At 40.6% G+C, this 144,179-nt stretch overlaps 2 protein-coding genes across 8 annotated transcripts; both read left to right on the top strand.

Annotated features, from left to right (window-relative positions):
* Positions 1-39,211: 39,211 nt before the first annotated feature.
* SPIN1 (spindlin 1) lies at positions 39,212-95,449 on the top strand. Of its 7 annotated transcripts, XM_030003326.2 has the most exons (7): positions 39,349-39,461; positions 39,728-39,945; positions 72,290-72,515; positions 82,116-82,164; positions 87,541-87,794; positions 88,747-88,980; positions 91,736-95,449. In XM_030003326.2, exons 3-7 carry the CDS (start codon positions 72,464-72,466, stop codon positions 91,933-91,935), a joined length of 789 nt encoding a protein of 262 aa, XP_029859186.1. In that variant the 5' UTR covers positions 39,349-39,461; positions 39,728-39,945; positions 72,290-72,463; the 3' UTR covers positions 91,936-95,449. The 7 variants fall into 7 exon arrangements, with proteins under 7 accessions (XP_040976559.1, XP_029859186.1, XP_029859189.1 ...); XM_041120625.1 differs by lacking the exons at positions 39,349-39,461; positions 39,728-39,945 and adding an exon at positions 39,212-39,233; XM_030003329.2 differs by lacking the exon at positions 39,728-39,945 and having other exon boundaries at positions 39,360-39,461.
* A 13,770-nt stretch (positions 95,450-109,219) lies between these two features.
* On the top strand, positions 109,220-119,322 carry NXNL2 (nucleoredoxin like 2). The gene is given in 3 exon segments (XM_030005213.2): positions 109,220-109,720; positions 109,722-109,747; positions 118,712-119,322. Coding segments are annotated over 3 exon segments (474 nt in total). The 5' UTR covers positions 109,220-109,441; the 3' UTR covers positions 118,881-119,322.
* Positions 119,323-144,179: the final 24,857 nt, after the last annotated feature.

Below are 144,179 nucleotides of genomic sequence, written 5' to 3'. Positions count from 1 at the left end.
CCCTCCAGGAGGGGCTTGAACTGTTCAGTAAATTGAGATGGACCCTGCCATCTACTTAAAGCTACACAGTTTTGTGCTTTAGTTTTGTTGTACCTCACATTTGAGATCCATCTTCACTAGAACAAAGCACTGCTTGACTCATTGCTCTAATGAGCTCAAACTTCCCTTCCCAATAGTCATGTATTTATTCTGTAGGTTTCTAAGAAAGTGAATAACTGGAAGAACTGCATGTTGTGAAATCTAACTGCCATGGATACATTCTAAAAAATAATTATTCGTACAACTGTGGCTGGCCATTTGATCCCACTCTAAAATGCTCTTTTAAGGAAAAGTTTTATTGTCAGAACCAACCATAATACCTTGATACTGAAGTTTAGTGGAGGAATCCAATTCTTTCCTATGCTATGAGGCACTGTTTAACATATGAACAAAACTTTGCCATTCCTGACTATCTGAACTGCTTTTTTCTTGTTCTGTACTTAGAGGGGAAAAAAAATCCAAGTAGTATTTGATATAGGAATATTTCACCCTACCTCATTTACTGTGCTGCTTCAGCTGCTCTGTGGCATGTCTTCCAGAAAAAATGATCTGATTTCATTCATAAGAGGACTGAATTTTTATTTTCTTTTATTAATAACTTCAGAGAAAAAGATGTTTAACTTTCTGCTAAACTTTACGATTTATTATAAATTCATTCCATTTAACAGCCATTCTTTTTCTAAGCAATTTGATTTTAAGAGTATATGTATATGTGTGTATATACATGTGTCTCTGGTGGATTTCCAGATTTAATGAGTGTATATTAAGACTAGAATAACATTTGAATGAAGGATTGGCAGTTTAGTCTTTATGCTGCATGTTTTTGCAGAACAAATATGGCTTCAAGTGGTAAATGTTGCTTCTCTTCAAACTTAATGATGGTATTGTCTTCAACCATCCCTGCTGGCTGATGTTCTGAGGGGAAGGAATATATTCAGGTTCTTTTCTTCTGTTCCTTTCCCCTCCAAACTAATGTTTGTGCAAAAAATTACAAGGATTTTCATTTTTATATTAGGCCCTCCCTTTTTTTAAACAGCTGTCTGTCTTTCCAGCATGTTAATTGAACCACCATTTAGAAGACATATAAAAGACAGGAATAAAATATAATTTCTTCTGGCATTCGAGGCCTGTGATATATCCATTCCTGATTAAGTCAATGGTAGTACCACACAGCACAGTGAGACAAGGCAACTTTTTGATTCAATTTCAGTGTCTGATTTGAATAATTTGTTCAAGGTGGGAATTATTTCAAGGCTGTCAAATAAAACTTGCTGGAAATACTTCAAGATGATGAATACTTTTGTTGTCAAGGCATAATACCTGTAGATATTCCTGAGAGAATCATGGTGAAGGCTGTCAAATATTTAAACAAACAAATCCCCTTCCACAAATTACAAGGAATAGGGGCAGGGGAGGCTCACAAAAGTTCTCTTCAGTGACAAGCCTGACAGTGGAAATCTGCTTGACAATCGCCTAGAGTGGAAACCAGCCTGATCTTTCTTGTCTGTCCCTTTACCATGTCCTTCATGCCATTTCAGAATGGTCTAAAATACTCTGCCGCAACACTTTGTCAGATAGTTAAAATCACTTGCATCACTTTTCTCTAGTGTTACAACAGTAAAGTTTTTCCCTATTTTTCCAAATGCTTTTCACTGAACTCTAGAAAATTTGGCTGGGAGAAAACTTGATGCTGTACCTACCTTGTTCTTGGCAGATGCGTTTTTCTTTTGCAACCTTCTTCAGTGTTTATGTGATTCCACCACCTTCTTAAAAAACTTATTCCTGTGCTTACCTATATTTAAGTTTTTGCTAGTCTCCAAATGATACCTCATCTGCTGCAGTCTAAATTAATTACATCTTGTTTTTTCTACAGTGGTCACATAGATTCTATTGTTTTACTCCTCACTGCAGCAGCCTTCTGCATATTGGAAGATTGTTAAGTCTCCCTGTCTTCACACCTTTAAACTAAATACACCCAGCTCCTTAAAAATCCTGTTTTCTGGACCTCATATCCCTTAATTTCCAGCAATTTTCTCTCAGCTGGTCAGTTCCCCTGGTTTATGGTATTGGTAGCATGTTTTAGCAAAAAAAAAAAAAAAGCATACTGTTAAAAGAGGATACTGTCACGACCCAGACTGGACGGACCAGGTGTCACGGTCCACTCGGTGGACTCGTGATGGTTCATTTGCTACGATCTCGAAAGTGCAAAATTAAGGTGACCAACACCAAAGGGGATAGCAGTAATCACACAGTATAACTTTATTGTATTGCCGGTGAAGAGGCACGCAATAGTTAGAGATGGGTGAAAGAAAAGAGAAAAGTAAAGTTAAGTTTAGAGAGAGGAGAAAGAGAGGTTATAGCTACCACCGCTGATCTCAAGACGTCCTAACGGTCCCGGGTCCAGCTAATGCTGCGTCGTCGATCGTCGTGGTGCTTGGTGGGGAAGCTTCAAATTTCTGTTGTTTAGAAGTCATCTTTTATGCTTAGTAACACACCTTGCTCCACCTCTGCCTCAGGAGTCTCCACCCTTCTCAGAATACAATTATCATATCTCCGCCCTTCTCGAGCGAGGCTATCACACAGGCGCAGGGTCACTGTCCGAGGCGTGGTAAGTCTTGGAGGCAGGTAGCCTTCGACCAGGAGGTGTGTTTTGGTATTATAATGAAGCAAAGTTTGTCTAAAGTTCATGATTTCTTCATCGATGTTTTGGCAACAGTTGCAATCCATCCTTTTTGACAGTAGCTATGTGGTTATCTCTAACGGCTCTAGCCAGGTACCTTCCAGGAGCCTTGTACCGCACATTCTGTCCTTGGGATTGGCCGCTGCGCTCCAAACAGGCCAATGTCAGGTAACGTACTGTTCATGTTCCTGATGACAATGTTGAGACAATGCTGATTTTCTGACCGACTCTTACACCAGGGAGTTGTGTTTAATTCGAAATTCCCTCGGGCTAAATTAAGGTGAAACCGACACCAAACGATCAGTTAAAGTTTTAATTTATGACAGAAGCAAACTGAACTGCGGAGGTGTGGTAGTAGGTGGCAGGGTTTCTCACAACAGAAATTAGCATAAGATTACTTCTGTAAACTGTGCAACCCAGGGTAACCATATACATCAATTCAGGGAATAAAGAGATCCCTCCCATTGAGTCACGAGGTTCAGAGCAGACCCCCTTGCTTTCCAGACTCCAGCTGAGAGAAGGGTCTAGGGGCAGCTGGATCTACTCTTAGTCTCAGACTTGGTCATCAGTTTGTATCTTGAAACGGATGAGGTGTAGGGATTGTGGAAAAGGAAAAGGAAAGAGAGAAGAAGACAGAGAGAGAAAGGAAGAGAGAAAGATTTCACCGGTCCTGGGTCCAGCATTGGTTCAGTCAGCCGAGGTGTCCAGTCAGCTGAGGGATCCAGTCCCGGTGGGCTTGCACGCCCGGGGCTTCAGTTTGTGTCTTTTTATCATCCTTGCCCCTCCTTCGGGTGGGCACCCGAACTCATCAGGTTAATGGGGTCGTTTGTGGAGTAACTTCTCCTTCCCTGCAGATGTGGCCATTGTTTGATCTTTGTATCAGAACAGGGAGCTCCGCACCCTCCAGCATGACCTCCCCCTCCTGTTGCTAATGTCTAAGCTGATGGGCTTTTCACCTTGGTTCCTTGCTGTGCAGGGTTTATCTTTAAGCAGAACTTGCCCCACCACAATGTTTGAGACATTAACTCTTTCAGTCTCTCACAGATACTTTTTTAGTTAATTGATTAACAAAGGGTACTGTCTGGAAAGAAAAATATAGAACGTATGAACTTAATGCTACAATCCATAAATTTGAATACATTTGAAATATGAATATTTGGAGATGAGGTAACCAGTAAGAGGTTTGTTAATTTAGTACTTTGCTGTCTTCACTACTTTTAAGACTTTTTCAATAGTCCATAACATATTCATCTTTAGAAGTGTTTGCTAAACATACATTTCATTTCATAGGTAGATCTTTAATTAGATTTAGCTCCCCATTGAGATCACTGATAATAGACTATTATAATTTATAATGATCATCTATGGTTTGGGGTTTTCCTTTCAAATTACTCCTTCTCACACAGATTTTTTGTCAGTTTAGGGAGGCTTCTAGAGTCACAGTAGGGCAAAGCTTTTGTTACTTCTCAGCTAGCTACAGAGAGAGATGTCCTGTCTAACCTTCTGCTGCCTTCAAAGAGGACTTACCAAATCATGTTACTGTTTATGTGAGCCTGAAGAGAGAATACCAAAAATTATTCCTGTCCTAGATCATATCAACTTTTTCAAAAAAAAACCAAATCCCACCACAACTAACTTAGCCATGGGACAGACATGCTACTATACAGGAAAATCAGCAGCCCTGTGGCATTTAGAGGTCCTGTCATCTTGACAAGAACATTGGTAGGAAACCTCTGATCTTTGGTCATGCCAAATTTTATAAAAGGCTCCTAGTTACTATGAATCAGCACAAGGTAGTAGCCTTCAACCTGCTAAGGCTTATTTGTGATGCGAGAATGCTGAGTACCATTAAAATGGGCCACAAGATCAGAAAAGGAGGGGAAAAAAAAGGATAGCATGAACATATAACCTCTGCCAAAGATGTTTTCTGGACTATAACAAGTTCTTCTCTGATGTAAGATGAGATAAGAACAATCGAATCTGAAGTCAGTGCTACATAAACTTTTAACATTTTCATTAGATTCTTTTTTAAGAAAGAGATGAAGTGTTTTGTTTTTTAATTTCTTCAGCCTCATATGTGTTCAGAGGATTTTGCAGACAAAGAATAAAAAAGTGACTCAAAGTCTACAGACCTGGATTTCAGTCTGACAGCCATGAGACCACAGAATCCTGGAATCATAGCATATCTCGAGTTGGAAGGGATGCATAAGGATCACTCAGTCCAACTCCCTGCTCTTCACAGGACTACCTAGCACTAAACCGTATGACTAAGAGTGTTGTCCAGACACTCCTTGAAGATGGTCTGACAGGCTTGGTGCCATGATCACTTCCCTGGGGAGCCTGTTCCAGTGTCTCACTGAAGAACCTTTTCCTAATGTCCAGTCTGAACTTCCCCTGACACAGCTTCATTCCATCTCCTTGTGTCCTATTGCTGGTCACCAGAGAGAGGAGATCAGTGCCTCCCTCTCCACTGCTCCCCTTGAGGAAGCTGCAGACTGCCATGAGGTCACGCCTTCTCTTCTTCAAGCTGAACAAACCCAGTGACCTCAGCTGCTCCTTGTAAGTCTTGCCCTCGAGACCTGTCACCATCTCGGTCACCCTCCTCTGGTCACACTCTAATAGTCTGATGTCCTTCTTATACTGAGGTGCCCACAACTGCACACAGGACTCAAGGTGGGACCGCACCAGCGCAGTGTGGAGTGGGGCAACCTCCTCCCTCGACCGGCTAGCTGTGCTGTGCTTGATGCACCCCAGGACACGGCTGGCCCTTTTGGCTGCCAGGACACACTGTTGACTCATATTCAACTTGCCAAACCCCCAGATCTCTTTCTGCAGGGCTGCTCTCAAGCCTCTTGCCCCCCAGTTTGTATGTATAGGCAGGATTACCTCGTCCCAGGTGCAGAATCCAGCAGTTGCTTTTGTTAAATTTCATACAGTTGGTGATTGCCCAGTTCTCTAGTCTATCCAGGTCTCTCTGTAAGGCCTCTCTACCCTCGAGGGAGTCCACAGCTACTTCTAATTTAGTGTCATTGGCAAACTTACCTAATGTACATTTGACTCCTCCATCCAGATCATTTATAAAAACATTAAAGAGCACTGGCCCTGAAATTGAGCCCTGGGGAACCCCACTAGTGACGGGCCACCAGCCTGAGGTAACCCCATTTACTTGATCTAGGTTTACACCCAGAAATATAGCTCCAATAAAACAAGGTTATCTGTGCCCAGTATTGGGAGTCAAAATATACTTCATCTGCATAAACCTGTATCTTTTTCTTACCACCAGAAGCCCAGTGTGCTCAAGCGTTTGGTCTTCATGGACAAAAATGCTCCATTTTGTTCCTTACAACTTTTCCAGGAAAATTATGTAAGTTCTCACCTTCTGCAGGTATGATAGGAAGGCCCCTGAGCCTCTGACTTTCATCCTTATATCACAGAGATTCAACCCTGATACTGCACGAGTCAATGGAATGACTCTCCTCTACTCCAGCAGTATAAAATCAAAAAAGGTGGTGCTTTATTCTGCAGCCACATTACCTCCAACCAGAGGCAGAGGCTCCTGCTTCAGTCTTCTCATTCCCTAGGAAGCTCAGAAAATGCACTTTGCTTTTCTGGCCATTTGGCAAGACCATTCAAACTGGAATTTACATTTATATATCTACATAAGCATTAAGACATAACTAACCTGTCCACCATCCTAAGCTGCACTTAGCTTTGCTCATTATTTCTGTTGAATTTCCTATCTTGTTTCTCAAGAGTTAGAAATGGAATGAAACAGAACTTTGCTTCCAACATGCGTGACTGGAGCAGGAAAAGCAGTAGGTGGCACAGAGAGTGTGCAATATGAATAGCTGAATCTTGCAAATTAATCTTCAGATGTGGTTTTCATTTTCATGGAAAGGTGAATGTATTAGTAATAATGTAGGAGAAGAAGGCTGCCATAGCAATGGAGGAAAGAAATGGACAAGTTTTAGCCCTGAATAACAGAATATTATGTTCACAGAATCAGCTATGATTTCATGGACGTCTTATAGTCTGACGCTATGAAGTGTATCATTATTCTATCATTTTTGCCTGTCAGTTGTTTAAATATATTCACACTACACTGCAAAGTAAATTTCTCAACACCAGATATGCATTATGTAAGTATCCTGCTCACATAAACATATCCTATGCAGAATAAAGAAAAGTCACATGGTAAGTAGTCTATTTTTAGTGAAAAGTTGGTCCTTCAGCTGGAAAAGAGACTGGGAAGTTGAGACTTCTTGGATGTGTACACTTCTGAATGTAACTTACTTGATAAAGCTGGGTTGTTCATCCTGCCTTTGATGTCACGCATCTATCTGTAAAACCAAAAGACTTAATACCTTGCATACCTGTGAGAAAACTGTATTTATGGACTATTTTAAAACACATACTTTCTAAAATTTACAAGATAAAATTATATATACCAAATAACAATAATATATTCCAAATCAAACCTGGTCTAAGTAGATACTCAAAATACAGGACAAAAGAAAACTGAAGAGTACACCTGTACTAGGTGTGGCTGGGATGGAGTTAACTTTCCTCATAGCAGCCCATATAGTGCTGTGCTTTGCATTTGTGGCTGGAACAGTATTGACAACACACCAGTGTTTTGGCTATTGCTGAGCACTGCTTGCACAGCATCAAGGTTTTTTCTCCAACAGCCCTCACTACCACCAAAGGCGAGTAGGCTGGGGGTGGGCAAGAATTTGGGAGGCGACAGAGCCAGGACAGCCAACCCCAACTGACCAAAGATATTCTGTACCATGTGATGTTGTGTTCAGCAATAAAAGCTGGTGAAAAGGAGGAGGAGGGGGTGACATTTGTGGTTGTGGTGCTGGTCTTCCGAAGAAACCACTACACGTGGTGAGGCCTTGCTTCCCAGGCAATGGATAGACATCTGCCTGCCGATGGTTAAGTAGAGAATATGTTCCTCTTATTGCTTTGTTTCCATGAGCAGCTTTGGCTTTTCTAGTTAAACAGCCTTTATCTCAGCCCACAAGCTTTTCCATCTTATTTTCTCCTGCTTTCCTATTGAAGAGTGGGAGTGAGAGAGCAGCTGGGTGGGCATCTGGCAGCCAGCCAAGGTCAATCCACCATAGTGTATTACCACTTGATCCCATTTATCCTTTTTCTGCACTTCTTGGAAGAGAGATTGTATTCGTAACTCTTAACACTAATATTGTATTAAAAAACTAGTGTACCATGCTGAACACAATACCATTGGGAGAACAAACTTAGGATAAAGGAACAAGAGATTTGATACATAGAGTATCACATCACCTTAACTGCTATTTATTTTCTGGGTCATTAAAGTAATTATACATTAGTAGCAGTCCTTGACAGTTTTCAAGGTAGGAGGATGGGAATGTAGTAGAACAGGATTTATTTGAAAGTTTCTGAATCTTTCACTTTGAATTAATTTGAACTGACAAAATATAAACATAAGTTTTGCAGTAAAGGCAAATCCTACCATTTTGATGGATTTTCAGTATGATTATAAAATCTGTTCCCAAGTAATTATGTATGTAGGTTCTTAATTTACTGTTGCTGAAATATGTATGACTTGACCTAAATATAATTGCACAACAGTAATAGTATTTAGATTAGATTAGACCATGCAGTATTGATGTGTTTGGTAAGTTAAATACGCAAGTAAATCAATATTTCAACATTGTGTACTTTTCCTTTACATGATGTTTTTTTAAGTGCAACAGCAGAAAACATCAAAACCAGGTACTTTTGTATTGAGAATTATATAATTTCCTAGAGTCTTGCCAGAAGCAGCTATATTTTAGATATAATTTTTTATATTATTTGCAACATTAAAAAGAGAAGTGATGGTGATAATGAGGTTGTCCATTTTTTCCAAAATAGATATAATTGCACCTAAGTAGAGGTGACTATATCTTGGAGCAAATAGTTGCAAATTATGCATATCAACCTTCACAATTATGTTAAATGTATAAAAGCTAATTAACAATCTATTCATTACAGATAAACAAGACTAATCCAATCCAAGAAAAAGGTCTGTCTAATTTTGTGACCATCTTGCATTCCTCTCCTAGGCATCCTACCTGGAGTGAACTGATCATAATTAGGTCAAGATACTTAATGTTTTTTGCAGTGCTACATGCTCTTACAAATATTTGCTCTGGGTTGCAAGCATTTGTTCTTTCCTTTAAATTCAGCATAGTGTAACAGAAGACATGATGGTGAATGTATATTTATCCAAAATATTGACCAAAAAGATCTTTTTTTCATTCTTCACTTCATGCAGTTTTGGAGTTAAATGAACCAGATGCAGAACTGATGTCAAAAAGAGCAGTCCAACCATTTTTTTTTCTTCTTATACCCCCCTTCCCAGTATGCTGATCCAAATAAAAAAATCCCATTTTGTATTTTGTACAGATATGTTTTCAATGGAAAGGCAGCTCCAACTCACCACACAACTTCATTGTCACTAGAGACAACACAGTGTAATCAGTACGAGTGCATATCAAAAGGGCAAAAGAAGGCAGGACCAGTTGGCAACAGCACAGCTTCAGCTTAATTTGAACCAGTCATGAAGCATCCCCAGAGAATGAAAGATGTGAATAGGATACTTCCCACTCTTTTTTAAATTCCTTTCAAGCTCAGATTAATTTTTGACTGCCTACCAAAGCTTATAGAGTTGTCATGTCTACTGAGCTTACAGATATTGCCTGGACATACTGAGTGCAAGAGTTCCTGTGATTCCACTAGTCATGAACCATGGCTGTTGTGCAAGCACTTTCCAGGCCTTTGGGCTCTTCCTGAAAAAATGGAGTATGAGCTGAATCCAAACACCTCCCCAGTCCTCCTCACTGCATTTTCACAAAGTTACTGAAATTATTACTTTTCTTTATAGGTTTCTTTATCATGTTATCATTAGACAACTGCTGTATCCAAAAATGGAATTCAAGTAGCAGTACTGAGACGTTGTTTTTTCACATAAACCCTACTTGTCAGACCTGCCTGTATTATAGGTAGATTGTTCCTTAGAATTACTCCTATCTTGATGGTTGATTCACAAAATTAACTCTCCAAGATTGAATAGCAGTGCAAGATCCTACAATTATTTTACGTTGAAAAAGAGGCACAAAAAATAACTGTGAACTGACCCAATTATTTCTCATTAACCCATTTATTCCCATAACACAGTTCTCTATTCCAAATTGTGAAGATTACTTTTCTGAAACATACGAATTTGTTGACTACATTAAAACTTGCAATTTTGCAAACTGAAAGTTATTAAATTCCTAAAAGACATGTTGATATAAAAGTTGCATTACTTTGAAAAGGAGGTAAGGGTACAGGATTCCAGTCATAGAAATAGCATATCTTCTTGCTATTGGGGTGAAAATACACTAAACCTTGCCAGACATTCGTGTATCAGTTTGATGTGTCCAACAATGAGGTGATGAGGATATTTTTGCAACGAGTGCTATTCTGACTCAATTAATGATGCTGTCTTGTGCCAACACCTACTTTTGAGAAAATATTTGCAAGATGAAGCTTTGATCTGCTCTTGATGGGAAGGGATTGAATTCTACTGTTAACTGATAAAGTATCCTAAGTTTAGGAGATAGAAGTGTTTGAGGACTTTGTTTTTAAAGCTGTCTCCAAAGATATGATCTCTCATCTGTAATTTAGAATCACAGAATCATTTAGGTTGGAAAAGACCCTTAAGATCATGGAGTCCAACCATCAACATAACACTGCCAAGTTCACCACTAAACCATGTCCCTAAGCGCCACATCTACACGTCTTTTAAATACCTCCAGGGATGGTGACACCACCACTTCCCTGGGCAGCCTGTTCCAATGCCTGACAACCCTTTCAGTAAAGAAATTTTTCCTAATATCCAATCTAAACCTCCCCTGGCACAACTTGAGGCCATTTCCTCTCGTCCTATCACTAGTTACTTGATAGAAGAGACCAGCACCCACCTCACTGCAGCCTGCTTTCAGGTAGTTGTAGAGAGTGATAAGGTCTCCCCTCAGCCTCTTCTTCTCCAGACTAAACAACTCCAGTTCTCTCAGCCGCTCCTCATAAGACTTGTTCTCTACACCCTTCACCAGCTTCGTTGCTCTTCTTTGGATGCGATGCAGGACCTCAATGTCCTTCCTGTAGTGAGGGGCCCAAAACTGAACACAGTATTTGAGGTGCGACCTCACCAGTGCCGAGTACAGGGGAACAGTCACCTCCCTGCTCCTGCTGGCCACACTATTTCTGATGCAGGCCAGGATGCCGTTGGCCTTCTTGGCCACCTGGGCACACTGCTGGCTCATATTCAGCCGGCTGTCAACCAGCAGCCCCAGACTTTTTCCACCAGGCAGCTTTCCAGCCACTCTTCCCCAAGCCTGTAGAGCTGCATGGGGTTGCTGTGACCCAAGTGCAGGACGCGGCACTTGGCCTTGTTGAACCTCATACAATTGGCCTCGGCCCATCGATCCAGCCTGTCCAGATCCCTCCGTAGAGCCTTCCCACCCTCAAGCAGATCAACACTCCCACCCAACTTGCTGTTTTCTGCAAACTAAGTGAGGGTGCACTCAATCCCCTCGTCCAGATCACTGATAAAGATATCAAACAGAACTGGCCCCACTACTGAGCCCTGCGAACACCACTTGTGACCAGCTACCAGCTGGATTTAACTCCATTCACCACAACTTTTTGGGCCTGGCCATCCAGCCAGTTTTTTACCCAGGGAAGAGTACACCCACCCAAGCCATGAGCAGCCAGTTTCTCCAGGAGAATGCTATGGGAAACAGTGTCAGAGGCTTTACTACAGTCCAGGTAAACAACATCCACAGCCTTTCCATTGTCCACTAAGCAGGTCACCTTGTCATTGAAGGAGATCTCATTAGTCATTTACTTTGTTCTTGCCAAGTCAAAGTTCTCTCTTGCTGTGAGTTCTAGGATAGTTAAGCCACCTAAAAAATCACCTCAGCTTATTTCACAGGTATTAGTATATTTGTTATATACATGTATTTATACGTAGGTGAACTACATAGCTATGATACAAAGATTATATACTATCATCAGATGTATCAGTTCATGTTAGATAATACAAGATATCTATTTCTAATGTGCTGAGAAGTTCAGCAAAACTTTAGACTGTATAGCTATAGTTTGTCTTTATTTAGGCTAATTGGAAGTAGGAGGGGCAGAAGATACTGGAGAAGAAAAAAAAAAAAGAGAAGTGGCCTGAGATTTTCTGAAAACAAGAGTCAAAAGGCAACTTCATTGTAAAAAAAATAAAAAAAAAAAGAAAAAAAAAGTTTCTTTACACAGATTATTAACTTGCTATTTAATGTCCACTTACATTATACAGTTTAGATAATTTTATGTTAATAATAAGCAGATAAAAGGTATTGGGATGATGTTTCTCTTTCACTGAACTCTGTTCTTGCAGAGGTTTTCATCTGCAAATGCCCCAAGTTTTCTTTAGAATTTATTCTTGCAATTTAAGTATACCCAGTGGAGTTTCCTCCCCAATAGGCTGACTCACTGTCACAGAATCACAGAATAATTCAGGCTAGAAGAGTCCCCAAGGTAAGTTCACAATCTTAAAGGTACAATTTTAAGTGTTGAGTTTATATATTTATTTCACATTATATATAGTAAGAGGCTTTCTACTGATGTTATATGTGACTTTTATATGTTTTCACAGCAGCTAATGATTCTTTATTTACACACTGTTCCTCAGACGAGAAGTAAAAAAAAATACAGTTTATGTAGGGTAGCCTTCTTAAACTGCTATAAGTCTCACCCTATGTCCAACAAGCAGTAGGAAATTACTAAAACTTTTTGTTAGTTAGCTTAAAATTAGATATTACCAAGAAAAAAATGTTAACTTTTAATTTTGTTTATTTCTGATGCACAAACATGTGATATTCCCAACTGTGACTGTTTAACTGGTAAGTTTTATTGAACAATCAGCATATTTCATACCATCTCACAATTAGATTAATGGCTGTGGATCCACCTGTAAACATCAGATAATATGAATATGAAGTGAACAAACTCAAAATTTTTGTATCATTTCATCTGAAATCACTTCAGGAATGATTCAAACCAGCCAACAATTCAAGATTTCTTAGCACAAATCTTGAATTAATAGTTGCCAAAAACTTTCAGCTGCTCACATTATGGACAAACTCAGTTAATGTAAGTCACAAAGTATTTCTTTTTTATCTTTCTAACAGGAATCTGATACTAGCAGGGGGGGGGGGAAACAACAACCCCCCCCCCCCCAAAAAAAAAAAACAACAACCAACAAACAAAAAAAAACGGGGAGGCTGTGGTGTGAAAGAGGAAGAGAATCTAAATAATCCCAGGTCTATGATGTCTTGTATCACTTTCACAGTCAAGAATGCAAGCATATCCTGGAAGCTGATGACAACACATACAGCATATGAGTCTATTAATTCATTTCTGATCAGGACTGCAATTCAAATGTTAGCTCTGTAGCAATGTACAGTATAACACACAGCTGTGTGAAGATCAGTCCTTCTAAGACCATACCCTCATGAGACTGGCATGCCCATATGCCAGCCACATGTCTGTTGGGGATACCAACAGAGTAGCCAACCAGCTTAACTATGTCCTAAATTTTTTCTGTAGCAACTAATGTAACAAATTGAATGTGAGACAGTAGAGAAGGTGATTTTTATTTTAAACAAAACTGATTTCACTCAGTTATTTTTATCCTTTCATACTCAATTTTCATACTCACAAGCCACAGGATGTGTACATCCATCCAGTTAGTCTGGCCAAAGTTTCTTGTGTGTAACCCAGAAGAAAATGGGATGGTTGCTCTCAAGTCCTTCTCATGTATCCTGGGTTACCATGTGTCCTGGTTTCAGCTGGGATAGAGTTAATTTTCTTCTTACAGTACAGTGTGCCTAGTTGCTGGGTGAGCTTAAAGCAGAACACCATAACTGATAATAAGCAAGTGGTTTTCAGACATGCCTTTGGTACCTACGCACTAGGATATGAAAAAATTAGATGTTCTTACCTCTTCACCCAATCTCATCTGTTGTGAGTCAGTGGGCAACCTTGACAATGTACTTATTTTTTGTCTTGTTTGTCCGTGATTCTTAACACTCCAGCTCTGCTCTTCATCTTCCTTCCATGTTTTCTCAATGGCTTCAGTCTGTCTTTGTTTTCCTGATCTTGAGAAATGTTTCTACCATGTGCTTTGATCTTGATGACCTGCTTCTCTAGGTGCTATTGATACATACCATTTCCCTAACCTTTCTTCAGCCATTTCTTCTTGTGCTTTCACAAAATTATGTTCACACTTTATTCATACAATTGTTAATATTCCTAATGAAAATTCCTATACTCTCAAACAGCCTCTAGAGGATACACCAAACCACACTTTTTATGAGTAAGGGACTCCTTCTCCTGCAGCATATGGACTCATCACATCTAAGGAAGAAATCTAGTCAACTACTTTTAAACCAGGAAGATTCATGTCCACAAAAAATATTTTCTTAGTCTAGGTTATATCTGATATACATATTCATACCATTCCCTCTGATTCTGAGTTTTGTAGAGCTTAAAGAAAGACCAGTCACAGGTTTTCACAGTTCCTTCCAATAAAGGTACATTGCATAAGGTCTGGGTGACTTTAGAGGACCAAAGCTGGTTTTGACAGTCCAAAGAACTACTGGTAGAAGTAGTCTAGTAGGACATTAGAGCTGAGGCTGAATTCCATCTGAAACTTCATCCCAAATATTTTGGACTGTGTCTTTAAAGCAACTAGAACCATCTGTAAGCTGTGTAAGTGCTAATTTAGCAGCAATTCAGACTGCTAGAGTCTAGATTACTAGTCTCTGTTCTGAGGACATCTGTTTTTCTTGTTCCATCAAATAGTTCATAGTGAGTCCTAAAAATTATCTTAAGTATTTTCACTCATGAGCCAGATTACCATAACAGAGCAGACAAAATCTGCTATTATTCATTAATGGAACCACTCTTTCAACCAATCACTAATAAATTGTTCATTACACCATCTAACAGTGAGTATTTCATTTCTAGATTCAATTAATTCAGCAAAGAATAAATAACAACCATTTATGGCAAATCCTCCTTTTGTTTTCATTGTAAAGACAGTAAAAAAGTGAGACCTGCCCTACATTTATCTCACTAGTAGTATCATAGTTCATTGTTAGTCAGAATGAATCTTTACTGATATAAAGACTTAATTCAGAGATGAGACACTGTGCTGTATACCTCAGGGTCCGAAGAGAAAAGTAATTATAGAATGCAATCAGTTCACAAATCACCTGACACACTTGGTTCCGGAAGATTCAAAGGAAAATTATTTTTGCCTCAGATTTTCAAAATGGACTGCTGGTTGTAAATGGCAATGTATGATACTAATTCAGTGATTTATTCAAATATTCCTGGAGCTTATTCACTACAGATGCAAATTAGATTGACACATGCTTCAGTAGAATTTCCTTAACTGAAACACTGAACAGCCACACTGAGTCCAGTCATGTATTTCCTGTGAGTCCTGAGGGATGGCATCAGACAAGACCCTCAGACTTGTTCAAAAAATGCCATGTGGAGCAAATGATAAGCCACTTACCAAGTTTAGGATTCAGTCATAAGAATAAAAAGCTACATGTACAGTAAAAGTGGCTCTTACAGATGGTTTTTATTCATGACTTCCATAACTTGACTAGCTTCTCCACAGTTCGGAGTCTTATCATCTGAATTACAGGTGGAGATAGAGCTTACAGGCAAGCTAACGAGCTTTTGGTTGCTCTCATCTGTATGCCAAAAGAGCTCATGCAAGAGACTGGCAAGATGCAGACTAAGCACAAGGGGCATTTTCTTACTCCTTTGCCATAGCCATATGTCCTGAAGGAGAACATGACTGCTAAAGATCTTAAAGACATGCAGTCACTACAAAAGCAATTTTGTAGTCATACTTAGCTCCCTTTAAATGTTGCCCTCCTAAGAGGCAATTAAAGTAGTTCATTAAGAAATTCAGGTCTTTTGGTGGCGGTAGTTTTATTAATAGATGCTGCTTCATGCATCTTGGAAAACTGAAATCAGACTTGCCTGCTTTGCTTCCTCAGGCTCTAGTAACACCTTATTGCTGTAAAAGAGCGCTGTAAAAGAACATAAAAGCAAAGAGAAATAACAAAAACTTTCTTGTATGAAAGTGCTCTTGTCATAAAGCCTTTGTAGTAGATTAAGTTTTGAGAAATCCATTGCTGCTTTTTGTTGTTGTTTTCTTTTCCTCTCTGTTCGTTCCTTGGGCTGCTTAAGGGCTCTGGGGATCCTCTGCATGTTCTCTGCCTGGGGTGGACTTTTATCCACAGAATCAATTTTTAAGACAGTAGTATCAGGGTCATTTTCTGTTCTGCCATTTCTTGGAAATCACCCAAATACATCTATAAGATTGTTGATTTCCATAGTGTTACAGTTGTGTGAGGTGAACAAAAAACACTGTGGTTTTCAATATTACAGCTGTGACAACTTAGTACTATTTTGTTTCTCACAAGGGGAATATGATTCTCTCAGGTTTTCTTTGTAACAAATGTCTGTGTGAACCAGCAATAAAATTTCAGCTGTTCCTAATCAGACAGGACTTCCTTCATTCTTGACCCAAATTTTCCAGACCCACAAAACTACTATTTTTCTCTGTTGTTGCAAGTAACAAACATTTGAGGTGTTAATTTCAAATCCTTAAAAAAATAATGCCTGTATCATGAGTCATGGAATAACATGTCTCACTGCAAACAAGAAAAAAACCTTTACATTGAAGACGAGATTTACCCCTTAAAGTATGATTGCTTGAACTCTGTATTGGAGACCTAGCTAGTATTAGAGAAAAGCACAAAGAGGCACTAGTTAATGTGGGCAGGGGGAATCAGCGCCTGATCTTGCTTTCAGGAAAAATGTCCAAAGTCAACATGAGTTTCTTGCAGCAAGCATATAGTATTGGTCCACATAAAATTACAGCACCCAATCCTCCACCATTTTCTTTACTGTTCATACCAAGCCTCCACCAATGGTTTCCCACCTTCCTCCTTCTTCTAACACCATCATATCTATTTTGTAAGATTGATTCCAAACTATTTTTATTGCAGTATCACAAACCTGCTTTCTGCAACACTTAAGTATTTAATAGTGTGATATTAGTTTAACAATGTTAGCTACATTACATATTTTAATTCCTGCATACTCTGGTTGTATAAGCAAAAAGGTAAAGGGTGCAAACTTTCAGCCTCTTTGCTTTACAAGAGTTTTCAAATTTGGTGACGGGTACACTGGAAGTCTGTGGCACCCACTTTTTGTTCCTCATCAGTAAATTCCCTGTTTAAACTTGTCATGCACCTCCTAACACACTTTACATTGGATGGTTCTTGGTTTTACATTAATCTTATTGTAATAATATGGCACACAGAACTGCTCTTCTTACTTCACCTTCTGAATCACTTTAAGTAGTAGTCCTGGTTATCAAGACAGCAAATCCATGTGAATACCCATTTATTCATGGAAATGGATCTGCTAATTACTATGCTTCCAAAGGTGCTTCTTTGATTGTGCTCTTCAGTTTGCCTTTTTTATACAGAAAAGTATTTGATTTTTCAAAGTAGACATAAATATGAATAGCTTCTGTTTATTACCACCTGGCCTAATTTCCTCATAACACTACCCAAGTTACAAGAAACAGCAAATAGAGGGTGGAGTGGTTGTAGAATAAAACACTAAAGCCATAGTAATTTTGTTTTGTATCTATCAACAACATTTTGCTTAAGCATACAGGTCACTGGCTGCATTGTTTCCACTCCTTTTTTTTTTACTCATCCCATTTAATCAGCAATACAAATAACTATAGATTCAATCAGGTCCTTGATTATTGTTGATAGAAAGCTCTAAAAAAGTCACACCACCATGTAAAACAACGGCATGTCTTACACCGCAAATATCAAAGTCATGGTACTGTAGACACAAAATTTAGTCAGGAAAGACTTTAAAAAGACTTTAAAAAAGTTTTATCTGGTTTGCTCTATAGTAAAAACTTCTAAATTGTACTGCATCTAAACTAATAGTGTCAATTTTATAATTTGTAAACCAAACTTTTAAACACCCAACAATACCTAATTATAAATCTTATGTCCTTTGCTGGTTTCAGTTTTGGTAAGAGAGAGGAAAAGAGAGAAATCCACAGCTGTCCATCTAAGAACCGTTAAGGATACAGTAAGTTACCACTCCTAATAAATAATACAGATTTGCAAAATTGGTTCTCTGTACAGGGAACATGAGAAGACAGACAAGAGGCGGCTGTAGGCTCTTTTGGCCCTGTCCTCAGGCTGCCAGACATTTCACAGACAAAATCAGTAATTCTTAATGTCAAGGCATGGAAGAATGTAGTGACAACCACATCTCCGAAGGTTATTTTTTCATTAAAGATCTCTGGAGCATAAACTCTAACCACCCCCAGATTTAGAAGACTACTTCCTAGGCAAGCCACTTGAAAAGACAGCAAAGGCATTGTGTATGGCCATCGTAAATCTGTTCCCAGTGTTTAAATACACAGCAGATGCACTTTGTAGGCCATTCTACAGTTCTTGTTCACTTGTCATCCAGACCGCTGGAGATATGAAAAAATAGCTGGCTTCCTCCTGCCCATCTACACAGACTTGCACTACAAAAGAATCCAGGGTATGCAGAAGGATCCCCTCAGGTTTTATTCAGTTGGGATGTAGCCTGGACCCAGTGAAATGCTTTAAGGTTTCCCCATCTGGATGTACTCAGTGCCCTTCAAATCTATTCACTCACATCCTTTAAGTGATATCCTTCTCCAGCATCAGTCACACCTGCTTATTTGATGCTTGAAAGTTTTTTATCCATTAACCCTGTGTGTATGTGTATGTGTGTCTGTATGTTAAAAGCGTTTCTTTTCAGGTTGATACTCAAGAGACATTACAATCCAGTTTTACTACCAGCATACGTACTTCTTTTCTGTATGATAATAGGTGTATCATGTTATACTGAGCATAACAAAGAAGTTTTAAAATCAGACAAGTGATCTCCATTCCATCCTTTAAATGTTTCATCCCTTTCTTCCACCCCATGCTCACTACTGAGCCACATTAATCAAATAATTAAAAATTATACAAATACAGAACTAAGTGTCAATTAACCAGTTGTTTGCTGCTCCTTTTGCTTTAAGAGGTGTGCGGCCAATTCACATTTCTTTCACTGAATCTTAAGCAACATAGTAGCACCATAAAAATGTAAACTTTTCTTCACTGCTGGGAACATATATGTAATGAAAATCTGAAATGATTCAGGCCTGCGTGAGAAGTGTCTGACGTGGTGTATTTACTAACCCCTGTTTATCACAGGATTATGATTTTGAAGTCAAGGACTTAGGGAGAATGTAATTCCTCATATGTAAGTGTTAATAACAGGTTCTGGATGACATTCACAAATAATTGCATACTCTTACTATTTTAGATATTGCATCTTCAACAAACTTGTGCTGCGACTTTGAAATTATATGCTACCAGTAACAAAATCATTAGTTACTTTAACATATGCAGATAAACTGCATTAGCACTGTTATCTTTAAAAATGCCTGTATAATTAATTGCATTGGTTCTTACTTTCCTCTGTACCTCATGCTACATTACCAGTTGAGGTGTTCCCAAGCCCTTAGTTTTATGCAGCTCAGAGCAGAAGAATGAAATCAGTCCCCACACTCATGTTGAAAAGAGGTGGTACATAAGAAAAGACTTATATTTTCTCATCAAGTAATGTGGTTGTCTGTAGTGGGATGCTTACTTCTGCTTGCTCCTGCTGCTTGCTCCTGCCTGCTGGTGTGAATGCTTTCCTAGAAAGATGCAGAAGAAAGGAACAGATGTCTACAGAAGCAAATGCATGTTACATCTTGATTGTATTCATGGGAGAGTCCAGTTTAATCCTCTTAAATATTTCTGGACAAGATATTTGGTACACATTAGCTAATTACAGTGTAGATAAGTGTAGATAACAGCTCCTGTCTTTTTACTCTTTTTTTTAACATTAGCACTGTTCTGACTTTACTAGAAAATTGGAGGGTGACATTCCCCTGACATTTCTTGATTTATAGGGAAATAGTGTTTCTGTCCCATAAGTTTATATGAGCAGTTTTCAAAATTTGTTTAGGAAAGCTCAGAATTGTCTCCATGGAGAAGGATGCTCAGGCCTGAAGCAGGATGAAGAGATTAAAGAACCTGGATTTCCTTAACAGGACCATAGAAAAAATTAGGTTGGAAGGGACCTCTGAAGGTCACGTAGACCAATTACCTGCTCAAAGCAGAGCTAACTTCAGAGTTAGATGGGGTTGCTCAGGGACTTGTTCAGCTATGTTTTGAAAACCTCTGAAGATGGGAATTCCACACTATCTCTGGGCAGCTCATTCCAGGGCCTGGCCCCTTGCACCAGGAGCAAGTTGTTCTTTATATCCAGCCAGAATTTTCACTGCTGTATTTATGACTGCTGCCTCCTGTCCTGTTGCTGAGCACCTCTGAGAAGTGTTTGACTGGTTAAAACTACAGCATGCCCATCCACCTTGAAGAAAATGCTTACTGGGGTGTAGAGCACAAGTTTAGATATCATGTAATTAAAACAATGCATATACAGATGGCAAAAAAAGACCACACTTGTGAAGGAAAAGAGTAAGTGCCCTGTAAATCATGTTGAATTTACCTCACCTGTATCACATCCCAAGGCTGGAGTGACTCAGGTTCGTTGATTTCCTTTGTCAGAATTAAGGTGAAAACGACACCAGGGGAGTTCAAACAACAATCAACATTTATTCAACCAAGCTAACCTTGCCCAAGTACAAGTGAACTTATCAATATGAACCTTGCATCATGTCATTAAGCCACTATTTGGAAAGAGAAGGGAGCTGTAGAAAAAGCAGCAGGAAAAGGAACATGAAACTGTGTCAGTGAACTGTACAACACGTGCTAACCATACGTAAGCCTTACTTATTTGGGGATCAATTCAAAGAAAATAAGGAGATCCCTCCCATTGAGTCGCGAGGTTCAGAGCAGACCCCCTTGCTTTCTAGACTCCTTCTCAGAGGAGCCCAGGAGTGGCTGGATCCACTCCTAGTCCCAGACTTGGTCAACAGTTTATGTTTAAAAGGTTGAGATGTAGGGACTGTGGGAAAAAAGAGAGAGAGAGAGAGAGAGAGAGAGAGAGAGAGGAAGAAAGAGAGAAGAGAAGGATTTCACCAGTCCTGGGTCCAGTGTTGGTCCAGCCAGTCTAAAGATCCAGTTTTGGAGGGTGCGTGCTAAGAACTCGTCCTCCCTTCTTTTATACCGAAAGGGTCTGCCCCTGTAGGCGGGAGTTTGCCACCATTGAGCAAGCGCAGTGTGAGCTCAGGAGTGTTCCAGAAATGAGTCGGTGGTCTTGACATGCGCAGTTCACGTTCTTGGGATTCTCTGGAAATGGGTCAGTGGGCTTGGGAGGTCACCAGGGAGTTGCTTCTCTCTCCCTGCAGGCATGACTGCTATCTGGACTTTCCTTCAGGTGCATTCGCTGTGCTTCTTCTCATGGTCGCTTAAGATAAGGAATTGTGGCTTTGGAGAAGCGCGGTCCCACCCCCTGTGGTGCCTTCTCCAGCCACGTTTTCCTGTTCACACAACTCCAGTGCTTTTACAGAGGCCATCTTCTCCACCAAAGTTCTTTAATGAATGTCTGAGACATTGGCTATAATTTGTCAGAGTGTCACAGCCTGCCAAAAGCGACTCTTCATAATATAGTTGTTCCCACATATTTTGCATTTCCATTATGATCAGATAAATCAAGTTTTCAAGAAGCTGGTTACACTGCGATAGGCATATATTGGTATAAAAAATTTGACAACTCATCAGAGGCCTTATCTAAAGTACATGGATATCATGTGGCTAGATTATGTGATCTACCTCTGCCTCTGGTGAAATGACAGTCTTTAACCACATCCCTTTTGTGCTCAGTAAGCACCCCCTTTTTAACACTGTTTTTGGTTAGACAAGTTTTATTAACTATCATGCTAGAACACGTATTTCTGTGCACTTGCACTTAATGGAGGAGCCTTAAGAGAGCTGTGTTCCAGTCAAGCAAGTAACAGACATCCTCATAAGAGAGGCGCCCAATTTATTTACTTACAGCCTTGCTTCCTCTTCTGTTCTTTCAGTTTCCAACGTTCCCGTTGCTACATAGATCTCTATATAGGAAATAATACTGCAACACTGGCAGCAAAGCTCAAAATGAGACCTTATAGGAAGGAAAGGTGGTTTTATTTTACAGTAAAATTGATTTCACCCACACTGTCATATCCGCATACTCACAAGCACCAAGAAGTGTGTATCCAAGAGGCCTGTCAAGCATGAGATGCCACTAAGTGTGCAGCCAGGTGTCTTTCCAGGATTCAGACTTCCTCAGTGATGGAAAGGACAAGGTACGCAAACTATCGATCCTCAACATTTCTCCTAGGTCCCTTTTTAGGTGACTGGTGAAATGCTCATTTTGGACGTACCTTTTTTTTCCTCTTAGGAGATGATAATGGTTAGTCCCTTTATCTTGTCCCACCTCTCTGAATCACTGGGATTTACCAACCGTGTTTTGACTCCCAATCTGGGTGCCCTGCGAAGATGCACACAGGCTTCATGGGATCTTGATGATCTCCTAATCTAGGTGTCATCAACATATTCCATGCCTGCATCTTCTCTGCTGCTGTAGGTTGCCCTGGTGCTTCCACATCCAGACATTCCCACTAATACCAACCTAAACCTTTCTATTACATTTCTCCACATCTACCTAATCAAAGAGTCATTTGTCAAGACTTTTCAGCAGTGGTGTTAGTTCACACAGTTGCTGGCCCCAAACTTCTCCAGTATCGATATATATATGCATGCATGCATGCATGCTCATCTGTGCGTAACCTGCAGCGGTCCTAACGCTATTCACAAACCGCTGTGCAAATACTGTGTATGAGGTGGTGAGAAGGTGAAAACAACCTGCGAAGGGAGAGGGAGCAATAGCAAAAGCCCTGCTGCTGACAGCTGTGACCTAAATCCCCATTTGGCATTCCCTCCTCCCACTCAGGGTGGGTGTTGATGTTGCTACTTGGCCAGTCCATGTTACTTGTCTCCTCTGATTCATTAGTTGTCTAAACAAGAAAGATTTATTTTCTGTCTACCTGATATAAAAGATACCTTTGGATTCTCTGGAACCACAGGTAGAAAATTTCAAGGATCACCTTCCTCACTCCTTCTACAGTATACAACAACTATGTCTTAAAACCTATAATATTCAGATACTATCCTGTTGCAAAGACTGATGATTTCTGCAAGCAGTTAAGACTTCATTGCATGGTAAGTTTTTTTGTGGGTTAATTCTAAACATCTCCTAACAGCAGGAACTTATAATTTATTTTGCTTTCCTAATGAAAACAAATCCACTCCAGATCAAAAATTAATAGTAACAATTTGCCTCAGTATTTTTCAAACAATTTTCTTTCTGCAGTATCACTGCTGGGAGGCTGGTTAGCTTATTTCAGATTCATTTGATTCATTAAAAAGTCAAGCCAGAACTGTTTGAGGCAACTTTCTTGTATTTTTCAATATTGATTTAATTTCCACGGGCTATTATTTATTCTTCCCAATGATCACCTGATTTCAGATTATATAATTTTTGTGTCACTGTAGAAGAGAGTTAAAATAAAACTTTCACAAAAAAATTTGAAGTGAAATACTAGTTCTGCTTAGACAGAAGTACGTTTTACTCAATGAAACACTTGAATGAAAATCCTCCAGGTTTGTTTAAAACATGATAAATTTTTTTGTAACCACCTGTATTATAGGGTCTGCAGGGTGTAGAAAATAGTATAAAAGAGTAAACTAATCAACTCTGTGTCACGAGATGTGTGCCCAGATTACAAATTCATGTTAGAGCTGAAACTGTACACTGAAGTCTTGTTGATCATTGCTCAGTACAGGCCAAAAATATATGTTCACAGAAGTCTGTGAGAAAATGCATTTTAGAGCCATCCACTTACCTGTGAGATGTTCATGTGAATTTTTATTTTAAAAATATATAGTACATGGAAACATTTAAGATGTTTAAAATGCAAAGATAACCCACAGAGAAGAATGGAAGAAACTGTTGATCTGCAATTATAATGACCACTAAATACTATCACTTGAAGTTTGGGGTGAACATTAAAAATCTGCTTTCTTGAATTGAAACCTAAATGCTAGTTATATTTCTCCTTTGAATTAAGAAAGAAAGAAAAGATTTAACATACAGGTGCTGAGAATCTCCACATCAAGATTTACAACATGATCTTTATATTGCATATTAACTGTATATCAGAAATATATGTTGTCTGGCTGCTATGTGTTGGCTCCAGACTGTGGAAAAGTGCTCAGACTGACTACTCCAATAGTGTTATTAAATATAAACAGACTGAAAAGACTTATTTTTAGACTGTAGATTACAGAATTTCATTACATGAATAGTCAATATGTGTGGTAGTCTAGTTAAGTCTGGCACTTAAGAAGCATGGGAAAACCTTAACAGTCTTCATCTAGACACTTATGACCACAAGAATATTCAGTCACAGTAACAGGTTGTCATGGTTTAACCCCAGACAGCAACTAAGCACCACACAGCTGCTCACTCCCCACCCCATTTCTGTTACTGCATCTACCAACATAACAGGGAGCTGGAAGAGAAACCAAACCAGATGAACTTTTAAGTTCTTTTGAGAAATCAAACAGAAATAGCACACATCAAGCTAAGAACATTTATTTACTCTAAATTTAACTGAATTGTACTAATCAACATAAAAAACTAGAAGAAAAAAATGCTCTGCTCCAAGGGTCCAGCAAACATTAGCAAGGGATATAGTAAAAGTGAGTGCTAGTAGTGAATATCTGCAGTGAAATTTTAGATCATGCATATAGAGAGAAACATGTAAAAATCCACTATTTTAATTAAATTTAGTTAGGGGTTTTTAGTCCCCTTGTGTGAATGTTTGCTCCCAAGTTTGTTTTAGAAGGTATTTTTTTTTAATCTCCCCAGAAGAAAAAGATGAAGTTACAAAGGATAGTTATTTTGTGACAAATACACTACTATTAAACAGGTATCTCCTTCCTTCATTGATCAGTTCAATGCTGATGAGCAGTGTTTGTTCAATTTAACCTACACTGTTTCCACAAAGACATACGATGGATGAAATGGAGTGTATCACATTCCGCTAGGTGCATATATAGAATTCCTATACTTTGAATGGTTCAGCTGTGGAAGGCACCTATTGAAATGGTTGTGAAGATCTGCAGGCAAGTCTTTTATCCATTGTTCTGGTGCAATCTGGTTCCATTTGTTGTACAGTCTTCAGGAAGCCTGGCCCTGATGAGTCCCATTGGGCGGTGGGGAAATGGGGTTTATGTGACATCCAAACCTTTAAATATATTTAATGAATTCTCATAGAATTTTCAAAACAGAGTGGTATGAAATAACTGTATGAGTTATCACTTTACATTGTATTAATTCTATATAGGGGTTTTTTTCTTTTTCTTGCAGTGCTCAGCCTCTCAAACTGTATTTTCCTTGTGTTGCCCTTATTTTGTGAATTCCTTTTAAGGTTGTGTCGCAAGTGCAGCTGTGTATAAAGTAATCGAGGCTTTTATGCAAGCATATGCTTTAGGCGGTTGCTGGTTTTATGAAGGCGGATGTGTTAAAGTGTGAGTTTAAGTGCACCTAGTAATCCACAGGTTGCTATTTCTTTTTATGTTCATCATCCTACCAGAAGCTTACTAGATAAATATCACTACAAAAGCAGCCTAATTTGTGTCCTTAGATCATCACAGCTGAGACCACTAAAATACAGTAAATCATTCCACCAAGTCATGTACATACTCTGCCTTCAGTATCGTCAACACAGAACAGAGTAAAACTTTCTTTTTACACAACCCATGCATAAGAACTAGCAAATGCATCTAAACTGGAAGTGACATGACTGTAATTAAAGCAAAAAATGTAATTAAGATATTATACATAAAAAGTGAATGAACAACAAATGAAAATAATAAATACAAACTAAAAGTTATGTAAATACTATGGATAATCGAAACAGAATGAAGCATTATGCTCATTATGTAAATTTAAAATAGCCTGTAATATTTGCTAATTAATCCAACATTACTGGAAGCAAAACTGTACAAGATTATCTACATCGTATTTTCCATCTTGTATGGAAATAAACTTGGCTTCCTTAAAAAACAGATCAGCATTTCATAATTTTTTTCTCTCCTCTCAGTACTAAATCTTTGAAAGAACAGAGTTTTCCTACCATCTTCTTCAAAAGCTATTAAGTTGGGATGCCATGCCTTTTTTCCCAAGATTTCTCGCAGTGGCATTTTCCTCCTGCTGTGTACTTTTTAGATTATTCTTTGGTTCCCCTGGAAAGCTTTAAAGCGCATTACACAGACAGCACATGAGTCTCAAATGCTTCTGGACCTCCTTTAAAGCAAAAGTTCTCAGGATGGAAATGAATGTCATGTATTTGCAAATTAAGCTGCTCATCCAGCTTCTCATGTTTCAAAGTCCATATAAAGGAAATAATGAAGAAAAGGTATATTTTTGAGTACGTATATTCCTTGTCTGTCATAGAGATTTCCTCTACCTACATGGAAATTATGAAGGGAAAAAATTGCTATACTTTGTCTACCGAAAGGTTGAGGACTACTGCCTTCATGTATGTGAAAGGGAGGAGGGAAGATGCAAGAGTGGGAGGAGAAGGGTTTAAATTTCTGCAATAGTAGTATGATTCATTTGGTATTCTCTCTTCCGGTGACCAAAGCAAGTCTGTGAAGAAGGGTCTCATCTTACATGACAGAAAGTCGTATCAGTTTTAAAGGAATGTCAGGTTAGTATCTGTGACTCTTCTCTCCAAGCACATTTATTAGACTCTTTTTCCCCTTCAGTAGTTTATCATTCCATGACACATAGTAATAGATCATTTACTTACAAAAGGGATGTAACTGCACTGGTAAAAATGAAGCCTTTTCTTGATAGGAAGAAAAATGTAATCATCAACTGAGACTGATCTATGAAAAAAATAATTAATTTTGCCACAAAAACTTCCCCATCAAACCTCTAAAACCTGTTAGTTTTTGGATTTTGCTCAAATTGAAGTACTGATTTAATTTATTTTAAACACAGTTTTTTCATTACTTTTTACATATGTTTCAATTCTAAGCAGATTCAGTGTAAGCCTGCTCCTAGAAGATAAATACCTTGATCAGAAGCCACTCTCTGAGAGCAGAAGGTAGCAATATCTGATAGATTTTAAGTTTTAGTTTGGTAGTAGTTGGAGCATTTCCCTTAAAAGCTGAGCTTTATTCACCACTTGCTGCTGTATGCAAAGATTCACTTTAAAAAAGGCAAATTTTAATGTAGATCACCTAAATTTGAAGCTTATTGCTGTTTTACTTAAATTGTTAAAATACAGATATTTGGTTTCTGTAGGCATGACACTTCATAAATGTTGCAACCATGTCATTCAGTAAACAGACTGGAAGGATGTTTCTCTTAATTTTAAATAATTTCTGTACCCGCTTTATACAACTTGCTTGGAAAAGACAAATTGGCTGGGGACCCAATTAAAGTTACCCCTTAATAAAGTCCCCTTACTTATTCCCTTAAAGCAGAGTTAAAGCAGAACTGGCTGACTGATCCCAACATTTAAAGGTGTTGGTTGAAAATTAGGCTCAGAGGCAAGATGTCACTCCTCCTTCAAATTCAGATCAAGCAGATCTTCCCACTTGGATTCTGAGGGTCCTTGATTCTACCAACAAGGCGAGGTCTCTGATTCTTCAGCAGTTAAGGTTGATTCTTCTTAGGCTGGGAGGATGTCGGAAAAGAAAAGCTTTTTATAACTGGAGGGAACCTCATTCCCACCCAAAGCATCCCAATAGCCTTCAAAGGTCGCGGAAAAGTTTAGCCATTCTGTTCCCAGAAAAACTAGGTAGCACTTAAAGCATTCCAAAATTCTAGTAAGTTTATGTACAGCACTTTTTTATTTTTTTTTAAACATTGGAAAATTAAAAGACAGTTTGCAGGATATTAATTACGTTAAGTTGCATTTTGATTTCAGAATATGATGGCCTCCAGTCAAACTCTTCTTGACTTTTAAGGTACAGGAAGCCAAATGAAGAGTGTTTTATGGCTGTCTTTGTGCATTAAAGTTTTTTTGTCTTACAATGTTGTAACAGAAAAAGTCATATCATATCACAACTACACTTGCCAAGCTCTAATGAAAGGCTTGCCAGCCTAATGGAAGCTAAAAGCTAGGAGCACCGAGGACAGTCCACCAAGTCCATCACCACTGTGTAAAGAACTTGTAACCAGTGCTTTTTTTCAGCAGGGATTTTTGAAGTGTTTCCCCACCCTCTTTTTTGTTTCCTTGTTCCACAGATGACAAGGACACAATTTTAAAGGAATCCTTTTGAAGGAACTACTCTTCCATCCCAAGAAATAATGCTGGCTCTCTTCCATAAAGAAGACAATTTAGCGCAAAATGCGGTCTTTGGTTTTGCTTTTGTCAACATCTGAGGGCCTCTATTACTTACAAACACTTTGCCTAGTCATGTGAAATGCTAGTTAGCTGTCAGGTAGCTGCACACTCTTGGGTTTCTCTGTACCAATAGGAGCACCTACACTTCCTCAGATAACCTGAATGAATATCATTTGGAGGTAGTGTAATGCAGAGCTCCAAGCTTGTGCTCAGGCAATCCACTGACTCACATAGTCAGGCTGAAGCAGGTCAGATCCAAAGCTGCAAGGGTTACACAGTTAGGTTTGCCCTGCCATGCCTACAGGCAAGTCAGGCAGGAGTTGTTAGCAATTCAGAAGAAAGAACAAATGGCCTTGATGGGCAGTCAATCTCAAAGGTTTTTCAATCAACTGAACACTCTCCCATGCCCACTCAGGGGCCATCACAGCTGTGATGGGCATGGGATGGGAATGCATGATCATGCATTTCCCCTTCCAGGCATGAAAATGCAGTCTCCTTTCATGGCCAATTCCCAGTACCCACAGAGAACTAGGAAGAGTGGTTAGCTCTTGAAAGAGCACTTGATGATCCTGCTCTGGGAAGGTTTTCCAAAGTAATGGCTCTCTGGAACCTCCCTTTGTTCCTAGGAGAAGAAGACATCAACAACTACCCTGGCGCAGCCCAGGATTAACAGTAGTTAATATTCCCCTTTTAAGTTGCCCTCCCTCTAACAGCATAAAGGAACTACACTGTAAGTAGTGTGTGTAGGACTGAATGCAGTCCTTGCTCCTGGGTGCAGATATCCCTCCAGAAATTACTCTTTGTTGATTTCACATTTGGTCTGATGACTTCAGGAACAAGACAACACCTGGTTGGACTCAAACAGTATTTCATTCAAGAAACAGCCACATCACATTTTTGTTCTGTGACCCACAAACTGAGAGACAAGCCCTGCAGTAAATCTGGAAGGCTTATAAGTGAGGGTGGTAACTGCAGTTACTGGCAGTGCACATTTTGGTCTGGCTCTCTGGATGCTCAGATGCAACTGAACTTTGAAGAAGAGTGTATCTGGAATTGGTTCTTACAGAAAACAATGTAATTGCAACAGGCTTGTAATTTAGCTTCAGTGTTTCTGTAAAGGCAGTATGGGTAATGCACAAGATAAAACAGACCATGTAGGTTGTGCTAAAAAATATGTTAAGGAGGAAAAGGATGTTGTCAACCTCTACAAGTGCGTGACTAAACAAAGCAAATACCCTTGAAGCATTGGCTGTTTTAAAGCAGCAGATCCCATCTTTGCTGCCTGTGAAACATACATTAGTCATTGCAAATAGGCAAAATGAAAGGCAGTAAAAACGAAGCTTGAGTTGTTTGGACCCTGTCGTATGCCTTATATCACGCATGGGATCTCCCAAGAGAAAAATTTGAGGAGGTAAAGAACTTCGAAAAAGAAATACAGAAACTGAAGGAGGATGAAATTCCCAAATTAACAGAACAAAACACTACCTTAATCGAAAGAGAGGAATACCTTAGATCTTGTTTACAAACTAAACAACTAGAGTTAGATGTTGGAAAAGTGCAAGATTAGAAACAAGAAGGTTTAGAAAATGATCTAGAAAAAGCTAGAAGAGCAGCTCGGTTTCCAGCAGAGCAATGTAAAGTCATCCAAACAATGCATCATTGCAATGCAATCATTGAAGATCTAACAGAAAACATTTCTTTGCATGACCAGTTCATAGCTGTTGTGAGGGCAGAAGACATTCCTGTTATTTTCCTAACCCCTGAAACTTCTTGCCCAGGAATTTATTCTGAAACTTGGGAACTCTGTCCCAAAGACTCACTACCATGAGCTGCTTCCAGCCCTGAGCTGGAGGTACTCCATCCCATTAACCCTACAGTAACCTGCAAGGTTAAAAGGACAGGAAGTAAGAGGAACAACAGTTCAGGAAAAGTAGGGGAAACAGTCCAACAGAAGCCACATGAGGCTAACTCCATTGTAGACCAGTTAGGTTCTTTACATACAAATACTCTAACCGACTTGGGCACTCAAGTGTGGAGCATGTATCCACACTTAAATAGAGAAGATGTAAGCCAGCTGACTCATGGAAGTCTGTCTAATACAAATGCACGTATGTTTAGGGAAGATTTAAGCATTTTAGTCAATCCATACACAAACTTTTAACAGGTAGATAAGAGGTTTTAGCCCCATTTTTCCCAGGGAAGTCTTAATACTCATTTGAGAGTGACTGCACTGTTGCAGGATGCTGGGACCATCAGGAGGCCCAGTCAGTTGCAAGGGAAGATATTGCAAGGGAAGATATCCTGTGAGCCCATTCAAACTGTGATTCGTTTTAAGCATGGCCCTCACTCTGCTTCAGGCAGAATGGGAGAAAACCTCACAACCCCCAAATTTCAGTGTTTCTTCATGGACTAGTCTAACCTTTAGCCAGAGGTGACCACCTTTTAATCAAAGCCACTTGGAATAAAGAAAACCAAGGCCATCCAGAGGTGCAATGCAACTCATTGCCTACTCACAATCCCTGCCCAAAACTTCCTGAATTCATGCTAGATCCATTCAGAAATCAACTCTGGAAGGAACTAAATGATCTTTGAGAAGATACGACATAATCAACCATAATCAAATCTACTGATACTTTTATAGAGGCTCTGTGGATAGAGCTGCAAAGATAGAAGCAGGGACTACAGCAACTTCTCTGTCCCCCCAGTGAATCGATATCAAGGTCTGCAAAGTGAGTTTGGCCAACTCAACCGTGAGTCCTAGACAAGGTCTACAGGTTCTGCTAGGGAGGCCCAGGTTCCTGTGGGCTGGCACCAGAGATCCTTGCACCTTTGCCAGTGGATTCCTGGGGACAACCCTCAGTTGAAATGGTCACTGGGAACTCAGAAAAAGTTGCCCCAATTATTAACAGACACAAGAGCATCCATGAACATTCTCAAGATGTCTATGGTAAACTCAGGCAGAAAAACCGAGTGCAGGTCACTCTAAGTATTTAGGGTGGAGCCCACCAGCATGCCCCAGCTTGGGAAAACATCCCCTTACAACTAGGGTAATTAAAGGGAGTAATGCACAGTGCAGTTAGGAAGAGCCCAGAAGGAGGAATTTTAAGTGTACCATTTCTAAAGGAAAATTGTCCTCCAGTGGATTTGGCAAAGAAAAATTTACAACATTTTGAGGGAAGACCCTCAGTCATTTCTGCTGTGCATAGTTGGGCTGCTCTCAAGGTACCAGACCATGACTGATGGTGCTCAGGCAGGAAATGCATGAAAGCTTGGGCACAGAATGAGACCAAATCTGGTAGGATTGAAGCAGATATAATGATCTTGAAAATGAAGGTGTTCTCACAGAGATGCTGTCTATCCATAATGCTCCCCTGCGGCCTGTGAGCAAACCAGATCAGACTTGGAGGCTTACAGAGGACTAGAGAGCCTTGAATGCTGGTACAACCCCAGAAGCACTTGTGATTGCCAAATACAAGGAAGTTGTGACAGCAGCTGCACCAGGGTCATGGTGATACAGTGTGACAGATGTGGTCAATGGTTGTCTTCTGTACCACTGAATCAAGCTTCCTGGTACAAATCTGCTTCTTCCTTTTTGGGAACTCACTTTACTTTCACTTGGACCCCCAAAGTTAACACTCGTCCCCCACTATTTATCACACGCACGTATCACGTATGCCAGAAAAATTGTAACCAGAGTCCAGAAAGCATGTGATCATAAGTGGATGACATTTTAATCCACTCTCCCACCCAGGAGAGAAAAAAAAGAAGTCATGGAAGAAGTACTGCCTTTCCTAATTGAAACAGGACTTAAACCCAGTAGGTAAAAGGCCCACCTAGTTCAAAACCAAGTCAAATACTTATAGATGTCCTTGGATAAAAATGGCTCAATCCCTGCATGTTCAGATTGGGAACACTGTAAAATTCCAGCCCCAAACAATGCTCACCCATTACGGTACTTTTTAAGCTTAATTAATTTTCCCCAAGACTTTATCAAATCCTTTGCAAAAAACCACAAGCCTCTGTATTGGCTACTCAAGAAAAAATGTAAATGGATGTGAGGAAAGGAACAGTGTGAAGCACTCAAAAAGATTTACAGAGGGCCACTGCATTAGCCCACCCAAGCCCTTTCTCCTCCCTTTCACTTTCAGTTAGCTGGTTACCCTGAAAGCACAGGAGCCACCCTTTTTCTAATTCAAACTGGGAAACCAAGGGTTATTGCATATGCATCCAGACTTCTGGATGTAAGTGAAAAGAAGTTCAGCCCACACAAAAGGGTTTGCCTTGCCCTAGTATGGAGCCTGAAGAACCGGGATTATGTAACTGGAAGGTCCAAAGGGATTATGCAAACTGCACACTTCTCTCAGATAACTTCAGGTAAAGTGAAGGACAGTCAAGTTAGCAACCCCAGAATTGCACAGGGGACTCCAGCTTTAGTAAATCAGGGTGTCAGCTTCAAAGCTGCACCCCAAGAACCTGTAGCCCCATATGAGCTGTTGGTGGAGAGAGAAGTTTGCGCTTTTCCCTTCCCCAATGTAGAGAAAGTCTCTGGCCTGGAAAATGCAGTGAATCACAAGAGGAAGCTCTAATAAAGGGGTTTTCCACCTTCTACACAAATGGGTCCTCCTTTTATGACAAAGCTATTACCAAAACAGGATACAAAGCAGTTATGTGCTAGATGGTAGAGTACTGCCTGGTCCAGCATGTCCTCAATCTGCATAAACTTCAGAGCTGCAGGCAGTGCTGGAGGTTTTGAGATCTGAGTAGCCAAATGTTCTTCTGGCAGTTTATATGGACCCAGACTGGACTACATCTGGCAACAGTCTGGCCTTCTGTTTGGTTAGCAAGAAATCTAGTCTTCAGATGGCAAACCAGCAGCACGCAATGCTAAATGGCAACAAACACCTAATATAACCTAGAATACAAAAGGAGTAATCCGGATCACACACACTCCTGCCCATAGTGAACAGCAAATGGCAGCAGCATACTGTAATAACCAATACGGCTGATAACATGCCAAGCAAACTGTATACAAGTCTGAGCCCAGCACAGAGCACAATCCCAGTTGCAGCTGTCATAACTCAGGCTCAGGGCAGAACTGGAAGAGTCATCTCAGATTTAAATACCTTCCAGGAGGGATATGCAGAGATTAAAGTATTGGCTGAAGCAGGAAAAGATCAATCAGGTCCATTCACCACAGTGTGGGAAAGCAATAGCTACTGGGCTGCAGATGCAGAAGACAGTAAGCACTGGATTGTGTCTCAGAATATGCAACACCTAATCCAATTCATACATTAGCAAGGCCATAGAGCTAAGGCACACACTCTGAGCAGAGTGAAGGACACTGGCTGGTGGCTTAATAGGAAGAAGGATGTAGATCACTGGTGTGAGAACCACCTTTCTTTGTGCACAACCAATGCAGATTATGCTGGTGTAAATGCCCCAATCCCGCAGCAATGTATTAAATGCCCACGAGTATGACTGCAGATTGACTTTGTGGGACATCTGTCAGTGACAGCTCAAAACAACAAATACATCTTGGTAGCATTAGATCTTTTCAGAAAAAACAACACTGCAGCCATGACAGCAAAGTTGTGACTTAAAATCTTTTCATGATGGGGTATGCCCCATTGCATAGATTCTGATCTCGACAGCTGCTCCATCTGAACAGTTAGGCACGAGCTCTGCCAAGCCCTAGGAATAAAGCGGAGGTTCCACACTGCATGGCACCCCACATCTTCACATTTACTGGAACACATAAACCACACAGTTAACAAAGCTTTAAGAAAATGGTGCAAAGCTAATGGCAAGAATTGGGATGAGAAACTCTGCGTTATTTTCATGGCATTGTGCGGATCTAAAGCAACTGATGGTTATGCTCCCTTCCAAGTTATGACACAGTGGCAAATGAGAATGCTTGAGTCCTGCTGGTTTGGGGTAGAGCTACCCAGCCCTTGGGAACACACAGTAGTTACAGACAAGTGGGTAGAAGCATTAGTGGAAGAAATAGCCAAGGCTCACCAAGATGTATGAAGACAACTGGGGAGAGCCCAAGTGGATATGGACAAAATGTTGAAGTGTGATAGCAAACCAGTCACATGGGGTGTAGACCAGCTAGTAACGTACAGGAAATTCCCTGTGAACAAATATTCTCTGATACATCAGTGGGATGGACCAGGCAATATTAAGGAAAAGGTTAGTCCTGCTGTTTATCAGGTTGAAATTTCACAGAGCAAGCATGGCAACCCACAAAGAAAATACTTCCATGCTTCTCAACTGAAGGAATAGAAAGCTGAACCTTCAGCTGCCACAGACAGGTGAATTCCCCGAGTGGACTTGAGTAACACTAATTCCATCCTTTCACGGTGTGGTAACAGGTGTTTGAACATAAACAGTTCCAAATGCTTTCGTTACAACTTTATCCTTTACCAGGGAGTGAGGGTGTGGAGGGGGTTGGCAGTAACATCCTTCTCTAGTTCAATTCTTCACAGGAAACGTGCAGTCATATCTATGCATCTGGTTGTTATATGCAATGAGAGCAATAACAGTCAAGACCATTCAATCTATTGATAAGCAACTGAGACCTGTGCCTCTAACAGTTTGGAGCTGGTAAATGAAGCAGTACCATGTTGGACTGTCATATGCAATGGTTCAATGGTCACAAAAGTGAAACATACCAAAGCTTCCCTGTTTTGCATACACTGAGATGGACCGAAAGCATCCAGCATCCCTCTGAAGATTTGCTATGCTTTTGTTATAGCACACATCCTTTAGCAGGTGATCAAAAGTGAATTATTGTGGCTTGCAGAATTACCCAGGGAAAAACCCAGATGCCAGCATCACCCGTCATGTTTATACTGGGACTTGTGAGGTGGTGCTGTTAGCTACTGCCTAGGCTCCAAGTTCTCCAGGGTCTCAAGTCTTAAAAGAGCCAATGAAATGAACTGTACCTGGGTTTGATCAACCCTACCAGTCTGAAGATCATGCAAATCGTTGCAGTATGAACTCCCCACAATTGGACAATTAAAGGCAGAGATTTGAGTAAGAAAGTTCCTGGACTGGCTCATCCCACTGAGTGGAACTACATCCAGTGAAGCTATGTCAGTTAACCACTTCAAAAACTTTGGGAAAGTGTCATTTAATGTTAGGGAGGATCTGGTAGGGAATTATACATTGGTTTGGGGAAGAAAGAATCAACCAATCCATGTGTTTTATTCTTTCATCATTAATGAAACATCCCTCTGTGACTTAAAATATCCACTATTCATCCCCATGTACTTAAAACTAGATCAACCTACTAAAATCCTCAGAAACTCAAAAACTCCTCTTAAAGAAGTCCAGATGCAATTAGATGGCTTGAACATCTCCATAACCGTATCCCAGTGTGCTTCCTACTTGAAAATAAGCCAACAGGGATGGATGAGATGGACCAACCCAGAGCATTCAGAAGCACCCAAATCCAAGTTTAAAAGAGGTTGGAAGGTCTAGCTAGGTCCTAATGGAGGTTTGTCTCCTATTAATGCTGCAGAATTAAGTCATTGCTAATAAGGTTTCTTATGCTACCAAAAAGTAGGAAAACTGGATGCACCCCATGACAATTCTGTTCACCAACTGGGCACTAGACAGCAAGACATCAGTAAAAATCGTTCAACGTGGGAAAATATTATAGAAAATTATGAATAACTCATGCTTACGAGTATTCAGTATCTTGAATCAGGCTATAGCATATATGCAAGCAGACTATAATCATTGGCATGATTAGACAAGCTAGAATGGGTAACATTCTTACAGTGGTAGTATCATTGATCAAAACTCCACTAACCATGAATGAAATTTCTCTAATCGAATGCAGCAAATTGGTAAGTGCTACTTATCACCCACACATAAATCAACCGATTATTCATTATCCTAATTTCAGATGCTGACATACATATTGAATGTCCATCCTGTGATCCGCTTGGCTTTGCAAGCACAGTAGCATTTAGTAATGTATTCTAGGGAGATGGACCACTGATACAGAGAGAGAAACAGCTTTAAAACTGTGAATGTTGAAGGTTGTCACAAACGTGACTCTTGGATCAAAGGTTAAAGAGTCATAATCCTTGTTTGTCGCCACAGCCCACTGATTCTTCCTCCTGTACATTTGATTTAGTCAGGAATAACTCCTCTATTGTTTACGCTGGTACAGGTCATTTGTGTGTCAGAACTGCTTGTACTTATGTTTTTACTTCTCTGGACAAGCTCAAGAACTGGGCCCATGTGAACCTCAGGAGGTTCAACAAGGTCAAGTGCAAGGTCCTGCACCTGGGTCGGGGCAAACCCCGGGATCAATACAGGCTGAGGGATTAAGGGATTGAGAGCAGCCCTGGGGAGAAGGACTTGGGGGTACCGGTGGATGAAAAACTGGACATGACCCGGCAACGTGTGCTGGCAGCCCAGAAAGCCAACCGTATCATGGGCTGCATCAAAAGATGTATGGCGAACAGGTCGAGGAAGGCGACTCTGTCCCTCTGCTCTGGTGAGACCTCACCAACGGTACTGCGTCCAGCTCTGGAGTTCTCAGCACAGGAAAGACATGGACCTGTTGGAGCAGGTCTGGAGGAGGGCCACAAAAACGGTCAGAGGGATGGAACATCTCTCCTACGAAGAAAGGCTGAGAGAGTTTGTGTTGTTCAGCCTGGAGAAGAGAAGGCTCTGTGGAGACCTCACTGTAACCTTTCAGTACTTAAGGGGGGCTTACAAGAAAGATGGGGACAGACTTTTTAGTATGGCCTGTTACAACAGGACAAGGAGTAATGGTTTTAAACTAAAAGAGGATAGATTCAGACTAGATATAAGGAAAGAATTCTTTATGGTGAGGGTGTGAAACACTAGAACAAGTTGCCCAGAGAGGTGGTAGATGCCCCATCGCTGGAAACATTCAAGGTCAGGTTGGATGGGGCTCTGAGCAACCTAATCTAGTTGAAGATGTTCCTGCTCGTTGCAGGGTGGTTGGACTAGATCCCTAGACTAAAGGTCCCCTCCAACCCAAACTATTCTATGATCCTATGATTCTTTTAATTTCAGGAAAATTCAACCAACGGTTGCTTATCTCAACAGCTGCCTTGTAGTAGTATCTCAGTGATATACATGTGTTGTGGATTTTATAACCCTGATTGGACAGTATAGCATTATTAAGTTGTACCCTCATCTTTACCAATCTTTATCCCCCATTTCATGCTTTCTCACTCTCTCTTTCCCTAATGCTTTCGGAAATATCTCTCTTTAGTTAATCACTCCTGTCCTACGTTTCTTTAAATTGTAAACGGACAATCCCCCTGATTCTGGGGAACCCCCTTGCCAGAGGAATTACTGGGGATACGGTCCCTCTTTGATGAAATTGAGAGTTGTGAAATTAACAAAGCGCTGACTAAAGATATGATTCTTTGTCCTCCTGTTTTGCCAGTAACGATTTTAAGAGAAACATGTATGCCTGTACATTCATGTTCCTGTTATTTTCTGTCAAAGACTCTGAATGTATGAATGACGTCATCCGTGAGTGTGAACTGGGTATTTGGATCTCACCCTGTGTATTTGCTACTGTTGAACTAAGAAATCCCGAATGTGTACCCATCCTTTGAACCAAATCCTCCTTTCCCCAAATCAATTTCATTTCTTGGACTCTGAATGTACACGGGGCTCTTAGCCACATGCAAAAGCCTACACATAACAGTAGTTTACAGCTCCCTTAATCAATGGAAGTTTGTCTTACGATGTTGTAACAGCAACAGTTGTATCATGTCACAATACACCTGCCAAGCTCTACTTCAAAGAAAGTAGCCATTTGATTTGTTAAGGCAGACCAGGCCTCAACTGTTCACCTGTTTTCATTGTTAAACAAATCACTTAATTTATCAGAGGAGAACATAATCTTACTTATTGATGTTTCCCATTTTGTTGTCAGTCTGAATCTATTCATGGCTTTTGAAAGTCTATGCTTGAATGATGTACCAAACTGATGGACTAGGATGTGATGACACTGTATCGTATTTTCATCAGAACGTCTACAGGTGATTTTACTTTTTTCTCTCCTATGATGCAGGGCTTACACACAGTTTCATCGGAAAATTTCTGGTATGGCTTACTGAATTTCCTCCTTGTGTTCAACTCCATCTCGATCGTGCATATTTCATTAATTAGAAAGCTCTCTCCATGACAAAGTTAAGATGCTTGCTGCTTCTCTTCTAGATGTCCTGAGATTTACCACTAGGGCTTCAGAAGATGACACTTATCTGTGGCCTGGCAATTGCTGAACAACTGTCTTGACTACTTGCAGGTTTTCCATCAACTGCCCTCTTGGGTATTGTCTGTCAGCCTACTGGAAGCCAAAAGCTGGGAGGACCCAGGACAGCCCATCGAGACTGTGTAAAGAACTTGTAACCAGTGCTTTTGTTCAGCTGGGATTTTTGAAGTGTTCCCCCCACCCCCTTTTTAGTTTCCCTGTTCCAAAGAAAACAAGAACAACATGTTTTTAAAGGAATCCTTTAAGTTCTGAAGGAACCACTCCTTCTCCATCCCAGTAATGTTGCCTCTCTCGTGACAAAAAGACAACGTAGTGCAAAATGCAGTCTTTTGCTTTTCTTTCAGCGATCACGCTGTACTCAGCACACCCAAGAGCCTCTATTACTTACAAGCACTTTGGCTAGTCAGCTGAAACGCTAGTCAGCCTTCAGGCACCTGCACACTCTCGGGCTCCTCTGTACAAACACGACCACCAACACTTCCCCAGATCACCTGAACACTGAGGGCGGGAAGATGACCAGGGACACCGCAGAAACCCGCTGGAAAATGCTGGGCACGACGAAAACCCGTGAGGCGGCCAGCCAGGGCCCCGGGCCACAGGTAGGCCGCGGCCCCAAGGCCTGCCCAGGGAGGAGCCGCTGCTGGTGAGCGGCACCGCCGCCACGGACCGCTGCGGCCCGCCCGTGAGGCGGCGCCGGGCGCGCTGCGGAGAGCGGGCGGGGCGGAGCGAGGGCCGCCCGCCGCCCCAGGGCCGGGGAGGCCGCGTTCCGAGGCGGCCCGGCAGCACGGCCGCCCGCCGGAGGGCTCCGGGAGGGGCCCGCGGCACCGGTGAGCAGCGAGCAAGGGGCGAAGCAGCGGCAGCAGAGCGGCGGCCAGCTGCCGCGGCGACGCAGGCGCGCTGGGATCGGCGACGGCGGGCGGGGCGGGGCGGGGCGGGCCGGGGGAGCGCTTCCTCCGCTCCTGTCGCAGTTTGGGAGGCGCAGTGCGCCTGCGCGCCACCGGGTGGGGGGGGGGGGGTAGCGGGGGGGGGGAGGAGGGCGGGGCCCGGCCCTGTGTTTTGAACGGCTCGATGCGGGTGGCTCACTATTTGGCAGGAAGGTGAGGAGGCCTCTATCCTGGCGGCGGAGCTCGCGTAGGGAGAGGGGGATCCAAATGTGGCAGAGGCGAGCAGGAGGCAGCGGCGGCGGAGGGGGGCAAACGAGACAAGGGGAGCGGCCGTCCCCGCTGCCGCCGCGGAGGAGCTGAGCGGCCTGGCAGCGCAGGGGGCTGCGGCTGCAGCGCCGGCACCCCCGGGCGCCCGTCCCGCCGGCAGGTGAGCGAACGGGGAAGGCGGGGGAGGGGAGGGGAGGCGAGGGCGGGGGGGGGGGGGGGGGAGCGCAGCCCGTCGCGCCGCCCTTGGCCTGGCCCGGCCCAGTACCGGGCAGAGCCGGAGGGAGTCGCTGTGGGGGGAGCCGGAGCCGGAGCTCGCAGCCCAGCCTCGCCTCGCCTCGCCTCCCCTCCCCTCCCCCGGGGCTGACATTATGTATCCACCCGCGGCGTCCCGGCCCCGTGCCCTCTCCTCCGCCGGGGTCCGCCGCCCGCGTCGGCGGCCCGCCCGGAAGCCGCGGGAGGCGGGCAGCAGCGGGGGCGGCGGGCTCGTGTCGCCGTCTCTGCCCTCCCTTCCCCCGCAGCGCCCCGGCTGCCTAGCAACCCCCACCCTTCCGGGCTCCGTGGGGGCTGCCGCCCTCCCCTGGCACGGACCCCGCTCCGCACGCACCCTCCGTCCCAGGCCGGAGGGGAGGGGTCGGGGCCGCCCGTCCCCCCGCCTTCCCCCTCTGCGGAGCTATTGTATGTGGGCTGGGGCCCGCCGAGGGGCTGCCGGCACAGAAGCCTCCCCTTCGATAGCGCACGCCGGGGGAGGCGGAGGCGCGGGGGGGGTGGGGGAAGCGTGCCCCAGCTGCCCCCCCCCCCCCAGCCCCCCCCCAGCCCCAGGCCTCGGGCAAGCGGGGCGAAGGGGGCGTGAGTGCGGTGGCTGCGGGGCCGGGCCGGGCCGCGGCAGCCGGCGGGGGAGCCGCCGCCCCGGGCTGGCAGCGGCATGGTTGCGGGCAGCGCTGGCGCGGTGTGAGGCGCCCCGAGCGCGCGCCCGTGTGAGGGCGAGTGTGCGTGTGTGTGTGTGTGTGTGTGCGCGAGTGTGTGCGCGCTCGGCTGGGGCTGCGCTGGGATCCTTTGTCTGCTGCTGCCGCTCTTCCCCTCCTCCCGCCCTCCCTTCCCTCTCTCTCCGTGCCTGCCTCTCCTCCCTCCTCGCCTTTCTCTCTCCCTCCCTTCGTTCCCCTCTCTCCCAGACTCCAAGCGCTGCTGCAGCTGCAGGTTTGTAAATACTGGACCAACACACACACAACATGGCTGACGCTCGCCCTGCTCCTCCACCAGGGTCTCCGCCTTCTCCCTCTGTCTCCGCCGCTTAGCCTTTCCTCCGTTTAGGCTTTTGTTTCTTTCCCCCTCCCCCCTCATCTCCCATCCAAAAAAAAAGAGGAAAAACAATTCACCCTCCTTATTGCGCGCATGGCGGGATTTCAAGGGTAAGGATCCTCGCTTTGGAAGCTTTCTCCTTTCGTTTTGCTGTTTACAACAAAATGAAACCTAAAATCAAAGGGGATTTGGGAACCTGGCAAGGCCTGGGGCGAGGGAGGAAGGGAGGGAGGGGGGAACTGGGTGAGCCCCGCTGCGAGAGGCTTGATTGGAATGTGCGTATCTTTTTCTTTTTTTGCGTGGGGGGAGGCTGATGCACCAAAGTGCTGGCAGAGATGAAATACTGTGTTACACTTGCCGAATGATCTAGGGCCGTTTCTTTCATTTCAGGACGTAGTTCGGTATAAGGTATCAACTCAGCACAGTCACATTAAAAAGACCTGAACTAGTTATGTCAGAATCGGCATTGTGTAGGTAAAAACCGTAGCATAGGCTTTTTGGATTTCTTTGCGTTCCCTGTATCTCCTTGTCAGTATCTTAAACAGCTCGCAAATCATGGGATACAGAACTGGAATTAACACTTGCCAGGTCTTTGTGTTGCTAGTTTTCTGTCACAGATTAATTTGCCCTTGTGATGACAATAGCACAAACCGAAGCATTTCCTTTTTACTAAAATGAGCGTTCCTGCTTTTCAGGTTCCTCTTTTTGTAAAAAAGGCATGGCATCGTGAACTTAAGTGAGCTCCCAAACTAAAACAAGACGGCATGCTTCTGACCTCTCCTAACACAAGGCAAATGCTCAGTTCAGTACCCCCCACCTCAGTTATTCAGAGCACCCCCTTCTGGCTTTGATGAATATGGCTTATTTTTTTGCTTGCTTATGACGTAAAACCAAAATAACGTTCGAAGGTAGTTTGTTGAGCATATCTAAAGTGATCTGCCGTGGAAGAGATTGATATGTAGGTTGTAACTTAAGGGTGAATGCTGAAGGTGCTAAGACATGATGGTTTATATTGCTTGCTAGACATGTTACTGTAATTTGTAGTAAATGTTTCATTTTTCAAAGATATTTAAAGACACAGTCTTTATTCAGTCATATACACATGGATAGCCATGGCTTCTGTTCGTATCTGAGCGCTGCCCGAAAGTAACGAATGTCCTAGCTCTGTCGTCTTTGTCTACTTTGCTTTGGAAGCTTCTAGTGGAGACGCGCTGGCATGGCATAATCATACTGCTTTTACCAAGATAGAAATAAGTACTACACTTCAATACTGGAATTATTGTATCTTAATACTTTTTTTTCCTGCTGCTTTTTCCATCCCCGTTAACAAGTGTTGATTAAACAGAGGTGAGGCGGAAACAATTTATAATGATGAGTTTACAACAATGTAAAATTTGAGTGGAGTCATCCAAGTTACAAGATCATTCTGGACTGTGTATCTATGTCATGGCTCCTGAGCCAGCTGTACTACTTCTAGATGGAAGAGTCCTAGCAAAAGTCTGTAACTTGGTGTTATCAGTAGATTCCTGCAGCAGTCAGTTGCTCTTTTTTTTTTTTTTTTTTACATTTAACAAGCTGAAGGCAATATTGGTAAAGCCACTGGAATAGTTCACCACTTGTAGCTAATTATTCATTCATTACAGTAGCCACCAAATTTTGAAATTACTGCTCTCTTAATAAAAGTGTGAAATGTGCTGAGGTATGCAGCTCCTCCCTCAGAATAGGCCTTTGGATACTTAAGCTGAGTCTTAGGCTGAAGAGCAAAATAAACAAAATAAAAATAGGCCATCTGCAACATGTCTGGTTAAATAATGGATCACTTAAAAATAGTCATGTTTGTTAACTCTGGTACATTGTAGTTTTGTTTCTAGAACTGAATTTGTAAAATTCAGCTCTGCTTCATTAGCTTTGTGAAGTTTCTTGTCTATAACATCTTTGCTACAGCTTGCAATTGTGTTCTTTTCTATGACACCTAGAAGATTTTTCTTTCTGTCTTGGTTGTGTTGATTTGGTCAAAAATCAATATTGTGGGTCTTCGTATCCCATGAGGAGCTGATCTAGTTGAAGAACTTGCCAAATATTTGTCTTTGGTACCACGAAGTGAAGACACTCCAGTGTTTTTGTCATTGTGGGTAATGCTAGGCTGTGTTTAACCAGGTTAAAAAACGGTACTAGTAAAATCTTCTTTTCCAAAACTGTTTACTTTTTCACATTGGGAAGTGAGACTGAGGAAAAAGAAGACTGCAAGAAATGCATGCAGTCTCGGTGATCAGCTTGAATACCTTTTCTATATTTTCTTGGTCTAAGTAATACTGTTCCATCGACTTATTACCCTGTATCTTTCCTTGGTATCTGTTGCGAAGCTGCACTCTGACATGTTCAGATCTGTAAACATCAAGCTGATGCAATAGCTGTTGTAAAGTGTTTTTTAATTAATGCATAATTTGCTTAATGTTTGACAAATGAAAGATTTTCAGTAAGAATCTATTTTCTGAAGAAACAGCTGCTTTTTTTTTTTTTTTTTTTTTTAAAGAATGAAGCCTATTGCTGTAAACTTCTTATGCTTTCATTTTGGTTTTCCTTGCCTCCTTTCCTTTCTTTCCGCAGGTATTAGAAAGACCAAACTTGGCTTCTTGGTGGTATGGCGTGAGAATGTGTTTTTGTAGATGGCTAAAACTGATTCAACAAAGCAATTTAAAAATCATCTTTCCAAAGCTGTTCACTGAAGTTGAACCAAGAGAGAGAATCACTACTATGGAAGGTTGTTTCCTGTTGTATGGTTAGATAGCTTGTTTCTCATAGCAGGCGTGAGAGAGGTGGTTGGGGGTTTGTTGTTTCTCTCATTTTCCTTCTTTTTCCTACTCTTCGGAGTTTGGTGGTTTTATGTTCGGAAGGTGGATGCTGATCTTTCTTGACACTGGTTTTCCTAATGAGTACTTTGTGTATATCAGGATGTGTCCCATTTGCTATCCAGATACTACCTAGATGTTGGCATACCACATGACTTAAAAGAATAGGGAACATGACCTTCCTTTTATAAATCTGCAGACTGCATCCATCTACATCTCTATGACATGGACAAGTGTAGTTGAAACAGTGTAGTTAACTGATTTGTATTTATCTATGAAAAGTTGATTCTAGAGACAAAGGGGCCTCCTCACTGATCCATTTCAAATGATGGTGAAATAATTTAATTCAGACTTACTGCTTTCACCATGTGGTGGTTGCATTTAACTTTCCGTTGTAGCGTGAAATGTGAATTTGCTGATGGCATGTGGAATTCAGGAGGTGAATTGATTTGGCTCTCAGGTTGTGGAGAATGGTTCTACAAATCCAGGTTACCTTTTTATGTTTCTTTTCTGTAATGTATGTTGTGAAACTGCTGTAAATCTATGCTATATGAGGTCTTGTTTGACTTGCTTACTTGGAAACTTTATTGACATTCTTCCACAAAATGCTGAAATATATAGAAATTGTTGTCATTACCTGTGGTGACTGTTAGCCTTAACTATTACCTAATCATATTCTAATCTTTGCAGTTATTGCAAGGTGGTTGAGATGTTGAAATATCTTCTGATGATTTTTTTGGAGATGTGCTTGCAGATTAAGAGTTACTGACAGTACTCTGTAAACACAAGTAGGTTTTTATAGTCTTTTTGATAAGACTATAAAGCTTATAAACCCCTAAGAGCTGATTAGCTCTTGGTTTGGTGGTTTGGGGGTTTTTTTGTTTGTTTGCTTGGTTGGTTGGTTTGGGCTTTTTTAATGTTACTGTTGAATGTTCCAATATGGTATTAGAGGTCTGCACCAACAAGTACTGGTGAGAGTAGATAGTTGTTTCAAGAGTAATTCTGTGGATTTCAGTGATTTAGTAAATGCTTAACTTATACAGAATGACTGCTGAACTTTAGACCTTCAATTCCATATGGTAGTTTGAACAAAATGGAATTTTACCATTTTAATTACTCCTTTTGTTGTTGTGTTTTCCATTAGTTTTCCAGTTCTCACATTGTTGAGTTACAGTGGCCTTGCATAGTGACAGCATTTTTATGATGGTGACCAACTCTTGAGTCCACTTGCCGTCTTTGAAGTCATCTCTTCATTTTCACTTCACCACTTCAGGCCTAGCTGTACACAGGTTTTGTTCTCTGACTGCATTGTAGCTGGTAGTCCCCTTCTAACAGTGCCAGCTACCTCAGCTGAAGGGCCCTGGGCTCAATCACTACAGCTGCCTTTCTTGACTGATTGGTGGTGTGTGGTAACCTAACTATTCTTAATGCTGGTTTCCAGAGTTGTTTTAGTGTCAAAGTGTTCTGGAGCCTGACTGGTGAAGTCTAAGACTGCTTTTATCTGCAAGTTTGCAAGTGTGTTAGAATTAAAGTGCTCCAATAAAATGTGTTGCTTTCCTTAAAGTCACTGGTGGATCTTCCATCCTTTTGTTTTCAGAGAGCCTTCCTGATGGTTCACAGGTAGTCTTGAATCCTGAGATCCCAGTCTTGGCAAAGTAACTATGTAACTTTGGGAGCAGCCTATTAAGATGAATGTTCCCTCTGAATGTGTGCCTCGGAGGCTTTTTTTTTCTTCTTCCTGTCCATTGTGTTGCTTTGTTTTCTCTTCTAGATTCCTGTTAAGAGCAAAACGATTAATGAATACAGGGAATGTTAAGATTACTATGCTAACTAGGTTGTAAAGTGTAACACTACCTGGCAACTTAACGTCCACCACTGATGCTGCTTGTTAGATTGATACTACTCTACCGACATGTGGCCAGTCATATATAAAATGAAAAAGGAACAAACTTGAATTTTTTGCCAGTAATGTTCTTTGACTTGTTCTAAAGCATAGTAAGCTGTTCTAGCTGGTCTATGCCATCATGCTGAGGTCTGTAAAATTTCACCTATGTAGACTTTAATTTGACTCCCTTTCAAAAAAAAAACCCTTTTTTTTCCCTGTGAGCTTGTATTAATCCAATTTAAATGTAAAAATGAACTTTGCTAGATCATAATCTCTTACCCTAGGTGGGTAAGAACTGAAAGATTTATTAGGTGTCAGACTTCTGGTCGGGTGTTTATTAAAATCAAATAATTATTTCTGTTGCAAAACTAATTTTCCTAATTTAGTATTTATATTTGCTGTGCAGAGTTCTTCCCTAGCATGCAGAACAAAGGTAGCTTAAGTCCAGCATATAATCTTGTGTTTGCTGTTGAGATGAAATATGGCAATTTCCAGCTTTCTAGATTTAATTGGTGTGACCTGAGTAGCATAGAAGAAGGCATGTTCTAGAATAGTTCCCTGGTGACATTTCTGTTAAGTTTTCTTGGTAACCTTTTCCAAATGCCTTGACAAACATAATGTCTGCTAAAATTTACTACAGTGCTTAGGCTTCTAGTATGCAAAGGCTAAGTACCTATCATATACTGGCCAGTATTGTGTCTGTTCTGTTCTTCTGCATGTCTGTAACTTATCTCTGGTCTTCAACTTGAACTGTAAAAATGTTTGCAGATTAGACTGTCTTTATTCAGTTTTCTAGGAATGATAAATCAAAATAATGCTTGGAGGATATAGGTCGTGTAACTCATAATTATACATGTCTGTATGATTCTGGGCAATTGCTTGCCTGTCCTGTTTCATAACTACATGTGTTTCAAGCAATGATCCGAACACCAAAGTGAAATCAGAATGGGAGCAAATATGTTGGAGATTAATTTAGTACTTCCTTCTCAAAACCTTCCAGTTGCAGTGAGCTTTATTAAATGGACATAATGGCTTTTTTCTTCATTAATCCCTGTCATGGTTTAGGCTGGGATAGAGTTAATTTTCTTTCTAGTAGCTGGCATAGTGTTATGTCTTGGATTTAGTATGAGAATAATGTTGCTATTGCACTGTTTTTAGTTGTTGCTAAGTAGTGTTTATACCAAGTCAGGGATTTTTCAGCTTCTCATGCCCAGCCAGCAAGAAGACTGGAGGGGCACAAGGAGTTGGGAGGGGACACAGCCAGGACAGCTCACCCAAAGTGGCCAAAGGAATGTTCCATATTATGTGTCATCATGCCCAGTATATAAACTGGGGGGAGTTGGCCTGGGGGGCAACTGCTTTGGAACTAACTGGGCATCGGTCAGCGAGTGGTGAGCAATTGCATTGTGCATCACTTGTTTTCTGTGGTCCAGTTATTTTATTATTATTTTCTTCCTTTTCTGATCACTTAAACTGTTATTATCTCAACCCACAAGTTTCACTTTTTTTTTTCCTGATTCTCTCCCCTACGAAGTGAGTGAGCAGCTATGTGGTGCTTAATTGCTGGCTGGGGTTAAACCATGACAATCCCCTTCAGAAGTTCTTTGTCTGAATGGTGAATGATAATATTAGTGGTTGTTTTGCAGTCAGTGGAACTGCAACATTGAGATATGATTGGCCAAAATCCATGCTCTGATGAGAGTATATTAAAAAAATAGCTTAACAGTAAATTCTGCCTTTCATGGGACTTCATAGAAATCTAACTCTTAAAGTACTTTTAGGGTTAAGGAATATGCAGGTGTTTGACATACTGGGAAACCACTGGTGGATACTTCGGATACTTGCATGGCATGGTCACCGATTCCCTCCCTCTCTGCTCCCCCCATCTTTAACAGAAACCATAAGCACCTTGCTACAGCAAATGCTTAACTCCAAAAGATGGAAATCTGCTCTTTGACAGAACTTTGCCTGTGGTTTGCTTTCGGGTCACAGCTGTTAGTAATTGCACATGGGTAAAGCAGCTCTATAAAAGATGACTTTAGGACAGAGCCAGCTGAGGATCTCACTAGTGTGCTGACATCCTCCTGGCCAGGGATGCTTGACTGTATAACACTGGCAGTCGCCTTAACTGCAATCATGAGTGTTACCTGTATCATCATTGCTCTTGTTACTATTAAGTTCATATATGCTTTTTTCAGTGAATATTTGAATAGAGTTAGATCTGTTAGATCTAATATAGCAAGCATTAGCGAGTATTTAGATGCTTAATAAAGCATACATATATTGGTAATTCTGATGTTTGATTGGTTTAATTCTCTTCCTCGTGGAGCCCAGTGGGTACTTTTCTTTTATCTCCTATTTTCAAACATCATTCTGTGCACATTGGTCTGGTATTGTACATATACCCACTTCAAACGGTTGGGTGGAAGTAAGGTGACCGGGCAGGAATCTGAGTATTGTTATCACCGGGATCTGTCCCTGACAGCCTGAACCTTTACCAACACATAACAGCTCAGGGCAGTCTGCTTATGACACATGATGGACATCATGTTGGTATGGGGAAGGAGTATTCACAGTGGCTGTCCTCAGGGTCATCTCTCCCTACTGGTGAAGGGAGGAAAAAGCTTCTCTAGGAGTGAATAAGGGTAGTGTGCTGGTTTTGGCTGGGATTCAGTTAATTTTCTTCATAGTAGCTGGTATGGGGCTAAGTTTTAGATTTGTGCTGGGAACTGTTGGTAACAGGAATGTTCTCGTTACAGCTGAGCAGTGCTTACACAGAGTCAAGACCTTTTCTGCCTCTTGCACCACCCCAGCAGCGAGTAGGCTGGGCGTGCACAAGAAGTTGGGAGGGGACACAGCTGGGACAGCTGACCCCAACTGACCAAAGGGGTATTCCAGACCATATGACACTGTGCTCAGCATATAAAGCTGGGGGAAGAAGAAGGAATGGGTGGTACTTGGAGTGATGGTGTTTTGTCTTCCCAAGTAACCATTACGTGTGATGGAGCCCTCCTTTCCTGGAGATGGCTGAACACCTGCCTGCTGATGGGAAGTGGTGAATGAATTCCTTGTTTTGCTTTGCTTGCATGTGCGGCTTTTGCTTTAACTATTAAACTGTCTCTATCTGAACCCACGAGTTTTCTCACTTTCACCCTTCTGATTCTCTCCCCCATCGCACCAGTGGGGGGAGTGAGTCAGCAGCTGTGTGGTGCTTAGTTGCTGGCTGGGGTTAAACCATGACAGATAGAAATCTCTTCTAGTCCCTAGACTGCAGGAGTACACCTCAGGTGAATTGCATCTCTCTGTCTGCTGCACCTCCATGTTGTCAATAAAAGCATACTTCATTGTTAGGTGTCAGCCATAAGACAGTGAGGGCAAGCAGACTCTCTTCAGGTTCATGTGCTCTCCTAACTGTTCAAGGTGGGGGGAGATTCACTCCTACCCTCAGTTATACCTGTGTGTATACCTGTGGCTTGTATGGAGAGACATGAGACAAATATGTGTTATTTCATATCACTAGGGACATGTGGCTGAATTAATAGTGGATGAAAAGTACATTTTCCAGTAGTAATATCTTGCTGTGACCTTGTTGGGGAACCAGGGCTGAAGGAAGCATTTGCATTACAGATAGTTTTAGGCTAGATGCTTGGAAGGACGGAATTTATAGGGATTCATATGAGGTGAGGTTTTTGCTTTGTTTTTCCCCATATGTATAAAATTAATTGAAGCAGGATAGGGTGGGCGGACACTTTGCTGTGAATAAACATCCTAGTTTTCAGTTATACTTAGGCCTCTAACCACATTTCTAGGAGACTTTATGTTTGGGCAGGGGTGGCACAAGGTTAAATATGAAGCAGGGATCAGCATAAAAGGCAGAGGTGTGGTTGTCTGTTCTTGTGTGTGCTCTGTTTATCTGTAGGACAGATGTCTAGAAAGCCTCACCTGCTTTTATGAGGAAGGATATCCTGCCTGCTGAGATCCTGTTTTCATTGGAAGATATTTTACTTTTTTTCTTTTTGAATTTCTATTTCTCCCCTCCTCTGCTCCTCAGTTGAGTAGACTCAACCTTCTTTCAAGTACTACAGGACAATTTAGTCCTCTCTGCAAATAAATATGTGCGTTTCCAAAAGAAAAAAAGGGATGTGTGTTTTTGGGGGGGGATTGTTGTTGTTATTACCAATACCTAGATTTATGCAAAATCTCAGGAAATACAATTAAATGTTTATGTTAGTGAATCTAGTTCAGGTCAGATATAAAGCTTTCTGGAGAGAAAATTAGATTATGAAGCTAAAAAGAGAAAAGTATACCTCTACCTGTTGCTGCTGCTGAAGGTTCTCAGTCTGAAGTCCTATCTTGATTAACTTACTTTCTCATTTCGTTTCCATTTGTGCTGCATGCATGGTGAAGTAATTTCAAAGCAGGGGTTTTGATCAGAGCTTGTTGTCAAAGTCTTAAGAGGAAAGCATGTCTGCTGTGGGACAAGCACGGTATGGTAGGAAACAAGGATTCCAAGGTGGTCCTTATTCTTGACTTCCTTCTTGCCATCATTTCGTCACCTTTGTGCTACTACAGAACAAGAGGCATTCACTGTTTTAAGGCAGCAGTTTCTGAGCAAATATTGTCATATACTCAAACTCATTCAGGTGTTCTTTTAAAAGTACATTTTTCACAGTCCAGTAAATAACCTTTCCAGAGTAACTTGAAACAGTTCTTCATCCTCTTAAGTACTTCAGGATCTTCTAATTAGTTTCATGAGTATGCAGATGCCATACCAGTTTCAGAACTAGTACTTTGTGCATTTTTCTTCCATGTTTTAAAAAGCACCAGCAGTATGAGGCTTGGTCTATTCTGGTGTTTCCACTGCTTTTAGGGAAAGTCACTGGTTTCACAGCTTTATTTTTCTCTCCCTGTTGTCCTGCTCCCCCCCAACTTTTGCAGGATGTGTGGTTTTTCCACCAAAAATCTGAAAGACCTGTGCGTAAGCAAAGAAAATACCATGTAATGTCACAATGCCAATGATTCTCATTTTTTTAATAGAAAAAAAGTCCTGTGATCAGCAGTTTAATAAATTATCATTGTCCTTGCTGATGAATCCAGTGTTGACTGCAGTATTTAAATTATTAATATTGCAAATCTCTGATATTTTTTCTCTACAGCTATACTACTCTTCTGTAAGTAACAACTTTTCTTCTAAAGTACTAGTCTTTCATTGATCCTCCAAATTTATGAAAAACAGTGTAGTTAGCTGTAGCCAGAGCTTGTAATACAATGCTGAATTTTGTTTTCAGTGTCTTGCTGTTACTGTGTATTACAACTTTGACATCTGTTGTAGCTATTCACCATTTAAAGTTGATCTGTTTAAGCTGAGATTTTTATTAACATTGTAGGCAGTAAGTGTATGCAATTGGTCTGGAAAAACGAAGATCAGATTATTGGTTAGTAGCCATGGCAAGAGACTTGCCATTCTTAACAGCAAATGCTCTCACTTCAGTGATTTGTGTTTGTAGTGTAAACAGTTACTTGAATGCATTTCTATGAGAACAGCTTTAATCTAAGCAAAAAATGGCCCAGGGTGAAGAAAATAGGCAAGACAAATTCAGTTCATGACTGGTTGCTCAGCTTTTTCAAGATGCAGATTAAAGGCAAGAGATCATTTTCCCCAAGTCCTTTTTTCAGGTTTTTTTTCCTGGATCATTGCAAAGATAGGATGAAAATTACAGGTGATTTAAATTGCCTAATCATGTCTATAAGCTTTTTCTTAAAATCAGGTGTGTAGAGAGAAAATTACTTGTCCATTTTCTTGTGACTAGAAGAGGCCTTAGTTTACCCAGTAACTTCACTGTAATTCTTCCCCCTACTCCCAGCTGATTTGAGAGAACTCCATTTTTATCAGAGTAGAGGCAGTCAGTATTTTTGTCCAACAGAGAACCAAGTCAATACCCCTGATTCATTAAACGCTGTTGACTATGATTGTAGTTACTGTGTTGTTGATCATAGGAGAAGTTTAGGCATGTGTCTCAAATCCATGAATAAATGGGCTCATAGTACAGCTTGTCATGGTTTTGGTTGGATGCAGACCTAATGTGGATAACTGAATTTTCTAACCTGGTCCCTCTTAAGTATTTTGTGGCCCTGCTTTTGGTTTTTTTAGGTGCTGAATTACTACTTACTTGTAATATCCTTATTGGTTGCTTAGGCTGAGGTTCATAACAATTAAATTTTGACTATCTAATTAAAGCTGTGATTCATAACTTGTCCTAATAAGAATTTTGAATGCTCATGTATTTTGTCTGCTTTTAAAACTGGTAGGTAGTTGTTATAGCTCAAGCCTTAAGTACTGATGTATAACTATTTGGCTTACTTTCCCCCCACACTGTTTTTGGTGTCTTCTGGCCCTCTCCCTCAAATTGGTGGCCTGCCACTGCTTATCTTGAAGACAAATGGTGATTATGTCATGAGTAAGTTGTAAAACAGCTGTAGAAATTGGATGTAAACGGTAAGAATCAATGATCGTTAAAGCATGAACTGTCACCTCTGAATGGAGGAAACAAAAGATGTTTTTTACTGTGGGCCTTCATGAATAAAGTTATAGAAGCCTGCTGCATTAGAGAGAAAAAAAAATGTTTCAAGTATGTCAGCAAAATATTTGCTTTTGCAAAACTAACTGATGTCACATTTTTAAGCTTGGCTTAGGAAAATATTTTAATTATGCTTATTTTCAATTTAGTGTTGCAGTGGCATCTTCTCAGTGTACTAGGCTCTAAAGTCTCAGAACACATATCCAAGAATAATTTGTTTCTTACAACGCATAGAGTACTGGTGAGCTAAAAAGCTTGAAAGTGGTCTGTCAAATGGCAGATTTTTTTTCCTCTTCCTCTTCAAAATATATGAATGGAAACTTACATTCCCTCAATGTTGGAAGGGGTGTGTAGCAGCGTTACTAGCCTGGATTGTTGAGAACTGGCTCTTGTACACTTAAAAAGTCACTTAGAAAGATCAGCCAGACTCCTAAAGAGACGTGAACACGTGAGTTTGACATGTCATGATTAATTAACCTAACAGACTTAGCTAAGTGCCGTAACTTAGCACTCCGTTACCTTCTAACAGCCCGGTTAGGTATGTTTGCCCTGGCCTTGCTCTTCCAGAATGTTTGGGTGATCCTTTTGACTTCGGAACAATGTTTCTCAGACTAACACAACAGCAATTAAACCTAGTCCTCAAACAAAGGCTGATGACATAAGTATCCCCTATGAGGAGACACTTAAGCAGAGAACAGAAAAATGTCTTTTTGAAATAGACACTTCCCTTTCTAGTTCCCAGAGACCCGTCTATGTAACTGTTACCAAACTAAACTGAGTAAACTCACTTAAAATTATAATAAATTATTTGGGTCAAGTCCATCTGTAAGAGCATGAGTAAGGACAAAATACTTGCATTATAAAATTTAAAAGTTCACTTGCATTTACCATAGAATGGTAGCAAGTATACGACTTGTCCAGTAATAAGGTGCTGCTGTCGTATCCTGGGCAGTGGTTATTTTTGTGCTTATGGTTTTTGGACTCACAGGAAGAGGAGGATGGCTACCAATCCATAAGGAGAAGCTGAACTGCTTCATATTTGCCGTGATGCAAAAGTGTGCAACTTAAGGCAATTACACCGACCTGTGACAACTTGTTACCCTGGTGTCTGTGCATGTTCTTGCCCTGTGGTTAAATGCAAGGTAATTTGCAGTGGACTGAACAACTAGGAGTGAGTTAAAATTTACCTTTGGATAAACGGATGCAGGGAAAGCTCTTCTGGCTTTGAATAAATACTAGATCTCTTCAATATTTTTTTTTTTTTAATAAAAGCATCCTGTAAGATTTCTTTAAGCATGGAGGGTTGTGCGTTTATTAAATGATCAATCAGTAAGTTGGAACATACACAAGGTTTAGTCAGCAAGTAGTTTTGCATTGCCTGTAAGAGCAATTATGTGGATGCTTTAAAAAGTCATTGTGCTTCAGAGTCCTGGATATATTGTGTAAAGTCACAGGAAGAATTGTAGCAATGTGGTGAAAAGAAATGAAATCATATCTTAGTATTACTGAGTAAGTGATAAACTTTACCACTGTTTTTAAAGCTGTTTGGCTAAACTCTCATAGCTGTTTATGATGGTTCTATAGCAGAAGGACAGAAGAATACTGAAATTGAACTATGCCTTCTGTTGGCATAGGCAAATCATTCCATAATATTTGAAAGAGTTTGTGCTTATTGGTGCCGCTTGAGGGAAGAGTAGATTAGACCTCTAAAACAACGCTTTAAAAATGTTCTATGCCTGTGTCTCTATTGTTGTAGTACTAAAGGTGTGCATAATATTGCAGTAATGGACAATTTCTCCCCCCCCCCCCCCCCCCCCCCCCCCCCCAATTAGTTTTGCTGTGCTGAAGAATGACTGAAAGGTTTGTGTATAGATAAATGTTTCACTTTTTCTTCTCAGCTGTTGGAAAGGAAGTAGACTGGAAACTTTTTTTTATTTAAAAACCTGTACATGAATTAACGTGGAACTTAAAATTTTTTGTTGACAAGCACATTCTGTTTTTTTAATGAAGCTGTTGCAAGCTTATTTGGCACTAGGCAATTCTATTATTCCTTCTTTAGCTTGATTTCTATTCAGTAGAACAGCCAGCGTGGGTGTTTTTAATACCAAATTTCAGATTAAATTTTTTTGATTCTTGTGTTCAATTTTTGAAATATATTTCTGGGCTAATATGGGAAACAAGGAATTTTTCAAAGGGCAAGCATGTGGCAAATTGTCACTGAGTCCCTTAGCCAACTATTACTGAATCTGGTTGTGACATTGCTGAGGTGAGCGGCAGATCAAATAAGAAACTATTACATTTAAATCAGTTTAATTTTAGACAAATGCATAATACCTAGCTTTACTTTTGATAAGCCCTAAAAAACAGTCTAAACCTGCAAGGCTTCCTGGAATACATCTTTGAAGAACTTAACTTTCTTTTGTTTTCTGGGTTATTTATTTATGTATTCTTAAAGTGGCGGGCATATGGTTGTCTTTTATCCTGAAACCTGGAGGGAATTTCAGAAAGCTAATTTTATTCAGTGTGAGACTAAACTTCAAGCCTGTAATTGAAAAGAGCTTTTTTTTTTTCTTACTGCATTCTGGATATGGCATGTGTATGTCATTTCCCACTCCCAACCCCTTTTACCTCAGGAATTTCGTTTTCTTTAATTATTCTGTCTCTTTGGTTTTGTCAGTGCTTTTTTTTGCCTGTACGTGTTGGTGACTAGCTCTTTTCCCTTTCAGGCAAAATCCTATGCCTACAGTTAATTGTAACCATCAGCTGATGTATTGATAGCTTGTCTGGTTTAGTGAACATGTAGCGTTATTACTGTCACTTACTTCTAATCAGCCCATATGACTTGAGGTTTAGCATTTAACGATTAGTGCTCTTTGGATGTAAATTCCATAACCACTGATGTACGATAGTGGGTTATAGGCCTTTCCTGGCCTTTTTTCTTTCACTGAAGAACTCCCAGAATAGAACAGCACATAATTAAACATATAATGAAGAAGGCTTTGATCAGAGGTTCCCAAACTGTTACCATTTGCTTCAAACACCCAAACAATGGGAGAAGCCTTGATCTGTGACCTACTGAGCTGGACCAGCCAAGATGATCATCTCTTGCAGGCACACCTGTCTGTTCGTCAAGGGAAGATCAAGAACTTTAAAAACCTCTGGACAAAGGTGAGCTAAATCCTACACAACAGTACTGGTCTGAATGATGTATCCACTAAAGGTACTTCTTGCTCCCTTTTATATGAAAAACAAAGGATGCAAAATAGATAAAGCGTAATAAAAGTACACCTTTCTTCTGATAAAAGCAAAGTTAGTCATCCTCTTTGTCCATCTTTTTTTAATTCCACAAATGGAAGAACAGCTATATTTGCTAGCAGAGGGGGAAGAGGAGTCAGTTTTGTGTATCTGCACTTCCAGTTCTATTGCAAACATCACTCAGGTTATCATGTACATGCAGGTGTGACAGAGGCTGCATGGTATGCAAGTTCCTAAAGTTCAGAGAACTGTATTAATTTGCTGGTTATACCCAACACAAAACTAAGTATAAAAGTATTTTTTGTATTTCTTTCACCTCAGTGACTTCTATTCATGGTACATAAATAAGGCTGCAAGTTGAAAGATTGTTGTGGAGCTGTGCTAGAATATTTTGTGGACAATTAAATATTCACAAATTTTACTGAAGCATAATATTTCTGGTTATTTCCACAGTTTTCTGCCATGCCAAAGAATGATTCTTTCTCCTGTTAGTTCAGAGTTCTTCTCTGAACAGTTTAACAGCAGCATCAGTCACTAATGGGCTAGAATGATGCAAATTGGTCTACAATTATTTTATAGGGATTTCTTACTTTCTGTTGAGCTTACATTAGCTTCAAGTAACTGCCAATCTTTACCACTCTTCAGGAAACAGACTTAAAAAATTGATAGTGAATTGTTCCACATCTTGGGTTGTTCGGTCATTAGAACTAATAAGCCACATTTCATTGCTGGTTGTCTGAGGGTTGAGAGGTGTCCAGTCAATTCCTGTTACTAAAAGCTTGTGAGGGCAAAACAGAGGAGTTCTTGCTGTTGAAGTTCATTGGGTTAATCTTCTTTGTCTGTGTTCATGGTGCAGGTATTGAGGTCTACTTATGGATGCTTGTAATATGTGGTGAGTTTTCAGGTGTTTGTGTATACTAGATTGCCCATCTGGAAATTTGTCATTACCTTATTATTTACTCACATTTTTAAAGAAGTTATGTATTTTTGCTCCATAAGTATCTGTAACAATGGTTATAAGAGCTTTTGTGAATTTTAAGAAAGAAAATGTGTGATTTCTTAGAATAGAATTGTTTTTCTTAAATACAGTTTTATGAGGGAATAGTATCAGAACAGAGGTTGATTTCATCAATCAGCTAGCTGCCTTCAGATGAAAATGTCACTTAACCTACTTATGGAAGCTGTAAATATAAGAAATAAATTGTAGGTGCGCACTGAGAGGTAGTTTTTGTTAGGCAGGTTAGTTTCTTCAGCTCTAGAAGATGCTTGTAGGTATAACTTGTTACATGGTCTCCTAGGGAGTTCTGATAAACTGTGCTTGGTGTGTGCTTGAATTAGTGTTCATTCAAGTTCCATTAGTGATTTGAAAGATAAAATGGAAGCATGCTTACAAAATCTGAGAGGAGAATTTTAGGCAGTATACTTTAAGAGTAAAAATGGAAGATATAGGAGAACAGTAGTTAGAAAACACAAGACTTGGAAAATATGCTTTAGCTATAATCAGTTTAACCTACTATCAACGAAACAGCTTAAAACAGATGATCAATTTGAGGACTTTAAGGCCTACTTCTCTAAGATGCTGTTTTATTATACACAGTCAAGGGAGGGGGAAAGCACTTATTACCTGTCTTTGAAGCCTTCAGCATACAGAATAAATCAGGAGTAGTTGGAAAAGCTATAGATGAATAATGTCTACAACTTTAGGAAAACTGTTGCTTTGGTTTTGTATGAGTTGGTAATGATTTTTTTTAAAAACTAGTAAATGCTGATAAAACTCATACAACTTGAGAGTTCAGTTTAGTGGGGGGGTGGTTTGTTGGGGGGGGCATTTTTTTTAATGGTGTGGGGTTATATGGATCATGTTGTCTACTGTTGAGGGGGAAAAAAATGTTGTTCTTCCATTGTTTTCCAAAAAAGTTAGAATAATGTTTTTCTTAAGCCATCTGAAGAGAATTGTACAGTGTGGTAAATTCATCTTGCTTTGAGGGCCAGGATTATCATACTCTAGTTGACTGGACTACCTACATATTAGTGGAATTAAGTGTTAAGGCTTGTAACAGAAGAAATAAAATACACCAACTTGTCAGTGAAGTTGTAATTTAGTTGCCAATGTCCTGGGGAATTAAGGGAAGACAAAGCAGAAAGGTTTCTTTTCAACCAAATCTTTCTCTTACAGCAGAGGCATTAGCTCAATCCCCAACTCTACCAGTGCAGAAAAGCATTGCTTTGTAATACTTTCCACAGAAACAAGATCACTTTAAGTCACACTCTCTTGCCTTTTCCTGTTTAGCAGAGGAACTTGATTCCAGCTTTACAGGTGGACAGATGTTAAGTGTAATATAAATGGAGAGTTTTAAAATACATGCTGGCATAAGCTGGGTGTTAAAACAGGTGATCTGGAGAACCTTTTGCTGTTGACACTTGAACCTAGAAAAGTTAGCTTTTGTTTTAGAGGACTAGCAAGACCCGGCCTTATGTATGACTATTTTGTAGGGAGGTGCAAATCATATGCATAAGGCTGAATTACAATGATTTTTCATTAAAAAAAAAAAAAGAATCAACAATGTAATGCATTGCTAGTAGAACTAGCTACCATGAGGAGTACTTGTGCTTCTGAGGGCTTTCTAGAAACAGCTATATTTGTAGAGAAGCTCAAGATGGATTTTGCAATACTTAGATCCTATTAAAAACAGCGCGAGGGGGGAAATGCTGAGTTGCTGAAAAATTGGGTCAAGTGTTCAGTGCATCGTTCACAGCTGGAATATTTGGCCTCTAAAAGGATATTGACAATGCCTGAAGCATTTCTAATACCAGCAGGTTTTGTTGTCACAGGTTGCATGCTATGTGGAGTAGAAAAAGTCATGTCTTAATTGTAATAAAAGATACTATTGGAAGTAAGAAGACTATAAATGAGAACTGTTCCTGCTCTGAAAACTTCTTCAGCTGTAGAAAACAGGGAAAAAACTCCTGTTTAGTTAGTAGTCATATACTTACATATGTATTCTGTTTCAACAAAGCAATGAATAGTAAGCAGGTAAGAAAGAACAGTATTACATGATTGCCTGCTGTCCCCTGCGTACGTGGTCCCCTGCGTACATGGAACAGTAATGGATTTCCTGTAGATCTACAGCTGATAGCCTTAATTATTTTGCTGACTTCAACAATAAAATAGGAAAACTTTTTGCTCTTTAGAAATGTTGGTTATCTTACTCATTCTGCATACCTCAAGATTGTCCCTTGCTTAATGTATGCAAAGTGTTTATCTGTCATATGTGATAATCGTATTTTGGGTTCAGCTATAGTAGGTAAAGCTCTTTCTGGGTTTAGAGCTGTTCTACCTTTTAAACCCATAATGCGAAGGGCTCACTTGAATTAACCAGACTAGTTCTTTCTCTTGCTGTACACAGTTGTGTACAGATGGATACATGTGCTTGAAATTCATTCTGACCAGTGCTTGTCTTCATTAGCTGTCTTCATTAGCTGTATTCCTAATTTTTTCCTCCTGAACAGTGAGGAAAATCAACTATTTTCAGTAGCATATTCACTCATAAAGGGAGAAAGGCTGGTGAAATTAGGGCTAGCAAAGTGTTTGGCAGGACTTTGCTGCTTAACAGTATTAACTGATTTTGGTCGATTTGCAGAATGTGATAAAATTACTTATTTTAAACTGGAGGGAAGCTTAAAAACCAGTTCCAAATCCTGTGCTGCGTCTTTTGTTCTTAAAGTTGTGGCTAGTAATATAAGATCAAGTGTATGCGCTGTTGTGTTTTATGTATTGTAAAGGAAAATACTGATCTCATTTAAAGTACAAATGCAATAGTTTGGATAGCTTAACTAATATTTTTAAAACATTTTGTCTTTTAAATATAAAATAAGAAACTGCAGTGTCCTTGCTTATATGTGCCCTGCGTTTTGCTGTTGGCTGGCTAAAACTGTTGAGTACTTAAGTGAAAATTATTTATGACTTGACTTGTCAAATATCAGTTAAAGTTTTCTGACAAACGTGGTTCATTACTGAAGATTCAGTACTTCACTGCAATGAGTGTTTGTGAACTAAGAGCTGCCAATATGTTAGAAAGCATATTCACCTTTAGACTTTCATTATGGTAGTAGCCAATGAACTCAATTTCTGCTATAAGCTTTTTATTAATTTGGATGGCCTAATGAATTTAATTGTAAATGAGAGGTCATTGGGTGAAAGGTGGAAAAGGACCACTGGTTCTAAAACTTTGTGGAGAAACATCTGTCCTCTAATAAAATGATGGAAAGGACAGTGTGTAGGAGCTGGTCAGAATACTTTGGTGTAAGATCAGGGATTAAAAGTGGTTTCCTTTTATTCCATTTTGGACTGGTGGAATGATAGTGTGGTTGGGAATTGTTTCTAAAGAAGGCATTTAAGAATTCTGTGGTACTCGGGGACTGTGGTTTTGTGAGTCTGCCCATGGTTCTGTTTATGCTGGAAGCTACTACGTTCAAATTTGGGAGGGCTTGTTTGCAATTGGTTTTGACTGCCTGAGATCAGCCATTGAGACTTGTATCTCATATTCTGGATGTATGCTTTAAGCTCTTTGGAGTGAACTTCTAATAAAACTTCAATCAAAATTGCTTAGTTGTCTTCATTATGATGTAATTAGGAAAAATAGTTTTATTTTTTCAGCAGAAAGGAACTGTAGCCTTCTTGATCCAATACGTTGACCTTTAGATCAGAGAGGTGAAACTGAAGTGTATGAAGAGTATCTGTATCTTTGATAAGGACATAGCATTTTTTTACTTAAACTAGTGAACTGCTAGTGAATTGCTAATGAAGAACTTCAACTCTGAACAAATAAGCACTGGGCAATTTGTTCCGTGCACACTTAGCAAAGACCCCCTGGGGTTTGGCAGCAGAGCTACTTAAGTCCCAGTGTTATGTTTTCTTTTCCAACATTGTGTGGGCTGGATAGGATGGCAACCGTAATTCGGTAGCATGTTGTTTGTTGTGCTGCTGAAGGTGACCAGTGAGACTTTTTCTGTTTGTATTCTGTGTTCTGCTTTATGCTTTTTTTAAAAAGGTTTTGTTATTGACTGAAATGCAGAGTTTTTCAGAGGTGTTGGCTAAAAGTTTTATTTGTGACAAGTAGCCCTCAATGAGAAACCAGAAACCACGGAGAAGTGTGTGCTGCAGCTAGTTTTGCAAACAGGCTAGGACTGAAAAAAATGCTGCAGTGATCCCAAGAGAGTATTGGTATGAGGAACTATGTAAAAAAAGCTGAGCAGCTGATTGAACTGGTCATTGTCAGATGACTGGAGGAATTTTTCTATAAAGCAATGGTAAAATTACTTGTGTAAACACAAAGAAGACTGGAGGTTGAAGTCAGGGACAAGGATAATGCAGAAAGAATATAAGGCAGTGCTTGGGAAGTAAGGTCTTCAAAGTTTAGAAAGAAGTGAAAGACTTCTTGGTTTGCTTTAATTCAGTTTTCTGGAGTGGCAGATAGCTTTAGAATCTATGGTAGATTGACAAGTGGTTTTGACAGGTGAAGAGACCTAGCCAATCTGGAAGGGTAACGGATGTGTAATAAATGTGGGCAGAGCCAGGCAAGCTAGGTGCTGACAGTGGCACAGACTTCTTAACCTGATACCCTCAACAGAAGTGCTTGAATGTATGTATGCAGTATAAACAGTCAGTTCTGTTGTGTGCTCATTAAGGCTTATCTCACCTCTCAAACAGTTATTTTCCATGTGCTTAAAATGTTGTGAAATGTGAGAAGAGCAGAGCTCTAAAGAACATGGAAAGAATTGTGTTTTTATAAAGAAAGCTGTATGTAATTAGAGCGAAGCAAATGTGATGGGTGCACAACTTGGTCTTTAATATTTATTTAACTCCTATTAAATAGCAATGCATTGTGGTAAGTTCCAAGGATCCAACTAGGGAAAAAAGTTCATAATGATTTACATGCTTTATAATAAGAGAAAAATTTTCCAGAGTTCTGTGGAGTCTTTAAAAAAAAAAAAATTAAAAACTTATCAAGCAGTGTCTGTATGCAAAAAAAGTTGAATTTAACATTGATATTTCCAGGGTTTGATTTCAGAATTGTACCTTTTTAGATAAGGTTCAAATGTTTTCAGGATGTACTGCATTGTATGCTGCTTCTTTGCTTTGTGTTCAGTTTACACATTCTTTGAGCAGATTTTTTTTTTTTAATTGCTCTGAAATAAGACATCAAACTAAAATCTAAACATTAGTTACATTGTTATCTTGGAGTTTCAACAGCTTGGGCTACAACAGTTCATATTGCAGTTCTGTAATTTGATAGTAGGCTGTGTTTTACACCGTTCGTAGTACAGAATTTGCTGAAATAAGATCAAGGGAAAACTGTCTCATAGTTTTAACATACATGTTGCGAAGCAAGCTTCTCTATCAGATTTCATGGATTAAAAAATCTATGTATTGGGGTTCTTGTTCCTGCTCTTTCATTGAACACCCCTTACTCAAAAGAATCTGAAGTCATAGTTCTAGGCAATTTTGAATGTATGAAGTGATTCTGATATAACCCAAGTGATGAAGTTGCATTATAAAACTTTTACTTAATAATATCCATGTCAAAATTGTCGCTCTTAATTATTTGGCAATTACGTTTTGCTGCTGCATGAAGTGTTGATGACACTGAGGCATAATGTCAAGCCCCTGAGAGCCTTTATGGATCTTTGTGTTAAGTGGCAGAGACATCCAGTTCAATTTCTTAACTTCTGGGTGGCAGTGTGTGTAGGGTAACTGCTAATTCTGTGTAGTACTTAACTTTCTTCTTAATGTCTAGTCATAGTGCTCTCTAAAAGTAGTCCTATAACCCTTTGTGAAGCCAACAAGAAAATAGATGTGGCTCGCTTAAAAGTGCCTTAACTGTTAACAAGTTAAAATTCTGATCAATTCTATCCTTCATCCTTATCTGATGATCTTCATTTCATGCTAGAAAAGAAATGTCTTTATGGGAAGACTTTTTATGAATTGATCTCATAGCTCTGTAGACTTCTAGAGTAGGGTTTCATTACCATAACTGCACATTAAAGCTTCCCACGCAGTGATTTCTTGAACTACTTGGACAAATATTGGAGAGTTGATTATGGAACTTCTTACAAGTTATGTTGAGATTCCTACCTAACTTTTATATGTAGGAAACTGTAGAAGATACTTCCAGGTCTGTGATGGATCAGGCTTCAACTTCCACTTTTTTTTTTCTCGCTAAGAATCTTTGGACAATTTTGTTGTAAGAGCTTTTATCCTGCCCCACTGAAGAATATAAAGACAAACTAGACTGGTACAACCTGGGGCTTTGTAACCCTGAAGGTAAATACCAGTTCTCTTATGAGGTGCTTATACATACTTAAAATATTAAGTCATGTGTTCCAATGCACTGAAAATACTATCACCCACATGAAAGGTTCTGCAAAGGAAGAAAGCCAGATATTCTCTCTAAGGGATACCCGAGTGGCAGATGAAAACAATAGTATTGTGCAAACAGATAAAGATTATATGAAGATTGTTGGGAAGGAACTGAGAGGGAAAGAATTAATATGAAGGGCATACAGGCTGCACTACAGTATATGTGCCTAATTTTTGGCTGCTATTATGGTCAAAAGTTACTGCTAACTATCTGTAACAGCTGTAATCTAGATTGGAAAAAAAGAAGGTAAATTGAAATATATCTAAGGTACTCCTGTGCTTTCACTGTACAGATGGTCAGATAGCAATCAGGCTCTGCCAGGCTCACAGCTGACCTGCTAGTTGAGTCATCTCCAGGCAGTTTATCTTGGACAGTTTACTCTTTACTCTGTGCTTCCACTTGTGGCCCACTGAGTAAAATGCTTGATATGTCTAAATGCAATGCATTTCTTGGAGAATCCCTTGGAACTGTGTTTAGGGTATGCCACTTACGGAGACTGTTGCTTTTTGAGGCCAGAATCCCACATTCATGTTGGATGTAGAGTTTCTACTACATGCTGAGGGCTAGCATAAAATATCAAGCCAGTCAGATGAGAATGACATGACATCACTGTAATTTTTAGTTGAACAGAAAGTCTGAAATAATCCTTTGATTGCAGTAGGATTTAGATGCACTTCAGAAGTGCCACATTGGTATATTTCTAAAAAGTAGGAGTTTGATTCTAGATAGCTAAACTTTCAAAAAAGTAGGTCTTGCTATCAGGATAGACTTTGCCTCCTTCAAGGCTTAATTTCTGTACAGCTAAACTTCAATGATAATTTCACTGATGTGGCACTAATTGGATCCATCGACTGATGTCTTGTGAGATTTCCCAAACCTTTTCCAACCCATTTTACAGTTGGTTTTTCACCTATGGATTTTATTTATTTTAAGAATGCAATGCATACTTCTGTGAATGTTTAAGGCAAACACCCTACCCTTCATTGTAGGGTGCTTAGAATTAATATCTGAACTTGATCTCTCTCCCAGTAATCCAGGGCTTTTCAAGCCAGCAAAATATGTCCAAACAGGATATAGTGTGTTCTTCCTGTAATTTAGAGCAGTGTCCAGGATGGTGGTGTCAAATGTGATTTCACTGGGTTTGGGGTTTTTGTTTGGTGTTTTTCTGTAGAAAGTGAAAAATCTTGCTTGTTTTTTTGTGTTCCAGGCTATTGATGGATGGGTGCTCTAATGCAGACAAGAACACACTTAACTTCGGTAGCTTGCATCTCTACAGTAACTATGTAAGCATAAGGGTAATGCAGACAAGGCTAAAAATTATTTATAAGCTTTTGGAGGAAATAACATCTTTTTAGCATTTAACCTGTAACAATTTTTTTAAAAATCAGAATAGGTGCATTCTGACATGGGCGCTAAGAATCCTGCACTCTCCTGCTCTCTTTACTGGTGCTTTTATTATAACTTAGAACTGTAGTGTGGGAGCTCTGAAAATTAGTCTTGCAAGATGATACTCTGATTTTGGGAAGGTGGTCATTAAGTCCCTGAAATTAAAAAAGATAAGCAAGTGTGTTTAAAATACTGTTTTATAGTACTGGCTCTGATGAAGTTCTTACTGCTGCCTTTACAAAGTGGCTGATTTATACACTGTCACAGTTTATTTCAAATTACATCTGTTGCAAACATAAGAGTTCTTAAATACTAAATTGGATTAAGTGAGACAGACTGCTTTAATGATGTGTGTAATGAGGAAAGTGCAGTGGAAATAAGGAATAAACTATGCTGTTGTCTCAGTAACAGCTACATTTTGCTAATTCAAGAGGAAAAAACCCAAGCATAGATAGGAAACATTGGAAATTATACTTTCAGGATTTCTCTCTGTTCTCTCCTTTTATTTTTTCTTTTTTTTTTTTTCTGTGTAAGAATGTTGAAGGCAGTCTTTGAGAGTTAACATTTGCATGTGTTCTTGTACTAATGCTTCAAGTTAATGAATTAAAAAAAAATAATCCACGTTTCACCTGAAATACCGTTTCTAACTTTAGTAGAGGTATGGTAAGGACATGCGCTGAAAGGCGGTTTAGACGAAACTTGTTCAAACTGTTGCCTGAGCTAGAAGACTTCTGAAATTCTGAACCATTGGGATAATTCTTCAAAATAATATTACTGTTGATAGTTGCTCTTCTACTATAGCGAGTGTTTCCAGTTTTTTTAGGATTCCTAAATTATGACAACTTCCCTGGTTTTGTGGTATAATATGAAGTTCTTGTCTTCAGAACTTATCAGCAAACCCTTTTTGGCTCTATATTATGGTAAATAGTCTGTCTATTTATTAAGGCTATAATGTTTTGATAAGTTTTATAAATACAAAATGCAGTGTGCTGTCTTTTGCATTCTATATGGTTAACACAAAGTTAAAATATAGGAGTTTGCTGAAAGGTTAAACATTTTTATTCAGTTCCAGAATCATCATAAGGTATGATAGCCTGATGCCTAGAGTTCAAGTGTATGCATGTGCTGCTCCCTCTTTAGCAGAAACTGTACGGTATTTGCAGTCCCATTCTCAACAAAAGTCACTTGAATAGACACCCTATCAACAAGAGATAGTTTGCACAAATTTCAGGTTCTTTCAATCTTCTGCTGAATAATCTGCAGTTGCATCACTACAGCATTGTAGCATGAAAGTAACTTAAAGTTTTATTTATGTCTTTATCATAGAATCACAGGGTGGTTTGTATTGGAAGGGACCTTTAAAGATCATCTAGTCCAACCCCCCCTGCCATGGGTGGGGACTTCTTTCACTAGATCAGGTTGCTCAAAGCCCTGTCCAACCAAATACATGTGCATTTGTGTGTGTGTTTGTATATATGCACACATGGTTGCATGCCAGTGCTGCTTGTTTCTGTACAATTGTAGACAAATAACACATATATGGTTAGAGGAAAAACTGCAGAGGCTATTATAGGAGAGGGATAGTAGTACTTGATTTGGGATCTTTCAGCTCATAAATCCATAGTTAAAATATATCGCTCTTTGTGCTTGTCAGCTGCAAATCACTTCTATGTTCAGAGTTTCCATGCTGTAATCTTTCTTGTCAGACATCAGATGTTACACATAAAATCCTAGTGATAGGATACAAAAATTTCTTAACCAGTATGCTTGTTGAGCCTGTAGGATGCTTCAAAACAAATTTGCAATTTGAGTGGCTGAATTCTTATATCACGGGAAAGTGTTTGGGTTTTTTTTTATCAGGGAAGGGGAAAAAAAGTAACACAAAATAAAACCGGGCATATATTTTTATACCCCCTGTTATTTAGGAGATGTTTTAACATTAAGATTGCCTTTGGGGTGAAGGGGCACAGAAGACTTGCACAGTATGATCCTTTCCACCCATATGGTAAGAGTTAGGGAGTCTAAATAACATGTATGCTTCATCCATGGTTTCAGCACTAACAACTGAAACATATATCAGCAGTTCTGAGCTGAGTTATGGAAATCAAAATACGACTTACCAAGGAATCTCTTAAGCTGATGCATTTCATTTCAGAATGACTCCTTCCACAGAAAATTAGCGTGATGTGTTGCAACATGCTGGTCATCCACTGAAAAACTACCAGTGCAAACGCAAACTTATAACAGGGCAGTTGCATGCAAGAGAAATGTTGTAGATACCAAAGTGAAAATGCTGGAGCCCACCAGGTGGTGCCAGAAGAGCTGTTTCCCTCTGCTTCCAAACTTTAACCCCTAAAGCAATGCCTCCGCAAACGTTCTGATACTGTTTCCATCTGTGTTCATGATGGTAATTTTAGAAACGCTGTTTAGGAGCAAAGCACTTGACTTCGTGGGTTTGGTGCCATTAGCATTGATTATCATAACTATTTTTGTGCTACTAACATCCTTCTTCCATGGATAGCAGGGTCATGAAGCTTTCACTAGAATGCAGTAGACAACATTGTGCTGTGTGTTGCAGTGGAATGCATGTAATTTGGTGGAAAAACAAGCATGAATGTTAACAAAGTTAAGCTAGAGAATTGTTTTAGGTGGTTATGTTACCTGATCAGAAAGTAACTCCCAAAACACACAAAGTATGTTTGGAGAGGAGACACTGCTTTATTCTGCGCAGGGTGCAAGGTGGATTTCCACAAATCGAGCACACGTAACTGAGGTTTTCAGTCCACACTTATACACTGTAGTTAAAACACCACACCTGTCTAATACATACGTTCTGCCTAACTATTGCATATACATTACGTTGAGCAAGCATGATGTTCCCTTGAGCAATCATCCCAGAGTCTTCTACACCTGCGTGGGGGTCTCTGGTGGTCTTTGGTGGCCCTTTGGGGACGAATACTCTTTTGTCCTTCTAAGGTCCTGCCTATCTGAGGACACCAGGGTCTTTGTTTCTCTTGCCAACCCCTCCTTTCTGAAAGCCGAAAGAGCGTGTATGTCCGTTATTGGCAAGTCTGTGACTCTTCAAGCATCCTCTGTTGTAAGCAGAATCTTAAACTAGATAAGCGTTACCTTATGTACACATAATCTAAACAGTCCTTGAATAGCAAACATACCACACTTCTCATGTTTGGGTTTTTTTTTTCTTTAAACTTATCAACACTGCCTTACTAGTTTATCAGTCTTTTGAAGGCTTGACGCAACAGTTACGCTTATTTTCATGGTGTTAAAAGCACATCTGAAAACATTTTGAAGTTTCTAAAGAACTAAGTTTATAGACGGTGTTAAGCTGGTTCATGGTGAAAGCTGCAGTCTGTGTGTGCTGGGTTTTCCTCCTTTTGCCTTTATACTGCAAAAATAATTTTTTAACACAGCTTTATTTTTTCTGTCTTAATATTGTGTCTTTCTCCCTACTCTAATAGTATGATTGTACTATTCTTATTAAAACTGGTATGATTGACAATTTCTAGGGTTTGCATTTTTAGTCTAACATTTAACCTTCTGTGAAACACTCCACGATATTTAGAATGCTATCAGACAAAGTAGTCATCTAACTTCTGCATTGTTTTTTGTGTAAGTGAGCTGTGATCTAGGAAGGTTTGTAAAAACAAACAAGCAAAACACCTGGGCTGGTGAGTAGCTGCAGCTGATGACAAGTGAAAAGAATGCCTGTCTTTAAGTGAAACCTGCAGCTGTGGTGCTAGTGACCTGTGCTGTCAGGTGTTGGGGAAATCGGTGCTGAACTGGTAGGCAGTGGCACTTCTCCTGAAAGTTACTGGCAGTCTGTAAAGACTAGTATAACTTGTTTTGGATGTGTCACTTTGGATCCAAAAAAGCTGCTTGTGTTGTTTTTGCTATATCTGCTGCTACCAACAGAATTACCCTAAAAAGTTGATTGTTTCATAAGTCATATACATCCAAACAGGGAGCTTCTACTCTTCCTTAACAGTATAGCTTATTGCTACTGCGTACATCAGAAGCATGTTTTGGGTTTGTGTTTTCTACTTTTATGTGGAACATGGCATTCTTTGAGACATGTAATAAAATTTGTTACAAAAGATTTTGCGTTTTGTGAGTTAATTTTTTCTTGATGATTTTCCATATTAAGAGTTTAAGATATTTGCCTGATGGCATTAAATGTGTTGTTTTGTTCTTCATCATATTTAATAATTCTACATTTTATGAGTTTTGGTTTATTTTTAATCAAGTGAGTGAGTTACATATACTTTAAAAGTCAAAATGTTCTCAAAGTACATCAGTTTTATTTTCAGAAAATCAGGTTTTATCCCTCCTTAATATCTTCAGAACTGTCAGTGTGCAACTGAAATGTAAATTGAATTGAGAATGCTAGTTTTAGGAAAACTCAAGTTTCATTTGCTTTTAGTGAAAATCTTTGGTGGGGTTTTGAATTAGTTACTGGCTTAGTTTCTAGAAAATCAGTTTGAACTGCTGAATCAAGTTTTGACTTCAGTAGCCTTGTGTCCTTAGGTTCAGAGAGCACAGTGAAAAACTTCATGAAGTGCTAGTGAATGAATTGTAACTTTAAAAGTGTTAGGAAATAATTTTCCTTTTTAGAGGTATTACTTCAGATTTGTGGCATAGTAATGACTGGGGACATACCAGAAAAAGTTAACTGGTAGAAGACCACAACTTTTGTGGTGTTTTAGTTATCTTTATAAACATAGTTAATTAGCAACCAGTGAAATTAAAATATCTATATAGTACTTTATATTTTCACCATGAATTGGAAATGATCAGTGGGGAATATATAATACATACAGGTGTTATGAAATATTTACAGCTTGAATAACAGGTGAAAGGCTTATTGCAAAAGGGTATGTTAGTTTCTAAAGCTGAAGGATTTTCACAGTTTGTGGTTTTGTGGTGGTAAAGTTGTTTGCTTTATGTTTTGGGGGGGTTTGAGGGGCTGTTTTGTTGGGCTTTGGTTTTGTGTTTTGGTTTGTGGGTTTTTTTAAAGTAGAATAATATAATACTAGATTACAGTTGATTCTCAACCAGTAGCTCTCCTGGAGGAAAAAATTGGGTATCTCTCGTATGCATATGCTGTGACTCTGAGATTGAATATGGTAGTATATCGCAGCAGTGCTTTGATTTCAGAGTTTGTTTTCATAATCAGTGGTGCTTCTGTACTAATGTATTTTAATCCATAGTAAAATTTTTTTTAGTTTAGTAGAAAAAAGAATCCTTATGTTGTGTTTTAGTAAGGTAGTTAAGCTAATTGCTTCCTACTATATCTTCAAGTGCTTTTTAAAAGTTGACTATTGTTGCCCTGGTGTCAGTCAGTATTGTTGTGTACACCAGTAGATTTCAGGAAGAGATGAAATGTGGAAAAACTAGTAAGTTCCTGTAAATGAATTTTTAACTTTAATTTTACGAATTCTTACAAATTCCTGACTCTGAATGTTTAAGTTAGCTCTTCCAAACGTAGTAGGGAACTTTCTGAAAACTGCAAACTACTGAATGTTTGTCTCCCTATTGCTGTTTCTTTCCTACGAGTATTCATCTGTGTTGCTCTAATGTTCCTAGAAGTTAATGGGTGCGATTTGTGGAAGAATTGACAAGTGTTCTTAGATGTAAATGCATTTTTCTGCATAACAGTTTTACCATACCTCAAGGCATGTCCCTGTATGTTCCCTTATTCAGTAAGGCATGAGCATAAGGTACACTTTTTTCCTTCAGCTGTGTCACTATTTGGGGCCATTCCTCTGTTTTTTAACCCCTGCATGAAATTGACAGCAGGTTCTAAAACTGAAGTAAAAGAGGGAAGACCGGTGGGGATTAACAGGTACAGAGAACATGATTGCAGCAATGACATTTCTTAAGGAAATGAGGCTAAAAGGATGATCTGACCTCACCGGTCTTAGCTGTGTGTAGCACTGAAGTAATGGATTAATCTGGGTAAAAATTTCCTGTCCAAAAATGTTAGTCTGAAATAAATTAATCTGTAATTCTTCAGATTTTCAGGTGATCACAAGTGTATTGGGTTTGCACAGCAAGGTTTTGGCAGCGGCGGGGCTACAGGGGTGGCTTCTGTGAGAAGCTGGTAGAAGCTTCCCCATGTCTGATAAAGCCAAGGCCAGCCAGCTCCAAGACGGACCCATTGCTGGCCAAGACCGAGCCAGTTGGGGACGATAGTAGTACCTCCGATAACATGTTTAAGAACAGGATAAAAAACCTGCACAACAAACTGCAGCCCAAAAGAGGAGAACATGTGAGAGTTATGGCCCTGCAGACCCCCAGGTCAGTGAAGAAGGAGGGTGAGGAGGTGTTCCAGGTGCCGGAGCAGAGATTCCCCCACAGCCTGTGGGGAAGACCATGGTGCATAGTGTGGCAGGCTGTCCCTCCAGAGCCCACAGACGTCCACACCAGAGCAGGTGGATAAGCCTGAAGGAGGCTTGACCCTGTGGGAAGCCCACGCTGGAGCAGGCTCCTGACAGGACCTGTGGGCCTGTGGAGAGAGGAGCCCACGCTGTAGCGGGTTTTCTGGCAGGACTTGTGACCCTGCAGGGGACCCACACTGGAGCAGTCTGTGCCCAAAGGACTGCCTGCTGTGGAAGGGACTCATGCTGGATCAGTTCTTTAAGAACAGTAGCCCATTCGAAGGGCTCATGTTGGAGAAGTTCATGGAGAGCTGTCTCCTGTAGGGAGGGAGCCCATGGTGGAGCAGGGGAAAGAGTGAGGAGTCCTCCCCCTGAGGAGGAAAGAGCGGCAGAGACAAGGTGTGGCAAACTGACTGTAACCCCCATCCCCGGTCCCCCTGTGCTGCTGCGGGGTGGGGAGGAGGTAGAGAATTTGGGAGTGAAGCTGTGCCCAGGAAGAAGGGAGGGGTGGGGGAAAGGTGTGTTAAGATTTGGTTTTATTTCCCATTACCCTGCTCTGGTTTGATTGGTAATAAATTAAATTCGTTTTCCCCAAGTTGTATGTTCTGCCCGTGACGGTAATTGCCGAGTTATATCCCTGTCCTTATCTTGACCCACAAACCTTTTGTTACGTTTTCTCTCCCCTGACCAGCTGAGGAGAGGCGGTGATAGAGCAGCTTTGGTGGGCACCTCGCATCCAGCCAGTGTCAACCCACCACCACAAGTTTCTGTAATTCAGTCCTGAAAAAGACTTTAAAAAGTTGTCCTCACTTACCTGCCTCATGGAGCGGAATGTGATGACTACGTGTTTTAGGAATCTGATGCATTTAGGTGTAGAGAATTCCCAAAAACTTCTGCAGATCTTCTGTGAACCAATGACTTAAATTGGGGCTTGAGCTGTCATTGCAGTGGAATCAGTGTTTTTGATACCCTTGCTGTTGGATTTTTTTCAACAGACTTTTTTTTTTTAAACTTTTATAAAGCAAAGTTATTCTGTCATGTGGGTGTGAGGGTGTTTTGTTTCTAATAAATGGAAATAGTTGATTTGTCCTTTACCTCTGGCAAAGGTAGTACAGTTTCTTCTAAGCTAGTAGTCATTCTTCCCTGTACTAAGCTCAGTGGTTTTTAAGCAGCTTTCCTTCTGTAAATAGTTGACTTGCCTGTGAATATGAGGGAAAAGTAGCAGCCCTAGTACTTGTTTTGCTGTATTCTTGCCTGTATGCCCTCTGTTTGCTGAATGGTTTCAGAGTAGCAGCATATGAAGGAATTTCCTGTTGAGTGTGAAAATAAGCATTAAAGTGAAACAAAATATTTTTTGTCTTAACCAAGTCAGTTAATGCTTATCTTAACCAAATCTCAAATCAAACTACTTATACTTTACCTGTTCTGTTTTTCAGAGTACTGTAATTGAAAGGGCATCTTCTACATTTGAGGAAGGACAAATTCATGATTGAATGGTGGATTAATAAGTAGCTGTCTTATTCTAAGAGTAAGAAGATATCCTGGGAGTTGGGAAGAACTGGATTTTCACCCTAGTACAGCAGCTTTGCTGCTCACTTAAACACAGATGAATGAAGACCCCATTTGGAAAATCACCAGGTCAGAGGTCCAGAGCTGATGCAGGTGAGGTGCTTTTCTGAGTGGTTTTGATGGTTTTAGCGGGTAAAAAGTGTGTTTACTTGTAGATATTTTTAAAAATATGTTAATAGTTTTATGAAGGTGATATCATTCCTGTCTTAAAAGAACATTTACTTTTGTTACAGAAGCTGATGAATTGAAAAGGCAAACGTAAATTTAATTCGGCAGTACAGATGTACATATAAGCAGTGTTTAATATAGTCTATAATATCAAAGTTTTATTAAAACTGTAAGTTGCATAAAATTCTAAAAAGGAACAAGATCAATGTAGGATTACATTGCCATATTAAGGGGAGAAATTCTCTTGTTCATCTCAGAAGTGCTGGAACATACAGAAATTTATTCACCATATATTTATAACTTAGTGTAAAACTATAATTTTAAAGAACTGATCAGCTCGTAATTGTAAAAGAGAATCTCCTGAACTCACGAAAAAAATGCAAATACTGTTGCTACTGTGTGTGTTCTTTAAACTGAAATAGGTTAGAGTATTTTAAAGCAACTTTTTATTCAAAGAAATGCAAAATACGAGTAAGCATTCATACTCTTATGACTAGTTATGCTTATTCAAAGTTTTGCAGCTTAAAAGACTAATGAATCTCAGTCAGTCCTCAGCAATGTCAGTCTCATCAATCATCAGCAATGATGCAAAAAAAGCATCAAGTAACCAATTAAGAGTTGTTCTGTAGGTTGATACTTGGTCCTGTGTAAATTAAGCTAGTCTCTGCTTCAGCTGTACATTCCACCTCGACTAGTGTGGTACAGGGACTAGAAGTTACTGTTTGCAAATTAGGAATTCTACAGGCCAGCAGTTTGAGAATGAAAAGGTTACAGATGAATGTTGTTCATTCTTCTGTTAAATTATTTGCTTTTTAGTTTAACTTATTTAGGTAATGTAAATTGTTTTGTATATTTAGTCTTTTTTTTCTGTCATGAAATTACTTTCTGGTTTTTTCGGGGGCGGGGGGGGGGGGCAGTGCCCATCCTATTTTGTGCTGCAGCAAAAGTTATTAGTCAGTGACCTGTGTGAGGAAAGATTCTGTAGACATATGATGCAGCATATTTTCCATCACCGTTGTGAATTGGTGCTTTTATAAAAATCTCAAGAAACCAAGCAACTGTCATCTGTAATTGGGAAAGCTCAGTTAACTTTTAAAATACCCAAGCAATAGTCCATTCTGGTGCTTTCAAACACTCATCCAATTCATTGAGAACTGAAGCAACTGATACTGGAAAATTTCTCTGAAACCCTTTGGAAACTTTCAAAACTGTGTTTACCTGTGATTACCTTATATTAATGTTAATTTGCTGTCACAAAACATCTACTGATTTCAAATGTAACTTCAGCAAATATTTTTAATAAATGTTTCAAAGGAGAGACTCAGTACAAAGGCTTAAACACTTGGTTCAGTGAGTTTTCATTCTGTTAACTGATGAGTTGTCCTTCCCCTTGACACTAGCAGAATACCTGTGGGAGTAGAATTGTATTTGTAAGAGAAAAGAAAGGAGAGCAGGCTTTGACCTGGTACTTAATTTCAGTCTTGTTGACTTCTAAGTATTAACTGGGCACTGTGCCCAAGTTCAGAGAATTCAGACACTAGGTTTTTAAGGGAACTGTTAGAAGAATTTTATCTAATGACTTCAAAGTGACATACAATGACCAACAAAACTGCAGCACAGATTTCAAGTGTCGTAACTCGAAACTTTAGAGAGTGATTATGTGGCTAGCTTTTTTTTTTTTTTCTAAAAACAAAAAAGTTAAGCTAGGATATTTTACTTTGATATGTTGAGAAGAAAATTTTGCTACCTATTTGTTCTTTTGGCTCATAAAAGATAATAAATTCATAGACGTATTTTGAAGAGTCACATTTTCTATTATTTGTTCGTTATAGTTTGTCCTATAGCTGTCACCATGCCAGATTGTCATTAAAAGTGACACACAGATGTCTTTGGATGCCATTTTTGCATTTTAATATCCCTGTATAACAGTTACAATTTGTCTATACTTTTCTCTGTGAAGTTTTTTAATCATAACTGAGAATTCCTTAACTTATATTAGTTTGATTAATGTAGTGTCACTGTTGCTTAAATACAACCCATAAATCATGCATATTTGGTCTGCTTCAACTGTTGGCATAGTTGTGGCCTAGGCTTGGGTGTTGCCGGCTTTCAGTCTCTGGCTATTATATTCTTGAGGAAGACAGCTGCTGACCTCCTTGCTGTTGTTGCTTCTCCTCCTTATCATATATGGTGGGCTGAGGCTAGATAGCTTTTACTGCTTTTTTTTTTTTGGGGGGGGGTGGTGCAGTGTGTGGAATTATCTGCTGTTTATTTCTTGATTATGGATGTGCATTAGAAAAGAGTGCAGCAGGCAGCTGCCATTAGGAGACTGCATAGCCCACTCTGCAATGAAGATTGGGCATGGGAGTTCTAAAGGCAGCTAGAAAGAACATTTGTTTATCACAGTGGTAGTTTCACTGATAGAGTCAAATTCTTCCTTTGAAAAGAATAGCAAATGCAGTAATTGAGTTCATCAGAGATTATAAAATTATTTGATGGCTGAAAGAGAGGCCTTGCAGTGTGATATAAATTAAGATTATAGCAAGTTAGTTGTTTGTGGTGGGGATTATTTTGGGTTTTTTTTTAAAAAAGTGTCTCTAGGAGATAAATTTATCAAAAGCGCAACCAGGTACAGTGACAGAGTGGTTTAGGTAGCAACTCCCCCTCTTCTTTTTAGAAGGGAGAATTTGGTTATGAACAGGGAAAGAGATAGTCTTCCTCAGTTTTAGGTTAGAAGTTTATTTGCTAGGGAAGAAAGACTTTTAGTCCTGCAGTTGTGGCAGTGTTCTGTGCATTAGGATTAACTATGTGTCAGTGATCCTTGTGACTTTTTATAGACTTTTAAAGTAGTCATGGTGATCTTTTGGCGTGGGTTTGGGGTTTTTTTTCCCTTACTTGGGAATGTTAAGGATTTAGCCTACTTAAGTGATTATTGAACTTGACAGTTACTTTATTTGAAATAATTAGTAATGACAATAACAATGGGGGTGAGTATGACATCTATTACCTACATAATGGGAGAAGTATGGGTTTGGTGGATTGGCTGGATGGCTGCATCTAACGAGTTACAGTCAACAGTTCAATATCCAACTGGAAACTAGTAACAAGTGCTGTCCCTCAGGGGTCCATACTGGGACCAGTACTATTTAGTATCTTCATCAATGCCATAGACAGTGGGATTTAGTGCACCCTCAGCAAGTTTGCAAATTATACCAAGATGGGAGGCGCAGTTGATTAACTAGAGGGAAAATATGTCATCCAGAGGGACCTTGGCAGGCTTGAGAAGTGGGCCCATGCGAACCACATAATGTTCAACAAAGCCAAGTGCAAGGTCCTGTACCTGGGTTGGGGCAATCCCCAATATCTATACAGATGGGGAGATGAATGGTTTGGGAGCAGCCCTGCAGAGAAGGACTTGTGTGCTGGTGGATGAAAAATTGGACATGAGCCAGCAATGTGCACTTAGAGCCCAAAAAGCTGATTGTATCCTGGGCTGCACAAAAAGAAGTGTGGCCAGCAGGTCGAGGGAGGTGATTCTCCCCCTCTACTCTGTTCTTGTGAGACCCCATGTGGAGTATTGCATACAGGTCTGGGGCCCCCAGTACAAGACAGACATGGACCTGTTGGAGCAGGTCCACAGAAGGGCCATGAAAGTGGCTAAAGGGCTGGAACAACTCTCCTGTGAAGAAAGGTTGAGACAGTTGGGATTGTTAAGCCCAGAGAAGAGAAGGCTCTGGGGACACCTTACTGCAGCCTTTCAATACTTAAGGGGGGCTTATAAGAAAGATGGAGAGAGGCTTTTTACCAAGGCCTGTGGTGACAGGACAAGGGATAATAGCTTTAAACAAAAGAGGGTAGATTTAGATTGAATATAAGGAAGAAATTTTGTACAATGAAGGTGGTGAGACACTGGAACACGTTGCCCAAAAGTTGTGGATGCCCCATCACTGGAAGTGTTCAAGGTCAGGTTAGGGACTTTGAGCAAGCTGATGTAGAGAAAAGTCCCTTCCCGTAGCAGTGGGGTTGGACTAGGTGCTCTTGGGAGGCTCGCTCTTGGGAGGCTCACTGATTTGCTAGAGGAACTGTAAAAACAGTCTTCCACATTTAACAAGTAATTTTAACAAGATTTTTGCTGTGCTTTACAGCATTATTGATGCAAATATCTTATTTTAACATTTATTGCCTTCCTTTTTTAAAGACGGTTGCCACTTCCAAGAAACTACTTGAACATGTAGTGTTTCAGAACAGCTAGATACTTCAAGTGGAAAATTTAAGTCCTGTCTATAAAATTGCTATTATCTGGGAGTAGATAATATAGCATTAGTATAGTCTTTCTATTATTCATTCTTCCTCCTGGTTAAAAGATATGGTGAAAACATGGAAATAGTGTACGAACTTTATATTTGATCTGTTAATCATGTGAAATCATAAAATCGTGGGATTCTAGGAGACTCTTGGATCATGTACAGGCTATAAAAAGCTATCTGGAGGTATAGATAAATTAGTGTTTGTGTCAGGTATTCATATAGGGCAAAATTTAATGCGTTACCAAAGCTTTTTGCAGCTGACTTTGATTTCATCCTATTGTAGAGACTAAACAATCAGTGACATTACAGGTGTGGTGGCTTCTTTGAAAAAGCCAATTTTCATTTGTCCTGTCTGTCTGCCTACAAAGGAAATGTGTTTATTTGCTGTAAGTAGGTGTAAAGGAAGAGGTACTTTTGATAAAAATATGTAGGCTTTTGAAATCTATCTTTACTGCACCACATACTTCATAGTTCCATCTTGAGAAATAAAGGGTAGGATTGAAGACGGAGAAAAGAAGGAAAGCTAAACACTTTACTTTTTCACAGCGGTAGGTAGGGTACATAGCTACAGCCTCTATGAGTTTGTCAAAGTATAGAGTTGCTTTCAAGGACATAGTTTCAGTAGATCAGCCAACTGTTCCTGTGCATGGCATGTGCCTGTCTCTAGTTAAGTGTATGGTGTCTCCAATATAGGGGAATACAGATTATTTTTCTTTTTAATTAATGTTACATAGTATAATTGATTGTAAAATAAGTTGTGTTTACCCTTGTGTTTACACTTATATATGGCCTTTTTTAGTCTAGTGATCATCTGTTTAATGCTGTATGGCATGCTGAAAGGCATGGTCTTCTGGAATCCTTCCTAGCAGTTATCTCCCAGAAGTACAGAATCCCACCAAACTGCATGATGGTCAGGAACAATTGTAATGCCTTTACTGGATTGTTTGAAAATGTAAAGTAATTTCTTCTTAAAGAAAAGAACTAGGACACATTAAGTCATATACAAACTTCTGTAGTTTTTCCCCATTTAAAAGCAATTGTAAATTGTTTCAGTACTGTCTTTGTGAACTAAGAAAAGAGATCCCACTCCTAGATGTGCTTAGGATTGCAGTGAAATCTTTTGGCAGTCAGAATTCCTTTTATGTCTGTACTTCTTCTGGTCTACTTCAATTAAAAGCACTCTCTTCCTTCCCCAAACTCTTTTTAAATTTAGGTTGGGTGATACTAGGTGCGAGTAAGCATGTCAAAGTATTTCCTAGGTCCCTGAAAGTAATTCTGAAATAGCCTCCAGATACAGAATAATTCCTGTGGGATTACTTGTCTTACTACAGAAGATTCTGAGACACAATTTAAAAACATCCAGCTTTTGCTGCTTGTTATAAACACAGGGGATATTGAGAGAAGTAAGATATCGGTGGTGTGTTTTGAACAGCCTGTCTTATTTTCATGGGTTGAATAGGGGGTGCTATCTGATGTGAATAAAAACATTGAAAGTGGCTTTCTCTGATCCTTCTCCCTATTCTCTCTTCCTCCAACTCCGCCCCAGTTGAAATTACATGTATACTTCCCTTGGAGTCAACATCCTGAAAGAATGTTTGTTTTAGTGTGCCTTGTCTTCTCTTTTGTCTAGAGCAAAGTAGAAGTATTTGGGAACATGGTTTCTAGTTTTGCTGTTGAACTTCAAGGATCTATTATAAGGACCCGTTATGAGCCTCAGAAAACACACAGACCACCTGACAAATGCTTAATTCTGTTGCTCTTGTCTGGAGTTGGGAGTTTGTGTTCACTTTCTATTATAAAAAATGTGTTTCTGTGCTCTTATATAAGTGGCTGAGACATAAACATTTTCTCCTTCCTCAGACTCATCAAAGTTTGAGTCTTTACTGGTTATTTCAAAGAAGACTAAAACTAATCCATTTACTTCATTTTTTGTTTAGTATTTATTTTTTTCTATTTTTATGTTAAAGTGCAGTTTAGTTGTAGAGAGTATTTTGAGTGTTACCTAAAATATGGAATTTCATGGAGTGTTCTACCAAGAACTTGTCTTTCCATAGTTAAAAGGAGGTAAAGAATGTGGATTTAAACCCAGTCAATGGCATTCATGCTGTATAGAATGTAGTAACTCTCCTTTATTGTTCTCTAATTAGTATTAACATCTTTGAAGTGAACTTTGCTTTACTGCAAAACACTTGGTACACAGATGTTTTTTTTCTCTTGAAAGATTTGCATGAAGATACTGCCCTTGAAATATTTGGGATTTTTTAAATACTTTTCTGCTTTGAACTGGACACAAGACAGAAAAACTAATGCTAATTAGGTTTCTGTCCAAAGCTGTTTAGATAGTACTGGAGGTTTCAGGAGAATTTACATAAGCGAGGTTACTGCTTTGTTATGTTCCGCAATGATTAGGTGAAGGAGATGATCAGTAATATATGTGTATGTTAAAAGTTAATTTAAGTATTTTTGAGAGACAATAATTTTTTTAAGTCATTAAGATATAGCAATATGACATCATAGGCATCACTCATTAAAATGTCATGCATTTACAAATAAATATCTGTAAAGAGACTCTACAAGCTCTTGGCAATTCTAAATTGGGAAAGAAGAGTCTTCTGCAGAGCTGATTCCTTGCCATATAAAGAGAAGTTTCCTGTCTGTTTTATTCTGTGGTAGTTTTACTTCTTCCTTTAATCTTGAAAAAAAGCAAAATACGCAGGACTTATGATATCCTCACACATCAGAAGAATTTTAGTATTTCCAATTCGCTTTTTAATTTCTGTAGGGAAAAGAAAAACTGAGCAGCATTTCTAAATATTTTTATTGTGAATTGGTTATAATGGGTTCTACCACTTCAAAGGAATAGTTTTTGCAGCCATTCAAAGACGACCTTGCATTAGCTGCTTGTAACAAATGTTTTATCTTGGCATGGGTCAGATGATACTCTGCAAGGAAGATGTGATAGTTACAGAGGTGCTTTGGTGTCCATAGCTATTCCTCTGTGTGACAGGGGCTGTTCAGCATATTTTTAATATTTTTACCACTGGTGCTTGTGTCTGTTGGAACGTAGCATCTTTTTAGTGTAAGCTTGTATTAGGGATATGGTCTTTCACATGCTGCTGTTAAACACATAGAGGAGTTGTTTTGGGTTTGTGTGGTGGGGTTTTAGTAGTGGGGCAGGGGGCTGCAGGGGTTGCTCCTGTGAGAAGCTGCTGGAAGCTTCCCTGGTTCCGAGTCAGACCTGCCAGTGACCAAGGCCGAGCCCATCAGCGACCTTGGCCGAAGCCATCAGTGACAGTGGTAGCACCTCTGGGATAATATATTTAAGAAGGGGAACCTGCAGCGGGGGAGAGGAGTGGGATGCGAGAGGAACCCCTCTGCAGACACCAAGGTCGGTGAGGAAGGAGGGGAGGAGGAGCGCCGGAGGAGGGGATGCCCCTGCAGCCCGTGGCCAGACGGCAGGCTGTCCCCCCCAGCCCATGGAGGGGAGCGGGGGAGCAGATGCCCACCTGCAGCCCGGGGAGGACCCCACGCCGGAGCAGGGGGATGCCCCCCAAGATGGCCGTGACTCTGTGGGAAAGCCCGCGCTGGAGCCGTCTGTGACTGAAGATCGGCCCGTGGAAAGGACCCATGCTGGACAAAAAAACAAAGCTGGTTTTGTTCATTGTTTGGTTTTTATGTACTCTGTTAGGCTGAGATGTGTATGTACTTCGCCAGTGCTGGTCTGGCTAGCTCAGAAAGATGTTTATTTGCACCCTTTTGATTAATGCAAGGATGAAAAGTTACACAGACAGTTGATTCACTTAACTGTTGTAGCTGATTGATCATTGCAACTGTTACAGCCATTTTCCTAGAACACAGGCCACACAGGCCCCTGTTGTGTTAACTTCAGCTTTCTTTTTAATAGTTGCGGTCACTCCTTGTGTTTATCCCTGAGCTTCTGTATTAGGTTTGCATGGCAAGGTTTTGGTAGCCGGGGGGCTACAGGGGTGGCTTCTGTGAGAAGCTGCTGGAAGCTTTTCCCTGTCCAACAGCCAATGCCAGCCGGCTCCAAGTCGGACCCGTCACTGGCCAAGGCCGAGCCAATCAGCGACTGGTAGCGCCTCTGGGAGAACAGATTTAAGACGGGAGAAGTTGCTGCACAGCAAGTGCAGCCAGAGAACGGGGTAGCGAGAACGGTGAGAGATACAGCCCTGCAGACAGCAAGGTCAGTGAAGAAGGTGGGGGGAGGAGGTGTTCCAGGCACCAAAGCAGAGATTGCCCTGCAGCCCGTGGGGAAGACGGTGGTGAGGCAGGCTGTCCCCCTGTAGCCCGTGGAGGACTCCACGCCGGAGCAAGTGGAAGCCCAAAGGAGGAAGCCCGTACTGGAGCAGGCTCCTGACAGGACCTGTGGACCATGAAGAGAAGAGCCCGTGCTAAAAGCAGGTTTGCTGTCAGGATTTATGACCCCATGGGAGACCCACGCTGGAGCAGTCTGTGCCCAAAGGACTGCCTGCTGTGGAAGGGACTCATGCTGGATCAGTTCTTTAAGAACAGTAGCCCATTCGAAGGGCTCATGTTGGAGAAGTTCATGGAGAGCTGTCTCCTGTAGGGAGGGAGCCCATGGTGGAAGCAGGGGAAAGAGTGAGGAGTCCTCCCCCTGAGGAGGAGAAGAGCGGCAGAGACAAGGTGTGGCAAACTGACTGTAACCCCCATCCCCGGTCCCCCTGTGCTGCTGCGGGGTGGGGAGGAGGTAGAGAATTTGGGAGTGAAGCTGTGCCCAGGAAGAAGGGAGGGGTGGGGGAAAGGTGTGTTAAGATTGGTTTTATTTCCCATTACCCTGCTCTGGTTTGATTGGTAATAAATTAAATTCGTTTTCCCCAAGTTGTATGTTCTGCCCGTGACGGTAATTGCCGAGTTATATCCCTGTCCTTATCTTGACCCACAAACCTTTTGTTACGTTTTCTCTCCCCTGACCAGCTGAGGAGAGGCGGTGATAGAGCAGCTTTGGTGGGCACCTCGCATCCAGCCAGTGTCAACCCACCACAGCTTCATGGACACGTAGCCTATGTCTGTCTCTGCAAAGCCTTTTCCTGTTGTAGCAGTTCATTGATCAGTCATATATGAAGTGTTTGGATTCTTTACATTTTCACATTCAAAAGGAAAACTTGTCTAAGATGGCTTTTTTGGCATTGTATACACACTTTATTTTTCAGTAATTCCAACATAATTTATATTGTAGGTCATGCAGGAGTGTCTGCCAGCATAATGAAGAAAAGAACTTCCCACAAGTAAGTTGTTAATATTTTTACTAAAGTATAGCTCTCAATAACTGGAAGTACTGTTCTAGAAATGCATCTGTATTGTTCCACTTGCTTTGTTCTTGAAAATCATGTAGTGTAATATTCAGTCTGTATATATGTGTAGAATCAGACTTCCGATTCTTTCAGGAGGGTGGTAGGAAATTATGCCCCACAAATAAGGTTTTAAACATCATTTTGACTGTTAATATGCAATTATCCTTGAATACAATTTTGTAATTCTTTCTGGAATTCAGAGAGGAGTTGCAAGCCAGAAATTAGCCATGTGTACTGTAGGATCTCTATTCTCTGGCACAGAGTTCATGCATTGTCACCAGGCCAATAAAAACTGCAAAGCACGCTTACTGATAACACAGTCTGGAAGTAATCTTAGAAATATCTAATCTTGTATTGACTACAACTGTAGTTTTGAAAAGGATTTTTCACTTTTCTAAAATAAAGAATATACTGAAATACTTCTGTAAGGAGGCTGCTATTTGTGTGTGAAGGATACCTGCTTATCCTACACATTCATGGCATGTATTTTTCCCTCTACAACACTTTAAAATAGTAGCGGCTGAACATTGGTGAGTACCTGTGTGAAAATAGAGGTAATGTTCTGCACATAATTGGTCTTAGTGTCAAACAGCAAGATGTTATATCTGGCTACATCTCTGGTGGGAGAAATCTAAGCTGCATATGTGTGAAACTTACTAAAATGTTACTAGTTGCATTTTAAGTGTAAAGTCCTATAGTGGTGTGTCAATTGAAAGCAATTTGTTTGGCAGGTGAATTTTCCATGATTAACATAGTTAATCACTGCTAACAGTGTTAACTGTTTCCCAGAGACAACACCTGATGTAAAACTACTCTAATCCCTTCTACCAGCTCATCATTATCCGTTCTTGTCTATCTTCATAGAAGGCAAAGAGAAACATTTATTTGTCTAGGGGCAGGTAGAGTTGGTTAAAACTTAATTTCTCTTGTTCTCTTTCAACCGCTCAGAGAAAGGAGTGTATGATGGGAAGACTATCAGAGGTGGGTTGCCTTTTGTACTTGAGGGTGGCTAGATTTGTCTTTATTGTTGTGTTGATATACACTTATTTAAATACCTAAATAGGCTGTGAATTTGTTAGCGTAAAGGCTTTTATGGGGCATAAGAAGTTTTGATCCTAAGTGACATGATTTTGAGGCATTTAACTTAAGCATCCAGCTTAGTTTCATGTTAATTTAGCCAGGTTCAATTGTTTATTAATTATTTAGTAAAGGGTTTTTGTGCCAACCAAGATGATTTCTTGTGTGCTGCTCACTGACTTGTCTGAGAATGAGGTAGAGTAGTAGAATATTGTTTATATTTGTAGTTTACCATAAATGAGTAGGATATGAATGACCATGTAATAATATATGCCAATGCTACTCTGAGCCATGACGGTAGACCATGAGTTAGTAATGCATACTTTGTAACTGATTTAGTTTTTTATTTAGTTATTCCTCATTTAAAAAAAAAAAAAGGGAGGAACAAGCCTACTGGCACTCAAAGGCCATCGAGGAGATTTTTAAACTAGCTTCAGAAAGTTTGTGGCAGAGGAAGGAGCCAAGGGGATGGAACAGGGCATGACTCAGTAATTGAGGATGTGACAGAATGAGCAGTGTGGTTGAGTCTTCTGAACTCTTCTTTACTAAATGGTAGTTAACTGTAACCTTTTGAAAACAGTTCCTGTGGTTATAGGGCAGTTCTTCCAAGTGCTCTGTCAATGAGTAGTGGTGATCTCTGCCAATATGAAGCTGACCTCACTGGCATCAGATAAGTCAGTAATCTCCCAGATCTCATTCTTTCCACCCTTGGTGCATAAGGGAAGAGTACAAGAAGTAGTATAAAACAATCCTTTCTTCTTAGGCTCTTCAGATTTCATGTAGTTGGGAAATCAAGGACTTTCAAGGTGCAGGTTATATACCTGCAATTTAGCTGCAAGTGTACTTGAACATTTTGAAATTCTGATCCCACTTTAAGCTAACTTGTAATCTTGGTTCCTGCAGCATCTGAAGATGAAAATCACAACTGAATGATGGCTTTTGATGGAGTATAGAAAGTACTTTAAAACTTTTGCCTCAACTAATGTGCCTCATAGTCTGAATATTGTGAAAAGTAGTTAATAACAGTTATCTCATCACCATTCTGCTCTTAATAGTAGTCTGTAATAAGATCACAATTGTACTAAGTTTTGGATCCTATTTGTAATAACTTTCTGCTTAGCACCATGAAAGACTTGAAATTTTACTGAGCATTGCTGCTGTACTGCATTTATGCTGGTCTATAGTTTTCCTTCCCGTTTTTCATAATTGTGTCTTTTTTGCACATCAGAGGGGTATGGTTTTCTTTCATCCTTCTGTTTTTTTTCCTCAGTTCTACCCTGTGGTGTTTTTCTGAGATGAGGTGACCAGAAAAAGAAAAAAAAAAAAACAACAACCAAATCTAAATGGTTAACTGTACTAGATAGGTTATTGGGAATTGCCATTCTCCATTTTACAAATGCTAGTTTCTCTTTTAAGCACAACCCTGAAGTAATGGTTGATTTTTCTGCTACCAGTCCTATGCAGCTCTGCACTACATTGGTTTCCCTGGTAGCAGCTGCCAAAGAAAAGTTTGTGTGAGGACCATATAAATAAAATTTTAAAATCTGGGAAGATTTCTTTCTGCCTGTGCAGTTTTTAGAAAGTTTCTAAAGTATCTGGTTCCAATAATGAAACCTTTCCACATAACTAGGTTTTACTTACCAGTTTACTGCCTTCAAGATAAGGAAGAGGATCTGAAACTTTTGGGGATTGAAGGGCCATTTGCAATGAGGATGTGTCTGTGTCAAGAGCTATTTCTAGGACTTGCTGTTTTCTGGTTTTCCTGGCTCCATGTTTTATGTGTCTAAGAAAATTGTTATCCAGTCTTCAAAAGCAAATCTTTGTGGAATTCTAAAGATAATTCTCATGAAACAGAAGGAAGAAAAATGTGTTGGGCCTTCTGGATATAGCATCATAGAAGATTGTGTACATTTGTATTATTTGGTATATCACAGAAATAACACACTGTTAAGGAGAGGAGAGGTTTTAGTTGGTTATTTGGTTGTCTTACATGGAAGTATATTAATAGCTATTATTTATTGATAGTTAGAAACCTATGCTTGCTTTCTTACCACATATTCTGATGCAAGAAGAAGTAGGTATTCCTTGGTAATTTACTAGTTTGAAAATCTCATTTCTTACAGTATTAACCACTGCAAATGAGAGTGAATGGCTGTTCAGTAGTACAACCTTCAAACAGAAATTTGAACTGCAAGTACACCTGGAGAGTACTTGACTTGTAATGAAATTTGCAATGCTTTTTGTTCTCTGAGGCATTTTAAAGGTAGTTACCCATTTGAACTCAGTTATGTAGTCTTTTAAAAAACATGGAAAAATGAGTGTGAAGCTTTTCACTTAATTGTTCCCACTTAAACATTAAAGTGGATTGTGCCTTACAGGCAGAAAGTAAAATTGACTGTGAGATTGAACATGAATAGTGTTACTTATACCTTTTTCAATGAGATGATTAGCAGTATAGACAAACTGCTTAAAATTGACATTGTTTTATCTATTTTAAATCCTTTATCTTCAGTTGGTTTTATTCTGCTTTAAAATGGAACTATGATTCGTTAGAACTAAATATAAATTGCATGCAAAACAAACTTATTTTTATTGTGCTGAGAACCATATATCTGATCTCATTTTTTTAGTAGTAAACTTACTGAGACTATTACAATTTAAAAAAAAATGCTTTTAAGCAAGAAGTAGAATTTGAAAGCATGTTCTAGTTTCTGCATAAAATTAGAACCAGCTTTGTTGGGACAGTGTCTCAACTGGAAGAGGTTGGAGTTCCTATAATAATCTGTGCTATCAAAGTCAGGAATACAAAAACTGCAGTTTGATCTTGCTGAAAAGCTCAAATGATAACAAAAGCAAAATTTGGCAAAACCCCCTGCTAAGATCTTCATGGTGAATTAAAGTCTGGAGGTGGGACAAGCTGCTGAAGGAATCGTACATCATGGTTTCAATATTTATGATACATCTTCAGCATTAAGCATTCCAATGTCATGTAGTGAGTGCACTATTCTGAAAGACTACTTCCAGGATTTCATTGGTATGATTATTTGTCTTTTTTGGATCATATAGGGACTTTTCTGAGAGCTTTCATTGTTCCTGGAGACGTAACTATCTCTAATCCAAGGAAGAGTATTGTTTTCTGCAACTGATACTCTTTTAGGTGTTGCTTTTAAGCATGCTAGTGGTATGCATATTTTGCTGCCATTTAAATGAAGTGTGCTACAAGTAGTAATCCAAAAATTTATTTTACAGCTAGTTGACATTAATGAGAATTTTGATCAAGCAACCTTCTAATCTTTCAGGAATGAATATGTGGATTGTAACATGCTAAAATAGAAATGATACTCCTTTCTTATCACCAATATACTGTCATAGTGTTCCTTAGTTTCTTCCATTTGTATTCAAAATTGTCAATTCATGTTTTTAATAACTGGGTAGAACAAAAATTGTGTAACAGTTTCAGTAACTTGAAACTGTCGAACAGGTTACATGACTGTTGATCAAAACAACTGTTATTCACCAGAGGGAATTTCCATGCAACTTCCATGAAAATAAAGGGAGGACAAAATAATATATTTAATCTATATTCCACATTAAGGAGTATCCCTTCTATTGCCATTACCATTACATATCACTTTCCTTTTGCTGTACTAAAAAAGAATGCTAGAGAAGTGTTGTTGCTACCATGTGTCTTACAAACATTTTTGACTCTTAAATATTTTTAAAATGGAGAAGGAAGCTAAATTTCCTTCAGGTGAAAACACAGGTCATGGAAAACAAATACCTTGGAAGAATCTTAGTCAGCCACTGATAATGTTTCCACTGACTTCTTCCTCCTGGGACAGGAGTTGTGTTTACTATTCTGCAGAGAGCAACAAGGTAGTAAAGTTTTATAATACTGCCAGGTAACCTTGTGCTTTGAGACCTGACCAGGTGAGTTTTATTTTTAACATTCGGTGTAGCAAGGGCTACAATAGTTATTTTGGCTTAAGCAAACTAGTTTTAGAAATGACCATTAGGAAAATGACCTTATAAAGTACATTTAAAAAAAAAAAGTTTCAGTACTTTTCAGTGTGTTTTTCTTTTTTCCAATACAGCGTAATATGCTTTATACCTTAATTTGAATAAGGTGCACTAAGCTATAAAATATATTGCCATCTTAAAGCATACAGCTCTTGTCTGGAGTAGAATCTTTAATATGTACTTGTTTAATATTATGTTTGTGTCTGTGTACAGAAAGCATAGAAACAATGTGGGACCAAGCAAACCTATTTCTCAGCCACGAAGAAATATTGTAGGCTGCAGAATACAGCATGGATGGAAAGAAGGGAGTGGACCTGTAACACAGTGGAAGGGCACAGTTCTTGATCAAGTTCCTGTAAATCCCTCCCTCTATCTTATAAAGTATGATGGATTTGACTGTGTGTATGGACTAGAACTGCACAAAGATGAAAGAGTTTCAGCACTTGAAGTTCTTCCAGACAGAGTTGGTAAGTTTGCGGTTTTTCTCTTAAATTCGCATACCTATAAGCTGACATTTACTATTAAATGTTCTCCACTAATCTCTCCAGACTTCCCCCAAGATAACGTCTGACCACGTAAATGTTACTAGTCAGTTTCATTTTTGTCACATGGCAGGTTATCTAAATGCTTTATTTAAATTTTCTTGATTCCACAAAGATTTGATGATACCAGTGAGTCCAGTGCAGTCTTCTGTCTTTAAGTAGTATGCAGTACATTCTGGAGTTTTTGTTTAGAGTCCTATCCTTAAGAACAACATGTAAAGTTAACATTGATATTTCTGTTAAAATTTAAACTCTACGCCAACTTGGCTGTGTTGTCTGTTGTGTGTGTCTGACAGTAATAATGTCATGTTTTTCCTCGTGTACTTCCCCTAAGTACTTTTAATAATGAGGGGAAAAGGCATTTTCTAAGTGAAATAACTTGATTAGTAACAAGGCTTTTTGATTTTCAGAATTAGCACTGGATTGTTAAACTGCAGGTTTTTCAAACTGCAAAGTTCAGTATTTACCCAAGTCATTACTAGTTTTTAAACAGAACAAACTGTTCCTTCTGCCTGCTAAGCAATTGGTAGCAGTCTCTAGAGCGGCATTAGGGGGAGCCAAACCTCAAAGTTTCATTAGTAACTTCACAGAGTTGTTCTGTGATTGGCATCTCTTCCTCTTCTCCCCTGCCTGCCTCTTTCTGTCCAGTGATCTCCCTTCACCTTGCATTATGATTGTTTAATCGTAGGGAGTACAATGATGTATTGTTATTTTAACAACATTCTGAAGTTCTGCAGTTCTTCAGTAGTAAACTCTCTGAAATGGACAGTGTTTTGTATATGAAATTACTAACTTCCAATCAAATTGGCTTACGAATCAGATTGTTTTTCACAAGACATACGTCTCTGCTTTTGACTGAATTATGCTGTCATTTCAGCTTCGTCTCGAATTAGTGATGCCCACCTGGCAGACACAATGATTGGTAAAGCTGTGGAACATATGTTTGAGACAGAGGATGGCTCAAAAGATGAATGGAGGGGGATGGTTTTGGCTCGAGCTCCTATTATGAACACATGGTTTTATATTACTTACGAGAAAGATCCCGTCTTGTACATGTACCAACTCTTAGATGATTATAAAGAAGGTGACCTTCGCATTATGCCTGATTCGAGTAAGTAGGCTGGTTACTGTTTTTTTCTGGAAAGTGGCAGCTTTTTATATTAACGTTTGGCTGTGTTTTATTTATGGACAGACAAAGATCTTGTTAATCCCCTTAATTTTATTTATTTTAAAGTATCACAACTAACAAAGGTTATAGCACAACAAAGAACATCTGTGTTAACTGTTGAAATATTTTCCTGCATATGTCACTGCTGATAAAAGTAAAAGCATTTTCCGTAATTATTCCTAATTCTGCTGAAAGTACACACATACTACTGTGGAAGAGTTTATGCTTGGATTTTTTTAATGGAAACTGACAATCCAGAAGTTTTCCACTGTTATTTTCTTATAGAAGTCTTACAGCTTTTTGAAATGGCTCTTGATTTGTGTTTCTGAAGCAGTTCTTGTGGGAATAGTATTTTGGGACCAGGTCAGATTAATTTCATTGGGGTAGGTATCTTCAGTGTGAAAAACTTCTGAGTAGTTTCTTGGGGCAGAGGAGTACTGATCTTCTGCAAATTTGTTTTCTCTCACATGTTGCAACATGCTAGCAAGAAAAATACTTCAGATGAGGAAGGATATTTTTTTTTACTCCTTTCTTGAAGTGAAAGTCATTGGGACTTTTCCTATTAATTTAGAGGGATTTTCATACAATCAATATTGTTCAAGAGATTGGATAGCCAGTACAAAAAAAAAGGAAAAAAGGCTTGTCAACAATACTTTTTTATTTCTCCCAGGTACCTAAAGCACATTTCTCTGACAGAGGCAGTCTGGGCTTTAAAGAAAATTAGTAATTGGATAACTATAGTGGTTAGCTACATGGTGCTTTACATAAGTATTAGTTGCAATTAATTTGTTGAGTTTGAGACAGTCTTCCTTCAGATTTAGCACTGATAACAGCCTGCTGGCTAATAAACTAGTGGCACTTATTTGCATAATGTCTGTAGTAATCATCTGTGTTTAGATAACTCCCCCCTTAACCACCCCAACAAAAAGCAACATATCTGCTGCTCGTAAAGTGAGCCACATATGTTAATGGAAAAAGGTGACCTTCCTCTTCCTAAAGAAATAAAGCAAACTCTTTCAGATTTGAACCTTCAAATAATTTGTTCTTTATCTTAACTATTAAAAAGGAATTGGAATGTCTTTTTTAAGTCTGCTTTGCTTTCTTCCACCTTTGGGGGTAAGGGTAGGGAAAGAGCTTACATACTTTCTTTCCATTTAAGAACTAAGTGGTTTTAGTGCACTTTTTCCATCATGCTCACCATGAGACTATCTACTGCTTACCTGTGTCCAAAACACTTCTAAGTATTTGCTACTTTCCCTGAACCTGAATGCTTTCCAGATCTTTTGAACTGTGTCCTTGAATCATTGATTGGATATTGAGAGTAGTATTTTTCAAATCATATTTTAGAATACCTGAAGGTATGTGTGTAAATTTGGTGGAACTTGCGTAGTGTTGTAACTAAAATTTCTAGGGAACTCTCTCTTCTCAAAGACAGGCTTTGCATATGTGAGGGGACCAAAATTTACATGATTTCTTTTAAGCTTTTTTTGGTGAGGGGAAAATGTATTGCTGGATCTGATACTAAAACTTTGTCAACATTTCGTAATTCCCTCTAAATAAAATTTAAGAGTTTAACTTGCATCTCTGCCAAGGAAGACTCTTTAAATAAAACTGATATTAAGAGGATAATAACTGTGTATGACAGTGCATTTATAGAGGAACTGAAACAAAAATTGAAGGAGAAACTTTTTAAGTTTGTGGAAGAATCTGAAGTGTAAGTACAAGCCCATCTATTCATTCCCTATTGGTTTTTTTTTCCTCCTTTGGCAATTCTTTCACAACTTGCAAAACTGAAAAGAAAATGGGTGAAATCTGTAAGGGATTCTTAATGCAAACTTAGAACAAAGACATTAATTTAAAAGCTTAGGATTTCCACAACAAAAGCCACATCAGGTGTGACCATTACTAAGAAAATTCTTCACTGGAATACAAAACACAAGTTTATCTGAACTAGTGAAAAAGAAGACAAGCTGAGAAAGAAGGTGTGGTTAGCTTCCAGTTATCCAGTACAGTGCTTTTACCTTTTATCACATTTGTTCTGTGATTGGCTTGTAACCAGCCCCTTGGCAATTGGTGTGTTACAAATCACACCTTTTTGTATCCAAATTTAGCATAAACATCATCTAAAATATAAGGATATTTCTGGCTAGGTTTTGCTAGACAAGAAAATAGCATGGTTGGACTTTACCAACAGCATTATTCCAATATGGAGTCAAAAGCCCCTTTTAGTAGGGAGTTTACACTTTTTAACATTTTAGAAGAGGTGTTTTAGTGCCTGCATGCCACTGCAACAGAAACTTTGAATACTGTCTGTGGGAAGAGGAGGTTTAGGCTGGCTGTCTTTCTGCTAAGGGGACCCAGTGCTGCCTTCTGCTGATGGCTTAAATTCAATTATCCACAGACGTTTTCTATAACTTGTGTGTAAACCTTTATGTCAAAAGATACACTTCTCTTACCAATCAGAGTGCTATTTTTGTCTTAATAAAACTGAAGACAGTATTGAAAACTTTCATGCAACTGTACTTTCCAGAAGCATGGCAATCGTTAGGTGCTTTTCTGATCAAAACTCATTTTCTACATACTCTGTATTTAAAACTTCTGATTATTTCATATGAGTTTTAAAGAAGACTCTGTAGTTGTCTTCCATACTGAAAAATTCCATTAATGTCTACCAAAGTACACTGGTTTTGTGTTACAGATGATTCACCTCCTGCAGAACGGGAACCAGGTGAAGTTGTGGACAGCCTGGTAGGCAAACAAGTGGAATATGCCAAAGAAGATGGCTCAAAAAGGACTGGCATGGTCATTCATCAGGTCGAAGCCAAACCATCTGTCTATTTCATCAAGTTTGATGATGATTTCCATATTTATGTCTACGATTTGGTGAAGACATCCTAGACATCATCGTGAACTTCTGCCAAATTTGTGGAACTATTAAATGTAAGATTTGTAGACACAAAGACTTGACTGCTTTCCAGTTTAATGAAAGCTTACATGTCCCTGCGAACCCACAATCTCTGCCAGCAAAACTGTTTTGTTCTGAATATAAACAAACGTGACACATTTTGTGTAAGAGAACTCCTCTTGAAGGAAGTCAATATATTTGGGCAGGAGGGAGTTAAAAGCAAAGAACAGCTGCAAATTCAAGCTGTGTAAAGTTGATCTAGTATTGTAATCATTAATCTAAATTTTTTCATAGATTTTAACTTTTTCTTCAACCTTGCACTCACTTGTTCAACTGCCACATGCAAGTGTAGTTTGATATCTTGATATGCCTTCTTTTGTAACATTAAATTTAATTTCTTGGCTATTGGCAGTCCTTGTTTTCAGGGTTGGGACAGAGGTGCCTACTGAAAGGTTTAAGCAGTTTGTGCAACATGGAGGAGTGCCTAACCCAAGTAACATCAGTCTGCTGTGTTTCTACACTTTATTTCAGATTTAGCTTTTTAAGAACTTGCAGTACATGGAGATACTTGTGCATTTTTACTAGTCACAGGGCAGTTAGGATATCAAGTGTTTGACTTATGCACCTTTCAGTGAAAAGGCTTTAAACTATAAAAAATATATTTAATCTGTATAATCAGTTAATTAGAAAATGCAGGTTAATGGCCCATATTTACAAGTTGTAGGAACCAGTAAAATACATGCAACAAGGCTGCCTTCAATCCTAAATGTTGTACTTCTTTCTTTCTTTTGTTATACACACTTCTTAGCAAAACCCAAGTGCTTGGTGCCACAACTTTAACAGTATATATGCTACTTCAGAAGACTTTAGACTACGCATTGGCAGTCAGTAGTCTCTCATTTAATATCAAAACCTAGCAACCTGAATGTTTGTGTGTGGACTTAGAAGCCTAACTAGTTAATATTTTACATGTTAAATACAATCTTATGCCGGGGGGTGGGAGGGGGTGTCCTTTTACATTGAAGACTTACTTTAGAGAAGGAGAAGCATTTGTTGCTTTCTGCTCAGTCTGTTGCATTCCTGTTTGTTTGGTTTGGTTTTAACCATTTTGGTTCAAGAAGGCATCTTCCCAATTTATTCTTTTTCTGGCTTTTCCACATAAGGAGTGTCCGGACAAATCTACAGCTTAAACCTGTTGTTGCCTTTTGTGGTGTACATTGTACTTGCTTTGAGGTACGCTGTTAACGTGAATTTCATTCTATGAACACTAGAGTTCTGCATGCCAGTGGTGTACTATCTAATGGAAGCTATAGGCAGTCTCAGTGGTTCAGTCATCTGCATTAGATTGTGGATGTAAATAGCAGCCCACAACAGCAAAATCCTTTCACAGTTTTAATCTTGCAAGATAGTTGTAAATGAAAATTAGGGTTTTTTAAGTGTGGAAGCTTTTAAAAGTATCAGAATTGCAACAATAGCACAGCAACAAAATTGTCATGTTACATTAAGGCAGAGCTCTGCAATTTTCAAAGAACTGCTTCACAGAAATACACTATGTGAAGGCAGTCAACACTGTTGATGGAATGAACAAATACTTCGATATCCAACCGTATGCCATTAGTGGAGGGATGCAGGAGAGGTGCTGTTAATCAGAGGTCTGGATGACCTCTATTGTGGGTATTCTTGGTATTGAAGACTCAGTGGTTTAAGCCCCTTTCTGTCCATTGTTTTGCCTGATTTCATATTTTAGCCTTAAGGCTTGTGCCTCATTATGCTGTTGAATGGTAATAAATACTCTCCATATAAATATGATACCTTAATTCTTTGTCCATTGCTACTATATTGCATTATGTCCGGTATTTCATCATGGGCAACCAAAGGCAGGCTATTGTCTTTCAGTGGATAGCTTCTCAATGCAGTCCTTAAGCACTAATATCTGAGTGTTCCTTGTGTTTTGAACAAAGTGAGCAGATTTGCAACACAGTGTTTTCATCCTGCAGATCTGTTATGTGTTTTCTATTGACTCTTAAGAGTCCTGCATGTAAATCTCAAAGCTGAGCCTGGCTCCATGAGCCCAACTTGATATTTGTGGCACAAGAATGAGTGAGTGTATTGATTATACACAAGATACACAAATAACCAAGTACACTGAACTTTGGGCTATATATCTGAGGAATACAAGGTTTGTTTTGAAATATCTGAGGTTTAGGTCTACTGGAACATTTTTAGCATTAGGCTTGCATTTGTGGGTTTTCTGCAAGCCTCTTGAATACACCATGTATTCTGCCAGTTAAGAGAATAATCTATTAACTGTAAATTTTATGATTGTTTTTAGATGTCCCCATTGTCTGTCGCGTGTTTATTTTCATCGGGTTTTTTTCCTCTTTCCTTTTTTTTTCTTTTGGTAGCTTAAACCACCTTTTTGAGGCTTGAGGCTAATTCCACTCCCTGCCCATCTGCTTTGGGCTTTGTTTTAGGCTCATGTTTCAGATCTGCATGCAGTGCTTGCGTTACCCTGGTAACTAAATGTTGGTTCCTTGTTATAGGGGTTCAACATTACTTCCAAAATCACATAGGGCTTGTGATGGCACAAGCCATGGATCTTTGTATAAAAGTTATTCGCCTTTCACATTTACCTGCTGTAGTATTGTTGTATATTGTGTGTGTGCGTGTGTGTGATGTCAGGCTGCCATGTAAAATTTTTTAAAAGGGAAAAAAAAAATCTTAAATGCAGACCATCCTTTTTTGCATGCTTAGAGGGTTAGAACATTCAATGTAACAAACTAAAGTTGCATGTTAAAATGTTTAGGTTTTTGTTTTGTTCTCTTTTTATTTTGTGTTCAGTTTTTTGTGAATTTGCTTATTGTGCTGTTTTAATGGTTGTTAGTAGGATTAAATGCACCGGTGAGACGAGCATAGTGCCAACGGAAGGTAATTTTCCAGTTGTATGTGTCATACAGCATTTGAAGGGACCATGTATTCTGTTAAAGAAAAAATAAAATTGCAGTTGATTAGCAAAACACTACATTTTTCTTCTTTCTTTTGAGTGCCAAACCCTAAACTATGTTGGAGTAGAGTATGGGGAAAACCCTTCTTATTGCAACAGGTGGAAGCCTTCTTTAAGTGAATTATTTAAAAATGGAGGCTTTATCTTCAGATAGAATTGACTAGTTGCTTCAGGGAAAAGAATTATGATAAAAACAGTTTCTGGTTCCTTGAAAATGCTGTGCTTTTTGTATTTTACATCATTAGTGCAATTTGGATGGTTCTTGGTATGTGTATAGTTCAAAGGTCTTCGTGTTCACATTTTAAAATTAGGTAGTGACTTCATCTTTAGAGCTTGGTTTCATTATTTTTATTTTATTTTGAACAATGTAGACAGTTCCCTGTTCTCTGCATTTAGAAGTATAAACACTTTAAATCTGTTACTTAATTCTGTAAGTAATTTTTATAATTATGATGTAACTCTATCCTTAAAACATTTAAAATAAACCCTTTATGTGCAACTTATGACTGTAAACTTTGTTCTCATGAGCAAAAAAAGTGATGTGATTTCAGATTGTAAAGAAGCAGTTTCTTCAGTTTTCTAATTAAAAAGGAAATACTATTTTAATGCTGAGCTATATATGCTGGTATAATACTTGCCCTATGAAGTAAGTTTGCTTGCAAACTTTTATTCTTTTTCCAAGTAAGTATAAATGCTGATAAGATGGAACTTGGCTAAGGTAAAGCATACTGCTTAAATTGTACTTTACCAAATGCAGAAAAACTCCCCTCCAGGGCATTATGCAAGTCTGTGAAGGAGTCTCTATTTCCAGAGGGGACAAAATATTTCAGCAGTGGGGTACAACAGAAGCATTTGGTAGTGTTTAGGTGATACATTTATATGCTTTGAATTATTAAAATTCAAAATTCAGTCAAGCATGTTTTACTGATGATAAAAAAGCAAAGTTGATCCAAATTGAAGGTGATGAGCAGGGAAGATAATATCACCATGCTGCAGATTTTTTTAAGTCATATAAGTTATTATGATTAATGCATGAAGACTTAATTATTTCATGTAGTTAAATTACTAAGGCAGACTTTCAATATTGAACAGATTTTCTTTATTCCTACGTCTTTTCTGATAGTAAAGGGGAAAGTGTTATATGGATACCCCAAAATACATTTTTTGGCACCAAGCTCATTAGATGTATACTTAAGATCTTGGAGCATGCCAGCATGCAGTTGGGATGAATACCCAAGCCTCTTCAGTTCCCTTAGTTCAGTGTCCTGTTTATTGTATCCTGTTGCCTGACAGGCTGGTCCCAGTGAAGATCTATATTGTGTACATCTGCCAATTAGGGAGAGTCTAAGACTTTGCTTTAGCAAGAGTATTGCATCCAAAAAGCAGGTGTTAATCTGTGTGAGCTGGCTACATTAAAGTATAGTTAAAAGTAGATAGACTAACATGTTATGACTAATGCCTGAACCTGTTCTATATTACACCTGATAAACCAGCCTCAGTTTTGTAGCATCTCTTTTCTCTTCATAGGGGAAAGAGCCTTAAAAAAAACAAAGATATTTTTATTCTCTATTACTGCAGTGATGAAACTGCCTCTGAAAGCTGGTTACTTATGAGCTCATTTACAAGCAACTCAGAGTCAATGCTGTGAAGATGGTCATGTCCCATGAATTTAGGAGGGTGGGGGTAGGAGTCCTACCCAGAGCCGCAGCTTTAATACTACTGTACTCTACTTTCACATGTGTCAGGTTCCTCCTTGTTCATGTGAACAGGTTATATTTTTCAGAAAAAAATAGCTTCTCTCTCTCTTCTCGGTGAATTATTTATTTTGAAATTAATAAATTTTTAATTATTCATGCTGTAAGCAGTTGATCCACTGGTAACTTCAGTGGACTCCATTGTTTTTCAGAAAGGATAAGCTTTAGTAAGGATATTTTGGAGCAGGCTGCTGCAATTTAAGATCATTAACATCTAAAAGGAGAAGTAAGAATAGGTCAAGGAAATGGCAGGTATGTTCTTTCGTCTTCAAGCACTGGATAATAAAAGGTTTTCCCTTTTTTTGCACACTTAAAAGCATTTTTTCCAATCTAACTCTAGGGTTTTTTTTCAGTAGTTCCCTGCTGTGGCGTGTTACATTACTTAACTCTTTTGTCTGCCAATATCAATACCTTACTATTTTAATTCATTTCAGGATTGGCAGCCTGGGAAAGTTATCAGGCTACTAAGCATTTTTTTCAGGCTCTGCTCTTCGTATTTTAATTGTTTACTGCCCTGTGAATTCCTTGATTTTTCTTCAGAATTCAGAGTGCAGAGCTGCATATGCACAATATACAGCTGTGTATGCACAACAGAAAGCGGCTGGGGTCTCAGCAGTGTAAGTAAGGTGTTGTCTACTTAACATTTCCCTATTCTACTTGGATGCTAATTACAGGTTTCTGCACATTATTTTTCTGAAATCAGTTACAATTTGTATAATTTAACTTGTACACAATTTGGGTAAATCATTTTGCAGCCTGACAGTTAAAAAAACCTATATGCTTTGGCACTGGTTCTACCCACCCCACTCCCATGCAATTAATCCTTATATTTACTTGTATTCAATGGAGTATGACTTTTACAAATCCTTTTTGAACATTTTGATGCATTTTGGTGCCATGTTGTTCCTCAGGTTTCTGCACTAAGACTGACCTGTTCAAAGCTGACTTTGGTAACGAACATGGACATCTGCACATTTACTTTGATTTGAGCAAACTTCTTTGGTTTCTTCTTAAGAATGTTCCACCCAGACCTGATATGAGGGGCATATTTTTGTTAATAAATGAAAATAACACAACTTTACACTACTTCAAATGCACATGCATGTTAAAGTGAATTCATGTAAACAGCCACGGTTTTGGGAGGCGAGAGGGCTGGGTGTGTGTTTGGGGTTTTGTTTGGGTTTTGGGGGTTGGTTGGTTTTGGTTTTGTGTTGTTTGTTTGTTTGTTTTACATTTGTATGGAAGATTGCTCAGTGATAGGGCAGGTAGTCCTTCAAGTATGAGAAAGGAAAGGTAAGATCCTTACACATTTCACTTAACTGGATTTTGGGCTAATGATTTTTAGACCTGCTGCACTAACTAGCTACACATGGTATATACTCACCTTTGAACTGGACTGTGAGATGACTTCTTAAATTATCCTCACAAAGACTTTTACCACTGGCATCATGTACTGGGAACACTGGTTGTCATGCTTTCCATAAAAGTTCTAATTAATTTGACTTTTACAACACTGTTTACTAACCCCTAGCCATTTTTAACTTATAGAAGCAGATGTTTAACTTAAGCTGTCATGAATTTAATGAATTAAAAAACAACCATTTAAGCTGTAAGAATAAAATAAATCAACACTAATAGCAGAAGCGTTAGAGAGGAAATCTATAATGATTCAAAGGTTATTCTCAAAAGTGTAAAAAGGATACCAGCAGCAAGTTTTATAAGTAACATTTTGCTACATTACCACACATTTAGTTATGTTAGGTTGAAACTGTGTCTTGCTGGGAATCCTCATTCATCTCAGGCTTTGTTCACTCATTTTCAGTTTTCTGCCCTAAAAGGATATGCATTCTGCTGGACGCAAAATTCTCTTCCATTGTTAGTGAGGCTCAGTGTATTGTCTGCTCAAAAGCTGGCAAATAGAAAGAATAAAATGAAAAAAAATGGAGTTATGGTGCAGTTTTCTGAAAAAGTGAGGTAGAAAAGCTATGTACTCTGATTTAGAATTTCTGATGGCAGGGAAAAAAAATAATAGACCCAGGATCTACTGATCATGAACTGAGGATAAAAGTTGCTTCCAAAAGAATGAAAGTGAAGACTAACGAAGATGCTTATTATATATAATAAACACAATGTATGAGGTTTTACTGAGGAGAAAAGAAAATTAAGATTAATTATTGCCTAGGATGGATAATACTTTCTAATGCTGTAAATCCAAACATCATTATCCTGGTCTTTAACATGATATTACAAGGTTAGCAGTGTACATGGGAGAAGACTCATAGCATTTTGGCTTCCACAGAATTAGTGTAACACATGGAAATTCTCATATTTAAACCATAACCAGATTATGCAGGCAAGTGGCCCAAATTAACATCATATGTGCTCCAAATTCTGCATTTTTAGTTCAATAAATAACACTCTTGCAGATTACAAAATTACAACTACCTAAAATTACTACTAATTATTACTAACCAATCATACTCTTAGAGATAATCTGGAAGTATGAAAAGGGAGATCTGAATTGCTTGAGACTTTATGGAATAGTCGTGTGTGGAAGGAAAGAAATGCTTGAAGAGTGCTAAAAATCTCACTGCAGAAAACCTGTGATGCATGCGGTCATAGCTCTGAAAACCATTTTTTACTTCATGCTTTGTGTTGAGATGCTCCTTTGTGGAGTAAAAACCTTTTTTTTGCACTTGACATAGGTTCTAGATTGTGAAGATAAGTGATGCTGATGATTTTGTCCACTTGAGTCAATAACAAAGGAAAGTATGCACTGTGCTGTTGAAGACAGAAATTTGAATTCTGTAGATACCTGCTTTTCCATAAACTATCTGATTATATCACTGGCAAGCATCTTAGAAATAACTAATCCTATTTCAAGGTTTGTTTTTGTTTGTGTTGTTTTGTTTTTCTTTACTGGGATTAGTCATTAATCTTGAATGGCTATTTGGCAGGGTAAAGGTGCAGAATAACCACTGGAGAAAACGGTGCAGTGGAGTGAAGAAGTCGCCGGGCCAATGTACTGAAATCCTGAACTGCCCTTTGGGATGGCAGTGAGGCAGCAGGCTCTGGCAAGGTACAGCAGCAACTGTACCCACTTTTTTTACTGGGCTCTCTACCTTAGCTATAAGGATATAAGTACTTAGTTCTAAAGCAATAATCCTTTAATCATTGGGCCAGATCAAGGTTGGTCCCGTCCCACACTGTAGTGCTCTCTTTGCAAGGTGATTAACAACAGGTAAGGAAGGCTCTGTCTTGATGCTCTGGAACAGGGGCAGTCCTGTCCCATTCTAAGTCTGTTACTTGTTTTCAAGGCCCAAGTCCACCTCACAGGAAGAATTTGTGCCACAGCCAATCGGAGATGCAGAATGTGATGTGGTTTCACTGAGAACATTGAAGACTTATGCTCTGACGATTCTTTAAAACTTAACTCCCTGTCTATGCAGACAACAGATTTGCCCTTCTAGCAGCAAATGACCTGTACAGCTTCCAGCCCCTTGCATCCTGGGCCTGACTTTCTGCCTCTTCACTGTGTCCCATTTGCAGTGATCTGTTCCTGTGGCTTAGCTCCAGAACCATCCCTGGAGCAGCCAGTTTTCAGAGTTAACAGCCTTCCAACTTCTGGATATAAAGAAGATAAAGATGACTGAGTTCAAATAACTCCTCCTCTGAATTGTTTCAGCCATAGAACAAGTTTTGAGATGAAGTTACTCTTGGGAGGCAAGACTTGAAAATAGCTGTGCTGGGTGTACATGACAAGATGTTGGCAGTGGGGAGGCTGTAGTGGTGGCTTCTGTGAGAAGAGGCCAGCAGCTGCCTCTGTGTTGGACACAGCCAGCCCCAGTGGACCCACTGCTGGACAGGGCTGAGCCCATCAGCCAAGCCGGTGGTGCCTCTGGAAAGTGTATTAGAGAAAGGGTACAAAATGCTGCACAGAAGCTGTGAGAGAGGAGTGAGAAGAACATGTAAGAGAAACAGCTCTGCAGACAGCAAGGTCAGTGAAGAAGGAGGGGGAGGAGGTGCTCCAGGCGCCAGAGCAGAGATTCCCCTGCAGCCCATGGGGAAGACCATGGTAAGGCAGGCTGTCGTCCTGCAGCCCATGGAGGTCCACGGTGGAGCAGATATCCACCTGCAGCCCATGGAGGACCCCATGCCGGAGCAGGTGGGCATGTCTTGAGGAAGCTGCAGCCTGTGGAGAGCCCGTGCTAGGGCAGGCTCCTGGCAGGACCTGTGGCCTGTGGAGAGGAGCCCATGCCAGAGCAGGTTTTCTGGCAAGAAGTGCAGCCTATGGGATACCCGCACTGGAGCAGTTTGTTCTTGAAGAACTGCAGCCCATGGGGGGACGACTCACGTTGGAGCAGGGGAAAAGTGTGAGGAGGAAGGAGCAGCAGAGATGGAGTGTTATGAACTGATCACAACCCCCATTCCCCAGCTCCTTCAACTGCTCAGGGCAGGGTGGAGGAGGTAGAAGATTAAGGAGGGAAGTTGAGCCTGGGAAGAAGAGAGGTGTGGGAGGAAGGTATTTTTGGTTTTGTCTTTTGTTTGTCACCATCCTACTTGATTTTTAATTGGCAATAAATTAATTTTCCTGAGGTTAAGTCTGTCTTGCCTCTGTTGGTAATCATTAAGCAACCTTCCTGACTTTCTTAATTGATGAACTTTCTCATCATACTTTCTCCCCTGGTTCTGTTGAAGAGGGGCACTGAGAGACCAGCTGGGTGGGCATCTGGCAGCCAGGCAAGGTTAACCCACCACAATAGCATAAGGATATATTCTATTCAACAACCTTGTGTATATTTTTTTTTTCTTCCCTTGGCTAGCATAATTTTGTATGCAATTGAAACTTATGTGATTATATGACAATCAAAGTTCATGAGGCAGAAAGACTAGCAAGTGACACCTGAGTCTTTGACATCTTTCATTCTCCCAAGTTAAATGTCATTTCAGAGCTCTAAGAACAGTCACTGTTTTCTGAACCCATGTTCAACCAAAGGAACAGGTCGTCTTTTCCTAGGCTTTTTCTTTTTGTAGTGGAGCTTTCAACCTATGCCAATTTTCTGGTGATGTTTCTTCCTCAGTGCAAAAACCACACCATGTTTTAACTGTCTTAGCTCCTAACTGTTTTCTCTGTTTCTAATGGTTTTAAAATTAGAGAGCATGAGAATAAAGGCATGGGGATGTTATGTATTCTGGGTATGTCTGTGCAAAGGGAAGGTCTTTGGGATTTTATAGTGGTTAGGCAAAGCATGTACAATATAAATGATAGTGAATCTCAGCCTTAAAATAACATTCCCTTTACACAAACAGCAAAACCAGAGATTTCCTATGAAAATGACCATGCTAGACAGAAAACTCTCTCTGGAGACTATCTGCAAACCCTTGAGATAAGTGACTGGAGTGGGGTCAATGTGCTCTGCCAAAACTCCAATTAGGAGCGCCTGCTAGCAACATAGCTGCATTGGCAGCTTGCTTATTTGCAGAAAAGCCCTGTAACACTTGCATCGGCTTGGCTGCTTTTTTTTTCCCCAGGACCTGTTCCTTTATTTGCTAATGAAGGAAGGTACATGGTGGGAAACTGTAATGGGGGCAATAAAAAACAAGGCTGAGTACTCAAAGCATGCTCTCTGTTGGTCTTACACATGAATCTGTAATGAACATAATCTAATGAATCAATAGGTCATTTCAAGTATCTCTTTTAAAGGTGAAGCTGGAAAAAATGTTATTAGGCTGAAATGATGCCATTATACACAACAGGCTTTTTAGTAGTGCCATCTGCCCTTCTATAAATAAGAAGAACATAATCCTTTTATTCTTTAAAATACAACTCTTTCAACTCATCAGAACTAATATTGTGAATGAACACTTTGAAATGCTTGGATTAATTAAATCGTTCAAAGGTCAATCTAGCTAGAATAGAGGCTGCTAACAAGATTAGCAGGAGTAGATGCAGACTGTCCTCTCCATGACTGAAGCCTCTTATTCAAGTTTTGCCAGAAGAGGATATGTTTATATAGCGGAGGCCATTTAGTTTTATATATGCCTACCAAATTACTTACACAAAGCAACTGAAACTACTACCAAAACTCTGGAGTCCCTCTTTGTGACAGAGTCATTGTGACAATCAGGTCTCCCTCTTCCATCAGAAGCTCTGGGAACAAACAGGTTTAGATGGTGGTTGCTAGTGACTACAGAGGACTAAGCTGGATTCTGCAGGAAGTCTCACACAGCCTTACACTTCTCATAAGGCATAGCGTAGTTATGCAAGATCTAATGTTGGATGATTCTGACCCTGGAAGGGGTGCACCTACTCTGAGGTCTCATCACAAAAAAAAATGTCTATTTAACTACACTAAACTGCTGAAAGGCTAAAGACTGAAGTGGAAAGAGTGTCTGAACTCAAATGAACTTGAGCAGAATTTTATTACAGCATTTTTCCGCTGCTGCAGGGACAAATGTGCCATGTTGCCATGCTGCTGCTGCTGCTGTATTAGGTGACTCTGACTTGCTTCCCTGTTGTACCTGTTTGGAAGTCAGAAATGCTACAGCACTGATATTTAGACTATCTAATGCTATTTGGCAATTTGATACACACTAGCCAGGATAAAGTTAGACGCAAAGGGTCGTTGAATCACGCTTTTCATGCTGCAAGGAGAAATTCATACACCTTTGCTATTTTCCCAATGTTCAGCACTGCTGTAATTTCAAACCCAGGGAACAATGTGAAGAATGTAGCCCTAGTTGTTGCACTTTTTGTAATAAATTTCTTGCTTAGTTAGACTCTATTAATGGGTTTGAATATTTCCTAAATAAAAGAAAAAAATACTCCTTGCAATCTCTCAAATACAGCTAATTTATAAGTCTTTGTAATGGTTTTCTTTCCTCCTTGCTGTATGTGTTATTGTTTATTTTTGTCAAGAACGCATATTAAGCGGGGACGCAGGGGTGTGTTCCAAATGTTGGTATAACAGTTGTTATGTATAAGAATTATTACCTGTTATTTGTAACAATCTGTTGCTCAAAAAAGGGGGATATTCCTTACTTAAACAGTATCTTTTGTACTAAAATGTTTTTTGTTAACTGGTAGCTGTTACAGCTCTCATTAAGTCCTGACTTGATGTTGGATGTCTTTGTGGTAAGAATGATAAGCTGCATCCCAGTATCTCTCTTATCCAGGGAAAGCAAGATTCCCTTACAGCTAGCCTTTGATGTCTGTTGTTAGGCATTAGACAGTTTGAGTAACAGTAATAAAATTGTAATTTAAAGAACCTATGCACTACTTAATTGGTTAATTTTCCTACCTGAAAAAAAGATACTGTTATTTTTTGTGTGTGTGTAGGTTACATAGGGGAAGTAGATCCAAGGACAGTCATGAAGGAACATTCACAAAGTACTTGTATTACTGCTGACTATGTAATAATGACCCATGTGTTTGGGTCTCCTGATCCCAGCTGAGGAAACAGTGTACCAAACGTGGCAGCTCTAAGTGCTATGAATATCCAATAACTATTTTAGTTGGCAGATTGTGTATGGTAAAATTGAAAATTTTTTGGCTCAGTATTTCTTTGTGCACTGGTTTCTTTTCACAGTTCATTCGTTAATGTATTGGGTTGAGACTAAGAAGATATATTTCACTTTTTTTTCACTGTGTACACTGTGGAGAGTAATTGTACCTGTTTTCTCATTAATAACTCAGATTATAAAAACCCTTTCCTGTAAAGCATATTGATATGTACTGTGAAAGTGAATTAAAAAAAAAAAAATCTAGTTGTATCAATGACTGCTATATATTTAACTCTTTAATCCACCGGTATGTTTCCTTTTTTCTGTGTGTTCTTTCCCTTGATGTCTCCTTTGGGCTCTGATTTTCCAACTGGCTAGTATTCACACACAATGGGATTCTCCAAGGTCAGTTTCTAACCTGACTTCTTCAGGGATTGCATTCCATAAACTTTGGTTGGGCAAAACTATATCTTGATTAGGTTTGTCACTTCTATTTTTTTACTTAGAGTATAATTAAGTACACAGTGTGCTAATGGTTAAATTGAACATGGGTCCAACAAGCCTTCATCCACGTAACACATTCCTTTGAGTAAATTTAGCCAGATTTTGCCTTATGGTGTATGTATGACTTGTCAATGTCAATTGTGTTATATAGATATGCATTTCCTACAGACCGCTTAAGAATTATAAGCAGATTGAAACCTTATGTTTTATACCTTTTTACTTAAAAATCCAGCATCGTGCATATACTGCAAGTTACAAGGGACTACTTATTGCAAATGTTTATTGGATCAAATCCTTTATTACTCAGAACAGTGCCAGCTATGGAAAATGTTCATGAAGGAGAGAGTGAAGAGTGTGTTTATTAAAGACCTGGACAGGCTTTCAGAACCTTTTCCTAGTTTAACTTGTATATAGCCTATAGAGACATTAGCTCTGCCACCAGAGGTGTATGGAATTACACTGCCTTGAGCGTATATTATGCTATATAGGAGTTAGCAAGTTTGAACATTTTTTACTTCCATTTAATTTCTTCTGTGTCTCTTTCTCAGCATGCTGCCCTATATCATGGAGAACATGACTTTATTGATGCAAGGTCCTAATATATTTTTTAAAATTCTCATTTGCTTGTCAAAACCTGGATATATAATTAACTTCAATGTAAACTGAAGCAAAACACACAAGGGAAATAGGATCATCTTTGCAATGTGAGCACAAATAAACTGAAAGCCTTGCTTTCAGATTAAAAGACAGAACTAAATGCAGGTACATTAAAATAATATAGTAAATTCAATAATAAAATGCTTGTTTTCTAGCAAAATCAGAAATGCAGTATTTTGTGGTGGGAAGTTTTTACCTCAATTACTTTACCCTGGAATTCCCCAGAGGCTTCTACTGGATGAGCATTGGTTACAAGCTTTCTGAAATTGTTGTCTCAGAGCTAATATGCTCCCTTGAGAAAGGACCACAGGTTCTTTATAAAAAGCTACATTATTATCAGTCCGAGTGGAGATTCGGGAATGGAATAAATCACAATATTGTTAACACCTTTAATGAGAATATTCCTAGAAAACATTTGTAGCTGAAACAGGCTCTAGCCTCCTTGGTATAAATCATAAAGTGAAGCTTGTATTACGCTGTGCCAGTGTCATAGAGAAGTGTCTCTGTGGTCAAACCAAAGGCAGGTGCAAGATTAGACTTTCTGTGATAGCAGCATTTTCAGTGAATCTGTGATGTCCTGACAGAGTTGATCACCTTCAACTTCCCGAGGAAGGCATCTGTTTTCTCAATGCTTAGTAGCTATTCCTTAAATAGTTTAAAGAACTTTAACATCACTGTCATTGAGACGTACGAGCTGGAGCACATCAGCCAATAATTAATAATTTTCTTCATAAGCTAGTGTGTGTGTGTATGCCTGCCTTCTGTGTAGACAGGGTGTGAGACTCAAGCCATACAGTCTTCTGCACACAGTTTAAACTTTTATCCTGTCTTCCATTGTTTGTATGCTTAGGGAAGGGGGAAGCCTACCCAAACTAAAACAATTTACAGAAGGTGGTACAGTTATCTTTTCACATACAAGATCATGCTTTTTACCAGCTACAGGAATAACCAGAGGTACAAAATGGCCGTTGCTTTGCATGCAGGCAGGCTTTCAGCAAGTTACACATACAGGAAGCAGCAAAGCACTGTACTAGTCACAGCTATACTCCCTGTCAGCTTGGACTCCCTTCTTTTCTTGTTACGTTTGTCAGCAAGTTTAGTACAGACAACTGTAAGCTTAAACCTTGTGTACCTTGTACACCCAGCTCTTTTTCCCTGTGGAGTTGTAGGTAGCTGGGAACCTTTCCCTGTGTGCCCAGGGACCTTGAAGTTGAACCTCGATACATCTTTTTCCCATGGAATAGTACCATATCTGGCTAACCAGCTTTCTAACCAGTAGAGGTGGGATGGTTGCAAGTTCCTTGGGTCATTGCTTCAGTTCATAATATCTAAGAAAATACGCTTTTACTGGTTGAAGGAGAAATTGGTAGGAATATCAGTAATGAACCTATGGTAGCCTGAACTTATATGGCAACTTTTTTTCCATTTTCCTGTGACTCTACAGGCTCCAAAGGCTCTGGCTCCATCCTGTTTCCCAAGTGGTCTCACAGAGGCAGACAGTATGGCAAATCAAAGGCTCAGGTGAGCTGAATTTCCCTTCTGTGCTATTTTAAGAACAGGCAATCTTTCACTGCTCCTTTTGTCTTCTACTTCTGATATCAGACGGAAATCTGAAGGGGGGAACTACACAAAACAGCATTCAAAACTTGGAGAAAGGACTGATGGAAGATATGAGAGATGGGAGGATCACGTTGTTTTAAATGTCACTTCTCTGTTGGAAGCAGATACTTGGATTTGAAAACAATATAGCTCAACAGTCCATGAAAATGGAGAAATACTGCATTTGAATTAAAAACACCTAAGCAAATCTTTTTTTTTTTTCCCCATAAAATATCAGAATAGTAATTACAAATTAGTCAGATATACTGGGACATAAATAAAAAGGCCTAACTCATAAAGATTAATTTGCATATAAACGAATCTCTTAAAAAAATAATAATAATGGCTGAACTCTTATGCATTTTTAAAGACGTGTGATCTTTGGCACAAGAAGAAAGCAGTCTTTTAATTAGCAGTATATCTGCATAATAAAAGGAAAAAGGGGTAAGAGAAAAGGCAGGTGAGTGCATCTACCAAATCAAACTGATCCTACAACCAGGCAGTTACTTTTGGTGAAGCCTACCGAAAAAAAACCATTGCTGTGTTACTTCTGTGGTGCTTCTTCAGGCTTTCTCTCACATGGTCAAATTTTTAAAATGATACCTTGTTTCTTTCACTCTGGACAGAAAGTGGTAGTAGATAACCAAAAATTTTAGGTCAAGCCAATGGAAGAAAAAAAGACATTTCAAAAAGATCTCAAAAGGAAAGGTACGTGTGTGGGAGGACACCTGTTCTAAGTTTATTCCTATACAAAATTAAGTTTGAATTTTTGACTTCAGTTATTGCAGTTCTTACAATGCATGCTATATGGTCAGTAGATGGTCAGATGTAGAAATTGGACTTAATTTCACTATGAACTTAGCTGCAGTTTACTTAACTGAGCAGTCATCATCATTAACATTAGTTCCATTCTAGTGTTCACTGTTTGAATCACGGTACATACTTGTCACAACTCTGTCTTTTCCAAAAGTAACATTGACAGATTTGGGGAGGGGCTGCAGCTTAAAAAAGAGGACCAAGCAAAGAGTAAAAGCCTAGAATGCATTTGGACACACAGTTTCAATGTGAAATATTTTCTACAGTATGTCCATGATTAGACACTTGAAGTGTCTGGTATAAATACCAGAATTTGTTTTGGGGGATATTAATAATTTTTTGTTTAAGACAAATTCTCTTTTAATTGGGTATTGTGCAATTAATGAAAATGAGACAATGTACCAGGTGTGGTTATCACCCTATCATGACCCTTTAATTAAACTGTAATTTGAGTTTCCCACAGCGAAATCATCTTTCATTTCCTCTTTGCAGGTTGCTTTAGGCAAAGAAGAGATAGCATATTTGTAATACAATGCCATTTTAATTGATTTCTAACTCAGTATCAGCTGGAGGAAAAAAAAAGCATTATTCAACCCAAACACGATACATGCACTGGAATAAAATTATAATTCCCCCTCTGCTTGGACAGAGAATAGACAAGCCCCTTTTATAACCAGAATTCAGATGATCTTCCACGCTAGAAAAAAAATCAGTGCTGTATGTCGGCCAAAAAAAAAAAAAAGCAGCACACTGCGAAGCCGCCCAAACCTTGTGATGTGACCGTCCGGGAAGAGAAGGTGAAATCCACGACAAGGTGAAGAGGTCTGTCTGACTTTGGCGTGCAGGTGACTCCTGCTTAAACTTATTAAAAGTTCAGTATCTTCAGTAAGGTTAGTAAGCCTTGAAACGTATTCGCCTTCTCAAAAGGGCGACTCGGCACTTAGAGGAGCAAGAGGAAAAACCGCCTCTAAATCAAACCTCTGGTTCTGCGCCAACAGCCGAGCGAGGCAACAACGTAGGCCGGGCTGAGAAGCGATGAGCGCGCCCTGCCTTCCCCTCTCGAGCGATACCGGGTACCCGTCTGCCGCCGCCCCCCCCGCCCCCGCGGCCAGCACCCCCGACCCTGCGCCCTTCGCCGGCGCCTTAGGTCACCGCCGCCGTGCTGCCTGCCGGGGCGGTCGTGGGGTAAGGCTGAGCAGGGGAAGACCTCCGGGCGCAACCTGTGCCCCCAGAAACTCTTAGCCAAAAAACAAAACCACAACCAGCCGCGTTTTCCTGGGCTACCACGGGGGCGGCGGAGCGGGCGGACCGGCGTTCCCCCCGACGGCTGACCCCGCCGCCGCCAGCGCTCCGAAGCCGCCCGCCGCCGCCGGCACAGGCAGGGGGCGGGGCGGGCCACGCCGCCCTGCGGCGGCCATTGGCGAGCGCCGCTGTCAGTCAGCGGCGGGCAGACCCCGGGCGGCGACGGCGGCGGGACGAGGGCGTGGGCGCGGGAGCGTGGTGCGGCGACGGGCGCCGAACCGTTGCCCTGGGTGGGCTGAGTGGCGCGGCCGGGGCGGGAGGACGGTCCTAGCGCGGGGGTGCCGCGGTCCTCCGCGGGCTCGCAGCCCCCCGTGCCAGCCTTCGGTCTGCTGCGTCCCGCGGGGGCCGGCCGGCGGCGGCATGGTGGATGTGTTCAGCGGGCGGCTCCTGGTCAGCAGGGACGGCCGCAGCGTGGACCCCGAGGAGGCCCTGCAGAACAAGGTGGTTGGCTTGTACTTCTCGGCCGGCTGGTGCTCGCCGTGCCGCGACTTCACCCCCGTCCTCTGCGACTTCTACACGGAGCTGGTGGAGGAGACCCAGCCCCCCGCCCCCTTCGAGGTCGTCTTCATCTCCTCCGACCACAGCGCCGAGGAGATGGCGGGCTACATGCACGCCATGCACGGGGCCTGGCTGGCCCTGCCTGCCCTTCCACGACCCCTACAAGCAGTGAGTACCAGCGGCGGCGGCGGCCCCCGGCCCCGCCCGGCCCTTCCCGCGGCGGGCGCCCGGGCCGGGGCCGCCTGGCAGGCCGCGACGGGCGGGGTGGTGGCCCGCTCGCCCACCGTCGGCCTCAGCGGCACCCCTCCTCCGGAGTACGGGGGAGGGCGGGCGGCGCGGGCTCTTTCGCGGCGGTGTAACCGACAACGAAGCCCCTGAGGGAGAAGCTCCGCGGGGCCTCCGCCTACCCTCTTGGCCCGCTCCTTCCCTTCCCCCCGAAATCCGGGTTGCAGCCTCTTCCCTCGGGTGCAGCGCCCGCCGCGGCGTCCCCTCGGCCCGGGCTGGGCAGCGGCTGCTGCCGGCCCGGTCTCCCTGCGTGCCCACGGGCAAACGAACGGGAAGCCAGCGCCGTACTTTCTTCAGAGGAGTAACGTGGCTGTAGCCTGTTAGACCCGTGAAGGACGCGATGAAGGAAAACTGGGCTTGCGCACCGCACCGAATTTAGGCGTTAAAAGGTCTTCGAAGAGGGGTGGATAAAGACCCCAAGTATTAGGGTGGCGATGGGATAAGTGAGTCGAAAACAAACTAATGGCAAATGAGGATCCAGGGATTGTTTTTCAGCACAGCGGTAGCTGTTATTGAGGTAGTTCTGGGCTGTGTAGCTTATTAATGCTCTGGAGAAAAGGCAAATGAAGAAGCAGCAAAACTGATGGCAGAGCAACTTAGAGGAGAGCCGGGCAAACTCTGAAGATTCAGACAGATACAAGTAAGCTACCTGAAAAAGAAACGTAGTAGCAGCTGGAGTTTAGCTGTGGCAAACGCACAGTGGTAACTGGGACGCAGAATTCTTGTGCCGATCGCTTTCTAAGGGGGCATTCCTGCAGGCAGCTTGCTCAGCTAAACAGCAGAAGGAAGGGACGTGACCGTGTGTAGGTAACAGGGTGAAGGATAATACCAAGAACTGTTTTGACAACCTAAGTCATTTGGATGACTGTCAGAAACATGATTTATCTCATACCAAGAAGTACAGATTGGGATTACAGGGGTACAGGTAAGGTGTTTAGGGCCACTGAGATGCCTATAACTGGAGTCTTAAAATATGTGTAAATACTGGTAAAGGGATTATTTTTTCCCCTTTAAGTAACGTGTAGGTAGATTGTGGAAAATATTGTTACAGATGTCATCGAAGTCAAGGAGTTACTGTGACTTTTAAACATAGACTGGGTAATTAAACTCGTAACGAGGTTTGTTCTTCTAACAAAGAACTCTGTTCTAGTGCTTCTAGTAATTTCTAGCATTCATTTAACTCTAGATCTATCCCAATGGGCTACCTGGGATAGAGGTGTGTAACACCCTAGCTACTCACTCAAGGCAGAGCAGGTTTACTAATCTCGTTTTCTCGGTGTGCTTTGACAACCTCAAGAGCAAACAACCTGAAGCCAGGAACTACTTCATCCTTCCTTGGCTCATTCCTGGATGTCAGCAGACAATTAATGTTAGGCCTTTTTAACAACAGTTTCCATTGACTTAAAAATAGATTGAAATAGCAATGCTGTTTTCCATAGTTCTCCAAAGGCTCCCCAGGCAGTAATTGTGTTTGGTATCTACTAATTCTAATAGAATTCAGGCAAATTTCCTGATGGAAATGTAGCACTTGAAGTTACTGCATCCAGCAAGCTTTTCGGCATGGACCATGGGAATGTGCTTAAAGCTTCAGCCTCTGTGGATTAGGGGTCTATTTCTGACTCTGCTCTTGTCCAAGTCACATGGAGTGGAGGTACAGAGACAGTTTAATTGGCTTTTCTGTCGCAGTCCGTAATGCCCTTCAGAATCCTATAGAGAAATATGGATTATCCCGTCACGGATGGCTGCAAGATCTTAGTGTTTGAAGTGGCTTATTTAAGAACAAAGTGCAGAGGGATATGAAAAGGCAATGTTTTTGAAGTTGTGTTTCTTGCATGCAACAATAAAAGGGCTGTGTGGAGATGTTCAAGGTGCTTAGGTTGAATGAACTGGTAGTTTGGCTTCAGGGATACTGGTGAATCATTGCAGACTTAGAGCAGATGGATGGATGGATGTTCACTAAACCAAACTATAATTCTGGCTAAATACTAGTTCTAAGTAAGAATATAATTTTAGAATTGTCTAATGTCAATTAATAATTTGATTATTAGTATTTATTAACATTCACATATTTATTAACATTTGTCATTCATTAATATTTTTAAAGTTCCATTGCAAATAATTTGAATTGCTTGCTCTTTTGTGGACTATGTAAAGAATGCATTTCAGTATCCTCAGTGAAGTTAAAATATTCTAGCTGGTGACTTCAGTGTTTAAGATGCATAATTGCAGCACAGCCTGAAGTCTCTTTTAGGCACAGTGGAGCCAATTTTAAATTTCCCATTTGAAACACATTTCACAAGTGGAAGCATGGTGTTTCTTGGGGATGATTTGGTCCTGTTAAGAAATAGCCTGCATTCATACTTGTAGTGTGTGAAGTGTAATGCCTTGCTCATACCTGCGGAGAAGCAAAATACTAAATTCGGAGCAGGATCTCAAGACTCTCATGCTGTCAGTCCTGACTATTTCCCTGAGGTGGGACTGCACCTTTACTGCTTCATGCAGTTTGTGGCATGACTAACAGGAAATGTTGCTCCTGATGCCTTGACTGTTTGCAGCCTTAATGTTGATTTTTGCTGCCTGAGGCACAGGCTTTTGATCCTTGCAGGGGTGTGTGAAGACAATCTAGTAGGAGGTGAGCACTAGAAGGAGAAAGGGAATAGTAGAGAGGAAGAGCAGGAGTAGGACAGAACATGTCAACCACAAATGCTAGTAAATGGGGACTGATGTTTTAATTACGATACACAAAGACATGCTGCCGTGTTTATACTGAGCCGTACTGTGAAAGGAGTCATTCTCTGTGTGGGTGCCCAGCGCATGCTAGTAGTTCTTGCGGGCTGCCAGATAGACAGGTACTTGCTGAGTCCGTGTCCTGTACATCTCAGTGAAAATTAGAATCCCAAAGAATTCCTGAAAAAGGAAAATAAAAAGGGTATGCTTACACTTTATGTTAGGAAGCTTTAGGTATGAGGGTGGATTGGCACCTACCGGAGTATGGGGGTGGGGGCTAGAAAAGGAAGGCAGAAGGAGAAGAATGAAAGTATCTGAGCAGTTAAGAGCTATTGCCTGTTCTTAGTCTTTTTAGACCGCTATCCCAAAATCTCAACAGACTCTTTAAAATCCCATCCATATGATGTGCTTGTTTATGTGACTAACACTTAACAATGCAGAAAGTTCACAGCTAAAAGAAAATAGACATACAGCTGTGTATTACAGGGTATACTGCTAGAAGCAGATTAGCAGGCTGTCCATCACTTGAAGTGAAAGCACTTCCAAGTGGAAGCTGTTAAAATTCAAATATTGTCTGATATCACATTACACAAGTATATAAAAAGTACCATTTATGTTCCCAATATGGTACTAACTTTGCCCAGTGTTGTCTACATCTCAAAAACCCTCTTGCGTACAGATCTTAAACCCTTACATAAAAATACTCACCTATGTTGTGAGTCAGCCCTCATAGACAGCCAAGACCCACCCAGCTGCTGGGTTACCCCCTGCTGCAGTGCGAGGGGGGAGAGAGTCCGAAGGCTGAAAGTGAGAAAACCTGTGGGTTGAGATAAAGACAGTTTAGCAGATAAAGCAAAGGAGAGCACACAAGCAAAGCAAGATAAGGAATTCATTCACTACTTCCCATTGACCTGCAGATGTTTCACCATTTCCAGGGTAGCAGAGCGTCATCCTGTGTAACAGTTGCTTGGGAAGACAAACGCCCTAACTCTGAACATCGGTCCCTTCCTCCTCCTTCAGCTTTTATTGCTGAGCATGTTGTCGTATGGTATGGAATATCCCTTCGTTCAGCTGGGGTCAGCTGTCCCAGCTTCCACTTCTTGTGCACCTCCAGCCTACTCGCTGGCAGGGCACCATGAGAAACAGAAAAGGCCCTGCTGTTGTGTAAACTCTGTTCAGCAGTAGCTAAAACATTGGTGTGTTATTAACACTGTTTTGGTAACAAATCTAAAACACAGCACCATGCAAGCTGCTATGAAGAAAATTAGCTCCATCCTAGCCAATGCCAGTGCTACCTAGTAAATATAAAATCTGTGCTCTCAGAAACTTTCATGCAGCCTTCTCCTAAGAATCAAAAGACCTAACAATTGCAGTGACTTCCAGTTTGCCTCAGTCTTAATTTTATCCTTTAGTATTTCATATGCAGGTGAAGGTTGCCCTCTCATGTTCTAACCTGCATGACCAAGGTCTGATATCTCAAAGGATTTGGATAAAAGATTCCCTGTGTCTACAAAGGTTACTCGTTCAGTCTTCCATACCTATCTTTTATTATAGCGTCCCCTTCTGCTTTGTCTGTTTGGGTCTTAGATTTTTCTAGTCAGTGAGACACTGTGTGTACCTTTACACTTACCTGGGAATAGCTAGGCAATTGATTTTTAAGAATGTCATCAGTAACGTCACTGTATTTTACTGTAAGAGAATTGAGTTTGCCTTTGTGGCACATGTGATGTTTCTGTTTATGGTTAATGATTTCATAAACTGCCATTGGAGTTAGTCCCATGGCGCATATGTAGTTTGTGCGGGTGAGTCACAGGATTTGAGATCCCTATAGGAGAGGATGATCTTAACAGGTTTTAAAAAGTTATTTTTGTAAGCACCTGTACATATGTACACAGTGATTAAGAAACATTATCTGCTGAACTGTTCCTGGGCCTTCTTCAGGTCCATTCATTTTACAAGTTGCACGCAAATGTAAGAAAAATCTGTGCATGCCTCGGTCTGGTTTGATGCAAGCAACCGTCAGCCCAGAAGCTGTGTAAACAAGATGCCATGCTTTGGAATGGAATGGAAAAGCTGTATATGCATTCCCTTAGGAAAGCAAAGTGTTAGTTTCCAGTCTCCATAGCAGATTACCTTCAGCTTCCTACTGTTCTGTCTCTGCTACAGTTGTGTTAGGCATCTCAAGCTATTTTATTGTCCACTGAACCAGTAAAATGCATCTTCTACCCATCTTGTCATACAAGTGGTATAAGGTGATAGTCTTCTATGTGGTTTCTACATGAACTTGCTTAGGAATGTTTTTTCCCCCATTTTATTGGACTTCGGGAAGGTGTATGGGGATTCTTGGTTGCTTGCTTTTATTTCAGAATTCACTGAGAAAGCAAACCTGTTGCCAGACCATATTATTGCTGCTTTTTTGCACTATTGCTCAGCCAACATAATGGCAGAGCAGTATCCTTCACCTGTTGATTTTTCTTCTCTTAAGAAAAAAAAACTAGAAGGAAAGGTGTGTTTCACGAATGCCTTGTCTGGGCTAGTATTTCACTTAGGTCTTACCTTCTGTATTTTTAAGACTCCTCCTCTTTTTCAGGAAATCCTAGAGAATGCCTGTATATTAAGGTTTTGTATTTTTCAACAATTTCTACAATTTATTTTTTCTACTCAATCAAAATACTTTGGCATTTGAACCTCACACAGCAGATGTTCCTGCTTGTAGTGGTGGTGCTCGGTACTACATTTTCATTTAGTGTGTAAGTTTTGTTTTGAGAGGGAAGTTATTAATATTTTGCAAGTTGGCTATTCTGTTATTGCTTGTTGTGTCTCTATCCTCTGGTTCTTCTAAAGATGCTTAATTTCTACTCACTTTTATATAAGTCAATGCAGGGAGGTAATTTTTCATACAACAGATTACATTTGTGTTGGGAAGCCTGTTACTTTTAGCTGATCTGTTGCAGTTCACTTAATCTGTTTCTTAGTCCCCTTCTGAAACACATGATCTCTTCCTCAAAACTGATTACATTTTTCCGGGATTTCTTTTAGACTGCACAACTTGCATCTTAGGTGTAGATTTCATGTTCCTCACTTTTCCTGTTAGATTCCAGCATGTCTGTCACCATAGCGTGCATTCCTAACACTAAAATTGTGGAATATCACTTATGAGAATGATGCACTAGAAGATATTTTCTTTAACTTCTGCCTATCAAAATGAACATTACGAATTCATTAGCATCTACATTGTTTCATTTGTGGCTCTCTAATGTGAACATCTAGTACAATGAATAGATATGCTGAGGGTGACCTATGAATAGTGTGACATGGTAGGAGGTAGGTAATAGTTTTCCTACCTTTTATCTTAGTTTGAAAAGAGTGGGGAAACACCCCAGTGTGTTTTCTGACTTTATGATCATCAGTCTAAACCCATTTCTTTGCTTGCTTATTTGTATTCAACAAATGGTTTCCTTTCTTCTTTGGACGTTCAGTGTTAATGAAAGTAGTGGTTTTGCTATTGCCATGTATTTGGAAAGAATTTGGTTTTTGCACTGTCCTGATAAACATGGCAGGTAACTTCAGGCATTCTTTATCTGCTTTTCTTTCTGAGTTGGAGCTGTGGCAGTGAACTGGTTCTAGAGTTCCTGGAAACACTTGAGGGTCCTCCTGTTGAGCAGCACTCTCAACAACTAACTCTGATTTTATCTGATGTCCACTGAGAAGTTTAATGAGCTCAGAGCTCATTGACTGTCTTTTAATTACTTCTGTTGTAAATTAATAAAATTCATGCCAAAAAGTTGTCGTCAGTGCTAGTGATTAAGTCTTAGTCTCAAAAATGTTTCTTCTGGCTTACTTGCGTCCTGAATTTTACTTTTTTGTTTGCACTGAAACATCACCCTTCCAAGTGAGGTGAATTTCTTGTATAGAAGATAGATCCATGTGCCTTGCTATTTTCCTCTTCTTTATTTTGTCCTGTAACAAACTGTCGTAGCTGTTAAACTGTTTCCTTGGAAATGTTTTTAATCTTGCCATTTCTGTTGCCTGTGTCATGCTCAACTGAAGTGGCTTACCATGCGGTATTCTTTGATTCTCTCTCCTGTTTTTGCCTATTCCTTTTGTTTTCATCTTAGTCATCTCTTTCAACTCAGCTATGTAAACAGTGAGTTGTGTTTTACTACTTTATGTGGCCAATAGCCTGCTATTTGTGAGCTTTAATCTCTGTGGTCGTGTTGTGGTTTAACCCCAGCTGGCAACTAAGCACCGTGCAGCTGCTTGTTCACCACCGCCCCTGCCCCCCAGAGCAGCGATCCACCCCTCCTGGCCAACTCCCCCCAGTTTATATACTGGGCATGACATCCTATGGTATGGAATATCCCTTTGGCTAGTTCGGGTCAGCTGTCCTGGCCATGTTCCCTCCCAGCTTCTTGTGCCCCTGCTCTCTGGCAGAGCATGGCAAACTGAAAAATCCTTAACTTAGGATAAGTGCTACTTAGCAGCAGCTAAAACATCAGTGTGTTACTGTGTGAGCCGACACAGGCAGGATGTGGGAATAACCACAAAGCAATGGATGAAATGCAAAGAGTAAATTTTTCATTACCTCGTGTACTAGGGCATTCCCGAAGCAGCACCCGGGCAGAGGTACACAAGCGGGAACACAGGCACCACAGAGCTCGGTCCTTGCTAGAGGATCACCAAATCTGCTGTTTGCACCTGTTTTTCAGGGATTCACGCAGGCGTAGTTTACCACCGTGCTTTGATCTTTGCCACAGCAGGACAGGAATCTCACGCATGTTCGACAGAATGCCTCTAAGTCTATCACAGGCCTGTATTACCTGAACGCAGATGTTCTACTTGTCAAACGCACAAGGAAAGACAACAATTAGAAAGATGTATGTATTTTTCTACACAGTCTGCAAGTCACAATTCTCCTCCCCATTCTTCCCTTATTTTCCCACAGTTATCAACATTATTCTCACACCAAATCCAAAACACAGCACTGTACCAGCTACTAGAAAGAAAATTAACTCTATCCCAGCCGAAACCAGGACAAGTGTGTGATGCCAAGTAGTCATGCCTTGTTATTTATTGTGTGCCAGTGTCGGCGAGTATTTTTTATTCTCTTTGGATGTTTTGTGTCCTCTAGGTTTTTCCCTCCCAAATGTTATTTTTATTTCCGGTATTAATAATCCATTTAATTTTCGATGTATCTTGACTTTGATCCCATTAAATTTCCATCCTTCAGAAGTCTTACTAATTTTTCCTGGGTTACCTGCTCATCAATTGTTTGAATAGATCCTGATTTCATTCGTGGAACATCACTGTTTGTATGGCTTTTTAATTTTTTAACTGTATTTTAACTATGTGTTGTTTTAAAACAGTAGGCTATTTAAGACCGAGTTATTTGTAATCTATCTGGATTTTTCTGTCTCCTGACATAGATAAATGGCCACTATTGTCTGTGTGATGGACAGAGGAGGAGTTGAAATTTTATTCTGGGACAACTTAGATGGGTGGCCCTTATTGCAAATCTTTCAGTTGCTTATATTTCTGTATGTAGAAGGCTTGTTTCACTGAGGGCGTTTAAGGCATTTCTGCAATCTCTTCTATTTACGCTGAAGGATTATGCATCATGCTTTAATGGATATTATAGGAAGTAGCTGTATGGGATTGGCACACTTGAACACCTTTGTATGGGAATAAATGTCTACTGCTTATTTAAGTGACATCCTCCTCCTATCCAGTAAAAAGGGACCAGAAGACATCTGGTTTTGGTTAGTCAAAACAAGGTGGAAGGGTGTGTCACACTTTCCTTCCATGGACATCCTTATAGTCTCTGAGAGGCAGTCAGTCTCTGCTCCTGTGGAGGCTGGAGGCAGCAGTGAAGAGCAGTTACAGGAAGGCTGCTGCAATTCCGAACTCCCTGAGCTAAGTTTCACCATGTAAACTCCCAGCTGCAGCCTTGTTCATCTCCCTGTACTACCCCAGTGCTCTGCCTCAAGCTCTGAGGAAGCCCAGGCGTTCATCACTTCTGATATCCCATGCATCCTGACCAGAGTACCCTTCATGAGAGACTAGGAGTTTTCTTAAAATGCTCCCTAATGGTGTGTTTTATTTTTAATTTTTTCCCCTCAGTGACCTGAAGAAGAAATACAACATAACAGCAATTCCTAAACTGGTGATTGTGAAACAAACTGGAGAAGTCATTACTGACAAGGGAAGAAAACAGATCAGAGACAAAGGCCTATCCTGTTTTCGGAACTGGCTTGAGGGTGCAGATATCTTTCAGAATTTTTCTAGCTAAAAAGTTGGCAGATAAAAGCAAGACAAGGCATCATGGAAAACTTTGTAGAGCTCTGAAAAGATTGTTGCCTTGTTCAGAACAAGAAGGGTAAGGCTTATTTATGTTTGCTTGTAAACAAATTTTGCTTTCAACTTGAAGATTAGCTATTCCAGTAAGTCATAAAATGCAATTACCGTTTTATTTGTATTGTTCTATCTACTATATTCAGATAAACCAAAGCATTCCTGATAATACTGAAGAACTTCAGGAAGATAGGCTGTTTTAGATAGTAATAATGGAGCACTGTGAAATCTATGCAAACACTTACTCTGCAAAATCTGTACAGTAGAAATTATATATATGCACAAACCTATTTTTCTTGATGACAATTTTTTTCTGGTGATTAGCACATATTTTAAGAAAAGGAAATTGTTTGCTTTAATAAATAACTGTTTATGAAGTATATGTGTCTAATGTGTCTTCCTTATCTATCAACAATCTGATAAGAAATCACGATTTTTAAATCGGACGTATTTTTTTCTTGGTACTGAAGAAATACTTTACTTTGGTTTTATTACTTTGTGTGGGATTTACTTAAGTTCTGCTGAGTTTTCCTTACCCCTGGAGTTTTTAAACTTGGCACTGTAAGCTAAGTTATCTCCCAAGTTAAAGTTAGGCCAAGTCTAAGAAGAAAGCATTTTCCATCTCCTCCTTTTGCCAAAGTGTGTAGAAGGAAACCTCAAAAATGGTACCAGCTCTCTATGATGAGTGCTCATGTTGCATCTAAAGTACAGCCTGGTTTGCCTCCACCAGTTGTTGTGTTCAGATTTGATATCCAGTCTTCATGACTGGGATCCCAGGCCAAACATCCATTGCGATTGGTGAGCTAAAGAGACACTTCCTATGCAAGCCAAGAGTTTGTTGATCAGAATTTAAAAGACTTTAACAGAAATATTACTAGTCTGGTTACTAGTACTTACATTACTAACACTTCAAGTCTAGATTACTCAATTATTACACGTCATTCCCAATAAAGATACAGTTAAAACTGATACACATTAACTTTTCAGTTCTTTTCCTGTGTTCACCCTTCCTCTTGGTTCTGATGTTAATGGTGTTTTCCTGAAGATGATGACTTGCCTCCAACTGGACTGTGTGCTGCTGATCACAACCTTCTGGGCCTGGCTGTTCAGCCAGGGGGGAGTGGCATTTGCTCTCTTCAAGCCTCAAGAACCTCTCACGATGGACATGACCTCTGAATGACAGCAGCCAGCTCCCTCAGCACTCATGGGTGCAACCCATCAGGCCCCATGGACTTACGTATGTCCAAGCTGGTTAAGTGCTTCCTACTCTGGTGGTCCTCTTCTGAGTGTAAGTCTTCCTTGCTCCAGACTTTCCCTCTAGTCTCAGAGGTTGCAGATACCAGAAGCCTGGTCTTGCAGTATGTGCTGCAGGAGCACTTGTGTTGGTCTGCCTGCTCATTGTGGCCCGTAGGCTCTTGCCTGCTCCTGACCAGTCCCGAGGCAGAGCTCCATGCACTCTAGCTGCTCTGCTCTCTCAAGTGAAGTGCGATACCCCCTCTCTGCCTTCACAGCCCGTGCTTGCTAAAGAGCTTGTATCCATCCACTGCGGCACTCCAGTTGTGTGAGCTATCCCACCATATCTTTGTGATCCCAGGGAGGTCACAGCCCTGTAATTGCACACAGGCTTCTGACTCCCCCTGTCCCCCTGCCCTGTGCTACATGCATCAGTGTAGAGGCATTTCAGTGAGGCACTCAAGTGCGCTGATTCCCCAGAACAGCAGAACGTGGCTGTTCTGCAGGCACTTCTTTGCATGCCTGTGCTCGAAGGGATTCTATTTCAGCCTTGTTTTGTTGATTGCTATGTCCCTTCTGGAGTTGTTGGCTTGCTTACCCCATCCACAACTGTCTCACTTGTTGTTGAGGAACCTGTGCCTGACCGTGAGAAAACTCAGCAAGGAAGGCCTGAAATTAGTGTGTGTGTGTGTATAATTTTATTATTTAATAATACAACTGTGTCATTTTCTTGTAATGGAGGAAAAAAATAATTTTCCCCTGAAGAGTGTGTGTGTAGGGGAGTGAATATATGTAAAAGAAGTCATGTGCTCCTTACAATATGTCAAAAAGCAAGTACTCCAGAGAAACTGAATTTAAAATGAAAAATATTAGATCTAGGAAGTGTTCAGCAGACTTGTGAGTCAAAGCATCTTATAGCTGTTCTTAAAACGACGTCTGGGGATACTGCAAACAAGTTCTGATTTTTGCCATCTAACCATATAAATAATGCTCAGGTTCTTTTCTAGTGAATACTAACTTCCCTAGTGAATTTTCTGTGCAAGTGATGTGTAGGCACTGCCTGCTGTTCTGGGACCAGCTAATGGCAAATGTAATTCAAACATAAGATAAGAAAATAATAAAAGTGCTTCCAAAAATTTTTACAAATAATGCTGCCTGAATGTGGAATAAATTATGTAGCAAAAGCATACACTGTCACCTATTACCAGATATCAGGCATCACTTAGGCCAAGATAGCTTGGTTTATTGTTTGTCTGTATGTATGTATATGGAAGAGCTCAGTGTTTTAAGACTAAGATGGAGTTGGGTCCTTTGAATAATTGACACACTGATTCAGTAACAGATTCAAATTAGAATTCAGCTAGGAAATTCATAACGGTTAAGCAAAGATATATACTATACAAAATACTTGGTTTGACTTCAATCAAGGGCCGTTGGTTTTGCACGAGTGTTTGGAAGCTCAGAAAATTTGTTTTCCTTGTCAGTGCTAAAATAATGTATGTTTGACACAGATGAAGTACAGAGTAGTGGAAAATATTTGCTTATTAGCAGCACCTTGTGAAATTAGAGGAGCAGATCTCAGTGGGACAACTGTAAGGCTTGTTGTTACTTTGAATGTATGTCCATAGGGAATGAAACTTGCCAGCTTACTAATATTTGAATTTACAGAATTGTCCATTTAACTTTCTTAAATACCTTCAATTCACTAGCAACTTTCTACCCTCCATCTTTAATCACGGTTGAATAGTAGTGAATACTAGTACTTTTTCTGAATGAGGAGGAAAAATACATTTTCTTAATGTAACAGTAGACAGTAGCATAGTGATATTGATAGATGCTGCACATTCACAGAGGAATCAACTAAAAACCAACTAAGGTTACGAGGAGGAGTGTCCTTCCTTATTCCATTGGACAAGAGATTGTCCATTATTAGTAAATGGTTTATGGAGCAATGTATGTTAAGATTGCTTAAGAACCTACAGTGCTGATTTTTTTTTGTAGAATTTATGGAGAATTATTTTTCTAGGAAAAATGGTGGGGATTATAAGTGTATGAATTGATCCACACTGTGACTTGAGGAGGTTGACTAGCTGCAGATGAATGCTGCAGGCTCTCCTGTGACCACTGAACATATCATTTGGAAAGAGGCGAAGCATGGTGGTAGATTCAGACATGAAATAAACATTATCATCGTAAATGCAACCAACATCTTTCTCTTTGTTAATCTTCTATTTCTGCAACTCTCCATCATGTACAGCCCTGCTACCCACTAGGCATTCTTTCTTTCTCCTGGAGAGCTGCCATTGTCAAACTTTAATAGTTCCAATATTGTCAAATAAGTAAAATGCTTTTATTAGTAGAATTTTTAAAGGCAAAGTTACTTACCAGTGCTATGTGTTTTAAAAGGTAGAATAGTGCTATATGCCTAAGATGCAAAAATTTCAAGAATGATTCTTTTTATTATTGGTCTTTAAAATACAAGCACTCAAGCACCTTCTCTCTGTTGGCATTATAGACATGGATTAATTTTTAATTCTGCATTTTTTATTCTTTCTGACTTAGGGTCACAGCAAGTCTTTCAGCCTTAATCACCAAAGCTGTCTCCCTACTGCATAATCTTTACTGCAGGAATATTTTTCTATCGCAGACACCAAACTCTTGGTATAATTTATGTGCATGTGTCTTCTAATTAGCAAATTCATCTGTGCTGTACCAAAATAATTAATATTTCTGTTTTGTTTTTCTCTTGCAGTGTCATTATTATAAACAGTACTGGTTAAAAAATAAAAATCAACATCTGACACTACTAAAAAATAGATACAAAATTATGTTGTCTGTGGACAGTTGCCTATGCAGTTACAGAGACCCTCAAAACAGAGAAAATGAAATAGTTAAAATGAAGGGATTTGGGGCCAACTTAAGCTTGCTTTCCTCTCACTGCAACAGCCACTGGAATTTAAGCCTGTGCTTATGTGGTTTGCAGAAAAGGGCTCTGAGCCAAAACTAACTTAAAAAATTTGTCATTGGCTGTCTACTGTTGCTTGAACGCTGTTCGGCAGCACCTCTCTTGCCCTACTACTGCTGCTGATTGGCTTGTGGAAGAACACAAACCAGGCTGTAGCAGTGCTACATATCAAGGTGCCGCGATTAGATCACTGGTCGGCCTGGACCAGGGAAGAGACAGATAACACACATGGTGTGAGTGCCAACTCCGTCCTTTATTGCGCAGTTAATTCCTTTTATACTAACAACGGTAGGTGGGATTACTGATATGTCATAGGGAGGCGACGACTAGCTTTCTACCTTTCCGTGACATCGCGAGATCTTCCGAACGGTGTTCCCTACATCTCCCCCTCCTCATGTCCAACTAGCTCCCATTGGTTACACACACTATTCATGCACTGTCCACGCGTCCAGTTGCACTCAATGATTGGCTGCATCAACACTGCACACGCACATAAACATAAAATATAATTGGTCATACTAACTAAACATACGAGACTTATCTCAGTCTAATTGGTCAAGATAAACTGCCGAATTGAGGTTGTTTGTGCCAAGTTCTCTTTATCGTGGAATATGCACCTGTGTTTTTCTAATTGGTATCTTTCTTATTTTTGTCTTCTTGTTTATTCTGTTCAAGGCCTTCTAAAGGCGTCTGGAATGCTCTTGTGACCGTTAGCTAAATATGTTCCCACAACAATTCCCCCTCCCTTTTTCTATTAGAAGAGTATTAGCAGATCTAGTCACCACCATCCGCGAACTCAGCCCAGTAATCGGTAGGTGCCAGCTTTATGTGGGCGCCCCCACAGAGGCAACGATGGCCTTGCCGTACACCAGCCCGATGCTCTTCGGAAAATCCCGGTATTTGTACATTTGCAGAGGAACAGATTTCAGCACACGTGGCCAGTGGGTGCTAAAATTCGCCTCAGTTGAAACATAGGGAGCCTATGGCACATGTGGTCGCTGGCCAGACGTGCCGCACGAGTCATAGCCATCCTGTCTATTGGTTCACGGGCTTTGTGATGTGGTTGCAGTGCACAGAGAATCTTGACCTGTTATGTCGGCTAAGGTGACCTACAAGATATATGAACACAATTAATTAAACACAGTAAAAGCAACATTATACCTAATAAAATACACAAGAATAAAAGAAACCCCGATTTTTAACAAAGATACAAACCAACTCCTAAGTCCCCATCCCGCAGCTAAATGCTCTAAGCCGAAATGACAGTTTTCTTAATTGCTATAAAGGTCTTGCAGCGCCTTCTTGCTTCTGCAGTTCTGTTATCTTGTTTATTAATTGCTCCAGCGTCAGAAATTCGTAGCAGATACCCAAGACATCACAAGCCAGGAAAGGATAACAGCAATCTGTAAAGAAAAACACTCAAACACTACAAGGTTAGGGCAGGACAAACCATGCGACTAGGGACCCATTTCAGTAGCCCTTCAGGTATCTGTACACAGGCGTACCCCCGCCTGAGGCAACGCAGCTCAAACGGTCCGTCCCATTTGGCGTGTCTGGGGATCACGCACACGGACCAACGGGTAGGGGCCTTTCTCTTCCGTACTCGTAAAATGTCGTTGCGCCGTCATCTGGTCCAGGTCCCCCTGAATTGTCTGATTTAATGAAGTTAACGCAGTTAACAGGAGACGCAGTGCATGGAGAACAGGTGAATTATCCCGTAAGCAGGAGGGCTCCGCCTGGTCCCCCTCCCTAAGCCGATCTAGCAGGGTCTTTAAGGTTCGATGTGCTCGTTCTACAATGGCCTGGCCGGTGCTGTTATAAGGTGTGCCATGTACAAGGGCTATACCCCAGATTGCACAAAATCATTTCACCTTTTCCGCAGTATAAGCTGTACCATTATCCATCTTGATCTGTCGTGGAATCCCCAGTTGGGCTATGCAAGCACGCCAGTGTTGTACAACCACCAAGCTATTCTGCTTCCTGTGCGCTGTAGCAAGAATATATTTACTATAGGTGTCTATGGTAACATGCAAATACTGTAGTGGCTTAAAGGGAGCGTACTCCGGTCCACTTATGTTGACTGCGGGCTACTTATGCTAACTCTAAATAATCAGGCTCAAAGAAATGTTCCCCCCATTTTCTATGAAATCTCCCACAATTTCCCTTTTTTTTTTTTTTTTTTTTTTTTTTTTTTTCCGTGCAAGATTCCCTTTATTTCACAAAAGAATCCAACTTATATATGTTTCAACAAAGATCCAGAAAGTACTAACGACTCACAGCCAATACTACTAGCACAGGAGGGCATATCTGACCCAGCTGGGATGTTTGCCAGTCCTCAGAACAGTTAAAGATAAAAACATTCCATAGACATACTCGTGACTGTCTTCAGCCACAACTTCCCAGGCCTACACAAGGCCATCCTCCAACCTGACCTTGTAAAACTAGTTCTTCAAGGCTTGGCAAACATGCAGCACAACAAATTCTAACGGTCACTCTTGAAAACAAATGCCAGGTGTTCCGAGCTGCTCCCACATCGCCCCCTTTTTTGTTTAGGAACATCAGATTCACGAGGAAGGCAGCGAGGACTCTAGCTTCAAACTGACGCAATCCTCGTACTGCTCCTCAGGTGATTCTGATTGCTGCAAACACACAAATGATTAATAATTCTCCAATAGCAATATAAATTCAGATATACAAATTTAAACCTTCAAATCATGTTTTTGGATTTAAGCATTCAACAGTATTAGACAATTCTTTGAAAAACACCTTATTCTGCTAATTTCGTATATTTCCCATTTGATCTTGTAATATCTGTGCAAGGTCTTGGGTCTCTCCTGCAATATTAGTAGCAAATGCACCTTGCAAATGTGCCTTCACCTAATTCCAATCACATACACTTTCATTCACTTGTAAAGGAGTTACACAGAGTCCTTGTTTTTGAAATTCCCAATTGCAATGTAATTTCATTCTATTTTATAATGCATTTTGTCTATGTGATGGGTTGATCCTGGCTGAACACCAGTTACCTACCATAGCTATCCTATCACTCTCTCCTCCACAGCTGGACAGGGGAACGGGAAATGAGGTTTTGCGATTAGTTCATCACACATTGTCTCTGTCACTTCATCCTCCTCAGTGGCAGCACTCATCACACTCTTCCCCTGTTCCAGCGTGGGATCTCTCCCACGGGAGACAGTCCTCCACGAAGATCTTCAGCATGGGTCCCCTCCACGGCGTGCAGTCCTTCAGGAGCACACTGCTCCACCGTGGACCTCCATAGACCGCAGGGGAACGACCCGTCTCACCATGGTCTTCACCACGGGCTGCAGGGGAATCTCTGCTCCAGCGCCTGGAGCATCTCCTCCCCCTCCTTCTGCACTGACCTGGGGGTCTGCAGGGTTATTTGTCTTACATGTTCTCACTCTTCAGCTGCCATGTCTGTGTGTTCTGCAACCGCATCTCTCTTCCCCCTCTCCAGCTGTTTGTTTTCATTAATTTTTTTTTCTTTCTGTCTCTTCCTCTCTCTCTCTCTTTTTTTTTTTTTTAAATTATTTTTATGCAAGCCAAGTTACATGAAATGCTTTTGCAATCATACGTTCAACTATTTTAAGATACGTGGTACAATCATTACAACTGCTAATATTACAATTAAAATAACTAAGCCATGCATAAGCAAATCTTTCAACCATCCCGTAATTCCCAAACTTGTTAGCCATCCAGTTAAACCTGTGTCAGTTATCGTGAGCCTTTTACTGTGAATCATATTAATATCGGGTGTTAGTAACGTAAGTTGTCCAAGGCTACATGGCCTCCTGTTAAGTTTCGATGGAATTCCTCTCCCACGCTCTATTCCCACAAATTAAAAACATCCGCGTAGGTAAAGCACCTGGAATAGAAAAAAGAGTGTGATATTCTGGAATAGATATAGTTACACCAAGCTGTAGCATTTCTATATACAGGCAAAATAGCATTTACATTCTGACCCTTTTGAGTGGTGTTATGGGTGTAATTAAACATCACACAGGGATTCATGATGACTGATCCTAACAACTCTAACTCTTGAGGTTCTTGCATTTCTTGAGGCAGGTGTGCATACAACAGGAAAAGTAAACATGGTATCTCCTTGCTGTAGAGCTTTTCCTCGACAGCGTTGCATCAAACTATGTGTATTTTTTCCCAAATCATTAAGTGAATCGTCATGGATTAGACAGAGGCACAGAGTTAGAGGGATTAGCAGGAAAAGGAGATACAGGTAGTGTAGTAAAGTTAGGTTCTGTTTTAAGTTCTGCAAACCCTGGAGAGGGAGTACCAGGCGATTGGGGGGGGGGGGGTGGGGGCCGGCGGCGGCACGGCAGTGGTCCCGGCCGCGCAGAGGCCGCGGGAGGCAGCGGCGGGACGGCCGCGGCAGGCAGCGGTGGAGGTAATGAGGGATATAAATCCAGCTCTTTTTCAGAGTCCACCCTGCCTGATGCAAAAGAATTATTATCAGAATCAGAATCCTGCTCATTAGCGGCCTGCTTACAGACTGCCTCCTCAAAAGCAGTATCAGGCTGTACCCGCCTGCAAAAGTTGTTGCAAGGCCGCCACTATCGGACGCGCTTCCCGTTGTTGGTCTCTCTCCAGTACATGGCGTATCATGTTACCTAGGGACGAACCCGCTGGCAAAGGAGAGACAAGCGCTGCGCTCTGTGGCTTAGCTTGAGCCCTAGCACATTCAAGCACAATCGCCTCTTTAGCCGCCTCCGGGAGGTTTGCCGCCTACACAGCAAGCTGAAGCCGATCTAAAAAGGCAGTAAACCTCTCGGCAATCCCCTGCGGAACTTTCACGCAAGGGGGGTCCGCTCTATCCATGGCCGCGACACGCCCAAGTGCGGCCAAGGCAGTTGTTGCAACTGCCGTAAAGTCACGCCCGCGTATGCCCTGTGCCTGTGCCTGAGGCGTTGCAAACCGTCCCTCCCCATGAGCTGCCGAACCACCCGCCGCAACTCCTCTCATGGATACTGGGGGGGGGGCGCATCAGGTCCTGCTGGTGCCGCCTCTGCAGGAAAAACCTCCGTCTCCGCCGCACCCTCCGTGCCCATGTCCGCGATCAAAGACGGACCACTCTGCGAGCCCCGCTCCACGGCCGCCCGCTCCGTCTGAGTCCGACCCGCTGTCCCCGAGGGCGCTGTCCCCGCTGTCCCCGAGGGCGCTGTCCCCGCTGCTCCCGAGGCGGCGCTGCACCCGCAGACGCAGCAGCTCGCGCCGCCAGCCAGCACGCCTCAGCCTCCCGTCCCGCCGCGACCACCTGCTCCACCTTCCCCCAACTCTGCGATCGTTCAGCAGCTCCGCGCTCGGATCGGAGCAAGGACTCCCGAATCTGTCCCCAATTTGGGGGGCTCAAAACTTATCTAGGAAACTCAGTGTCCCCCCGGCGCAGCATCCATTGGATGCATTCGCCCGTGGGGCCCCTCCTAATCGAACCGCGGGCACCCACCTCATAAGCTAACACCTTTAATACCTTAATCGCTTGCGCAAGCCCCATCGTCGCCTGTGCGGCCGATCACGTCGGGGTCACCACTATGTAGCAGTGCTACATATCAAGGTGCCGCGATTAGATCACTGGTCGGCCTGGACCAGGGAAGAGACAGATAACACACATGGTGTGAGTGCCAACTCCGTCCTTTATTGCGCAGTTAATTCCTTTTATGCTAACAACGGTAGGTGGGATTACTGATATGTCATAGGGAGGCGACGACTAGCTTTCTACCTTTCCGTGACATCGCGAGATCTTCCGAACGGTGTTCCCTACACCAGGCAGAACTGCTGAGCTGGTCTAACATCTATACTGTGTTAAAACTAGTATCACACTGCATACCTGAAGATTATATTTCAGTCCTTTCCTCATGATCGCTAAATAAAAGTTAAGCTTGCCTTTGACTATAGTTTACTTAACTTCTTACAACTGCTCATTATCTGCCTATGGATCAAATAGTAACAGTGAACCAAGTAAAAAATGTCAAGGTCATCTTTTCTGTGCATTACAGAGTAAAACGCAGTTCATTGATCTAGCTACAGAATTTCAGGTCATTCTCAATTGTGCTAAAATCAGCGATCATTTAGCTGGTAGTGCAATAGTAATAGTCTGTCATTGGTTCTAGCCCCTAAAAGCTTGAGTAGCCTGAATGCACTTAAAAAAAAAAAAAAAAAAAAAAAAAAAAAAAAAAGGCAAAGAAACCATTACATTACAAAGGGTGGACTAATCTTACATTAATTTGACAGAAAGTTGCATTTTCCTTTCAGATTTTGTCCAAGACAAGGTTCACATGTTTTGACAAAGTAGGAGAGGGTTGTGTTTGTTTCATTACAAGCGATGATGCTTTACCTCGGGCTGCCACTTTTACCTGTGTGATCTGCATGCCAATTTTTGCCTAATAGAGGGAATTTGTGTGGTTGACAGTCATTTTTCCATGCAGATGATTTCTGAAATGCTGCATACCTCCGTCCACCGAGAACCTCTTCTCATTCCCCTAGGATTAGGTTTTGGAATCAAAAGTGAGGGTCTTTGATGTATGTCAAGCCAGATACATTGGGTGCTTAAGGCAATTTCATATTTCCAATTCATCACTTGCATAGAACATAAATTGTGTCTGCTTTTACTACTGAGCACAGTTATATAATATACATTAAACAGTATAGAACAGCTTAGTTATATATATGTTCTGCATAGTTCAATAAGACTCGGAACACTTTAATAGCAGCAAAGACGAAGCCAGTAAAAGTTTTCTGTCCTCTTCCTTCTAGCTTGTATGAGGCTGCCTCACACAAAGTTAATATAGCATCCCTTAAAGAGATGGTGTCCAAAGAACTTATTAAAATATATGTGCATAAATGTAATTTTTAAAAAATGTGTTTACTTTTTCACATTATTGCAGTTTTTTGGATGACTTGCTATGAAAGTAGTTTTCAGGCTCACATGTTACCTAGAAGATTCCTTTGGAAGCTCTGGGAAGAAAGCTGCAATTCTTATGCCAGAATGTGATGGAACCATGATAAATACCTATGCAGAAAATATTTATGGTTATCAAAACTCCTATGTTTTCTCTGGGAATATAAAAATGGAAATTAACAAACTTTTGTCACACCTAAACTGTGTAATTTTGAGATTTGGGCTGAAGAATGAGGATCTAAAGTGGGTACTTGGAAATTTGTTCAAATGCTGTAATGATTTCTTGAATATCCATTTTTAATATAAACTTAATCCTTCACTTTGCATCTCAACTGAGAGTACATACAAAATGAAGTATCAGTAGCTCTTTTTGCAGTAAGAGGAGAGAATAGACTGCAAACGGTGTTCTTCAGAAAACAAGTAACAGTTGATCCATACATGACAGCTTTTTGCTTTTCATACCATTTTCACCCTGTGCACAACCTGATTTTGCTTTCTCTACAGCTGAGTTATTTTCAAGACCAGACACTGATAAGAGTCAGCTATAGCTGTGTTCCCTGTATAGGCAATATTAATAAATCAGCAACCCTAAATTTTCTTCTATCAGTTTCTATGAAGATGGACATATAGGTGAGCAAATCCAAACAGAGGTGGATTTAAGCCTTCTACCTCCTCAATTTTGTTTAGATTTCCCTAGATCAAGTTCAATACAATTAATTCAATACTCTCTGATGTTAAGAAATGCTGTCAGTGTCAACTGAAGAAGTTGCTATGGCAAGTGCTGTTGCCATCCAAAAAACTAAACTTAAGCACAGTGGTACAGTCCCAAAGAAATAATTCAAATACACATTGAGATAATTTAGCACAGGAGTGTTCTCAGACTCCTGCCTGAGTAGGAACTGAAGGGTGAGCCCTGACAATTCAAATAAATAGATAAACAGAACTGTGCAGGCAGGTTGTGAATAAATGCAAGTACTGTCCTGGAAATGTTTGTACTGTGCTGGTCCACTAACTGTGCCTACTTAGATTTGTAAGATGTTGATAAATTAATAGATCCTTTGAACGATAAACAACCGTTTTGCATAGTCAGTAGCTAAACCTCCCCAGCCCTTCTTATACTAATAACCTTAAGTACACACACAGGGCATCAAAGAAAACATTTTTCAGAGATAAGTGTTTTTTCTGAGCATAACATGAGGGCACAGTTCCCATGCAAACAAAATTTGCCAGTATAACTATGCTTGGATCAAAATTGTTTTCAAAGGAAATTATTTTACTCAAGTAAGTGGCACTTTGTCCCGAAACAGGGCTGTTTAGTGTGATTCTGCTTTAGCAGTAGTTCCAGTTTGGTTTTGAAATGTACCCATGTTTCTAGCAGGACTGTCTGAGGCCCAAGCTTTCCTTAAGAGATAGCCTGCCTGCTTAAACATAGAAGATGATATTTTTAGCCATGTTTCATTTATGCAGCCATCTACAGGTTGTGTTTATCTCTGAGACTGAAAAAAATATTCTGAGCCTCAAATGGTACCTTGGGGCTCCTGATGTCTATTTCATTGTACAAGTGACTCAGTATCTCTGCTCCTATTTTCTCCCAGTATAATAACACAATGAATGCCATCTCCGAAGATTGAGATGTTTGGAGGGTGCTCTGCAGCTCCAGGTAAGCTCACGCAATGCCAATGCATACACATTTTGTGACCCAGTACAGTCTATATACATTGGAGGTGTGCATCTGTATGCTGTCGGCATTACCATAGCAAAATTCCATCATCTAACTCTAGGTATCTTCTTTCTACAACTTCCTAAAGTTGCTATCACATGTAGTCCTATGTGGTGAAGAGAGCAAAGATTGAAGGGCAGGCAACGAGAATGAGTTCAGATCTTGATTGTATCCTGGTGTCCCAGTCCTGACTTGCTTATCAACACTGAAACACGCATGCTCTGTTCCCTGGTTCCATATTCAGCACTGCAGCTAGTCTGTGGTTATGAAGAATGCTACTTTTACTAATACCCTTATTTAACACCTATCAGCAGCATAGAATTCTCATTAACAGTATCTCAATTTAGATTTGAAGTTGACACATTGTCACACCAAGAGAATAGACGGTTCCTTTCTAAATGGTACCTGTTTTGAAATTTAAGCAATTGCACATTTAAGGTCACAGAGGAATTGGAGTATATGGAGGATTTTACCGTGCATGGTGCAGAAGGAGAGATGATGTGCAGAGACCAATGCAGAAGTGTCCCACATGTGGAAAGAAGAAAGACAGAACTGAACTGCTTGGTGTAGAAGTAGCTGTAACTGCCATGAAAGAAGCTTACAGAGAAAACTGTTGGGACTCTAGGCTGAAACAGGTGCGAGGCTGTGACAATAAAATTCTGCTGTCTTTGTTTGAGTCATCCTACATTCAAGACAGTGGGACTTTATTCGAAAATGAACAAGACTGGCCAAAGCAACCTCCCAAACCTTTCAATTACATGATGGTAAATTGCAAAACTTCAAACCTTTAGCTTTCTGCTAAAGTCAAGGGAGTAAGCACAAGCTTTGTCTGAATCCTCTAGCATATGTCCAAAACCAAGCAACTTTCTGGCAGGTATGTGGAAGCAGACCTCCCCATGCTTAAAATGGGGTCAAGACGCAGCAGCATCACAAGCGAGAGACGGATGAGCTGGACAGAGGTATGTGGAAGTCACATGGCTGCAGTTTGTGAGTTATCAGGAGGAAATGGGTACATCTGCTGGAACACAGCTCCCTCGTATACTGCCCTGCCATATCAAGCCCCTTCACAGAGTACTTTATATCTGTTGTAAATGTATATAAACCCTAGTACTGTTGTGTTAAGTCAGAGTTCGTATCGATAGAGGGCTGAACCTCTCTCTCTCTGCCTTCTCTCCTATAGCTGTAGAAATAACCTTCTTCTGTCCAACCTGAATTTGCAAAGTAGACTGCGTGTTTACACTGCAACAGGTATTTTGCGTAGTAATGCACAAAGGCGTAATAGCTCAGACCAATTCTTAGGAATTTATGTTCTGTTGTATTTCAAGCCTGGGAATTTCTGACCAGCTTAACTCCACTCTGTGAATCTAGGCAGAATGCTCCTTGCTCACGAATGAAGCCACTGTTTGTAATCTGCTTACCAGAGTTGTTTTAAAAAGAGTTGACACACTCGTCCTTTGAAGGAAGACTATTAGTTTGAGTTATTTATTTTCAATCTCATCCTGGAACATTCTTATCTAACGGTCAGATGCCAAAACACAGTATACAATGTAAAATCTGAGGGCACTAGAAGCTGTTAGAAGTATTTGGTCTGTTACAGCTTAAAGGAAAGAACTTGATGGGATCATCAAGTGCAATCTGGATATGCCATGGTATGTTCCCAGCTGTATTTGTTGACAAACTGTACTCGTTGACAAATAATTTGTTGTTACACCCCAACTGCACTTAGCATGTAGATAATCCATTAGTTCAGGCTTCCAGAAGCATTCCTGTGGCTTTCAGAAGGGTGGTGTAATTATCATGCCGCATAGAGCCAGGGTGATTATTGAAGTGGGACGTGGGAGGGTCTCTTCTACTTAAAATAGTGAGGGAGTGGGTGTTTGAGATTTAAGCAAGCTAGCAAGAGACACAGCCAGCTGCTGCTGCTCCTGGCTAGGAGGGAGAAGGGGAAAGGGGAACTTGTACTAGCCTGGAGTTGCTATTACCCTGGCCTGTTGCTTTCAGGCAGCCCTCTGCTGCTGTAGACCCAAGGCCAAGGGTAGCTCAAACGAAGGGCAGAGGAGTATGGGGGGCAAGAGAGGAGGGATCAGTCCTACCCCTCTGTATTGCCTGTGCTTTCTGAATGGAAGAGCAAAGCCGAGATCCAGCAGCAGAAGCCAAACCTGAATCTCCATCCGAGGGTAACAAGGAGGCAGGCTTGGTCCTTTGCTAGGCAAGGTGAAGGAGGAAAAAGACCGCAAACTGTGTTTGTTCCATCCCACTCTCCCTGCCCCGTGCTATGCCCACGTTGGGAAGTCCTATCTGTTCAGCTGCCTTAAGATGTTCAGATTCCTCTCCTAATCCTTAAATGTTTTATCTAAGGAAGAGATTCACAGTTACTGAGGAGTCATGAGAAAGGCTATTTTAATCTCAGCAGGTGTCACACTTCACTAAACACTGGGTCAGTTAATGGGGGCATTAGTCCTGGAGCAGTGGTCACCTGCTGGTTTTCAGTATATAACCTTTACTTTTCCATGTGTTTCTCCAGTTTTTGTCATCCATATTTATTACTCTTCTGTTTACCATTTGTACTGAAGTACACTAGCTCCTAAATTTTCATGCCTTAGTAAGAGAAAATCTTCCAGCAGACTTATTTTGTTTATATTAGGTGTAATTTACAGTGCATGTAGTAAGTAAAACAAATTCTTTAAAAAAAATGAATGTATAAAGTTGTACCAGTGTTTTACAGTCTGGAAGTTAAGAAGGAAAATGAAGTTCAAAATTTAAGGTCTGTGTATGTATGTCTGACTTAAATATGCAGAACAGTGATTTGTATCACTCGATACCAAGTGATCTCCCAAGAAATAGCTCATCTTAAAGCACACAAAAACTAAGCTATCCAACAGCATATTACTGCTTGCAGATAATTCCTCATTTTACTTTTGTAACACTTCAGAAAGTTTCTTTAAGACTTAAATTGCCATTATAGGACCTTGAAAATAAACATACAATAACTGATGATTGACCACAGATAACTAAGAAGTCTAAGAAAGCAAAGAGATCTCTTGATCAGACATGAAAGCATTTCTAGTTCATATCAGTTACCCAGGATGGGACACTAGGTAACAAATACACAAATTAACAAAAAATAAATTTAAAAAATTGATCATCTCTCTCACAGTGATTTAGTGGTGCATTCATGACTCCATGTTTATTAGGTTTTATCAGCAAAGCACCACTCTTACTGGTTTTATTTCTGATACAAACCCCACTAAGAATCCCTCTAGCTTCTCTTAAAAAATTAAACTGTTACTTAAGAATCTATTTTATTGAAAAGAGAGTATGGACTCACAAAGCTTGCACCTTATTATGGCCTTCTGAGATTTTAAAAAGGCACAAAAACTATGCCACTAGATTATTAACAGCCTTGAAACACAAAGCTGCCTTCTCCCACAAGTGATTGCCCAGGATGAAATACCACTTCTTTAAAGAAATGTTTTACTTCATTCCATGAAATGTTGCATGAAGATCCACATTTCTTTGATTCTCCTAACTCTGATGCCAAATTGCTGCAAGAAAATTGCTCGTCAGTCTTTCATTTCTGTCTCTGGATGATAAATACTTAAGGAATTTCACTGACCTGATGCCCTACAAGGTAACTGATCCCAGTGAATACTTCATGTGGTTTCTCAGCTTTCTAGTTTATTATAGCAGGAAATCTGCTGCTGTGTGTAAAACAAAAGCAAGTATAAAACAGTGCTTCTATTTAAAATGAATTTAACACTTAATCTTTTTTATTCCCTTCCTCTTTTCTTTCTAGTTCAGAGGGTGAGATAACACATTATTAGTTACAGGCGTGTCTGGAACTGCTGACAGTGCTCAGGAAGTTAGCTCATCACCACTCTATCACAGGCAGGTGAAAGTCTCCAGAGAAAAACTAAACCACGTTCATAAACCATACCTGGAATGCACAAATGCCCATATGAGACCAGAGAGATTCCTGAAGAGAAATTCTCCCCTATGCTAGAACAATGTCCATTGCCCATTTAAATTAAATTTAATTCGAGAAGAGAATTTAAGTGGGATTTAAATACTTCAAGGATGATTTTCAGCACAGCAATTAAATTGATCTTTCTTTCCTGGCACTGATCTCACCACAATAGTGACATTGATCTCTAGGGACACCATTTTCTCAGTTTACCCCCAGTTACTGGTTGAGAACATCTCCAGAATTTACATAAACATTAGCCATAATTTTAGAGGAAAATATGATATAAAGTAGTTCCCATTATGTAACAAAGTAACTATTGTTCTCCATATAAAGTGTACAAGTCTAAACGCTTTTATCAGCATGCTTAGAAATAACAGTACTTGTCATTAAATATTGCGAATGTGGACCAGTGGTACTCTTACATTATTTTGCACTAGGTGGAAGTCTTCCACTGGGCTGCTATAGTCTGTAATAACAGCAAAAGCAAATTGATGGAAGTAGCAATGATGAAAAGCAGAATGTTTTTTTCTCTTAGGACTCGTAACTACAAAAATGAATACAAGAGCATTGTTCTTGCTATGAAACCAGCAAATAGATTCACAAATGGAAACTAGTAAGCACAAGAAAAATAGCAGATTCCAGGGTAGATTTTTAAGGTTCATTTCCTAGCCTTCAGTTAAACAACATGATTTGTCCACTAGGAAAAAGATCTGTTATGAGAAACAATGCCACAATCCTTTTTTTAATTTAGTCTTGTAGAAAAGCCTTTCCTTCCAAATTCTAGAAGGTGCAAAGCCAGTCAGTCTCACCTCTGTGCCTGGCAAGATCATGGAGCAGATCCTCCTGGAAACTATGCTAAGGCACATGGAAAATAAGGAGGTGATTGGTGACAGCCAACATGGCTTCACTAAGGGCAGATCATGCCTGACAAATCTGGTGGCCCTCTATGACAGGGTTACAGTGTTGGTGGATAAGGGAAGAGCAACTGACGTCATCTACCTGGACTTGTGCAAAGCATTTGACACTGTTCTGCACAACATCCTTGTCTCTAAATTGGAGAGACATGGATTTGATGGATGGACTACTCAGTGGATAAGGAATTGGCTGGATGGTTGCATTCAAAGAGTTGCGGTCAACGGCTCCATGTCCAAGTGGAGAGCAGTGTTGAGTGGTGTGCCTCAGTGGTCGGTATTGGGACCAGCGCTGTTTAACATCTTTGTCGGCAACATGGACAGTGGGATCGAGAGCACCCTCAGCAAGTTTGCCGATGATACCAAGCTGTGTGGTGCAGTCAATACACTGGAGGGAAGGGACGCCTTCCAGAGGGACCTCGACAGGCTTGAGAGGTGGGCCTGTGCAAACCTCATGAAGTTCAACAAAGCCAAGTGCAAGGTCCTGCACATGGGTCAGGGCAATCCCAAGCACAAATACGGGCTGGGCGATGAGTGGATTGAGTGCAGCCCTAAGGAGAAGGACTTGGGGGTCTTGGTTGATGAGAAGCTCAACATGACCCGGCAATGCATGCTTGCAGCTGAGAGAGCCAACTGAATCCTGGGTTGCATCAAAAGAATTGTGGCCAGCAGGTCGAGGGAGGTGATTCTCACCCCTCTCTCTGTTCTGGTGAGACCCCACCTGGATTACTGTGTTCAGCTCTGGGGCCCCCAAAATAAGAAGGACATGGACCTGTTGGACCAAGTCCAGAGGAGGGCCATGAAGATGATCAGAAAGCTGGAGCACCTCTCCTGTGAAGACAGGCTGAGATTTGGGGATGTTCAGCCTGGAGAAGAGAAGGCTCCAGTGAGACCTTAGAGCAGCCTTCCAGTACCTAAAGGGAGCCTAGAAGAAAGCCAGAGAGGGACTTTTTGCAAGGGCATGTCGTGACAGGACAAGGGGTAATGGCTTTAAACTGAAAGAGTGTAGATTTAGATTAGATGTAAGGAGGAAATTCTTGACTGTGAGGGTGGTGAGACACTGGAACAGGTTGCCCAGAGAGGCTGTGGATGCCCCATCCCTGGAAGTGTTCAAGGCCAGGCTGGATGGGGCTTTGAGCAACGTGGTTTAGTGGAAGGTGTCCCTGCCCATGGCAGGGGAGTTGGAGCTAGATGATCTTTAAGGCCCCTTCCAACCCAAACCATTCTATGATTCTCTGAAACTAGCCAGGGAAATGATGGCTGAAAAGTTGTCCCAAACAAAAGAAAAAATGAATATTATTTAGTGGCTAAAGCATTACATTTTTTAAAATATTGTGACAAATTAAGCCATTACCCAGCGCCAGGGAAGGCAAGGCAGTAGCTAAAGGCAGAATTATTTTCTTCTGCATGGCTGTTTGTTTGTTTCGACTTTCTTCTCTTGTAGCTGAATCTGCCTGTTTTCTGTGACTGTTAAACCAAGCCACTTTTTCTCAAGCACCTAATCTAACAAAACATGATGAGCATTCTTCGCTGTTTAGACCTTGGCTGTTTTTTCAATTCCTAATCTGCTTTCCTTAAACTCTGCTGAAGTCTGACTCTAAACTGAAGCGTTTATTTGATGGTAAAATATAATAACAACACTTTGTGCCTGTCTGGTCACATCCACCCAGTTTTCACCATTATCAAAACACCAGTCATCCCAACAGTCCTGGGAAGCAGCTGATATGATCTGTATTCATTTTACTGATGGGAAAAATAAGGTATAATTAAAGTGCATGGAAAGGTTGCTTGTGAAATTTGTGGCAATGCCAGTACCTGAACAGAAATTGTGGTGTGATTTGATTCCTAAGCCAGTGGTTACCAAACTATAGCTGTGGAGTCACTGCACGGTTACGGTAAATAATCTACAGGTGATTCACAAAACCATTCCGCCTTTATAATGTTTTCAATTAGAAAAGTTGATTGTAAAGGAGTGTGAAAGTTTATGCTCTCTTGGTCTGAAATATTTGGGAAGCACCACCTTTTGCTGTGAGTATGAAACATAATATAGCCAAAAGGCCTGTAGCTGAAATTACCAAATGAGTTTGTGCCTTCATGCATCTGTGTTTTTCTCTTCAGAGATGTACGAATGAAAAACACCATGATAGCAAGATATGTTAATTACATACTCACCCACAATACCAAATGTATGTATATCCTAAAAAAGAAAAAGGAGAGAGAATATTTACTCCAAGAAAAATTATATAGTTCCAGTATATGAAAAAAATATTTACTCCAAGAGAAATGATGAAGTTCCAGCACACTCATGACACCAGACATAATGCAGGACATGGGATGGATGCAGAGTCACCACAGGTACCTTATAAGCCCATTTTAAAGAGACAGGAATACTGGCCAGTTATTTTAATGACATACTTAAATATGCTTGTGCTATGGATACTGAACCCATGTTTCCAGGACATGTTCTCCTTTCCTGCTCTCAGAGTCTTGCCCAGGCAAATTTTTGGTAAAAGCAGCTTGTGCCTGTGTTGTTTAATCTCTCTGAAAGCAGGAGCCAGAGTTGTTTTGTGGGAAGGGGAGTTGCAGTACCTGGACCAGCAGAGCAGGAGGAGCTGAGCAGCAGGCATCTGGCTTCTGGACAGAGAGCTTAGGCTGGAATGGGAAGACAGGGGAAGATTGGCAGCTCAGGGTAAAGGAATTTAGGGAGAGATTTGAAAAGAATGGGATGACCAGGAGTGGGAGAAATTGAATTTTTGTCTTGCAGCCGTATGCATTGTGTTTGTGTGGCAAGGTTTTGGCAGTGGCGGGGCTACAAGGGTGGCTTCTGTGAGAAGCTGCTGGAAGCTTCCCCGTGTCCGACAGAGCCAATACCAGCCGGCTCCAAGACGGACCCGCCACCAGCCAAGGCCGAGACAATCAGCGATAGTGGTAGTGCCTCTGTGATAACAGATTTAAGAAGGGAAAAAAAGTTGCAGTGGGCACAGAAACTGCAGCCAGAGAGAGGAGTGAGAACATGTGAGAGAAACAACCCTGCAGATCCCCAGGTCAGTGAAGAAGGAGGGGGAGGAGATGCTCCAGGTGCCGGAGCAGAGATTCCCCTGCAGCCCGTGGGGAAGACCATGGTGAGGCAGGCTGTCCCCCTGCAGCCCATGGAGGTCCACAGGGGAGCAGACACCCACCTGCAGCCCACGGAGGACCCCACGGTGGAGCAGGGGACGAGTGAGGAGTCCTCCCCCTGAGGAGGAAGGAGCAGCAGAGACAAGGTGTGGCAAACTGACCCCAACTCCCATCCCCCTGCGCTGCTGGCAGGGGAGGAGGTAGAGAATTCGGGGGTGAAGCTGTAGCCAGGAATGAAGGGACGAATGGGGGGAAGGTGTTTTAAGATTTGGTTTTATTTCTCATTACTCTACTCTGGTTTGATTGGTAATAAATTAAACAGATTTTCCCAAGTCAAGTCCATTTTGCCCATGATGGTAATTGCTGAGTGCTCTCTCCCTGTCCTGATCTCAACCCACAAGCCTTTCATTATATTTTCTCTCCCCTGTCCAGCTGAGGAGGGGAGGGATCGAGCGGCTTTGGTGGGCACCTGGCACCCAGCCAGTGTCAACCCACCACACCATATAATTCTGAGTTGGGATATACTGGCAGTGTCAGGACAAGCTGGGACTAGTACAGAAGACATTGGGGGCCACGGGTTATGTGAGGGTCTAGGAGGGATGGGGTTACAGTGGGACACCTCCACCCTCTTCCCACTCAGACAACAAGACATTGTCAGGTTTGTGGCCAGAACAGATACCCAAAATTTGGTGAAACACCCACTACAGCCAGGAGGCTAGGTGCTACCTTCTCTTGTTTTTTTTGGTACTGGAAGCTTGCTCTGTCACCAGCAGACGTGGCAGGAAGGAGCCACGAGGCCGTGGGAGCTCCAGGTAACAGTCACTAAGTTCACAGAGGGGATTTCTCTGGCTATTTGTGGTGTTGTGGATGGACCGTGGGGACTCCTGCTGCCCAGAACAGACGCCGAGGGCCGCTGGCTGGCTCGCAGGCCAGCTCTGGTTTTGCAGCTGGGATACTGCTTAGCTCTGCTCTGCAGTGCCATGCTGCGACAGTGCAGAGGATGTGCAGGAGACATGGGTGCTGTACGGTTCGTCATTCAGTCCCAGAGTCAGCACGAGATCAAACGCAGGCACTGCTTTGCTTACCTCAGTGTGACATCATTCCCTTAGCTAAGCTCTGGCAATTGTATAAAAGTGGATCTGAAACAGTTCCTTTTCCTCATAACTTTAACCCAACCAGCTTCATCTAAAGAGGCACTAGTACTATCATTTTTCTCTCTTTAAACAACTTCTACATGCAATATCCAACACAATAAAGGTAGCGATTTTTTAAAAGTGCTTGCATTCTCCTCTGTTGTGCTATCCTGAAAGACAAGCTGTCTCAATGTGGTTTCTTTTTGTGTGCATTGATCTGTTGGATATACCTCTTATCTCCCATCTCACCTTTCCAACAGTCAGCTGAATCTTCAAAGCACTGTTTGTTCTCTGAGCAAGATATTTCTTGTTCTCAGTATTTGTCCTCCATCCCAAATAAATTGAAACTGAGACAGTTTGAACAAGGACTTTGATGGATTAAGGTTTTGCTGCAGTTCCTACCAACATTTTTATATATATGTATGGGAAGAATGGGAGATAAACAAGTCATTTTAAAACCAGAACATTGCTAGTTTAATGTATTCTTATGTAGTTTTGCTGTGGTTGTTAACAATTGCTTTTCACAGTGGATGACAGGAGCTGGGGATATTCTTCTGGTGTTGAGAAGGGAATCTTTATTACTGAGTAATATTCCAGCAGCCATGCTTACTGTAACAATCCTGTGTACACTGTTGACACTGACCCACCTGTATAAACAATGTGCCTCCTTCATAAAGATATTCTGAGATTAGCAATTTTGGCATTTTTGACATTGCAGCAAATGTGGACTTCAGAAACATTTCTGGGCACAGGAAACACACTGCTTTGCTTAAGGCAAAACCAAGCTTTGTTATTCTCAGCCTTCCGGTCCTCAACCTGTCCTCTCCTGCTTGCATTTGCTCCCTCTCCTCAATCCCCAGTTTACCAGTTGAATAGTTCATCTTCTACAACCAGGTTCTCTGAAAAGATCTAGGCAAAAGTCAAAATCAGCCTTCATTATAATATGTTACCTCTCAGGAGAGCCCATTTTTAATTTCCACAACCATCATGGCAGGCCAGTCACCCACTCTATACCACTGATTTTCAATGCAGTCCATAAACTGTTTACATGTCTTCTGAAGTGAATCCCACCTCGGCTCCATCCTTGTACTCTGTACTGTATGAACTCCCCTTTTAGGAGACATGATCTGAACTACTTAGGTTAAACACTTGGTGATGAACAGAAAAGAAGGGGCATTTTTCAAAGAAAAGCAGTCCTAGCCAGATTTGACTCTCAGTGGCGTAGGTCTGTGTCTTAGCTCTTAGGCTAAAACACTAAAAAGCAGTGTGTTTTCCTGTGTTCTTCCAATAAAGAGAATCCTGAGCTCAGATATCTGGCTTTTACAGGGATACTTCTGGGCGGCAGCCTCAGAGGTGCAGTCCTAGCCAACACACTGAGTTTTCTAACGAGGAATAAGTCCTAGTCCTGCACCGTGCCATCAGTTCTCAACTCTGAATGACCTGAGCACATGGAATGAATGTGCCAAGAGGTTTAAGCGCCTGCTGCAATGAGACTTGCAGGATTAATAAACCAGGCCGGCAGTAGGACTGGAGCTTGCCGGTTTCCATTTCAGTGATTACCCACGAGAGGGCAATGTCATCCCTACGTTCATATGTTCAGCAGCAGAAAACACCCAGAGCCTTTGACATTCTGCATATTGCCACCTCCACTGACATCTCCACACTCTGTTTGCTGAGTTGTTCTTACATGAATAGATCTATTTAACAGTATGGTTATTAATCATCAGTAACTGGACTGGCATTTATTGGCAAAGGTACTGAAACATCAGTAATTGGGAGGCTGTTCACTGGTGAAGGTAAAGTAAGCCCAAAAGTTATCCGTCATTACATGAACCCAAAACTTGTGTGCTCTGCTGAAATCTTGTAGTTTACTTTCTAAACACGTTTGTAATAGGAAAGCAGCTTCAGACTTTAGTGCTGGCCTGCTATCCTTAAGTAACACAATTATCAAGCAGATGAAAGGAACTTGAGCCCAATGTGTATTTGTTACTGGTGGAGAGCTGTGGGGGGAAAAGGTTGAGGAGATGAAGACGGGAATTACTAGTCAGTGTCCCAGCAAGTCATCAGTGCATTGGTACACACATAAGTTGCCTTGTAAACCAGCCTTGGGTTTCATTAATCTGCTATAAGAGTTCTTCATACATTACAGAAACAAACTGTGTTTGCTTACTTGAGCGCGAGGTGGGTCAGTCGTGTCCAGCCCCTCCAGGATGTGTACCTGCCTCTTTAAAGAGAGCAGTCTTTACAGCTGGATTTTGTACTCTTTGCCTTTATACGCAGAGAGGACAAGCTAGCAACACCATCCATCCCGGTGCTACCAGTTTTTTTGCCATCTGGCATGTCAGCAGTGCAAGCACAGTATTGCAACATCCAACTCCTCCACATCATTCTCTCCTCGCCACAGCCACAGCACAGATAAATGGTATTCCAGAAGGAACACCTCAGCAGAAATCCATGCCAGGGCCACATCTCTGCATCTCACAGGAGGCACTTAATATCTTTCAGGATTGAGCCTACATGAATTACCCAAGTGAGTCTGTGTCATGTCCAGGGCTAGGTATCAGGGCTTCCTGGCTCCAGGCCTTCTCTTCTGACACAGCCCTTTGGAAAGGAAGACACATCCAGATGGTGACCCTTCAGTATTGCAGCTGCTGAAGCTCACACAATACTTTTCTTCACTCAGAACATGCATGCTGCAAGTTTTAAAACCCTGACATCAAGGGGAAAAAAAAAAAACATCCCAGCTTGAGTTACAGCATTCCAATTATTCTAATTGAGTTACACTTTTTTTTAATAGCCGAAGAAGCTCTCCAAAACAAAGAGAATACTGTAATTGGAATAATTTGTTTTTCTCTCAGATATTTTTGGAATTTGGTACTTCAGGGATCAGAAAAGTTCAAATTGATGATGTTTTCTTTTCCAACATTTGAAAATGTTCCCAGCAGATGCCTTTTTTGCATTCCTTGATGCCTCCTGCCATTGTAGATAATGTTCATTCAGTGCAGTCTTGGCTAGTGGGATTATTCATGTGCTGCAGTGGTGATGGTCTCTGAAGCATTCAATTACACCTGCAGACCTATGATGGAAAAGGAACTCTGTTGCCTGACTATGAACAATACACTGTGGTCTCTTTTGGCTGCTGCATGGTTTCCACTGCCTGAACATCCTTCTACATCTATCCAAAGCCTCTTCTGCTACCTGAATAGTGTAAAAGATTAGAAGTAGGCCATAAACGTCCATACAGTTCATGTTACAATTGCTGT

Source organism: Aquila chrysaetos, chromosome Z (assembly GCF_900496995.4).
Source record: "Aquila chrysaetos chrysaetos chromosome Z, bAquChr1.4, whole genome shotgun sequence".
Classification (NCBI taxonomy): domain Eukaryota; kingdom Metazoa; phylum Chordata; class Aves; order Accipitriformes; family Accipitridae; genus Aquila; species Aquila chrysaetos.
The sequence above is the reverse complement of the archived record's forward strand: the minus strand, read 5'-3'. Positions and strand labels throughout refer to the sequence as shown.

What these genes read in the sequence shown, in the direction of transcription:
- SPIN1 (XM_041120625.1), top strand. Translation starts at nt 72,464, where the DNA reads ATGAAGACCCCATTTGGAAAATCACCAGGTCAGAGGTCCAGAGCTGAT. An exon ending in AGTTCTTCCAGACAGAGTTG is followed by an intron (nt 87,795 to 88,746) that starts GTAAGTTTGCGG and finishes CTGTCATTTCAG; the next exon opens with CTTCGTCTCGAATTAGTGAT. An exon ending in TCGCATTATGCCTGATTCGA is followed by an intron (nt 88,981 to 91,735) that starts GTAAGTAGGCTG and finishes TTTGTGTTACAG; the next exon opens with ATGATTCACCTCCTGCAGAA.